The 125,176-nt window shown below is 44.4% G+C and overlaps 26 protein-coding genes and 4 non-coding genes across 38 annotated transcripts; 18 read left to right on the top strand and 12 right to left on the bottom strand.

Moving 5' to 3' along the window:
• Window positions 1–10,655: 10,655 nt before the first annotated feature.
• Window positions 10,656–11,074, bottom strand: LOC113567436 (cecropin-C-like). Its single transcript, XM_026995255.1, has 2 exons — window positions 10,933–11,074; window positions 10,656–10,868 (listed from the first exon to the last, which is right to left on the bottom strand). Exons 1-2 carry the CDS (start codon window positions 11,029–11,031, stop codon window positions 10,776–10,778), a joined length of 192 nt encoding a protein of 63 aa, XP_026851056.1. The 5' UTR covers window positions 11,032–11,074; the 3' UTR covers window positions 10,656–10,775.
• Window positions 11,075–13,952: 2,878 nt separating this feature from the next.
• On the bottom strand, window positions 13,953–14,370 carry LOC113567434 (cecropin-C-like). Its single transcript, XM_026995252.1, has 2 exons — window positions 14,224–14,370; window positions 13,953–14,154 (listed from the first exon to the last, which is right to left on the bottom strand). Exons 1-2 carry the CDS (start codon window positions 14,320–14,322, stop codon window positions 14,062–14,064), a joined length of 192 nt encoding a protein of 63 aa, XP_026851053.1. The 5' UTR covers window positions 14,323–14,370; the 3' UTR covers window positions 13,953–14,061.
• Window positions 13,953–15,923, bottom strand: LOC113567435 (cecropin-C-like). Of its 2 annotated transcripts, XM_026995253.1 has the most exons (3): window positions 15,799–15,922; window positions 15,642–15,729; window positions 13,953–14,066 (listed from the first exon to the last, which is right to left on the bottom strand). In XM_026995253.1, the coding sequence occupies exons 1-3, from the start codon at window positions 15,895–15,897 to the stop codon at window positions 14,062–14,064; spliced, it is 192 nt and encodes a 63-aa protein (XP_026851054.1). In that variant the 5' UTR covers window positions 15,898–15,922; the 3' UTR covers window positions 13,953–14,061. The 2 variants fall into 2 exon arrangements, with proteins under 2 accessions (XP_026851054.1, XP_026851055.1); XM_026995254.1 differs by lacking the exon at window positions 13,953–14,066 and having other exon boundaries at window positions 15,637–15,729; window positions 15,799–15,923.
• Window positions 15,924–16,719: 796 nt separating this feature from the next.
• LOC113567362 (cecropin-A2-like) lies at window positions 16,720–17,146 on the bottom strand. 3 transcript variants are annotated; one of them, XM_026994916.1, is made up of 2 exons: window positions 16,943–17,106; window positions 16,720–16,883 (listed from the first exon to the last, which is right to left on the bottom strand). In XM_026994916.1, exons 1-2 carry the CDS (start codon window positions 17,039–17,041, stop codon window positions 16,791–16,793), a joined length of 192 nt encoding a protein of 63 aa, XP_026850717.1. In that variant the 5' UTR covers window positions 17,042–17,106; the 3' UTR covers window positions 16,720–16,790. The 3 variants fall into 3 exon arrangements, 2 of the variants coding, with proteins under 2 accessions (XP_026850717.1, XP_026850718.1); XR_003409424.1 differs by having other exon boundaries at window positions 16,838–16,901; window positions 16,954–17,146; XM_026994917.1 differs by having other exon boundaries at window positions 16,844–16,907; window positions 16,954–17,121.
• Window positions 17,147–17,750: 604 nt separating this feature from the next.
• Window positions 17,751–18,159, bottom strand: LOC113566729 (cecropin-2). The gene is made up of 2 exons (XM_026993638.1): window positions 18,011–18,159; window positions 17,751–17,952 (listed from the first exon to the last, which is right to left on the bottom strand). Exons 1-2 carry the CDS (start codon window positions 18,107–18,109, stop codon window positions 17,860–17,862), a joined length of 192 nt encoding a protein of 63 aa, XP_026849439.1. The 5' UTR covers window positions 18,110–18,159; the 3' UTR covers window positions 17,751–17,859.
• Window positions 18,160–19,029: 870 nt separating this feature from the next.
• On the bottom strand, window positions 19,030–19,423 carry LOC113566737 (cecropin-2). Its single transcript, XM_026993695.1, has 2 exons — window positions 19,277–19,423; window positions 19,030–19,218 (listed from the first exon to the last, which is right to left on the bottom strand). Exons 1-2 carry the CDS (start codon window positions 19,373–19,375, stop codon window positions 19,126–19,128), a joined length of 192 nt encoding a protein of 63 aa, XP_026849496.1. The 5' UTR covers window positions 19,376–19,423; the 3' UTR covers window positions 19,030–19,125.
• Window positions 19,424–20,295: 872 nt separating this feature from the next.
• LOC113567357 (cecropin-2) lies at window positions 20,296–20,656 on the bottom strand. The gene is made up of 2 exons (XM_026994898.1): window positions 20,543–20,656; window positions 20,296–20,484 (listed from the first exon to the last, which is right to left on the bottom strand). Exons 1-2 carry the CDS (start codon window positions 20,639–20,641, stop codon window positions 20,392–20,394), a joined length of 192 nt encoding a protein of 63 aa, XP_026850699.1. The 5' UTR covers window positions 20,642–20,656; the 3' UTR covers window positions 20,296–20,391.
• Window positions 20,657–22,251: 1,595 nt separating this feature from the next.
• On the top strand, window positions 22,252–23,985 carry LOC6594726 (40S ribosomal protein S7). Its single transcript, XM_002020521.2, has 3 exons — window positions 22,252–22,419; window positions 22,476–22,808; window positions 23,750–23,985. The coding sequence occupies exons 1-3, from the start codon at window positions 22,252–22,254 to the stop codon at window positions 23,831–23,833; spliced, it is 585 nt and encodes a 194-aa protein (XP_002020557.1). The 3' UTR covers window positions 23,834–23,985.
• On the top strand, window positions 22,881–23,020 carry LOC6594727. The gene has a single exon (XR_048046.2). It is a non-coding gene; the product is annotated as a small nucleolar RNA psi18S-1377 (small nucleolar RNA).
• Window positions 23,033–23,176, top strand: LOC6594728. Its single transcript, XR_048047.2, has one exon. It is a non-coding gene; the product is annotated as a small nucleolar RNA psi18S-1377 (small nucleolar RNA).
• On the top strand, window positions 23,214–23,358 carry LOC6594729. Its single transcript, XR_048048.2, has one exon. It is a non-coding gene; the product is annotated as a small nucleolar RNA psi18S-1377 (small nucleolar RNA).
• Window positions 23,379–23,525, top strand: LOC6594730. The gene has a single exon (XR_048049.2). It is a non-coding gene; the product is annotated as a small nucleolar RNA psi18S-1377 (small nucleolar RNA).
• Window positions 23,986–28,653: 4,668 nt separating the features above from the next.
• LOC6594732 (stearoyl-CoA desaturase 5) lies at window positions 28,654–34,050 on the top strand. Of its 2 annotated transcripts, none has more exons than XM_026994780.1 (6): window positions 28,654–28,847; window positions 31,660–32,105; window positions 32,817–32,947; window positions 33,014–33,405; window positions 33,469–33,644; window positions 33,708–34,050. In XM_026994780.1, exons 2-6 carry the CDS (start codon window positions 31,685–31,687, stop codon window positions 33,869–33,871), a joined length of 1,284 nt encoding a protein of 427 aa, XP_026850581.1. In that variant the 5' UTR covers window positions 28,654–28,847; window positions 31,660–31,684; the 3' UTR covers window positions 33,872–34,050. The 2 variants fall into 2 exon arrangements, with proteins under 2 accessions (XP_026850581.1, XP_002020558.1); XM_002020522.2 differs by having other exon boundaries at window positions 28,655–28,797.
• A 159-nt stretch (window positions 34,051–34,209) lies between these two features.
• LOC6594733 (acyl-CoA Delta(11) desaturase) lies at window positions 34,210–35,709 on the top strand. Its single transcript, XM_002020523.2, has 4 exons — window positions 34,210–34,453; window positions 34,543–34,673; window positions 34,817–35,022; window positions 35,096–35,709. Exons 1-4 carry the CDS (start codon window positions 34,279–34,281, stop codon window positions 35,595–35,597), a joined length of 1,014 nt encoding a protein of 337 aa, XP_002020559.1. The 5' UTR covers window positions 34,210–34,278; the 3' UTR covers window positions 35,598–35,709.
• A 3,664-nt stretch (window positions 35,710–39,373) lies between these two features.
• LOC6594734 (acyl-CoA Delta(11) desaturase) lies at window positions 39,374–44,629 on the top strand. The gene is made up of 4 exons (XM_002020524.2): window positions 39,374–40,174; window positions 42,575–42,705; window positions 43,241–43,632; window positions 43,693–44,629. Exons 1-4 carry the CDS (start codon window positions 39,748–39,750, stop codon window positions 44,120–44,122), a joined length of 1,380 nt encoding a protein of 459 aa, XP_002020560.2. The 5' UTR covers window positions 39,374–39,747; the 3' UTR covers window positions 44,123–44,629.
• Window positions 44,630–47,827: 3,198 nt separating this feature from the next.
• On the bottom strand, window positions 47,828–48,614 carry LOC6594735 (trafficking protein particle complex subunit 1). The gene is made up of 4 exons (XM_002020525.2): window positions 48,533–48,614; window positions 48,328–48,477; window positions 48,131–48,273; window positions 47,828–48,068 (listed from the first exon to the last, which is right to left on the bottom strand). The coding sequence occupies exons 2-4, from the start codon at window positions 48,424–48,426 to the stop codon at window positions 47,873–47,875; spliced, it is 438 nt and encodes a 145-aa protein (XP_002020561.1). The 5' UTR covers window positions 48,427–48,477; window positions 48,533–48,614; the 3' UTR covers window positions 47,828–47,872.
• A 559-nt stretch (window positions 48,615–49,173) lies between these two features.
• LOC6594736 (serine/arginine repetitive matrix protein 1) lies at window positions 49,174–51,556 on the bottom strand. Of its 2 annotated transcripts, none has more exons than XM_026994146.1 (5): window positions 51,219–51,556; window positions 50,981–51,161; window positions 49,837–50,925; window positions 49,640–49,775; window positions 49,174–49,594 (listed from the first exon to the last, which is right to left on the bottom strand). In XM_026994146.1, the coding sequence occupies exons 1-4, from the start codon at window positions 51,495–51,497 to the stop codon at window positions 49,711–49,713; spliced, it is 1,614 nt and encodes a 537-aa protein (XP_026849947.1). In that variant the 5' UTR covers window positions 51,498–51,556; the 3' UTR covers window positions 49,174–49,594; window positions 49,640–49,710. The 2 variants fall into 2 exon arrangements, with proteins under 2 accessions (XP_026849947.1, XP_026849943.1); XM_026994142.1 differs by having other exon boundaries at window positions 49,174–49,582.
• A 476-nt stretch (window positions 51,557–52,032) lies between these two features.
• Window positions 52,033–53,905, bottom strand: LOC6594737 (cell cycle checkpoint protein RAD17). Its single transcript, XM_002020527.2, has 4 exons — window positions 53,881–53,905; window positions 53,163–53,824; window positions 52,645–53,105; window positions 52,033–52,582 (listed from the first exon to the last, which is right to left on the bottom strand). Exons 1-4 carry the CDS (start codon window positions 53,893–53,895, stop codon window positions 52,125–52,127), a joined length of 1,596 nt encoding a protein of 531 aa, XP_002020563.1. The 5' UTR covers window positions 53,896–53,905; the 3' UTR covers window positions 52,033–52,124.
• A 379-nt stretch (window positions 53,906–54,284) lies between these two features.
• Window positions 54,285–55,579, top strand: LOC6594738 (pyridoxal phosphate homeostasis protein). 2 transcript variants are annotated; one of them, XM_002020528.2, is made up of 5 exons: window positions 54,285–54,420; window positions 54,492–54,704; window positions 54,761–54,908; window positions 54,988–55,229; window positions 55,286–55,579. In XM_002020528.2, the coding sequence occupies exons 1-5, from the start codon at window positions 54,328–54,330 to the stop codon at window positions 55,352–55,354; spliced, it is 765 nt and encodes a 254-aa protein (XP_002020564.1). In that variant the 5' UTR covers window positions 54,285–54,327; the 3' UTR covers window positions 55,355–55,579. The 2 variants fall into 2 exon arrangements, with proteins under 2 accessions (XP_002020564.1, XP_026845220.1); XM_026989419.1 differs by lacking the exon at window positions 54,492–54,704.
• A 1,723-nt stretch (window positions 55,580–57,302) lies between these two features.
• Window positions 57,303–59,212, top strand: LOC6594739 (myosin regulatory light chain 2). Its single transcript, XM_026995405.1, is given in 5 exon segments — window positions 57,303–57,387; window positions 57,472–57,515; window positions 57,517–57,537; window positions 58,195–58,437; window positions 58,636–59,212. Coding segments are annotated over 5 exon segments (816 nt in total). The 3' UTR covers window positions 59,059–59,212.
• Window positions 59,213–60,849: 1,637 nt separating this feature from the next.
• Window positions 60,850–65,302, top strand: LOC6594740. Its single transcript, XM_002020530.2, has 10 exons — window positions 60,850–61,005; window positions 61,198–62,104; window positions 62,351–62,903; window positions 62,984–63,640; window positions 63,696–63,979; window positions 64,035–64,356; window positions 64,410–64,494; window positions 64,548–64,737; window positions 64,799–65,079; window positions 65,142–65,302. The coding sequence occupies exons 1-10, from the start codon at window positions 60,924–60,926 to the stop codon at window positions 65,255–65,257; spliced, it is 3,477 nt and encodes a 1,158-aa protein (XP_002020566.2). The 5' UTR covers window positions 60,850–60,923; the 3' UTR covers window positions 65,258–65,302.
• A 151-nt stretch (window positions 65,303–65,453) lies between these two features.
• LOC6594741 lies at window positions 65,454–67,106 on the top strand. 2 transcript variants are annotated; one of them, XM_026994986.1, is made up of 3 exons: window positions 65,454–65,834; window positions 65,901–66,707; window positions 66,764–67,106. In XM_026994986.1, the coding sequence occupies exons 1-3, from the start codon at window positions 65,511–65,513 to the stop codon at window positions 66,902–66,904; spliced, it is 1,272 nt and encodes a 423-aa protein (XP_026850787.1). In that variant the 5' UTR covers window positions 65,454–65,510; the 3' UTR covers window positions 66,905–67,106. The 2 variants fall into 2 exon arrangements, with proteins under 2 accessions (XP_026850787.1, XP_002020567.2); XM_002020531.2 differs by having other exon boundaries at window positions 65,456–65,834; window positions 65,901–66,805.
• A 7,535-nt stretch (window positions 67,107–74,641) lies between these two features.
• On the top strand, window positions 74,642–77,447 carry LOC6595045. Its single transcript, XM_026993313.1, has 5 exons — window positions 74,642–75,004; window positions 75,059–75,814; window positions 75,938–76,067; window positions 76,929–77,253; window positions 77,316–77,447. The coding sequence occupies exons 1-5, from the start codon at window positions 74,760–74,762 to the stop codon at window positions 77,444–77,446; spliced, it is 1,587 nt and encodes a 528-aa protein (XP_026849114.1). The 5' UTR covers window positions 74,642–74,759; the 3' UTR covers window position 77,447.
• A 12-nt stretch (window positions 77,448–77,459) lies between these two features.
• LOC6595046 lies at window positions 77,460–78,358 on the bottom strand. Its single transcript, XM_002020533.2, has 2 exons — window positions 77,983–78,358; window positions 77,460–77,919 (listed from the first exon to the last, which is right to left on the bottom strand). The coding sequence occupies exons 1-2, from the start codon at window positions 78,197–78,199 to the stop codon at window positions 77,543–77,545; spliced, it is 594 nt and encodes a 197-aa protein (XP_002020569.1). The 5' UTR covers window positions 78,200–78,358; the 3' UTR covers window positions 77,460–77,542.
• Window positions 78,359–80,922: 2,564 nt separating this feature from the next.
• Window positions 80,923–94,351, top strand: LOC6595047 (G-protein coupled receptor moody). 2 transcript variants are annotated; one of them, XM_026990947.1, is made up of 5 exons: window positions 80,923–81,250; window positions 90,628–91,433; window positions 92,012–92,223; window positions 92,299–92,785; window positions 92,867–94,351. In XM_026990947.1, exons 2-5 carry the CDS (start codon window positions 90,962–90,964, stop codon window positions 94,054–94,056), a joined length of 2,361 nt encoding a protein of 786 aa, XP_026846748.1. In that variant the 5' UTR covers window positions 80,923–81,250; window positions 90,628–90,961; the 3' UTR covers window positions 94,057–94,351. The 2 variants fall into 2 exon arrangements, with proteins under 2 accessions (XP_026846748.1, XP_026846743.1); XM_026990942.1 differs by having other exon boundaries at window positions 92,299–92,791.
• A 537-nt stretch (window positions 94,352–94,888) lies between these two features.
• On the top strand, window positions 94,889–96,302 carry LOC6595048 (triosephosphate isomerase). Its single transcript, XM_026990960.1, has 3 exons — window positions 94,889–95,050; window positions 95,179–95,748; window positions 95,811–96,302. The coding sequence occupies exons 1-3, from the start codon at window positions 94,904–94,906 to the stop codon at window positions 96,015–96,017; spliced, it is 924 nt and encodes a 307-aa protein (XP_026846761.1). The 5' UTR covers window positions 94,889–94,903; the 3' UTR covers window positions 96,018–96,302.
• Window positions 96,303–96,380: 78 nt separating this feature from the next.
• Window positions 96,381–99,663, top strand: LOC6595049. Its single transcript, XM_002020536.2, has 3 exons — window positions 96,381–97,115; window positions 97,183–98,430; window positions 98,498–99,663. The coding sequence occupies exons 1-3, from the start codon at window positions 96,697–96,699 to the stop codon at window positions 99,579–99,581; spliced, it is 2,751 nt and encodes a 916-aa protein (XP_002020572.1). The 5' UTR covers window positions 96,381–96,696; the 3' UTR covers window positions 99,582–99,663.
• Window positions 99,664–99,872: 209 nt separating this feature from the next.
• Window positions 99,873–103,305, top strand: LOC6595050. Its single transcript, XM_026990928.1, has 4 exons — window positions 99,873–100,517; window positions 100,582–100,744; window positions 100,808–101,090; window positions 101,149–103,305. Exons 1-4 carry the CDS (start codon window positions 99,983–99,985, stop codon window positions 103,171–103,173), a joined length of 3,006 nt encoding a protein of 1,001 aa, XP_026846729.1. The 5' UTR covers window positions 99,873–99,982; the 3' UTR covers window positions 103,174–103,305.
• A 572-nt stretch (window positions 103,306–103,877) lies between these two features.
• On the bottom strand, window positions 103,878–104,788 carry LOC6595051 (trypsin-1). Its single transcript, XM_002020538.2, has 2 exons — window positions 104,399–104,788; window positions 103,878–104,344 (listed from the first exon to the last, which is right to left on the bottom strand). The coding sequence occupies exons 1-2, from the start codon at window positions 104,786–104,788 to the stop codon at window positions 103,955–103,957; spliced, it is 780 nt and encodes a 259-aa protein (XP_002020574.1). The 3' UTR covers window positions 103,878–103,954.
• A 1,602-nt stretch (window positions 104,789–106,390) lies between these two features.
• Window positions 106,391–112,876, top strand: LOC6595052. Its single transcript, XM_026990950.1, has 8 exons — window positions 106,391–106,478; window positions 109,336–109,807; window positions 109,903–110,063; window positions 110,187–110,388; window positions 110,874–111,125; window positions 111,188–112,119; window positions 112,201–112,401; window positions 112,498–112,876. The coding sequence occupies exons 2-8, from the start codon at window positions 109,356–109,358 to the stop codon at window positions 112,608–112,610; spliced, it is 2,313 nt and encodes a 770-aa protein (XP_026846751.1). The 5' UTR covers window positions 106,391–106,478; window positions 109,336–109,355; the 3' UTR covers window positions 112,611–112,876.
• Window positions 112,877–125,176: the final 12,300 nt, after the last annotated feature.

Here is a 125,176-nt window from a genome sequence, read left to right as displayed (position 1 = left end):
TAATAAATAATAAATAATATTTCTCATAAATAATTGCTTCCCTGAGTCTCGCATCCACTCCCCTTTCGCTTGTTGACTTGAGGACGATGGAAAATAAAAATATGTTAGCTAATCACCGTAGGAAAGGATTTTTATGGGTTTTCATTTCCGCACATAATCGACTTATCCCACAAACTGGGATCGGATCGGGACCCAAGGACCCAAGAGCAGTCAAGGGGAAAAACCAAAGGCGGATATGTGGAACGTTAGGCTGGAGATAGAGGAAGGAGAAGGATGAGGCGGACGAGGAGGAGGAGGAGGACGTAGGAAGATGTCATATATGTCACTTTGCGAAATTTTGCCGTAGAAAACGTCATTTCCTCCCATGGGTTGCGGAAATGAGCGGCCAGAGCGTAGGGAGGATGGGACAGACCATAAACAATCCCCCAGATTGAGTGGGCCAAAACTTTTGACACAAGCAAATCAAGTGAAAGTCGAGGCAATAAAAACTACGGGGGGTGTAGTTTCTCTCTCTATATTTATGGTTATTGAGGCGGCGCGTCCGATAAGTTCTCCCGCTCGGCAATTACAGCGGCTTAATGACTCGAGGATTCCTCCGAGTCATGGCTCTCTTCGAGTGGCCGAAATGAAAAGGAAGCCGACCGAAAAGGGCAGCAACCAAGGCAACCCGCGACGAATGTCACTCGCAGCGCCTTCAGATATACTGCTCGGAGGTGTCCTCCGCGTAATTAGATGCCTGAGAAGAGACGCGACGCATGCCACATCCAAGATAACAACACCGCGGTGGTCCTGCCTCGGTTCAGGGAATCTAAATCTCAGTTCGAATCCAGCTTTCAGTCTGAGTGGCACTCGTCAGTGGCCTGTGAGGTGGAACAAGCAACCAACAGAAAAAAACGCACAAAAGGAGACTCCACAGGACACTGCAGCAGCCACTTGAGCTTTATCAATTGCCACACACCATGACGACCACTCCCGAGTCGACGAATCCACAGCTAATTGTAAATTCAAAATTCCTTCTTCCGCCGCGCCGTCTTCCTGCTCTGAAATTTGACTAACGCGCGGAGTCCAGAGAAATTTATTGCGTTCCCTTTTTGATAATGACATAATATTTTACGCTTCGACAGAGTGAGAAGAGGAGGAGTGCCAACAGCATCGGCATCGGGGGAAGACCACTTGAGCATCGCGGGGTTTTTATTTAAATTTCATTTCTCTGTGTCGTTGGCTACACATTTCCATTAATTTTAAGTGCTTGCCGCTCTCTCCCGCGGCCAGGGACTCCGCTCCGCTCTGGCCTGGTCCATTGTTCGTTCCGCTGCCATTGTGAGATCTGTGACTGTGAGGCGACTGTATCCGTATCTGTATCTGCATCTGCATAATGTTATTGTTATTGACTTTTGCGCGCCGCTCAATCATAATCATAATCAATTTGGGGGGGTTTCTCTTCTGGCTTGGTTCTTACCTGCGCATGTCCTTACGCACGATTCCATTTGCATAATGGCAGAGTCTTTGCCCCATGCCACCGCCATCACTGGACACGCTTCCAATCTATCCAGCAATACAATTGAACTGCTACACGATAAACAACTTTCTTTGGCTCTGAAGGATGCCATTCCTACGGCAGAATCATCCTTTTCTCTGATTTGTCAGTGCGGACAGAGATAAACCGCTTGAAAAATCAAAGATTTGCACAACAAATGCAATTTGGCAACATGTTTGCCCAGCGACTTAAGAGCCCGCAACCAGGAGCCAGAGGAACCACAACATGAGATCATCAGAAGGCGGACTGGCTGATGGGAATGGGGATGGGGACGGGGATGGTGGTGGTGGTGGTGCTACAGGACTAAAGTGGATTGCTTGGCGGCCACGTGATATGAAAACGGAATCTTCAAAGGTAAGGCCAATAGACAAACAGAATGAAATGCGCAAAATTGTGACCTTAATTTGCAAAAGTAAATAAAAAGTAAAGGAAACGAAGGAGGATGGAGAAACCTGAAAGGATTTGCAAATCTAATTTCCAATTTTAAAGCCAGAAACCGCCAAAGCGAACAAACACGACAAGGGGAATCGCTCCGGCCAGGGGAACCCCTTTTTCATTCTTCGCAGGGAAATTTACATGCCACGGACACGGACACGCACACACACATACACACATGCATATTATTTGCAAATTAGCCCAGATGGGGGAAGGGGTAGAAGGTGGTTCGGGTGCGGGTGCACTTCACATGCGAAATGGAACCAATAAACCGTGAAGCACGCAGTCGACAGTCGCCCGTTGCCGGTCGCCAGTCGCCAAACACCAGCCACGGCTCAATGGGCTTGATTGTTGTCCTGATTCCGCTGCCGCTTCATCTGATGCTTCATCTATTGATCCTGCAGGTCCCTGTGCTCGAACTGTCCTCGTACTGGTCGACGCTGGGATGTCATTTTGAGAGTCGCTGGCCCGAGGGTAGGATAAATGGATGGATGGCCCCTGTCTTTGCTGCCCCATTCCCTGCCAATGTTTGCTTTAAAGTTTGCAAAAATTGTGTTTGTTGCCCTGTACTCGTTTTTTTCATGAGTATATGGGTTCCACGCAACCTATGTTAGGGTGCAAAGCATTTGTAAACAGTTTTCTTTTGAGAGCGTTGTCAGAGTTTAGTTCATTCCCGACAAAATATTCCTGCACCCAAGGCTAACGGGTATTTTATAGTCTGAACACTTTTATGTGGCCTTTCTTTATCTTTTTGCTGCTGTCCTTTGCCGGTTTCTGCGGCAACCGCTCTGCGTTTCATTAAAGGGTTCGCCTCTGGGGCTGTGGCTCCTGGACTGACATTGGCCCTGTTTGTCATGTGTGGCCATGATTTGAGGCATTTCTGCTTCGATTGCCCTGAATGGGATGAAAATGATGAAAGAAACGTCCCGTACGCCATTTGCATGCTGAAGGTAATGACGAGGCCTACTCTCGTCTCCAGGCGCACTCTCCCACTCCCATTCCACAGTGTTCCCGCACATGTGGGATAGGATAGTTTGAGCACAACTGTACCTGGCGGAGCAGGCTTTCGCGATTGATTGCTTGGGGCACTCTTCAACCTGGAGCTCTTCTTGACTTTCAATACTCGCTGCAACGCTGTAACGCGCTGACAAGCGGCCCTAAAAATTATTAATGAAATATGTTTACAGAGAAATGAATAATCTCAATTTGGATACAATAAAAAACCTAGGGAGTGATCCCCTCTTTGGCCGTATCACATTTCGGCATTTGGCCAAGGGGTAGAGGGTGCAGCTGCCCTTCGATCGCGTGTCGGCCAAAACAAATCATTAATCATCGAAATGTTGCAATTTCTGTGGTTAAGATTAATTTTGTAGAAAAGTACAAAACGCCTTAGGGACTTAGAGTTGGGGTGGGGACGGGAAGGGGAGTGGCACAGCTCCCTTCTAAGGCCTCGGGGAGCAAAACAACATTAAAAACTACTAAACAGGCTACCCGGGCGGCATAGACAACCCCCCCAATGGGGAGGATGCAGTCGGATGGGGTCTTGGCCTCTCGAGCCTGTGGCTGACACATGCGGAGCTTGGTTTTTTATTTCCTTCTCTGTTCGAGGCGGGGGTTAAGGACAGAAAAAAACTTTCACACATTGTTGGGAGGATGTGTAGCGAAAGCGCCGCGGGATATTTTTCCAGCCACTCCACCTCCAGCCACCGCACCCACTCGACGGCGTGAAAACGCACACATTACGAGGAGGATGGGAACCAGAACATAGGAGTTGAGGGTGTGCCAAAAAAGGGCTGGGAGCTGGGAACTCTTTGTTGTACTGTGAAAAACGATTTGCGACGATTTGTGTCATGTGTGTAGGTCTGGGCGATGACGACGCCACCACCGGGACAGGGATCAGGTCGAGTTCAGGGAGAGTTTCTTGTCATCGTCGATATCATTGATACTTTGTCAGACGTGTAAATTACATGGCGCATTCCACATGCCAAATTCCGCGCTTTCCCATTTGATTTTCACATGCAAATTTTACTAAAAACGAGACGACGGCACCATCATCATTATTCAAAGGACCTGGGAAGGCAAGGAAATCCCAAAGGGTTCGAGGCAGACGCGTGTGTGCGAAAACTCTACCCGGGAGGGAGTGCGGCAAACTACTTTAAATTTCAACCAATTTCAAATGACTTCTTGTCACACATGTGTGGATTACACCGAGCGGGCGGTATTCGGGATGGGGGGATTGGGACGGGACTGCATCGTTAGTGCAAATCGCATCATCATCAAATCGGGCAATGGCGGTGTCGCGTCTATCGTCGCGTGTTTTGATTGATGTTGGAACCTTGTAAGTCCCAAAACGAATCCCAATCCTGCCCTCCATCCAGCGGTTTGACTGGGAAACCCTTCCCAGTTGATATGGTTGTAAAAGCTGCTTTGCATCCGCGTTCATATTTCGTAATTTTTCATCTGGAATCCTTGCGCATTATTCTCTCTCGTTTGACGCGGTGATTTATGAGGGGTGGGAAGCGCCTTGACAGCTGTGACTTTTTTATAAGGGTTAAGCTGTTTCGATTTCACTCAGTTATTAGGTTAGATAAAGATGATAATGATAAGGTTGTGACAGTGCCAACCTCCGATGCTGCTCAAACTGTGATACTCTTTGGCAGGAGGATGTCAGGTCAAGGGGTGGGTAGGCCAGGACAACTGTTTAACTTGTGTGCAGTGAAACACGCAACAATACCAGGGACAGATATTGTCCACTCATGCGAAACAATTGGACACTGCCCCCTGGACCCGCTTGACCAGTCGTTTGTCAAATCTGACAGCTCTCGTGGAGCTGGTGGCAGCTCCGGTCGGCGCCAGAATGGAGAATGCCGCCAGCAGGGCAACCTGTTTGATGTTGCATGTTCATGTGACAAATGTTGCACGCACCAGCCGAAAGTATTCCTCACACACAAGCACAGAATGACTTTCAATTAGACAAACACCAATGGGGGGGGGCAGACGCAACAGGAATGAAGGACGAAAGCTGGTCAAGTGGTCAACGGGCTGTTAATTGGGTGACGCGCGCAAGCAAGGGTTAAAGGGTGGCTATCGGAAAGCCAGAGCCGGAGCCGGAGCCCCAGGGCCCGTTGCCATGGACGATGATGATGCTGCCAAACTTCAAAACGCATTTTCCGCTCGTTAAGTTTTGTAGAAAGTTTTCAATTTAAGCACAATGAACGGAGACGAGAGTAGTCTTTATCGGTCATTCTGGGAATTGCCTTCCCTGCTTAATCTAAGTATTCATGAGTGCGGGAAGCCCTTAGAGAATGTACAGTTATGTGTGAAGTCAACTATCTGGAAAATCCAGCAGCAAAAATTTCCTGCCACCTCAACTCATTCGATGCGAATAACTGTGAACATGAAGTGCAAATCAAATTTTGCTCAACTTGCCATTTTTCAAGCTGTCACTAGCACTCACTGCCACCATCACCATCAGCATCTCCATCTCCATCCCTTCCCCTGCACACTGCGGCACACTCTGGTGGCACAATGAAGAGACAAACATACATATTGACAGCTCGTTGCCATTTAGCGAAATGTTTAAATAAAAATTTGCATTCATTTGGCCGGGAAGGAGCCCGCGCTCCCGCCAACCCTCAGCAGATGCCGCTGGCGCCAATCAGCGACACGTCAAAAGGAAACTCCGCTCAACATATGTTCCAGTCAACTTCCTTTGCAAATTTATAAAAATTGCAAATGTCGCGACAACAACAATGGGGGAAAGTGTCCTGGCGTGACGGAGATGATTTGGGCGTTGATGTCATCAGCATCTCAGCATCATAGCATCATCATCAGCATCAAAATGTAGAGCTTGCGATTGTAAAAATTAATGATGTTTTCTCGCTAAATAGTTGGGCTGGGAACCGAGACACATGTGGCCCTGAGTGACTCCTTGAACGACATCCTGGCTCTTTGCCTGACTTCTCATATCCCTTTGCAATTTTTAAGCCTTGTGGAAAAGTACTTTCCTTGGGGTTCCTTTCCTTTTTTGGCGTTGGCGCGTAAATTGACACGACTTTGCTTTCTTTTTCCCTGCCTTTTGGGATCGTTATGCTAATGTTTCTTGGCCGGAAAAAAAGAGTTTTGATTAATGATGTCAAACAAGAGCCACCACAGCTGGCCTACCTATCCAGGATTATTATTAAAAAATATTATAAAATCAACCATCTCAGAATAGGGAAACCTATCCACTTACAGAAATGATTGTTTGGGATGATATCAGGGGAAGGTCCTGCTCGTAGGCTTCATGTTACGCTACTTTACTCTTTCAATATTTAATCAATGCTGAGAGGTACACACAAAAGGTCGAAGTCGAAAGAGCAAACAATCAGCCGCCAGGACGTATTCTTCACTCCTTAATCAAAAAATCAAACAATTGACATTCAATATGGTCTAATTTTTTACGCTGCCATTAAACAAATTATCGGGGAAAGCCGGGAAGCTTTCGGGAGAAAGGCCTTTTTGGCAGGCCATGTTCCCCAGAGAACCGCAGCGACAACATATCAATAAACCAAACACAACGGACAGAACAAACAGAACGAGACGAGACGAGACGAGGATAGAGAGTGGAGAGCAAAGAAAGATGAGACCTTGATTGGTAATTGAAAAATTCGAATGAAACCCTATATAGAGCAAATTCCATTGGGTAATTGGGGTCGTCAAAGCGAGCAAAACTGTACTCCTACTTATGAGTGGCGCCACGACTGTACTTGTACCTGGCGATGACAGGACAATAATCGAGCTAAATTTGGTGTAAAATGGGGCAGAAACGAAGGCAAAAGTCCGACTGTTTCCCAGCTTTCCGCATAATTAAGTGCACTCAAAAGGTGTCGGCACAATACAATCCCAAGACCAGGACCTGGACAGGACAAGAGCTCACATTTACATAAGGCACAAGGAGAAGGACAGCGATAGGATTTATGTGTGGCACTTGAGTGCCGCAAATTAATTCAAATGAAATGCGCTGGGAACAAACGAATGAACAGATCTGGGACAAGTCCAGAACTTAATCCTCAGATCTATTGTTACCCTGACACTCCCCCGTGCTTCCTCATCGACTAATTCCATGCAACTCCGACACCTTGGAATCGCTTTGGACTTCGCCTTTGATTAGTGCTAATCACAAAAGTGTCAGCGACCAGAAGAACTTGGTGTTTGCCTCATTTCCGCTTTTAATCAACCCTGGAGCAGGACCAGAAACGGAAACAGGGACAGGACCAGGCCCTGGTCCAGGGTCCCCTTTGTTCGACAGATGAGAGCAAGAGATGACTGAAATCAGAGCAAAACTAATTTCCCGTTAATGAGGGTCGCTGGCCCTGTTGCTGTTACTCCTGGTCTCCCTTCTTGGCCTTCTTTAGACTTTTTTTCTATCGCTTTGATTAAGATTTTTTCCCACTCACACATGCGCCTCATTAATAATTTTTTCGCCATTCGCAGCCGCCTTTGGTGCTGCACGGGATCGAAATTAATTTACGCCTCGCCAGGATCTGACGTGTGCCTGTCAGATGGAAATGTCTCTCTCTTACTCTCTCTCTCGGCCAGTCTGGCCGGGCGGATTATTTTATCTTTGTAATACTGCTGGATGTGTAAGGGGCAGGGGCAGAGGTCTACTGATGATGGGGGAGGAGCTGCTGAGGCGTCAAATTGTTATTAATTGAAAGTCAAAAGTTTTGTGTGTGCGATGCCAGTTTTAATTGGATTGTTCGCTTATCGCAATGAGAATTAATTAATGCAAAATGGGCCGCGGTAACAAAACTTCCTTTAGGATGAAACAGGCTATTGAAATACATAGCTTGATATCCGTCATCGGGGTTCTTTATCCATGAGAGTTTTTAAATAAGGTTTCTTTTTTCTATTAAATAGTATAATTAGTTATTCAATCCATCAGGTGACATATATCTTCAGGTGGACTAAGAGCCTTCAGCTCTGATATTTTCATTACTTATTTGTATGCAGTTCTCTTCTGCTTCGGATTCCCAAGGAGTTTAAACTCCGGCAGACATTCAATTAGAGCTTCAACATCCTCTATAACTCTTATTAAGACTCATATTCATAATTGGAATTGCTGGCATTGTGTCCTATCTATCCTCACACGATCTGATCATATCGAGGGGCCCTGCTCTGGTCTGCCATTGGGAGGCATTCGACTGGAAGCTGACAACAATTCAAAGGATTTTATTGCCCCTGAGCGAGAAGTTATGCGCTGTCAGGAACTCAGCTCAACGGCTGAGTGTAATGCAGGATATACGCAGAATAATAAAAAATGCCTACACGGGATTCACTGTCTATGGCCACGGCGAAGGCGATGTCGCCGGGCCAAGCTATTCCATTTCGTTTGTCCTGAAAAGGCACCCAAAAGCGCTCCCATTGTTGTTTGTCTGTTTATTAAATTGTTGCTCCGCATCCCCGAAAGGGCTGAGGGGGATTCAGGATGAAGAGGGGTAAAAGGTTGAAGGGGAGGGGGGTCACATCCAGGGGCCACCTTTGTTAATCGTCAAGCTGGCAATAAATCTTGTCCATGGCAGCTTAGAAAGGAATCGAAATGGGTATTGCGTCTGAAATGTTTTTCTCGAATTGACATTTTTCATGCTCACATGAATCCTCCGCACAGATACTCACTCACTACTCACACATTCATTCATTTGTGGTAGAAAGGAGAGTGAGTAAGGAGGCTGTATGTACTTGGACTGTTTTTCATTTTTTTTCCAAGGAATATCTTTTATGGTATGCAAAGAGCAAAAGTTTTCTAGCTCTGTTTTTAAAATACATAGAATCAAAACGACCGACTTCGCCGCCGGATTATATTAGAACATAAGTGTCGGTGATAAAATTGAGTATATGAAAGCGGAGTATCCAACTAGGACGACATCGCTAACTGCCGGGGAATACTATAAAATGATACCTTTCTCGAACATCGCACAGATTATGGCATTTTAAACATGATAAATTGTCGCACAAATGAAACCGTAAGCTGGAGAAATAGGAAAACCGCATTTCTTCGGCCAGGAGGGAGTGCTGTAAATCTCACCCGACTGCGACTGACACCCGCCAGGCCACACCCATAGCACCCCCGGCCAATTCTTTAAAGGAAATTCCCCCAACTTGCCATTGAAGGAAGGCGAATTGAATTTAAATTTGCTGATTATGCTCGAGTAGTGCGAATAATGGTTATATTGAGCCATAAAAGAAATTAAGTCAAACATTATTCTTGGCTGAGCACTCTCCACCCCCACTTCTGTGGGCAATATTTTAAAACAACTTTCACCACCTTTTGAGACCGGGTCGAGCGGCTCATGCTCAAATATTATTGATACATCGGCGGCTTCTCAATGGTTTGTAAACGATTTCTGAAGAGTCGCCACCGCTACAGCCCTGGAGGCGGAACTGTGCTCGCGGGGGGCCACACATCCAGATATACTCGTACTCATTCTCGTACTTATTCCCCTAGATGAAGCTGCGACGCATATTACACTTTTTCCGACATACTTTTGAGTGCTGTTCGAGGGGCTTACGGATGATTTTCCAGGATTTGCTTTATGAAATTTCCAAATTTTACAATTTTTACAATCTGCGCAACGGGCGGGCGGAAGAAGGAAATTACTCCAGAATGCGCGAGTTTTTTTATGTAATTTCAAAATGATTATTACTCTGACTGGGGGTGGGGGATTGGAAGATGTTGGTGTGAGAGGGAGGCTGAGGAAATCAATGCATAAATTACAAAATACAGCCGGCAGACAAAAGCTGATCTTTATTGTTATTCAAATCATTTGGCAGCTGCTCCTGCTCATGCCGTGCTCCTTCCGTGCTCCTGCCCTATCCTGCGCTGCTCCTGGTCCTGTTCCTGGCTGTCATTTGAAGTTGAGTTTTGAGGCGGATCTGATGATAATGATTGACTGGCGCACGATGCTGCTCCGCTTCGCTTCTTCAATCTACTCCGTCGCGGGCTAAGCTGTCAATAATTCGGAGCATGTGCTCTGGCTTTTAGCGCTTTAAAGCCTGAGGCGGCAGCATTGGCATCGAAGGACACGGCATCCAAGCTGTCGATTTCCCAAGCGAGTTGGCCTAATCCGCTGGAGATGTCATGTAATTAGGACACGGCTCCTGTTCGACCCCGAAACTGTCTTTAAATTCAATTTCGGATGCGGTTTCAATCGGTTTCGATTTTTATTGAGATTCAGTTTCCCTCCCCCTACCCGGAATATGAAGAGCACCTCAGATTCTCATTAACTTGTTTCCATTGTTCTCTTTTACTCCATTATATATTTTCACAGGGAGCACTGATAATTTAATGTAAACTTTGCGGTCACGTGCCGCGACCTCCGTTCATGTAAGTAAATCAAAGCAAATTACCAGCAAAACACACAACATACAACACACATGGGCCAAGGGCACTCCCAGAACCCATTTCAACTGCAAGTTACTCCCGAACTCCACCCTGAAAAAGGTTCACAAGTGTTTTGACATTTAAGCGCGTTTTGTGATCCAAATGACCACCAACAAGAGGCGGTGGGCAGAGGACATGAGGTCTGTTGCCCAGGGGAGCCCTTACACTTGTGCTGTGCACTGCGAATGCTTTCGGAATCCCAGGATAACTGTGAGAACCAACCCTGGGAAAATGTAATCAACTTTGAGTGGGACTCAAATGTAAATTTCGGGGATGCATGATAGTTTATGTATTTCTAGTTTGATCTATGGTTACGACTCTCGCTAATAAGTATGTTTATAAATAGATTGCTACTCTAGAAGGTTCCACGAAGTTAAATCTTCATCCTCGGGCTGTCGCTGCCACATTGGCGGCCTGTTGAGCAATTCCCACAACTTGAATGGTGGCATCTCTGGTGTGCTGGCCAACGCGTTCCTAAGAAGAATGATATATGATATTTTACCTTTTATATAAATTATTGATCTGGTACTAGACTTACAAGTCTCTTGCCCAGTTTCTTCAGCCAGCCGGCTTCCGATTGGCCCACGCTGATGGCCAAAATAAGGGCAACAAAGATGAAGATCTTATAGAAGTTCATAATGAGATTCTTGGAGTATTCCTGGGATCGTAGAAAGCAAAAGCTGATGTTGCTGGTGCTGTGAGAGCTGAGTGACTGGTGATTTGACTGTCACAGCAGATAGCTTTTATAACGCGAGAGCGATGCTGCCAAGGCTTCGCTGTGTCGGGGAATTCCTCCGCTCGAAAAGAAAGACAACGACGAGAACAGGCGAATACTGTGGATCCCCGATCAGACCAGAGTATATGTATCATAGCATGGTGTATATAGTCGAATGTTTTACCAGCTGCTGATACGAGTTTTATTTGATTGATACTCCGTAGACCGGGAATCCGCACACACAACCCGCGAACATACACACAACTGTACTTGGTCTATGCGTGGGGATGGCCCTGGCTCAGGCGGGCGGACCTTCATCCACATATCAACCACCAAAAATGTAACTTTAATTTCAACCATAAAAAACCAACAACCACAACAAGGAAAATGATGGGGCGGCAGACAATAGACTCGAAGCAAAGACAACAAATGAATTAAATCAGTAAGGGAGGCACACACAACAGACATACACACACACACACAGAAAACCAGAGATGGCTGGGGTAGGATGATGTGCGCCTTGTCAGGATATGCCACTAATTTCCTTAACAAGTAAAAACGCTTTATTCATCTTGGGCCATGACTTTGCCATCCTCTCTCATGCCGCAGAATAGACTTTACTACTGCTGCTTCTGATGCTCCTTTCCGGTCCTGTTGCCTTGCAAAATGTAAATAAAATCGCTCGAATTAACCGCTGAGTGACAGCTACAAGTGGCAGGAGACTTGCCACAAGGAGGAGACACAAAGGGAGTGGGATAGCGAGAGAGTTCTGTGTCATAACTGCCACGTCTTGCCCTTAGCCAAGTTCCTTAAGTCCACAGCGGCGTAAGTAAGTCGATAAATACCGCAACTGGTTCCAGGATATACTCAGGCCGAAGAGGAATCCCAGAAGCTCAGGAAACTTCAATTGTAAAAGAGAACTTAGAGAATATTCTTGAAGTAGGCTGAACAGATGAAGGGGAAAGTTCGAATACATAGCAAAAGAAAGCACTATATAACGGCATGCCAGGGGCAGGGCTTCATCACCATCTAGAATCTAGATGACTAAGACAGACCTGCATTGGTTGGCATCGTCATAAAGATGATTGTCGGTATACCTGGTGAGAATGGCTGGCTGTGTCAATGTTTGAACATCTTGCCCTTGCTTAGCTGATAGGGAAGCAATAAATTGCAGCCAGGGGAACTTTTTTCCTCAGGCAGCTCCCAATTCGCGACTGGGAATCACCAGAGCGCGCCCAGCGCACCAGAACTGAAATTGATAAAGCAGAGACGCGTTGATAAAGAAAGACGCAGCTGGGATCGCGTTGATGAACTGCAGGCTCCCCCCATTCCTCAGAACGTGCGCCTCAAAACACTTGCTCGATCAGACGACCCATCATACTTATTCGCGACGCGTCATCAGCGTTCGATCTACTAGGGTGTATGTGAGGGTTTTTAGATGAAAGCTCGCGACACGGTGTGCTTTTTGGTGGGATAAAATTTACCCGCGAGGAATTCCATTCATAAATTGAATCATTTTTCCACGTTATATGATACTCATTATTTCAAACAGGGTATATTTGTACACCCTAAGAGTTCAACACTCTTACTTAGTAATAAAACCAGAAAAACATACAAATTATAGCCCAACAGTTTATTGCTCAATTGCAATTATAATAAAAAACAGAACATTTTCTGTCTGAACAAGAGCTGAAACATTGTATTTCTCGTATACATTCATTGTATTTCTCGTATACATTTTTGACCCACTTCAATCAACAATGTACGAGAACCATGGGCCCCATCCCGTCTTCGAAGTTGCGACTGCGAAAATGATGACAATGTGTCTTCGCTTTTCTCAACTCCCACCATCGCACCACCGGTGCCGGTTTCCTGTTGCCAGTCTCAGCTGTTCCTTACCCCCACCATCAGCCAGCAACATTGATTTCCCATTGCCGGCCAATGGCGACAACTCCACTGCCACCTCCGCTGCCGCCGTCACTAGAGTCAACAATTGTTGTTGTTGGCCCACTGCGATTCGGCCGCTGTCGAATTTCATCTGCCGCGATCAACAATAGAATATGTTTTTTTAAGATTTATAATTCTAGATTTAAGCAGTCGAATTCTGATAATCAATAAACCTATTCCACCAATAAAACTGAACTAAAATGATTTTTTTTATCCTTTCAATAGGGACAATAGCTTGTATTCATGAATCAGAGGAATCCAGCAACTGTTGACAAACGTTTTACTATAAAGAATGTTGGCCTCATATATTTAAATCGGGGTATCGCGTATGCGTCAGGTCTTTCGTTCCTGCTTGTCTGCGTTCAAACCCATTGAGTAATCGCTTTTTGTTGTACTTTTTGCTCAGCTGTTCGGAGCCAGAGGCCAGGGGCCAAACGTGTTTGATGATTAATCCATTTCGCTTGTTCTCTAATGTTTGGCGGATTGACAGAACACGTTATTTCCCGTACTTTTTCGTTTCCTTCTTTGTCTTATTTGGATTTTGCTGTTACCTTAACATTTTGCATATAACAGTTTTTGGTTTGACCAAATAGTTAAGGAAACTTAGCTTGGTACAAATTTTTGGTTGTTGCTAAGAATGTGAATGGTTCCGCTGGTTGTTCAGATTCTTAGACTAATAGCCTGGGATTTAGGACCTACATTTGTGGTATTTTATTCTGCAAATCTCATTACTATGTACTATGTAGGAATAGGACCTCTAAAATGATAATGGATTTGCTTTGAAAAGGGCATATAATAATTTTAACGGAAGCCTATTCCATTCAGGAATCCGATCAATATTCTGTGCTTGTTCTCTAAAGGTCAATCGGAACTTTTGGCGTAGATTATATATGAAGTTACAGTAAAGTGTTTCTTTATTTACTTAGGAATTAATCATGGAGTTAAGTTTAGGGAAATAAATTAAATATGTTATAGGAAGACTGTTACTCTCTAAGGGCTCTCTCTTCATCCTCGGGCTGTCGCTGCCACATTGGCGGCCTGTTGAGCAATTCCCACAACCTGAATGGTGGCATCTCTGGTGTGCTGGCCAACGCGTTCCTAAGGATAATGATATGTGATATTTAAGGTTCTGTATGAATTATAGATCTGGTAATGTAATAGACTTACAAGTCTCTTGCCCAGTTTTTTCAGCCAGCCGGCTTCCGATTGGCCCACGCTGATGGCCAAAATAAGGGCAACAAAGATGAAGATCTTATAGAAGTTCATAATGAGAGTATTGCTGGGAGTATTGCTCGGATTGTAGAAAGCAAAAGTTGCTTATGCTGTTGATGTTGCTGGGAGAGGTGTGCGACTGATGACTTGACTACTACAAGAGGTTGCTTTTATAACGCGTTCCAACAGTCCAGCAGCTTTAAGCGATGCTGATAACCTGCAGTCGGGGGTTTTGTCTGGGGAAAAAGTTCAGGAGTGGGTTCGACGCAGATAAGAATCCCCTAAGACACCTGGGAGCTGGTAAGCTTTAGATCTTAATCTTTTAGATTTGTAGGCTTGCGGAAATTCCATTCGTATTTTTTTCGAGAATGGTCATGCGGGGAACTACAATACATATGTATGTATGTATTATGTAGCGTTATGCTATATGCATATCTATAGACGAAAGTGATTGTAATCTACAAATAACTATTTCAACCGAATTATATGTAAGCGCTGCACGTTTTTCTCAAAACTTCATAACAAAAGTTTGAAATGAATGAGAATCGAATAAAAAATTTAAGTGAAGTTGTCTTCTGGAGTCATATGAAGGGTAATAATAGATGTAATAGATGTCATAGTCTCTATTGCACATAATACCGTACATATTTTCTATGAAATTTTGTCTTGGGGTCCGCTACCGGCAGCGATCACGCACATTCTCTTGCATTTAAACAAAGTTTTCGGACGATTCAATGATTATTCTCTGCAGCATGACTTTATTAAACATGTTTAATTATTACTTGCTTCAGGACAACACTAGGAGAAATCTCTATACTACTGTGTTAGTACACGACTAGCATCCATAATATAATCCCTTTGTGTATTTGTGTATATGTGTACAGGGGTAATAGTTCTCACGAGTTTCAATAAAGATTTTTGTGGTCAAGCAGAGAGTATTAATACAAAAATGTTACAATTTCGATCTCGTGTTTCTTTGCGAGCTCATACATCGTGTATTAAATGATATTAATTGTCCATCTCTTGAATTCTGTAATTTCTAAATGTATTTTTTACGAAACGAAAGTATTTACATTTTTCAGATCTGCAGAAAGAATGTGGAGGGAGGTTCGATACTTCAAAATCAACTACGCTGAGTGTGAGAGATTTCGTTGTCTGTCTCAATCCGTCTTAGAGTAGCTAAATAGACAATTATGCACCCTAGGATAGCCCATAAAGCAAACTATCGTTTGGCGCGCTTAAAACATATGTACATCTGTACATACACACAAGAAATTGCTGTTAACGTATTTTTATTTTACTTAGGTCAAAACTACAATTAAAATAAATAATTTTACAAGTTAGGTGACGCTTTTTAAATCATAAACTTCATCCTCGGGCTGTCGCTGCCACATTGGCGGCCTGTTGAGCAATTCCCACAACCTGAATGGTGGCATCTCTGGTGTGCTGGCCAACGCGTTCCTAAGGATAATGATATGTGATATTTAAGGTTCTGTATGAATTATAGATCTGGTAATGTAATAGACTTACAAGTCTCTTGCCCAGTTTTTTCAGCCAGCCGGCTTCCGATTGGCCCACGCTGATGGCCAAAATAAGGGCAACAAAGATGAAGATCTTATAGAAGTTCATAATGAGATTCTTGGAGTATTGCTCGGATTGTAGAAAGCAGAAGTTGCTTATGCTGTTGATGTTGCTGGGAGAGGTGTGCGACTGATGACTTGACTACTACAAGAGGTTGCTTTTATAACGAGTTCCAACAGTCCGGCAGCTTTAAGCGATGCTGATAACCTGCAGTCGGGGATTTTGTCTGGCAAAAACGTACAAGAGAGGGATCGAATAAGATCGGAATCCCCCTAGCCAGCTAGACCGTTGTAAGCTAAGAGAGACTTGATAATGGTTGAGAGGGGAAATACATGAAGTAATACATGGTGTTCAGCATCTTTTCATTACGAGCTGACGGTAAAAACGTAAGTATTAAACGTGTTATAGTCAGAAAAGTAACAGGATGAATAATCCTTTTCCCAACTAATACTCGTATCTTGCTTCATTAGTCTAGGCGTATGTCAGTAGTAAATCCGACCTTAGATTGACGCAATGCCATATTTGAGCAAAGTTATGGTATTAGAATCACTGACAGCTGACAGAATCTAACACCTCACTGATAGAATTATAGTAGGGCTTATAAAATATACCAACATTTCTTTGAGTGTATAAAAACTATCGGTGTAATACTTTCATTGCCAAAGTCGAAACAGTTGATTCTCGATTTCATGGGATGCATAGCGAATTTTAGTAGGGTTCGTGCAAGTTACGTAGCAGTCGCATTACTAAATGTGTACAAAAACCGAAATAATAAAACATTAATTAGAGCTTAAAACCTGTACTGTATTGTGCGTTTAAATTTAAGACCAATGATTCCATGATGGAACAAGATTTGCAAAGACGAGAGACTACAGCTCAAATTATTTTATTTTATTGTGTATTACACTTAGGTAATGATTAAAGATTAATATAGCTCCTCTTCATCCTTTTGCTGTGGCTTCCACATTTGCAGCTTGTTGTGCAATTCCAAGACCCTGAATGGTCGCATCCCGAGTGTGCCGGCCAACGCGTTCCTGTGGAGAAACAGATGGCTTAGACTTTGAATAAATTATTTATTGGCCAGACGACTTACAATTTTCTTACCGATCTTCTTTAGCCAACCGGCCTCGGACTTTCCCAAGCTAATGGCCAGGTGGAGGGCAACGAAAACCAAGAGCTTGTAGTAGTTCATGATGAGATTTCTGAAATTATTCCTTATTAACAGCTGCGGCTGCTGCTGTGGGATCTGACCGACTGCTGACATTTCCAGATAACCAACAGACCTTATGTAGCGCAATCCGTCATGCCTTTAGCTCCAACCGATTCTGTCAAGGCGCTGTAGAGGTTTTGTCTTAAAAAAATTTACACGAGAGCAGTCCGATCCTACCGCTTCCGATTCGGATCACAGGAAACTTTTACACTGTCATTTCCTAGAGTACTGTGTAAAAAAATTTTTCGAGATCTTCAAGTCTTTGTTGCGTGAAGATGTCTGGGCAATGGCCCTAAAAGATGTGACCATAGAGAGTAAATGCCGTTTATTATTGTAATTAATTATCAGTGGGAATGGATGGTGGGATTGTTCCCTAGATCAGAGGTGATAGTGGGTTATTATTGTCTCCCTCTGTTAATAAACAGAGACTATACTCTAGAGATCTATTTATTTTCCCTCCTTTTATGAAAAGAATTTTTAGGGTATCCCTTGGATCGAATTCTACTTTGAGCATTGTCCCCCTAAAGACCTCACTCCCTCGCTTATTGAACATACGTACATACATATGTACTTATGTATACGAACTGCCTGCGGCAAAAGGTTGGCTAAAAATGGCTAAGGTTGGCACAAATTTACTAAGGAATGAACGGAAACTCAATCGAACGATAAACGAAATTTTAAAACTCTAAGATTGGTAATCAATACATCGATAGCTTTAATTTTCAACTTTTTTATGGAATACAGCTGGTTAAATAAATAAAATTATTTGTAATTAGGTGCGGAAACTTTATAGGTAATCTTCAGCCCCTGGCTGTGGCTGCTACATTGGCTGCTTGTTGAGCAACGCCCAGACCCTGGATTGTGGCATCCCGAGTGTGCTGGCCAACGCGTTCCTGTGGAGAAATATATATTTAGCCAACGAATGACTTAAATACTGGGCGGATAACTTACGATTTTCTTGCCAATCTTCTTCAGCCAACCAGCCTCCGATTCTCCCACGCTGATGGCCAGGATAAGGGCAACGAAGACAAAGATCTTGTAGAAGTTCATGATAAGATGGAATATATTCCTTGGGTTGTAGAAAGCAAAAGGTGCTGATAGATCTCGTTGCTGTGGTGCCAACTGAGCGACTGATGACTTTTCCAGCCAATCTGCGGAGCTTATATAGCGCAAATTATCATGCCATCAGCTCCACGCAATACTGATAGTGCGCGATCGGGGATTTTGTTTAGCACAAAAGTACACGAGACCGAATCGGATCGGAATCACCGTAGCTATGTAGCTATATGACCCTTTTTTGTTTTTAACTTGAGAATGGGAAATAATTTATATTCCTTCATATATCAATTTTACATATGTTACAATTCACCTAGATAGTAGATACTTAAAAATACAGGTGAACAAGATTTGATAAAGTTGAAAGTCTCTCGATTTTGGATTCAGGTCTCTCGACTCTGGATCCAGGTCTCTCGACTCTTGATCGAGTCTTTATCTTTGGGCTGTAGCTGCTTTTGTGCAATTCTTAGACCCGAGCATACATACATGAATACATGTGCATATATCCATTTCGGATATCCAACTAGATGTACATATATTCGAATTATTCAGCCTCGCCGCATCTCAGTTCGAAGCACCACCACGTGTAGTTTTTTTCTACAGGTGTTCCATATTTGATTTGAATTGTTTAACTATTATAGGCAGTGTAATGATGGAATAGTTAAAAGATATACAAAAATAAAGGGTCATTCTTTTAGTGTGAGGACAGTTTGCCTGCCGCGACGCAGAAACCGCCACTTATCATATAATCGTCAGGATGGCTTCAAAGATCAATATTGGCACTAGATATCATACAATGGTCATAGCTGACTCTCTGCGAACAATAACGCTGGTGGAGCACCACATATAGCATAAGGCAACTAATCCTCAAAATTATGAATAATCGAACTCTGATAAACTAAAAAAGGAAAGCATTAATTTTTAGCTGGTTTATTTACTTAGGTCAAGAAATACAGTTTAATAAAATAATGTTGAATGTTTATAATAAGGTTCGGGTCCCAATAGGTCCTTCATCCTCGAGCAGTGGCAGCTACATTGGCTGCTTGTTGAGCAACGCCCAGACCCTGGATGGTGGCATCCCGAGTGTGCTGGCCAACGCGTTCCTGTGGAGAAATATATATTTAGCCAACGAATGACTTAAATACTGGGCGGATAACTTACGATTTTCTTGCCAATCTTCTTCAGCCAACCAGCCTCCGATTCTCCCACGCTGATGGCCAGGATAAGGGCAACGAAGACAAAGATCTTGTAGAAGTTCATGATAAGATGGAATATATTCCTTGGGTTGTAGAAAGCAAAAGGTGCTGATAGATCTCGTTGCTGTGGTGCCAACTGAGCGACTGATGACTTTTCCAGCCAATCTGCGGAGCTTATATAGCGCAAATTATCATGCCATCAGCTCCACGCAATACTGATAGTGCGCGATCGGGGATTTTGTTTAGCACAAAAGTACACGAGACCGAATCGGATCGGAATCACCGTAGCTATGTAGCTATATGACCCTTTTTTGTTTTTAACTTGAGAATGGGAAATAATTTATATTCCTTCATATATCAATTTTACATATGTTACAATTCACCTAGATAGTAGATACTTAAAAATACAGGTGAACAAGATTTGATAAAGTTGAAAGTCTCTCGATTTTGGATTCAGGTCTCTCGACTCTGGATCCAGGTCTCTCGACTCTTGATCGAGTCTTTATCTTTGGGCTGTAGCTGCTTTTGTGCAATTCTTAGACCCGAGCATACATACATGAATACATGTGCATATATCCATTTCGGATATCCAACTAGATGTACATATATTCGAATTATTCAGCCTCGCCGCATCTCAGTTCGAAGCACCACCACGTGTAGTTTTTTTCTACAGGTGTTCCATATTTGATTTGAATTGTTTAACTATTATAGGCAGTGTAATGATGGAATAGTTAAAAGATATACAAAAATAAAGGGTCATTCTTTTAGTGTGAGGACAGTTTGCCTGCCGCGACGCAGAAACCGCCACTTATCATATAATCGTCAGGATGGCTTCAAAGATCAATATTGGCACTAGATATCATACAATGGTCATAGCTGACTCTCTGCGAACAATAACGCTGGTGGAGCACCACATATAGCATAAGGCAACTAATCCTCAAAATTATGAATAATCGAACTCTGATAAACTAAAAAAGGAAAGCATTAATTTTTAGCTGGTTTATTTACTTAGGTCAAGAAATACAGTTTAATAAAATAATGTTGAATGTTTATAATAAGGTTCGGGTCCCAATAGGTCCTTCATCCTCGAGCAGTGGCAGCTACATTGGCTGCTTGTTGAGCAACGCCCAGACCCTGGATGGTGGCATCCCGAGTGTGCTGGCCAACGCGTTCCTGTGGAGAAATATACATTTAGCCAACGAATGACTTAAATACTGGGCGGATAACTTACGATTTTCTTGCCAATCTTCTTCAGCCAACCAGCCTCCGATTCTCCCACGCTGATGGCCAGTATAAGGGCAACAAAGACAAAGATCTTGTAGAAGTTCATGATATGATAGTGCTTGAATATTTCTGGGACTAAAGTAAGCCTTGCTGGTGGTGTTTTTTAGAAAAGAATGCCATGTCTAGAAAATCTTTACAGCTTATATAGCCTTTCATATAGCCACCTTTCAGTCGCCCAGATCCAAGCGGTGCCGATAAGGTACGCGAGGGGATTTTCTCTGGCGGAAAGTACACGAGAGAAAATCAGATCACCCTAGACGATATTTTTGATTCATTCGGGTATGGCCAATAGGGGAAATACATGCCTTTAAGTATTCTGTTGTGTTATTTTGTTTTACATTAACGAGAGATTGTCGATTGGATAGTTCGCGTCATGAATATATTTATTTTCAACTCTCAAAGTTCAATGAAATCTCATCTTTCACGCAGTAAATACAAAATCAGCTCGATTCGTTTTGAACGAGAACAAAATTTATAACTCAAATTTCTTGACGAGCGCGAAAATAAGACGGTTCACTGGCACCATCTGTGGGCTTTGAGTTGAACCAGATGTCACAAAAACGCAACCCTGCACGTAACACACGATTTAAGCAGTATTTTCGAGATTTTGACGCTCTACGAAGGGTCTCATTGCAAGCGGCCAACACAAAAAAGAAAAATCAGATCAAAAATTCACTTGTTTCCGAGGGTGATAATATAATCACAAACAGTTTTAGGTGTCCCGTCCCCAAAATAATAGGATTATATCGATAGAGATGCAGTCGATACTATCGAATGTTTTGACAGCTCGACGACGTAAGGTCTTACTGGAAGCTACTCACTATTGTGTAATGAACCAATAAAGAAATTGTGTAGAAATGCCATTTAGATCCATGTACCAGGTCACATCGAATTCATAACAGCCTTGTCAAAAAGTTGATAACGGAGGTTTTCCACACTGCCGCTTTTATTGGGCTTATATGAAAGAAAAGGCGATCAATTTTAGAAACGTACACTTTTCCCCTTCAGGTGTCGCTTTTGTGTAGAAAATGTTTGGTTAGCATGTAGTTACCGTTTAGTGTGCTTTAACCTTATTTTATAAACAACCCAATACAGATGAGAACTTAAAGTTAGCCAGTCATGTAGGAAATTTATTTATTAATCGGATCCAATTATGAGTTGAGAGCTGAGGGTCCAAGCTAGCTGGGAATATTCAACCGAATATCGAAATCAAGAAATATGATTGAACTTGACTACAAACATTTCGTCAGTATATTTACGGTATATTTTGAAATTTGTGACGTATATTTTGGTATATTTCAGGCGGTCGGACGATATATTTTAACGATAAGTCCGCGGTCACACTCCACGGAAGCCGCTGTCAAAATTTCTTTCCTGTCAAAATAGTCGACAAAGGTGGTACAGAAATATCTAAAATCGTGAAAATATGCAGGAAGCGCAACGCAGTGGCTCAAAATAATGGGACGAAAAATAAGCCAAAGGCTTGCTGTTGAGAGATAAAAGTGAATGATAGTGAAATTGTCTGAAAATGTAGTCGATGCACAACGATTAGGAAAATCAATAGAGACGACCGAAGCGGCTTTTCGTGCACTGCGTTGCGTGGATGCAAATGTTTGAATTGTTTACTCATTGAGTTGGCGTGGTGTCCATTTGCAGATGGCTATCGGCTCCAAGATTATCAAGCCCGGCGGCGCGGACCCCGATGATTTCGAGAAGTCGATTGCCCAGGCACTGGTTGAGCTAGAAGCCAACAGCGACCTGAAGCCCTACCTGCGTGATCTGCACATCACCCGTGCGCGCGAGATTGAGTTTGGTAGCAAGAAGGTGAGTTCATGTCTATACTGGATGTGAAACTCTGACTAACTTGTTTACGTCTTCAGGCCGTCATCATCTACGTGCCCATTCCACAGCAGAAGGTGTTCCAGAAGATCCAGATCATCCTGGTTCGCGAGTTGGAGAAGAAGTTCTCCGGCAAGCACGTCGTGGTCATTGGAGAGCGCAAGATTCTGCCCAAGCCCACCCGCAAGGCGCGCAACCCCCTGAAACAGAAGCGTCCACGCTCCCGTACCCTGACCGCTGTGTACGATGCCATTCTGGAGGATCTGGTCTTCCCTGCCGAGATCGTTGGCAAGCGCATCCGCGTCAAGCTGGACGGCTCCCAGCTGGTTAAGGTGCACCTGGACAAGAACCAACAGACCACAATCGAACACAAAGTGAGTTTTAAGTCCGGTGGGAGTCTGTATCCCTATCAGTGCTATCTTGTGGTGCGTGTAACAGTTACATCTTCGTCCCCGTGTTATTTGCGACGCCTTTTCCAAGCGTTGCGATCGTCAAAGGGGACGCACATCACCAAGTGCCAATAACTCGTTATTGTATGCCACAGACGCGTTTTGCGGGCTTGCATCTCCATATATTGGCCACAGTCTGGTACCCTTGACCGTTCTTGTGTTATTCGCTAGACTTACCTTCTAGTCCAGCGATTGTCAAACAGAACGTACACTAATCCCAGGCAACTACTCACTCCACAATGATTAGCCGACAATAGACAAGGCTTCATCATTACTAAATGTTTGCCACATTTCTAAACCTCTATCGTGTCAAATAGTTCCTTATATCCGCCGTTCTTGTGTTATTCACTGGACTCACCTTATAGTCCTGTGATTGTCAAACAGAACGTACAGTAAACTCAAAGCAACTACTCACTCCACAATGAAAAGTCGACTATAACCAAGGCTTCATCATTACTAAATGTTTGCTACAGAGTAATCCCACTAGACTATCCACCGTTTTTGTGTTATTCGCTGAATGCCCATCTTGGCCTAGTGATTGTCAAACAGAACGCACATTGAAGACCAGGCATCTGCTCTCACTCCACAATGTTATGTCCATTATATCCAGGACAACTACATTACTATTAGCGTGCCACAACACCACAAACTATGCACACTGATTACCGCCCATTTGCCTCCCGAGCACCGATTTGTTCATGGTGTCTTGGGACTTCCTATATTGGCGGCATAGTAATCCAGCCTTTCGTGCGTATTCCTTCGCTGCAGTCTATCTTGCCGCATCGAGGAGCATGACGACTGGACACTTAATTTAGATAACCCCAGTATGCCTGAAACTAATCTGGAATTATTTGTTCTTCCTCCAGGTTGATACCTTCACATCGGTCTACAAGAAGCTGACTGGCCGCGATGTTACCTTCGAATTCCCCGACAACTACCTGAATGTCTAGAGTGTGTTCGTCGCCGTCGCGCTGGTTCGGTTCATCTAAAAGTCGCAGCAATGCAATTCTGTCGTACAGAATATGAATTTTTTACATGAGCTGGATAACGTAACGTGAAATAAATAAAACATTAAACATTTTTAAAACTTAGCAAATCGCAATTAACAGAACTGTAATTGCTATATCCTGTAATTCATCACTTCCGCCGCTGGCTGTGGTTATAAGATTTAAGATTAAGCATGTATCAGTCGACTTTGTAATCCACGACGTCCCCGGCGATGTGGAACATCTTATGATTAAGTTCAGCCATAGGAGGCGTCACTGGGTCCTGTTACTCCACTGGGGCGGTGGTGTACGCCATGCGATGTTTAATCACATCTTTAATTAGAAAGTTCACGGCGTGCTACCTTTATACCCGCTTTCTTTGGGCTTAGACCTCCTGCGACAGATGTGTGTCTGGAAAGGGATTAATCTTGTGGGTGGCGGGTTTTATTTGCAATTGCAACGAAATTCTCACGTTACACATCCAAATATTCATATGTGTTAGCACTACTTTCATCTGGCCGGGTGTGGCACCCAGGGGGTGGGAACGGAACGGGATTATAGTTCTATTGCATGAACGATTACAGGTTACGGTAGTAAGCTTTCAAAAGCTCTGTGTTGTGGCGTTGTTCTTTCTGTGGTGCAGTAAAAACCCTGTAGATTGTAACCTTAATTTACGGTTTTAGCTTTTCTACTGAATACAAAAAAATATAATATTTTTAATTAATCAATATATGGAAGAGTTTCATCCATAGCTAGATACTTTACAACTCCAAGATCTAAAACCCTAAAATAATGATATAGCCTATGTCGATCATGAATCACCATGATCGAAACGATTTTTAAATTAATAAGCAAGTGAAGTTAGCAATCTGGACTTTAGTTTGATGTTAAAAATTATTTGGGAGTTGTGGATTGTGGTTGCTATTTAATTGATTGCAGTTTTGAAATTCAATTAGAACTGACCACAAAATCACGCAATTCAACAATTTCGAAATTTAATACGAGGAAGGGCGCAAACAAAAGAACTCAGAGGGTAGGTGAAGCGACAGGAGTGACACGGACATCAACATGAACGTGGCATGGCTTTAAGGTCGAGGCAACGAATAAAGTAAAAAAAATTGTTTTTGGCCACAACACGAGCTTCATGTCAATTTCAGGGCGCAGACAAATTATTGTTTTTCTGTTCGCTGTGTCTGTTATTTGGCTGATGAGCGGGAATTCCAAGAGGGAGTTCTTGTGGTCTGGGGTGCGTTTCAATGGCGGCGCCGAGACAGGTGGTTTGATGACAGGTTGTCGCCGGAGTGAGGGCATGCCAGTATCGGCTATTCCATCTAAATGACTCCGCCGGGTGATCTATTATTGATGTTTCCTAATTGTGGGTCATTGGAGGGGGTTCGGTTCAGCCTTGGGTATGCGAATGCGTAATTCCGTCTTGAGCCAACTTTATTTCATGCTCTAATTAAAACGCTCCTCCCACACACACAGCCAAAGAAGTGTTGGATTAAGGACACTTTGTATGTAGATTTTATTGGACATGTGCTTGAGGGAAAAATGTTTATGACAGTCGCAGTAAGGTTTGGTTTCTCCCATACATTTATCCCATCGGGTGTTGGTGGGGCTCGGAGTTGGCTGCCCTTTTGACAAATTAGGTCATTCCCTGCTGCTGTTGCTGTTGCTCCTAGTGGCGTCGCTAGTCTGAGTCACGATTTTTTTAATTTCTTAGCAGACTGTTTCTATAACCAGCAACTAGTATTTTGGCAGCAATCAGTATGATGCAGTACAGCACGAATAGCACATCAGGCTTTAAGAGTGTCCAGATATCATTTTTGCAGCGATATTTCCATTATGTATTTTTGTATACATATACATATGTATGTACATACTATGTACGTACACTGACCAGAATAAAAACAAACTTGTGGTGCAAATTTTGTCGTTAAAAAACACGTGTTTAAAAAACGATAGAATCTTTAATTACTTAGGAATAATAAACTATTTTTCATGCTCTATTTTGATTAAACTCCTTTGTATCTAACATATGTGTACACTATTCTTAATACTATATAACAAAAAATGTAAAAAGTTGTCTGATATTCAATTAAGATATATTTTTTATACCCGATACTCAAAATGAGTATTGGGGTATATTAGATTTGTGGTAAAAGTGGATGTGTGTAACGTCCAGAAGGAATCGTTTCCGACCCCATAAAGTATATATATTCTTGATCAGCATCAATAGCCGAGTCGATTGAGCCCTGTCTGTCTGTCCGTCTGTCCGTCCCCTTCAGCGCCTAATGCTCAAAGACTATAAGAGCTAGAGCAACGATGTTTTGGATCCTGACTTCTGTGATATGTCACTGCTATAAAAATATTTCAAAACTTTGCCCCGCCCACTTCCGCCCCCACAAAGGGCGAAAATCTGTGGCATCCACAATTTCAAAGATACGATAAAACCCGAAACGCAGAATCGTAGAGAATGATCATATCTTTTAGACTGCAGAATCTGAATTGGATCGTATTATTATTATAGCCAGCATCAAGAAAACAATTTCATTATTTCTCACCCTGTCTCTCTCTAACACACACGCAGTGGCTACGCAGCGCCCGACGTGACACTCAGACTGATTTTCTGTCTCCATCGCACGCACTCTTTGTCGTGTCGTTTAATATTAGCGGCGTCTGCCGGAGGAGAGCCATACTGACTTAGTATCGGGTATAACTGTAGAGTTGCGGTGTCCGCAGCAACTCACAACGTTCCCCCTCGTTTTTAATATGTGAATATCGAATACCCTTTACATTTTATTACATCGGCCAGCCGTTTTAGCATTGATTCGACCAATTTCTTCCCATTCTATACCGTCACTTGACGCTATTCTTCAACAATGATATTTTTCAACATATCCTTTAATGTAGTGGGGATTTTCGATGGAATTTGCGGAGGCGTATTCAAGAGATTTTTAACTTTGTATTCCTAGCAACCAAGCTTTGTATTACGGGCTTCGGTCCTAATTTCGTGGTGTATGTATGAACGATATTTCTCTGCGCAGCTGAAATTGGAAAGAAGCTATCAGCTTCAACTACTCCAAAGTGTACACTTTCATTCAGGGGAGGGACGGGGAAAGGCCTTTACTCTCCACATAATCAAAGTTGGGTAAAGTTGCCGTTCCACGATGACTCCCGCATGCCAGACGGTTGCTGATAAGCTTCCCATAAACCGTAAACCACCGAAGAGAACTACTATGTACATAAGTACATACATATGTATGTACACATATTTATATGACCGTCCGCGAGAGTGCCCATACGTACATATGTATGTGTGTGCATTGATGATCGCACAAGTACCGTCCAGAGGTTAATTCTCTCTCCCAAAAAGTTTTCTATATTTATCCAGTAATGCCGTTGCATCATCATCGTTTTGGTCCTCCTGCCTCAGAGGTCATTCCTGGGCATATGCATGCAATATGAAAAGCGATCGCTTGAAAGAATTAAAAAAGCATCATTTGATATGTTGTGATAACGTCAACATTCGGTTTCCGGTCGGCTCGAAACGAGTTTGTTTCTCTCTATTACTCTTTCTGTACGCATGTGGCTTTGCTGTCTCCGTATTCTTAGCGTGGAAATAAAAAATGGGAAACAAATAAACAGAATAGGTAGATAAAAGCGGTAGATTATGATGCGTGGAAGGGGATGAACGGGGGAAAGAAGCAACAAACAAAAGACAGATGACGCGAGATGGAGAGCAGAAATGCGCTCTCTCGAAAAGTATGTTATAAGCAGCGACTGGGGGAACTTGGCCGATATTTAAGAGCTTTGGGATCATACACGATGACGAAATGCCTCTACCACATTTATTCCCCCACACACACACAAGGCTACAGCCGGCTTTGGGGCTGGAGACTGCCAGCGTATGCGTTGCGTCGATTCCGCAGTCGCGGTTAGTGCTGACACCTACTCATATTCTACTACCCTGCAGCGATAAAGATATATTCACTTTGATGTGCGCTAGAGGAATATTATAAGATCTAGAAGCAACGAGCAATGTTTGCCAGTTTAATGGTGTATCAATTAATCACTTGCAACTACACTTGCAATCAGATTGTCGTTCCACCATACGACGCTCTTTGATTCATGACGAACGACAAAAAAGTGTATCCAATATTCGCTCACGGGAGTGCTATTTCGTTGTATGGTTTCTTATGGAAAACATTGACTTTGAACTATGCACGCTACCAAGGTATATGAAGATATAGGTTAGGCAAAAAGTCAACATACGCTCGAATACATATGTATGTACACATGCATGTATATGTTTCGTCATCCAAAGAGTGCCAAAGAGAGCCAAAGAGTGATGTAGAAAGGGTGGTTATATGGCTCTCTTACCTTCTTATTAATATTCCTTATGTTCTGCGAGTGTGTTGTTTGTGTAATGTTTACGGAATGTCTGAGCACAACAGAGAATGATAAACAGCTCGAAGAACGAACGCGTTAGCGTTAGCGGGTTGAAGGGGAGAAAAGGGCAAGTTGAAGTGGTAGATAATAACTGTAGACGCAGCCGCAGCCGCGTTCCAGAGAGCAGAGAGAGGGAGCGACTTCCACCAACAAATAAACTCAAATAAAAATTGAATGGTCTTCACCGCTCCACCGCAGTTGCCGTCGCAGCTGGCGTCGCTACTATAGGGGCCAGAACTATCGGCGACAGCGACGCCGACTACACCAGCCACAGCTCTTGGATGTAAATGTCGACCGTTGGGGCGTTGTTAGTCATTTCGTTTCGTTCGCTCGCTTGGTCAACATATCCCCAGAGCAGAAAAACTGAGAATCAAAAAACGCGACGCCGCCGCTGCGTATCAGTCCTAACGGTAGTTCCGAAGCTTCCTCCGCGTTACGCTATAGCAGTCTCAGACTCAGTTGTTGCAGAAAACCAAGTACGTGGAGCAGTGTCAGATATCGGTGCAAAGCTCCGCAATCTCGTAACGTAAGCTATTTTTAAGAACTTGGGAAAAAGTGTGCGTGACGTCAGCGTGCGTTCAACGCGGGAGCAGCATAATCTTCGCCATAGGAACGCAATTATTCATCCGTGTCCCAACTTTTACTCGCGCTCGTTCTCCTATTGTCGACTGTCCACCCCTTCAATCCAGCGCCGCTCACATGCAAATTGTAGCCCAATTGTTTGCTCATTTCTGTCATTACCAGCGTCAATTACAGGCGGGTGGAAGTACGGAAGAAACCAGGGGACGGGAGGAGAGTCAACAGACCGAATAACATGCACACACCGCGACCACCGGCTCTCAGGTGTTGGCTCTAGGATTGTATGCACACATTATCCCTGATGATTTGATTGCCGCCACGACACGCGCTGACCCACATCAATAACCAACCAACAGACCAAAAAAAAGAGCAGAAACCACAACCCCAACCCATTCGAAACTGGGCAAGGGAAGGGCTTGCTCCTGTATATTGTATGTACATATGTATTATTGTACATATGTACAACTGGAACTCTGAATTCCTAGGAATGTGTTATCGTGCCGATGATTTTTTTCATCGCGCTCTAGGGACCGGCATAAACCTTCCACCAACTGCAGCCGTGAGAGATCTTTCCTAAATTATCTTAAGATAGTGAATATCGAATGGGGGGTTCAATTGCCCCACAACTATGTGTACTCTGCCATTAAAAGCTCCAATTAAAGGTGGCAGGCAGCTGTTGCGCGGGCAACAAGTGGCGATACTTAATTGGAGGGTTGCGGGAAACCGCCGAAGGTTCCTCTCCGTCAGATGAAAGCTCGCCCCGTCGCCAAGTTTCCGATTTGGTCTGGGCATGGAAATTTTCCAATAAAATTTGGCACTGCGGCAGTAAAAGTGCTTGGAAGTGGAGAGCGGGTGAATAGTAGGCGATAGGGCGACGTGCGGGCCATCAGGCAATTAGCCATATTTGAAAAATCGCCCGTCCATGGCAAGAATAACGAAAACTAAACAGAATTTCTCGATGGGCGGTCGGCTTTATCGCAAACATCGCCAGAAAAAACGCTCCAGACTGAACTTAACTGAACGGAGGAGCACCATTGGGCTCGGGGTCTTAAACGGGGCTGACGATGACAGTATTTATTTATTGTTTATTATTATTTATTATAGGGCCAAATAGATTGTTTAATTTTCTTGTTCGCTCTTCGGGGCTGGATTGCGTTGCCAGGGTGCCAACAACGAGTGAATCGAAATTGGGGAAAATATTATTTAATTTATGCATGCTCGCCTCAGACTTTGCCCCAGCTCGTGGCAAAATCGCTGAGTCGCGTGCTCTGGGCCCATGATCAATTCTTGCGACCTCGAATACATTTATGACAGCGTTCGTCAAATTCTGGTACTCATTTTTATATTCATCCTTCCCCGCTCCGCCCTTATCAAATTAGCGTGCGTGGCTACATTTTCTAATTAAAATTCAAAGGCAAAACGGGGCGTGTTTGCTTATCCTCATTCCCTCCCTGGGGAGCAGTACTTTATCAATATGTAAATTGTGAGCTCTCCTGCGCCACTCGCAAGCAATCTTATCTCTGGGCTGCGGGAATTGCTAGTTACGTAAGGGGTCTCTCCTTGAACTCTGCAATTACTCACTCCGATTTGAACACCTGGGTCGGCCAGACTGTCAATGAATCATGGGGAACAATAATCTCATTTAGGAGTATCCGCGTCACTCGATGATTGCTTATCGGAGCCCCCAAACTTTTGAATGAACTTAGTGGGAAATGTGGGCCAGGTGTCCAGGTGTGCATTGCTTATCATCAGAGCCATAAGTCCCTAGCAGAGACACGCACGCGGAATGTATCGACCTCTCATGCTCGTTCAGTCCCCAGACCAAAAAATTGGAAGATAAACATTTGAAATGTTAGTCTGGCTTTCATCGTGCGGCTATATGATACTCGGTAATCGAAAAGCAAAGAGTATGTTATATTTTTGCAAAAATATACACGATCTATTTGATATGAGGTGTTGCAATTACTCTCTAGTGTGAATCTAACGATGTACTTTACTTTGGATATAATCGTATAATAATTACTCCCAGGATCCCAAGAAATAAGGTTGGAGTAGAGTATCTTTATTTCCGTATTAGAACGCGTTGTAGGTTGGTTGGCGTTAGATAAGCAGATACTCATAAACAATTCTAGAACGGAGATTAGCACCAGTTGCCCGAAATCCCAGCAATTCGGATAGTGCCGATGACAGGGAGGAATCTTCCACTGATATGTCACACCAGCCAACAAGGAATTAGTTCGCAGCCTGAACATCCATCAGGGTCGTGTGCAGATCCACCTGCATAATGACTCACAGCTCTGGCAGTTTCACCGTTGATAGCGCCTATGGCCATAATATGGTAGTGTAGTGATGTTTGTTTTCTGGTCAGTTGCCCAGATAGTGGTTGAGCCAACTAACAATTCGATGATTGCAACACGGCACTTGGCCGACGATAAGCCCGCGATAACACTCGACATCAGAAATCGGAGTAGACAAATGCAGAGCCAACGACTTTTAAGTTTGTTGATAAATACAATAGAGGCAAAATGTTAATAATCAGAGCAAACAGAGCAGTGTATTCCGTCGGTGGGTAGCAGAAGCGGGTGGGGCACATGAGACTCGCTGCGAATTTAACACCAATTACAGCCTTCATTTCTCCAAAGGCCTGTTAATAGTGTCCATTATAACCTTCCTAAACTTAAATTAGCAGGTCTCTATGGATTCAGTCTGCTTACTCATCCATCTAACCACCGACACTCTCTCTCAATCTCTCTTTGCAGTCGATCTCCGATCACCAATTACACCATGTGCCTTTCCTCACCGACACTAGCGCCCGGTCAGAGCCAGGCACCCGAGAGCCGATGCAACGGGTCCTGCAGCCTGGATAAGAACGGGAGCCGCAGCAGCAGCACTACCACTAGCAGCAACGGCAGCAACGGAGAGCTGAAGCTGAGAGGCCACTCCATAGGTGCTAGACAGACCAAAGAGCCCGAGAGGGAGCTAGACGATAATTTAGGTTATAAGGAGGAAAACGCTGTATACAAGGAGAACACTGAGAAGGAACAGAAGGCGCAGGAGCAGCTGATCAAGGATCAAGAGGAGGAGGATGAGGTCTACAAGCCAGAGATCAGATGGCCCGATCTGGGGGCCCAGACCTTCCTGCACGTCGGGGCCCTTTACGGCGTCTACCTGCTTTTCTACGCCAAGTTCTACACATTCCTCTGGGGTGAGTCCCACTGTCCTCACTTTAATCCTTACCAGCATGTTGTCCCCTCTGGGCATCGAGATCTGTAATTAACATGTGTAACAAATAAGTTTTGGCGTCGACCAGGTCTCCGTTTGTCCGTAATAATTACTTAAGTCAATAAGCAAAAAATATATTGGCTACTCGGCAAGCACTGTTTCTGGCTTGCCAGTTGTTGTTAGCTGGACCTGAATGACCACATTGGGAGTAGTGTATCATTTATTTAGAGAGAAACTTTGACGAAGGGTCAGCGAGGAAAGGATGATAATCCATAGAATATATTTCCCATCGAGTAGATAGCATATAAGCCTTTGGAATAATAAATACAAGTTGGGAAGGGGATGTTTTATCTATATTTAGCTGTGGCAGAATGAACTTTGACTAGCGGCAATTAAACTTAACGAACGCTTCAATTGCCAGCGTCGAACAATTTCGAATAATGATCGAAGTGGGAGAGAGAGCGATTTCTATAAGGGAAGAGGCGACATTTAGGCCACCCTGAAGAACAGAGAATAGATATGTATATTTAGTATTGTGTCATGCGGTGAGTAAATCAAGCGAGGCCGAGTCAACAGAGCGAACTATTCAGAGGCATGTGTATATGCTGTCTGCTATATACATACATATGGGACTATGTGGGTGTATGTGTTTATAGACAATGGCATTTCTCTATTCTCTTGATCCCTCTTTCAGTGGTTGGTACCATCTGGGTATCAGGCATTGGGATCACGGCGGGTGCGCATCGTCTTTGGTCGCACAAGTCCTACACTGCCTCCTGGGGTTTGCGCGTTCTGCTCGCTTTCGCCTTCTCCATAGCTGGTCAGGTACGTGGATCGGAAAATATCTCAGATGGAGAGAAAAGGTTCTGAGTCCCCTGATTTCTCATATAGCGCGATGCCTACACCTGGGCCCTGGACCATAGGATACACCACAAGTTCTCGGAGACGGACGCAGATCCGCATAATGCGAAGCGCGGCTTCTTCTTCGCCCACGTGGGCTGGCTGTTCCTCACCCCCCACCCGAAGGTGGTGGCCAAGCGGAAGGTGATCGACATGTCGGATCTGGAAGCCGATGCTGTCTGCATGTTCCAGAGAAAGTACTATATTCCACTCTTCGCCCTCTGCTCGATCATTCTGCCCGTGTGCGTGCCCTGGTACTTCTGGGGCGAGAGCCTCTGGATGTCCTTCTGGATCAACTTCAACATGCGATTCACTTGGACCCTCAACGTGGCCTTTTTCGTGAACAGTGTGGCCCACATGTATGGTAACAGGCCATACGATAAGTAAGCTCATCATGTTACCAATCTTCAGATACATTCTCTAACTCTTTGCTTTTCTTTCTTCAGGAATATCATGTCCGTGGAGGCGCCCATCGTTTCACTGCTGGCCATGGGCGAGGGATGGCACAACTATCATCATGTGTTCCCCTGGGACTACAAGACGGGCGAGTTCGGAAACTACAGCCTCAACGTGACAACGGGCTTTATTGACTTTTGCGCCCGCCTCGGCTTGGCCAGTGGACGTAGGTTATGCCTTGTTCTCTAATTGATCATCAACTAATTGCTTGAATCTAATCCCTGAACAGGAAAAGTTGTTTCCCCCGACATGGTCAAGCGACGCGCGGCCAAGTGTGGGGATGGCACACGATTCCTGGACGACGAGTTCGCTCACAAGGATCAGGTCTGGGGCTTTGGGGACAAGGACTTGCCGCGAGAAGACCTCGCAGAGTTGGCCAAGATGCAAAACTGAGGGCTAGAGCTCTGGCACCGTATTATCTTTTCAGCCTGTGGTTTCAATAGTCTTAAGTTCAAGTTGCAGCCGTCTCCCCATCCTCGACATCATCCCAGGACTCATCCCAGCTCGACGTTGCTTTCGTTACTTACCCGCTAGTACTCGGGTCAATAAACTATGTTTTTTATTAAACCCAACCGTGCGCTCTGTCCTCCGCTTGACTGTGTGTCCCTCCTAAGTATTGGCTTTTAGGCAATTTGCGTTCCTCATGCATATGCAAGCACGCGAAGCTCAGCCCAGGGCAGACCTTCGCCTCGCCGGGCTCTCAGGCGCCGGACATCGTTCAGTAACGCCTGGGTTCGCGTGTGGAACAGACGAGGCAACGATCAGGGATTACGAATCAGCAATATAGTCAGCGATCAGCAATGCACAAGCAGAGCCAGAAGGATGTGGGCCAGGATACCAGCTCCTTGGGGAGTGAGTTCAAGAAGCGGGACGCCATCTGGCCCCTGGTGCTGTTCTACATCCACGTGAACATTCTCGGCCTCTACGGAATCTACGTGCTGGTGGTGAGCGCCGCGTGGTCCACTATTTTATTCAGTGAGTTCAGAAAGTTAATCAGCTCCACGTGCTGCCTAACAAATGTGTTGGGTCCAATCGCCCTTCGATCTCTCTGTCCCCCTCCACAGCGGCACTCCTGACACTCCTGGGCACAATGGGGTCGACCGTGGGTGTGCATCGGCTGTGGGCCCATGGAACGTTCACGGCATCGAAGCCGCTGCGGGTCTTCCTCATGCTCTGCCAGACGACGGCCGGTCAGGTGAGCCCACGTGCACGACCGCCCTAGCTTTGGATGACTATGCCTCTGAGAAAAGCAGTCTGAAAAGCTTTCGTCTGTGCTTTTAGCCGCGACAAAAACCCAACCGGTTCATATACTGTTTCCATTTCTCGTTATCTCGCCAGGGCTCCATTTACAGTGTCGTCCAAGCCCATAGACTTCACCACGAAAAGTTCCAGCAGGACGAGGATCCCTACTACAGCAAGCACAGCTTCTTGTACGCCCAAGTACGCGGTGGTCTTCTCAAGTACTCGCCCCAGCAGGAGGAGCTCTTGAAGGACGTGGACATGTCGGATCTTGAGAGTGACTCGATAGTCATGTTCCAGAAGCGGTAGGTCATAGGTCACGCCTTAATCTGCTCTGTCTTCATACTCTGATTCCTCGGATATCTTTGTGATCTTCAGCTTCTACGTTCTGCTGTACATATTCTTCAACATTCTTCTGTCGGTGAACACCCCCTTTCAGTACTTCGGGGACACCCTGTCCGCCTCCATGTTCGTGGGCTTCTGGCTGCGCAGCCTAATCGTGATTAACGTGGGCAACCTAGTGAACTCCGCCCACTTTGTGTGGAGCATCCACAAGGGGTTCAAGCCCACCGACTCCAACAGCATCTTCCTCATTACGAAAAGCTACTGGCCCCAGTTCCACTACCTCCTGCCCCGGGACTACCAGAGCGGCGAGTTTGGCGACTACGCGAGCGGCCTGGGGGCCAGTGTGATCCGCGTCTTTGCGGCCCTCGACTGGGCCAAGGATCTGCGCACCGTCGGATCGGTAGCCGTGCGCCAGGGCCTGTCCCGAGCGGTGGAGACTGGCCGTCCGATTGTCGAGTGCATTGAGGAACAGGTGCGCCTCGAGGAGAACGCTCTGCCCGCCAATCATTTCCTCAATCGCGAGAAGTTCATGTGAAGTCCGTTCGGCTGTTCGTGTGTCTTTCTTGTCTTGCGGCTTGCGTCATTCGTCTTCGAAATGATGCGTGAAATAGTCGAGGCAGCCGTAAAAATAAATTAAGCACCAACAATTGGCCAAGAGAGAATGGTAGAGGGAGGGGAGCAAACACGAAGCCTAATTATTGGCCTGGTACACAAAGCTGCGGACGTCTTAGAGTTTGGGCCTGGGTTAGCGTCTGGGTTTCGGGTTTGGGCTTGGGCAGCAAACAAAGGCGAAGCTCGATTTCCACTTGGACGTGGGCTCCAGATGGGCAAAGGAGTGGGAAGAGGAGTCGGCGTCGACATCGGCATCAGATGCACTTGGGCGGCGTTTCCCAAGAGCAACCAAACAAGCTCACAAATCAAAAAATAACCTTCATTAGGTATTCCAATTTGGTGTAAAGTTCGAGATTGTTTTCGAACTTTAGCCGGGCTCTTTCTCTTTCTGATTGTTGTTTACGGATGCCAAATAAATTGGCATTTGGCAATCGGCTCGTTTGCTTTCCCATGATCGTATCGGATAGGATAGGGATAGCGCTTAAGCTCGGTCTCGGGCTCTTTGCGCAAAATTATATGGGATTCGCCTAATGATTTGATGGCTCATACGCAATGTGTGCCCAGTACCAGATGTAGCTGCTGATTGATTCGTCAATATTGACGACGCACTCAGCACCTGCCGCCCCGAAGCCTGCGCGGTTGTCAATGTCGATAGTCCCTTCTCTACTGGTTGGCAGTCTCAACAGAAGCTGCTGCTCCTGCGTGGAGGCAACTAAATGTTGGCCCATTGAACACTGTTTAGGCAAACGTTTCGCTCGGGCGGAAAAATCTATGCTGGGACCGTGCAAAAAGTTGGTTAGCCCCATCATTCCAATCTCCCCCTTAGTGGCGGTCGATTCCCAGGGCAAGGTGTGAACGTTTCTAATTCGAAACTGACTCATATTCGAGTCTGGCCTGCCACTTGTACCAATTCCTAATGACTCTGAACTGAAGTGATTACTAATGAATTTAACTGCTAAAAGCTGCGTTTACTCGTACTGTCTGCTGTTTGCGTTGCTGTTGTTTCTGTTGCTGTTGCGGCAGCCGCAGATCAGAAATCCGCTCCACAGCACTAGGCTCCACACCGTTTGGGCCTTTTGTTGCAAATTGCAGTCTCGTCGTTGTCTGCGCTTTGTTGTTTTGTTAATTTGTTTTCCATAAACCGTCTGAGCGACAGTTGAAGGTTGCACAAACACGGCTCTGTAGTACTCTACGTACGCAAAATCTGTTGCCTTTTGACTTTTCAGATTTTGTAATGCCTAATGCCCAATAACTAAAACCTAATACCTAACGACACAGTCCATAGGCAGATCCATACAGAGATGTGTGCTCGATTTGGGCAGGTGTTGCGGCGTTGACGCTGTCATGAAGAGTAGCCCTGAGAGCAAAAATTTGGAAGTCACCAATTCACCAATACAGCAATTCATCAATTCAATAATTCAACAATTCGCCAACTCTCGGACTAATCGATGGCGAATGGACGCTTCATACGGATGAATGGATATCTTTTGAGCGTGGCCAAGAAGGGGGTACCAAGCGGGTAATGATAAGACTTGGAGTACAAAGAATACATACATACCTTCAATAATTTATTATAAAGTACTACTTACATACATGCAATCTCAGTCAGCTGCTTTGTTTTGGGGGATTTTTCGGGCAAGAACTCTGGCGTTCACGGCTTTGGTAAGCTCATAAAAAACGCTGACAATGCGAAAAGAAAAGCTGCGCAATAGTATATAAAAGTGGTTTCCAATGATTTCCAGTTTGTTGTTTGTTTATAAACAAAGCATTCCAGTCAGTCCTCACATTCATTTCCATGCCCTTACTATGGCTGCGTCTCCGTCTTTGGGGCCATCTCTGGTGTACAATTTTTGTACAATTTCAAAGCTTTTTCTGCTGATCTCCGTTGGTGCCACGCTGTAGTTGCCGTTGCTTTGCATAATTGGCTAATGGCCAGTGCTTACAACACCGCAGTAGCAGCTTTAGCACATCTTCAGACTCTGCGACACCATCAGCACCACAGCGGTGCGGCTCCACCTAACAAAACAGACATCAAAGGGATTGGTCGCGTGACACTTTGAACGTCTTCGGATGGAACGAGTGCTACCACGTTGGGAGGTGGTAAACGCATTTTGAGGCCCGAATTTTACGAGGGGAAGAGCTTCCTTTTGGTTCGGACTGTTTTATTTCGTTTCGTGCTTGCTGCTTTTGCTTTTGGATTTTAATTAAGTTTTGGTTTGGTTTCTGTTTTGTGTCGCCGAGGTTATGTAAAGAGAAAGCCACTCTCCTCTTCTGCTTAGGTCTTTGCAGTCTTCGGGCTGCGCCGCTGCTGAACTTCATGATCATCGAACGGCTTTTGACTTCGGTCAACACTCACACCCTGACACAGAGATACAGAGAAAAGGGGAAGCATCTGAAGAAGATGACTCGAAGGTCTTTTATGAGTCTGTGGTGTGGGGCTTGCAAAAGGAGAGATTGAGTTGGCAACTATGCAAATAGGGCAGCAGAATCAGAGAAGTCACTGCCAGCCTTTGACTGGGATCCACTCACTGCGCCTGAAATAGAAATCGCTTCGCTTGGGATCTGTGTAAACTATGTAGATTTCTGCATCATTTACATTTTGCTTTGATGGTTCCCAGCACATTAAAAAATCTCCTACTAGACCGAGAATATAACGGAGATAAATTCTTTGGCTTCCAGCAGTTGGCAACAAAAGCTGGATAGATCGATGGATTGGCCAATCCGTCTTATGGGATGCTTGGATCTCTCAATTAGCATCGCCGATTGCTGCTCAAACAATAAATAGTAAATGAAATTAGACGCGCCTGCGCGGCGACTTCGTGCAGTATTCGTGGGTAATCGCGAGGAGCATCGGCAGACTTCTTGTCGTTCGCCCCAGTCCGACGCTGTGAGTTGGAGATCGTGAGAGATACAGCTTGGAAGATAAGAATGCATCGACTCTCTGCTACCCCATGAGAACTGTTGGCTAGGGATATCACTAGCTAAGCAATTAAAGACAAGCCTATAGCAAAACTGTTTTCTCTGGTAAAATTTCACTATGCCCTTTTTTTCGTATCACAATATTCATACCAAATTTGGTTTGAGAATATATCATTGATCTTCATTCCTATCGATATTTTCCACATGTAGAGGACTAAAATAAATATTATGATTTTAGATTTTAGTTTAGTTTATTTTCAAATCGGGCTTTGGTTTTATGGTTTTGAATGGATTTATATTGAGGCAGAAGTTTCCCTTCGCGATGCATGACCTGACCTCCCAGTCACCCCCGCCATTCAAGTAGCGAATGTGATGGGTAGCGGACACGAAACTGCTGGCTAAGACGAAGCTCGCTGCTACAGGTGGTTCGGTCGGCTGTCGGCTCGCGTGAGTGAGCGAGTATGTGTGTGGTGCCATAATCTTGGCCTTCTTGCCCGTCTTTTCTTTTCTTTTCTTTTCTTCTCTTTACCTTTGTGCGTCCGCGCACCACCACACAACAAAAAGCACGACAACGGAAACTCCGTCAGTCAGTCGGTCAATCAGTCAGATCGTCTGTCTCTCTGTTTCTGCTTCTGTCTCTGTCTCTGTCTCTGTTTCTGCCTCAGTCGCTGTCGTACTCGCAGTCGCTGCCTTTGATTCTGCTGCTGCTGGGGCCAGCGGAGCCCACAAAGCCATTGGTAGGAATTTACACTTTCGGCTACGATCATTTGTCTACGGAACGGCGCCGCGTCGAGTTCGTTAGAAACTACAAAGCGGAACAAGCGAATCGTACTAATCGTCCCGTCAAGACTCCGCCAGCTCCGAAGAGAAACCTCTTACCGAACTGAAGGGCCGCGTCAGAGCCAGTGCCAGTGTTGAGTGCGCGTTCGCCATCGCCTTCGCCATCTCCATTCATCCATCTCCCCCCAGATACCCAAGTACTCCGACTCCAGCTGCATTTAGGCTCGTATTGTGTGTTAACCTGTGAAGAAAGTTCGGAGTGCTCGGACTGTTACGAAACGCAGTTTCCGCCGGCGAAACCCAAGCCCAGACCCAGGCCCCAGCCCAAAACACCTCTTTGCCAGCGAAGTGAGTGCCACCTGAGCGAAGGCGAAATGGGTCACCTCTCCACGTCAGAGCGAGTGTGCAGCAAGACACCGATCCCCAGCAGCGGCGAGGGAAGTCCTCCGCTGCTTGCCCGTCGCTCAAAGCTGAGCGGCGATTCCAACCAAGGCCGCCGGGGTGAGGATTCCTCCCCGGAGCTGCCTCCGCGCGGTAAACTACCGCTTCCCAAGAGCCTCTCGTCGATGAAGTCGGCAGCTTCGGTGGTTCCCGAGGACCTCGTCGATCATGTGCCCAAGGACCAGATCGACCTGGAGGTATACACACGAAACTTCCAGGGCGACAAGGTTCTTGGCTATCAATTCCAGGCCCCTCTCAAGTGGGACAAAGTCATCCAGATCTCGTTGCTCCACATCGTGGCCGTCGTCTGCTTGCTAACCTATCCCCTGCGCGACCTGAACCCGTATACGACGCTCTGGTGTAAGTATGTCAGCCCTCATCCGGCATTGCGTAATCCCCCCCCGTAATGCCCACGAATTAGATTTGGAAAGGTGTGGAAAGAAAGAGGCACTTCGCCTCCCCTTACTACACCTCGCCTCAGACGCTCTCCAACCGATCTCCGACCGATCTCCATCGATCGCTGATGCAGTGGCTGTAGCTCTGGCTGTGGCTGTGGCAGATGGCGTTGATGATGATGTTGTCTTTTCCCGAACAAACAATTATTTGCAATTTAACGCGCCCACCGCTTTAAGCCTTTTGGCGTTTTCTTTTGGGCCATTACAAAACGGCGGCTGCATTTCTTTGTAACCATTTGGACCCCTTGTTATTGCCTTTAAGTGATTGCCGCTTAACACGCTGCCTGGCTTCCCACTCTCGTCGACATTAGCGTCTTCTCTGATGGGTCTTGGGTTGCCCAATACTGAAATTTCTTTCATTGGGTTTTCGGTTTGGGTTTTGGCTTTGAGTGGCTTTTTTTTTGGCATGCAATTTCAGCCTCAGCACAAAATTCGACTGACACAGGTGGATTGCGGAAAACGAAACGAAAACGAAGAAGCCACTAAATATGCGGCCAGCAGAAGAGAAACAAGAATCGCTTGACACAAATTTATTTAGGGCTTGTTGGCTTCACCCCGCTTACTCCCAGGCGAACAGCCCAAGGTTGCTTCTTCTGCCCCCACCTCACCGACTCATCGACTGCTTCGAGCACAGCACACATTGCGCAAAGTCACAGATGAGTTGCCGGTACGGTAAACACTCGATGTGGGCTCACTGAGCGGTGCGTAGGCCAACAGTCGCCCTGCCCAGGGCTCCTCTGAGGCCGGATTTATGGGCAATCCACATGCGAGGTATGGGGCATATAACGTTGACATTGAGACAGACTTGAGACTACAGCAGAGGCAGGGCAGGGGATCCTCCGCAGCCGATTTCGTTTTCATTCGCATTACCCTAGCATACACGGTTTCTCCGCGGCTACTTGGGTACTTCCCACTTAATGGGAGTACCGCGAAAAATGCCTTAATATAGTGTAATTTTTAATATTTATTGCTCATTGTGCGGGCCAACCAAGGGCCAAAGGGCTCGGATGCAAGCACCAGGAATCCAGTATCCTTTTCTGTTCATGGTCCCTATTTGGGGCGTCGAGCTCGTAAATATTTTGGCAAATTGCCCGGCGAACGTGCACCGCCTGTTGATGCTCAACGCTCGATACTCGTCGCTCGAAATTATCATCTTTTTGCCTGTTTTTTGATGGCGAAAATTACCGTGCTGAACACAGAAGATATTGATTAAATTCGAAAGAGTGGAAAGGGGGCCTTACATAAGCGATCTCACAATCGGCGCTAATGAAGCTGGGCCAAAAAACTAATATTTATGTAAGGCCGAATCCAGGGCTATGAGACAAGAGCCATGTCAACGCACTGCCCGACTCAGGGACGCTTTTTTGGAGAAACCTTTCTTGGAATATCTAATGCAGCCTAGCGATTCAGCGATCTCCAAGTCAACACAATCGACACGCGTAGATCTACTTTCGGCAACGCAGCTGGAGTGGACTGCGCTGCGCACCTCCCTGAACTTGACCCATGCATTGGCCACAGGCATGCACCACATTTGCAATTCAGATTCAGTCAGATCTTCCTCTTCGTCAGACGGCTGTATACAGACTGGGCTCAGTACTCCAACTCTTCATCGATCGAAAACATACCTAGTGTTTCCGCAATCGTTTTTTGGTGGCCCGTAAATTTGTTTTTTGGGAGAACTGGTTTCTGTCGAAACTACTCAAACCACAAGACTACGAAGGTTAATCTTTCATTGATCGATGAAATTCCCGCCAGAGAAATCGTTAATAGTTAATTAGTTGGATTCAGAAATGTGAGGTGTGCGAGCTGCGCCATCTCCATCCGCCCAGTCGTAGCATCGTTAGGGGACGCGGAAAACCCCTTCGATAGGGCTGCCAAATGATGCACGGATCGATCGGCAATTAACTCTAATTGCACACACTCGAATTATTCAATTGATTCGATGGTGACAGTGGCATTTTGCATATTCTAATTGAGGAACTAATGGAAAAGTACATCTGGCATTGCAGCTGGCTGAAAGATTCCTATGCGGGTGCCAATTCGCCTCCGATGATTGCCGGAATCGTGAAGTTGAATGCCATGACTTGTGTATCAACTACTTCCCCTCTGGCCCGACCTTGCGGCGCGCTCAGAGATCGTTGTTTGTACGTGGAATTAGCGTGGAAGCTCGAATAGCTAAATTTGCGGAAATGTAATTTCTGGTTTTTCTTTTCGAATCTAATTAGCACACTATTTTGGTCAAGTTTTATAGCTGACACTTACACACGTCTCCCGTCTCGATCACTCATCGTCCATATCTTTGCAGCATTCTTCGTTGGCGGCGTGGCCGGATTCGGAGTGACCGCCGGAGCCCATCGCTTCTGGACCCATCGCAGCTACACGGCGAACACTGTGCTGCGCTCCATTCTGATGATTTGCTACTGCGTGGCTGGACAGGTGAGTGAAGACGCCATTCAAACGTAACCTGAGACACTTGCCAATTCATTTGGGGCGGTCCTCAGCCGACACCTTCGACTGTTTTTGGGGGTTTTTGTATGTTTGCCGCTGTAATGCCATTTACATTAATTGCATCATTAAGTATAACAACTTAATACCTTTCGCGACTGACAAACTGTAAAATTGACAATTCCGAAAACTACTGGGGAAAGAAAGAGACGGCGCTGATGCTGACTAAAGTGCTTTGTGTTTGAGTACAGATACATTTGTCTTATTTAATGACTGCAGCGATTAAGCTCAGCTCGAAAACTCAACTTCACCAGATGCTTAGACGGAAACACAGAAAGAGATAGACGCAGAGACAGAGACAGACTTATTTGGAGATTAAGACGAACAATATATTTTTATGTCACGTTAAATGCAAAATTTATTAATCCCTCTGACCCTCAAAAGAGCACATATTCATGGAACTCCAGGAATCGAGGAGCTTACACAATGTGATGGTACATCTAATGCGAATTTGGTCTTTTTGCAGAACACTCTGTACGACTGGGTGAGGGACCACCGCGTGCACCACAAATACTCGGAGACGGACGCGGATCCGCACAACGCAAACCGCGGATTCTTCTTCTCGCACGTGGGCTGGCTGATGATGCTGAAGCACCCGGACGTGCTCCGTCGGGGCCGCCAGATCGACATGAGTGACGTGCTCGCCGATCCCGTGGTGCGCTTCCACCAGAAGTACTTCATCCCCCTTAAGATCTTTCTCTGCTTCATCCTACCCAGCGCCGTGCCCGTCTACTGCTGGGGTGAGTCCTGGCATCTGGCCTTGATCCAGCAGTGCCTCTTCCGCTACGTGAGCAGCCTGAACTTCACCTGGTCCGTGAACAGTGCCGCCCATCTCTGGGGATCCCGTCCATATGATAAGTGAGTGCGATTTAGGTGAGCCTCTGCTCATCCGTTTTTATGCTCTGATTCTCTCCCTAGGCGGATCATGCCCAGCGAGAACATCTACGTGTCGCTGGTGGCCATGGGCGAGGGTTGGCACAACTATCACCACGTCTTCCCCTGGGACTATAAAGCAGCGGAGCTGGGCAATTACGGAGTAAACTTCACCACAATGGTTCTCGATGCCTTCCACAAGTTGGGCTGGGCCTGGAACATGAAGCAGCCATCTAAGGAGCTCGTCCGCCGCACCCTCGAGAAGTACGGCGACGGCAGCCATGCCTCCCAGATGGGAGCCGGGCCAGAAGGCGCAGTGGCCGGGTCCTCCCAAATGGTGGGACACTTTCACTACGCAGAGGTTCCCGATCCCGAGCTAGAGTACGATGCCGAGTCGAGCAGCACGGAGAGCGCCAAGCTCGATGAGAACGAGAACGAGCGGCAGAAGAAGGGAAAGAAGGTAGCCGCCACCTAGGGGACTCCCCATGCCGGTCCACTGAAGTGGGGCTCTCTCAAAATCTGAGACGGAGTCAGAGTCAGAGACGGAGTCAGAGTGGAATGTGGAGAGTGTTGATCGAACACTTAAATCTTATTCATCCGTATCTGTTACTATGTATCTGTATCTGTACTTACGCATATGGCACACAAAGCAAGGGCGGGACATAGTCGATAATCGTTTTATAACTTAATAATATTATATCATTATCTATATCTTCACTCAAATCCAACACTTGCACCTTCAACGGTTATACTCACACACAGATACACACACCACACACACACATCCTCTCGCATTCACATCCGATATCTCCATTTGTGTAGGTTTAGGTATTTAGCAGCTTAGCACGGTACGACATAAGTTAAGTCACACATATATTTACATACAACACCAGTATGGTATGTGCAAACATCAAGCATTATGCTCTCTTCGTTCAAACAGAAAAGCGAAACCATCAATATTTACAAATAAAAAACAATTTAAAAATTTAAAACGAATCGTATTTACATTTTGAGAAACTTGGCCACTACTCCCGGACATCATCAGAGATCTCTCTACTGAAGGGGTCGTCAAGGCCCTATCTAATGTGCATAGGAAAGTACGCTGCTGCTGCGCTGCCCCTCACGTACAAGTTTATAACTGTGGTTTGCGTGCTGCAAACGCAAACAAAAAAACATATCAATAGTATATGCGTGCCGATCCTTGCTCTACAGCCCTATTAAAGCAGTTTTATGAACTCTGGTTTTGGTATCCCTCCACCGAATGGACAACCCGATTTATCTTGGAAACTCTTTCATACTATTTTCTGAAACAAGTAATTCCAGAAAAGCTGTCCTGCAACAAAGCAAATCAATTTCAAGGCAACTATTGGTTGGGACACTCACTCCGACACACTCCGACACACTCCGACTGGAACGCGCATCATCTGATTTGCTTTCATTTCTGCGCGACTTAATTTCGGGGATCCCCATCCCCCAATCACTCCCCCACAGCCACCCACTGACCTGGCTTTGTTTACTGGTCACAGAATTTTTGAGTTTCTGACAAAATGAAATGCAAAATCAAATTCAAATGAAAATAGAAATGTTGGTGCTATCATCATCACTATCACCTTAATCATCGTTGCAGTCCGTGGGCAGGAATGGGGGAAGTTAGTTAGTTGGTGATTGAGCGACAACTGGTTTAGCTTGACTTTGGACTACGTGACCACAGTTGCATTCAATCAGCCGATCGCGACCATGATCACGATCGCGGTTCAACAGCAGTAGCTGATGCAAGGAGTCGCGACTAGATAATTGTTCCTTTATCGATTTCCACCTGCACCAGCGCCCCTTCTCTTCCCCCTACATCTCAGGCCTACGTGCACTTGGCACGTACACCAGGGTCCAGAACGAGAACCTTGAAAAGGTTCAAGCCCAACTCAAGAGAATTCCTGGAGCGCATCCTCAGCGACTGCGTTTGAGGGCCATGATCGTAAATCTTCAACAAACAGATACCTCATTACCTTTAGGGCTTATTCGTAGGCTTGCCCCCACTCTTAGTGGAAGGAAAGGTCGAGTGCCTTGCCAATAATATTTAAAATTGGAGCAATATACAAAAAATGCAATAACTCTGTTCATAGTCACTGTCACTGTCACCTCACCTCATTAGGGCAATGTGGGCAACCATCGTTGCTTAATTGGTGACGAGCCAGTACCCACCCAACGAGCTCAGCCCTCATTGTAGGCCTAGTTAATTTGAAGGTTGTCCCTGATGAGGAGTATTCGAATTTCATCCACAAATCGGTAGCCACTCAATGGAAACGAAACTTGAATGAATGAGATGAGCGAATCTTACAAAGTTGTAAGTAGAATCTTGGTAGATTCCCGTGGAATGTTCGAGATTTCTTTTCCAATTTTTTCGCCGCATCAAAACATCCAAATTCATTCGAAGCTATTTTTGGCCTAGGCCTAAAAATTTGCATACTGTTCAGGTCGGGACGGGGTTCGTTTATGGTTTATTGGTGCCTATCAGGTCCGCCCTCAGGGCAACGCAGGGCCTTGATAAATGAAATCTGCGTGGGTGGGCCTGCGGGGGCTTCTCTAGCCTTAGCGTGCCAGTTTCTTTTTCCGCGGACCAGTGCAAAGGTGAAAAATGTGAGCAGCAGTTGCTCGTTAAACATTTAATTACAACATCCACGAGAAAAGTTTGCGGCGTCGCAAAGTAATCAAGATAGCGGTCATTTAATGACGTGAACTGGCGGCAATTTCCAATTTGAAAAGCTGGATGCCCAGCAAAGCGTTACTAACCTTGCCGGTCGGACCTCGATGCTTGATGCTTCAGCCGGTGCTCGAGTCGGTGACAAAACCCGAAAACTGAAACTCGGAAATTGAGTTGCCCGTAATTTGCGTAACTTTTGCGAATGGAAACCGAAAGCTGCGGACGGTGGAGCTGGGAGAGGCGAAGAAACCAAAAGCTAGCTTTCCCCTCTCACCCATCGGAGATATAACTTACATATTGGGAACCGATGCCGTAGTGCTACCGATCGTGTAGTCAATAAACACAGAAAGAAAAGCAAGAAAGGGCAGGCGGGGTCGGGGGCGAGGGACCTAATATACCGACGAGTGTGTCCAAATCTGCGGCACAGTCTATCTATACACACACACGAATCCATGCACTCGTTTGGTTGTGGATTCGATTCCGATTTTGGAAAGGGCGTTTTGTAACCCATGCGTGTGTTCGGGCTTCAGCTCGGGTTTTTCTTACCTCGGATGCTGCTGGGAGAAGGCATTGGGGAGATGTCATTAGGCATTTTGATGGCTGAGCTGACCGTTTGATTTATTTTTCGGACCGGGCGTTTGGCTTTGAAATTGATTTCTTCGTCGCTACAAAAAGAAACCGCTTTGTGGTTCCGTTTTTATTGTCTTGGTCACTTTTGCAATGCGACACCGGGATCGAGGCTCTGGCAGCGGCTCGAGCTGTCGAAACAAGTTTTAAAATTCGTTAAAGACAATGTGAAGAAAAAAACTAAAACTATACAAAGCATATTTAGTTCAAACGTCTTGTGACTTGCAGAAATTTTGAATAAGCAAGCCATCTATACACATATAAGAAAAGCATGTACATATGTACATATATGTATGTACCTTTAAATATGTACTATATTTGCACGTTCATGCATATATGGCATGTACGAAGGCAAGCAGCCGGGATCTGAGAGCCAACGGTTTTTTTGAGCCAACGGCGAAGCCAGACTCCTTCACGTGCTGCCACAATGTAGCTCTGCTACTACGCTCTTCGCTAGCGATTTTTGGATGCATTCTGCAAATCATTTTCAATTGCGAAAAACCCTTGACGCGACTAAGATATCTGTGGCAAAAGCAACTAGCCGACAGCAGCACCCTCGCAGCCCACAGGTTTTTACAGTCAAGCTTGTTAAGACCGCATGGAGTTGCAGTAATCATTTTGACATTTGTCCCCCTTTGTCAGCGCCGCACGGCACACGGCAGGCCTTGCGCAACTGGAGGCTAGTTTTAAAGCTGATCCAGTCGGGCGCAGACATTTTTTATGTGCAAGCTATTTCCGGCCCGCCGCCCGAGGCGTGAATTTGGTTGAGTGCTAGAGTGGTGCGCCAAACCTGCAATTCAGAGCAACTCGGCTCGGATCTGCGCGGTCTGAGGCTAATGACATAGACCTTAGAGCTGGAATTTGGTAAGCATTTACTATTGACTTAGGGGTAACCTAGCTCTAGATGTTTCTGATGCCGAATATGGGCGATTGCTTAATGAACTCGTCCAGCTTGCTATGGAAAAGCTCGGAGGTAACCACCGCGCCGGGCGTCCACAGCGGGTCCCGCACTACGTACTCCACCCAGACCTTGGCGTACAGCTGCTGCAGCAGCTCCTTGACGTTTATAGCGGTCGTGTCTGTGTTGAGAACAAATCTGTGCAAATGAATACGTTATATATAAGTAAGTTAAAGTAATGGCCATATATTTGAGCTCACTTCAGACCCGAGGGCGTTTCTAGGTAGTGGAGGGCGTAGCGGTTTGTCTTGTAATAGAGGAAGCCCTCGCGGGGATCATAGGGAGAGATCTTGCTCACAAACGACTTGATGGAGAAGAGCATCCCGTAGGTCAGCTTGGCTTCCTGCAAAATGGTATAATTAAAAGTTTTACGCATAGGATTTCTTGACGTTGTTACCTCCTCGCGCGTTATGCCGGATTTCTTTGTGCGATTCCACTCGGCGTAGTGCATCAGCGTGCCACACTTGTCGAATATGTACAGATTGAAGATGGTCATCTTGCGACCGTGAATTGCATTGGTAGTGACACGGACTGGCCGGATATTCACCTTCGTTTTAAAAATGAATTACCCTTTACTTTTAAGTTTTAAGTAAACAAGCTACCTTTGAGTAGCGTGGGATTTATTGGCCGCACGCTTATGTAAAGGTGAAAATTGTCAAGTCAAAGAATAGAAGATGTTTGAGTACTTGTTATAGTTTTATTTATTTATTTTTTCGATGAAGTCAATTTTTTACCAGTGTGACCGCGGACTTTTCGATACGATATACGGTCTGACCCCCGAACTTAGCCCCCCTAACTACCTACTATTTAAATAGGTGAACAACTTTTGTTAAACCGCCGGAAATTCATTTCTTCTTGTAGATCCATTCTAACCTTTTCTTTTACTTACGAAAAATGCCACAATATCTTTCACTTGAACTGCGGTAAAATTTTTCAGGATTCATAATTTTCGTGGAAAAATTTTAATATCAACAATGGGTTAATTGTTCTCTCTCCATGATCAGAAGTCAAATTCGTGGATTTTGATATTGAAGGACTCTCATCACTAAACACATAATTTAATCCGATTGATGAATTATAGATTCATAATGAGGATATATTCAGGATATTCGCCTTCGTTTGAAAAATAAAATACACTTTTTTTCCAAGGCAAACGAAAACAAGCGTTAATCTATTTTTACCTAAAAATACCAAATCAAAACAGCTGACTTAACAGCGTGGTATTTTTGTGCCTTGGTAAACTACCCATCTCTACGTTTTATTTCAAAAATGTCTTTGCTCTATTTATATTTGTTTCATTTATAATTTAGACGTTGTTTTTGCAATATATGGGGCGAAATTTCGGTTTACTAAAGCTATGGATTTTCCTCCAATTCTTATTTTTTGTTTTGGTCTCGAATAGTTCCACATACAACGGATATTCTTCCAATTGAAGATAAAGTTTGGCCACTGATTTTGTCCGTTTCCCCCTCGCTCTCGGAAATTTTTGCATCGACAGGAATCTAATTTTCACCGTTTTTGGGCATTTCCAAATCTTTGGTACTGCTTTCAAGTACGGGTTCTATGACATACATATATGCTCATTCAATATATTCCTCTTCTTGCGTTCCTTTAGAACATTCTCAGGATGCTCTTCACAGCAATTTTAGGAGCTTTGGGGAATACTGGATGATACTACCATGATAATTCAAAAGAGGACAAAGTCCTACCTCATTGCGGGTACAGTCCTGTCCCTGTCCTGTCCTGTCCTGTCCTGGCCTGTTTGTTGACAATGACGAAGCTATAGATGGGGCGGGTTCGGGCGGCCACTTCTATTTCGATTCCCGGAATCGGGGTCCAAGTTATCTGAAATAAATTTTGATTACTACCAGCAGCCATCATTGAGTAGCTTCCTTGCTCTGCTTACTATTCCTCGAATTTTTTGGTAGATCACGTCTTTCCGAATTATTGCGATTACTTGGGGATATGTGCTGATCATGCCTCTCGGAATGGTTACGATTGCTTGGGAGTAGGCTGTGAAGTTTGTTATAATAGGCCCCTTCGGAGGAAATTGGTGCCGGAATCTTCTGAGTCGGAAGCTCGCGGTAGTTGGTCCTCAGGCGCTCGATGGCTTCATCGGGATATTGTCGTCGCGTGACGCCGGACCTGTTATTTCCAGGACGGCGTTGTTTCCCCGCTCTTCCTTCATCCTGGGAGCTGGAGTGTGGCGGTCTGCGGTGGCGCTGCTCTTCGAGGGATCCCGGGCGTCGACGTAACTGCGCGGGATCATCTGAAACCCGTCGGGACCTGAACTCTCCGACACCTGCTGTGTGCTGCGATCCCCTGGCTTGTTCATGATCCCGGTAGGGATACTGAGATCGTCTGTTGAGCCGTTCGTCAGCTTGATTGGACGAATGTCGATTTCTTGTTGAGGATTCAAGGGTTGACCTGGGGGTCGTTCCGTTATGGCTAAATACAGGCGTTGATATTGCCTGATCGGACACCCTTTCGGTTTTGTCTAATGATAAACTTCGGTTATTCTCTGGGGTCGGAGTGGATATTCTTCGTATTTTGTCTGAGGGGGGAGTGGACGATTTTCGGGAATTCTCTGAGAGTGGAGCGGACGATTTTCGGGAATTCTCTGAGAGTGGAGTGGACGATTTTCGGAAATTCTCTGTCGCCCGAGGGGACGATTTCTCACTGGGTGGCGCATTTTGGAAATTATCTACGGGTGAAATGGGCGTTCTTCGGGTGTTATCTATAGGCGGCGTTAGTGATTTTCGGTTATTCTGCTCTGGTATTTTTCGGGACTCTCTCTTTGACGCCACTCCACTACTGCTGTTGCCCACCAATTTGCTCTGCGGAACCATTGGGACCAGCATTTTCTTTTTCGGAAATTCAGGATCTGTTGTGCTCGAGGTCGTTGAAATTGTCTGAGCTTCATTATTTCGCATGGTTTGTTGAGGTGGAGTTCTGGAGCCTCGTGGTTCTTGGTTTGGCCCATAATCGGAATTTGCTTAGGGGCGTAAAAGATTATTGGGTACGGTCGGGTGTACGGGGGTTAGACTTACCCGGACTGGGTTCGGTGCTCGTTGTGCCGTAGAATGGCGGCAATCTGGCATTTGTTAGCTCATCGCGGTACTCAGCTTTTTCCGTCGTATTGGGAAAGGAAGCTAGGTAGCTGGGAGCGTATTGATCTCTCCGCGAGGACCCGGACTCTCGTTGGCTCAGCCCCGGAAAGAACGTATCCCACTGGAAGAGAACACGATGCTTAGATGAATAGATCGCCTCTCCTCCATGGGGACTTACCCAGTAGAAAATACAATAAGCCAAAAAGACGGCAAGGAGAAGGATAGCCGTGAACTTGGTAAACTGAAACAGGACGAAAGCCAAAATTCCGAACAGCACTTCGCAGTGGTGCACGCCGAGAAAGTCAAGGATCTGCCGTATATCCCTTGGGCGGAAGCTGGCAAAGTAGTTCAAGCATGTGTTCACGGCACAGCAGCTTTGGTCCACCAATTCTGTCATTCTGTGTGTGAGTGGAGTGGTCCATAGCGAGGGGAGGGGGATATTGGGGACTAGTGCCATTTTTTGCTGGCACAGGACTATGAATGCTCCATGAACTGAGTGAAACGGCAAAGGTGGGCAGAATTTTCCGTTTTGTCAATTTTGAATTTGAATGTTGGGGCGATTGATCTATGCGTTGTTTTGAATCCGATCATAGTGCTGTTAACCCTAGCCCTTTCGCTCACCATACCTGGAGGCCACCGTTATTTCGAAGTTTTGCTCGATATATAGATTGGTCGGGTAGGCTATCGGAACGTGTCAACTGCTTTCGTAAGGCCGAGCTTGCGAAACCTTATAACCCCAGCAACCTATTCTCAGGAAAGCTACTCTGGTCAGCCATACTTAAACGGCTTTCCAAGGTTGTTAAATGAAAGCTCGCTGCTTCATGATCTTCGACTTGTTAAGCCTGTGCTTTCACTGGGTCATTGATTCTGCTTGACCCCAAACCCATGGACTCGAACGATAAGCCAAAGAATGGTGATGCAACGATACAGAACCGATCTGTGGATGAATGAAAATGTTAAATTGTGAATTCCACCCATTGAAGACGGTATTATTATATTGGAAATGGAATGCGTTTCATTTTTAGCAAATAATAACTTAACGATACGTAAATATTACAAATTTAAAACTATTGTGTTCTGAAATCTAATCCTCTATGGATTGTTCATTTTCTATTGGCATCTCTTTAGGGCTTCTTGCGGCTATGCATTTCACAAAGGACTTATATTCTGTGGCGTATAGAGCTTTTGAGGTGTCTGCACATCCAATGCCCAATAGTTTCTGCTCCGCTAATGTGGCCGGAGGCAGCACATTGATTCGCTTCGGACCACGTACGGGCATCCAACCGCTGACGGGGTCTTTGTTGGCTAGCATAGTGCCGCGAATGGCAAGATTGAGACCCATTACGGGTAGGGCATCGTCACGATACTCATTGAGCATGAAATCTGATAGACAGAGGTCATTTATGGCGGGCAAAACATCTTCAATGTCTCGGAAATGCGGCAGATAATTGGCGTGGATGAAGTTGACAAAGTTTCTAGGCTCGGTGCAGAAGGCTTCGGTCAAGACCTCAGGGCTGTGCTGCAACCGCTTCTCCTCGTTGCCTGCAAACACCAGATCAAACAATTATTGAAGGTTCAAGCTCAGCGATAATTGTTATACGTACACTTTGGATTCAACACACGACCAACTGCGTGCATCAGGGTAATGGATTCGTCGCGTCCAATCGACTTCAGGGTGCTCTGCATTTTGCGTTGGCGTCCTTTGCTGGTAACGCTAACATTCAGTTGTTTGGTGGGCATGTTGGGAACTCCTTTCAGGGCGCTGAGATGTAGGTTGATCAGGGCATTGCGTATGTCGCCCTGGGCGCCGACAACTATTGAGTCGACTACTGTTGAAGAAGGCACTTTATACAACGCCTTGTTCCCCTTCTGCTGCATGATGGCACAGAATGTCTTCATCGACTTTTGCATAATTGTGGCTGCGATCGAGTTAAAGCTGATATGGTTGATGCGGTGTTTGGCTTTCAGTTGGTCCGGGAATAGCTTGTAGCTTATGTTCAGACCCCGAGACTTGGAATCGGCTACGATGAAGACCAACGGGGATTTGCCATAGATGGAATATTTTCTGTAAAAAAAGGTAGTATTAATCACAGGTGAGGGATGTTTTTTTAGGGGTACTTGCTCTAGCAAATCGTCAAAGTTGGCCTCAGCGTCACTGAGCAGTACATTTGGAAAGTCCTCTACCAGCACAAGTCGCTTATTCTGCGCATTCAGCAGGGATTTGTAACGCGAGGCACGCAGCAGAAAACTCTTAAAGGCCTCCAGATGCGAACCCAGGTATGAGCCGCCACTGGGTTGATCGCCCAGCGTATTAATAACCTCACAGTCCACAGGATTGATCCACTCTTGCAGCTGATATCCAAATTCCTTGGCGAGCACCTGTAATGTGGCTGTCTTTCCAGCGCCTGTTGGTCCAGTCAAGAGGCATATCTGTGCGGGAACTTTCCAACGCATGGCCTCGCAGTGACGCAGCCAATCGCGCAGCTCGCCAATCTTCTTCGGATGCACGGCCAGCTCCTCGCTGCTGGTGGGGGCAAAACTCTCCATCCATTTTTCGGTAACCGTTGGCGGCGACTCACTGTTGTCCCCACATCCGTCTTCATCTTCTGCCGTTATATCCACTAAGGCGGCGGCAAGCGTAGGCGTTGAATTCCCATTTCGATTCCTTTGAGTTTTGGTTGACGCGTGGGGTGTGCTTCTCGTGCGCTTAGCTGGTGTGCCCTCCGAAACGGCGGTGGTCTGCGTCAAATTTAATTCACTGAAAGCGCTTTTTATCCACGGTTTCTATGCATTTATTACTGTATTAATTGTATTATTTTAGCTACATTCAAATTGTTTACCTTTCGTGCGCTCATTTTTTGTTCTGTCTGGAAAAATAGCCTAACGCCTGACAGAAATTGCCAGAAAAAATATACTAACGTGTAAGCGGGTTTGGCGAAAAACTTTAATATTTTAAATTGTAGTAGAAATTAAAAGTAATTGTAATTTTACTTTTCGTTAAATATATATTTAAATATAACGTGTGACAAACTTTTGTTTTGATATCGGTATATAGGGGAAACATTGAGAAATTTTTTACTGTCGAAACAAGCAGACCCTTAACAGACGCGTCTAACAGCCAGAACTCTGTTATCACAGCTGAAAACAGCTGTTTCGGTTTTGTTGTGTGTATTGCTTTCTGCGATTTTATTTTAAAACTATTAATTTTCTTTATCAGTTACTACTTTGATTTAACTTTAACTGAGGCGATAACCACATTACAATATATTAATTTTATAAAACGTCAAATGTTACGACGCACCATGGCGGAGTTTGACATTAAAGCCGGCCTGCAGCAAGTGTTGAAGCGCATCGACGAAGTTCTGTTGCAGCGTCCAAAAGTGAGACTAGCCGCATGACACGGATCTCGGATCCCAATCAATCATTTATAAATCGCAACCATTTATTGAAGGAAATCCAGGCTGCAAAGCCTCTCTTGGTAGCTGTAAGCAAGACAAAGCCAGCAGATGCTGTTATAGAGGCGTACAAGACCGGCCAGCGGGATTTCGGGGAGAACTACGTGCAAGAACTGGTGGAGAAGAGTCAGCACCCGGAAATACTGGCCCAGTGCCCCGATATCAAGTGGCACTTCATCGGCCACCTGCAGAACAACAAAATTAACAAAGTGCGGTGGTTCAAACTGTATTTGATTATCTAAACCTTTACCTTCCTTTATTGCAGATACTCTCTCTCCCCAATCTTCACATGATCCAAACCGTAGACAGCGAGAAGCTAGCTACCAAGCTGGATGCCGCCTGGTCAAAATTGAAACCAGACACAGAGCCGCCACTCCGGGTTCTCATTCAAATCAATACCAGCGGCGAAGAGGGTACATAGGCTAAGACCAGTCAGACGAGCCCACCTACTACTTACTACTTACTACTTACTACTACTTACTTACTTTGCAGCCAAGAGTGGCATCGAGACGAAGGAAGCGCCCAAGCTCTACCAGTTCATCAGCAAGAACTTGAAGCATCTGCAACTGGTGGGCATCATGACCATTGGAGCCTTTGGCTTCGACTACAGCACAGGGCCCAATCCAGACTTTGTCTCGCTCATGGAGGTGCATCGCTCTATCTGCGAGGCCAACTCCCTGACCCCCAACTCCGTGCTCGTATCCATGGGTATGTCGAACGACTATGACAGAGCGGTATGTTAAACTACTCACTTACTAGGAACCTCCTGTTCATAATGCTCTGCCCGCAGATCGAAATGGGCAGCACCGTGGTGCGTGTCGGCTCATCTATTTTCGGACATCGCGCTGTCAAGGCATAAGGCGATCGTCGGCGAGGAATGCGCTTTCGGGTCCCTGGCCGAATACAGTTGTTTCTCAATGACGTTTCACCTCCCAACTATATGCACAAAAAATCCGAGCGATGCGTGGTCTCCATGATCGTCTGCGTATACGATGGAAATAATAATACATACATATGTGTACATATATACATATATATTGAATTAATTTGGCTTTTAAAATTAGAAAATCTTGAGGTAAACAAATATTATGTGTAGGATATGTTATTACTTCCTTCTCCACTGTTTGGTTTTTAGCTATGCTTTGTATGCCCGCGTTTTTCCTCCATAATAAATATATCCAAATTGCAAATATATCCATCCATTAATATTGCCAAATGTGAGATACACGTACTTTTCGTCCTCTTTGGAAAAGCAAATAGATATGCCGTAATTTTCATTAATTTCAACATTCCTTTTAATATTTCTTGCTTTATTTTGCACTTTGTTCTATTTTTAGTTTTGCATACAATCAATGCTACATCGGGTATAAAACTGTGGGTAGTTTTCTTTATATTTTCTTGTTTTCTTGGCCTTATGCCAAATTGTCGTCTGGTTATGTGCGAGCTTTGCAAATGTTCCGAAATTTTGTTGCTAAAAATCACTTTCAATGGAGCACGAAGGAGATTGCATTAAAAATCGATTTCTATTGTGTCTGATCCATGAAGTATGAATTATGTTTTACGTGATTTAGTCTGATTTATAGACTAAGCTTACATACATATACATATGTATATGTAGATTGATAATTTCATTAGAAAATATTTTGGACGCAGATAAAAATCAAAGCCAAATAAATGACGCCATTTAATTTTTCTTTTCCAATTAATCATAACAAATAGTATGTACTATTAGATTTCGGTAATGTATGCCCTGGAAACAAATCAAATGATACTGATGATGTATTGACTCTTTGAATCCTTCTATATAATGATAATGGATTAGTTCAGTATACCAAATTTCAATCAAATTTTTTGTCAAGCTGTCTTATAATTCGGAACACAAAACAATCTTAACTGAAAAGCATGATCTATTGCATGATCTAATGTTTATATATGTATGTGTTTATATGTGTGTCTAGGGAATCATTCCATTCAGTTATAAAGACCAGCTGACTACATAAAAAAAAGGGAAAAATTGATAACTTATTTTTCGAATGTTATGCAATGATCATGAATGACGCGGATATAGATAAGTTCAGATGTTTATTCCACATTTGTTGCCGAAATAACTCTGGCCAAATATCGGGTTCGTTGGATATTTATGCGATACGAAATCCGTACGATCTGTGTACATATAGATAGATTTGGAATTCTCTCAGCTCTTCGTATTGCACAATGCTCGGGGCACTGAAGAAACGAAAAAGAAACGGGAAAATGCCGAGTGTAGAAATAGGCAAGGTAAAACATTAAATCGAGTATATACTATATACACATAGAACATGTACATATATATGTATGTATTTACGGGCTGTAGATGCTTGATTTGTGTGTATGTTTGCTTGAATGTGTGCTGCCATGGGAATGTAGGTGATTTCAGCGCAAGAGGACACCTTTCGGCGGTGGCCTCAAGAGCAAAGATGAGTAAAACAAAACAAGATGAAACAAAACAAAATGTGAACATCAGGGGGAAATGTATCTACAACGAAGAGTAGGCAAATGCAGAAACCGAACCACGAAAGCACGAAAATCATTTCGAACCGCACCGAAATAAATTCTGAACATACACATGTACACATAGGTAAAAGCCTACAGAAAAGCATTTTCTCTGCCGTTATAATTAGATTTTTGATTAGAGCAGCGCCTGATGAGTAAACAACTCGCATATAGCTATAGCTCTTTGGCTATGTAGATATAGATATGGCCCCAGCCACCCCGCCGATCGCCTGGGCGGACCTAGCCTTGCAGATACTAAAAAAGGCAGCACGAATATGGCAGATACAGATACAGCGAAGGCGGCCCGAGTGGGACCGAAAGATGCCGAACGCGAACCAACGAACCACCGGGCGTATCTTTGTGAGTGTCTGTGTGGTTCCCTGGTGGGTAAAAGAAGCACGCGAAAAAGAACTTAAAACATCATTGTCTTGGCGATAAAATCAGCCAGAGATTCAGTGTGCTCTGACCGCTCAACTCGTTTAGACAGCCACATCAAAGTTCAGCACCATGGTAAGGATCGGGATATACACCAAACTAACTGAACTGGACTGAACGGAACTCATCTGAACTTAAGAACTTACGTGCATGGATATAGGCAGCAAGGACTTGTGCAGTGATTTAGTTGCATCCGAAAGAGGATATATCATACATATAAAGTCAATTTATTCGAATATGAAGTGATCTCCAACGTAATTCCGTACGGCTACTATCGTGGTTACCCTAAATAACTCGCCATTAACTGTCTGTGCATGTGGATTTGATCTATGAACCCAAAGCAAAAGTGTGTAAGGTCCTTGGCTTCGGATATGCCATTCCTACGCATACGAAGGCGATCGTGAACAGTTCTATAAATGGATCCAAGTGCTATGCGTCAGTAATGTAATTTGATATCCGTATCGTGGAGGGAGTGAGATGGCAAGTGCTATACGGCAGCACTTACGTAACAATGGTCCGGATATTTTTAGACAGGGGGCCATACAGTGGAAAATTTTCTCCCGAGCATATTTTCGAAACGAAAGCAAATGGATTGGAACTTCCTGCCTGAACCTTTTTGATTTTTCACAGTTGCCTGTTGACTCCTGACTTGCCCGTTGACTCCTGACTCCTGAGAATCGAATTTTGATTCCACGATACGACGATACTGATGATATCTCTTTCTTTATGTAGGCCGATGAGAAGAAGAAGGTTAAGAAGAAGAAGACCAAGGAAGAGGGAGGAACTTCTGAAACCGCTTCTGAAGCCGCATCTGAGGCAGCAACCCCCGCACCAGTTGCCACTCCTGCCCCGGCTGCTTCTGCCACTGGATCGAAGAGAGCGTCAGGCGGCTCTCGTGGCTCCAGGAAGTCGAAGCGCGCTGGCTCCTCGGTCTTCTCTGTCTTCTCCCAGAAGCAGATTGCCGAGTTCAAGGAGGTGAGTTGGCCATGGCCTAACTATTCCCCATATCTACACCCACATCCACCAACCCCAACCACATCCCATCCCATCCCTATCCCTATGCCATATACATATCTATCGCACAAGTCAATGACCAAATCACCAACCCACTCTCTCTCTCTGTCTCTTTCTCGCTCTCTCTCTTTCCGAATCCGTGCGTGCTGCGCTGATTAGGCCTTCCAACTAATGGATGCCGACAAGGACGGTATTATTGGCAAGAACGATCTGCGCGCTGCCTTCGACTCCGTTGGCAAGATCGCCAACGACAAGGAGTTGGACGCTATGCTGAGCGAAGCCTCGGGTCCGATTAACTTCACCCAATTGCTGACCCTGTTCGCCAACCGTATGGCCTCTGCCGGTGCCAACGATGAAGACGATGTTGTTATTGCTGCCTTCAAAACATTCGATAACGATGGTCTCATCGACGGTGATAAATTCCGCGAAATGCTCATGAACTTCGGTGACAAGTTCACCATGAAGGAGGTCGATGATGCCTACGATCAGATGGTCATTGATGACAAGAACCAGATCGATACCGGCGCCCTGATCGAAATGCTCACCGGCAAGGGTGAAGAAGAGGAGGAGGAGGCCGCCTAAGCAGTAGCTGAAGCATCAGGCATCCCCACACACATCCTAACTTCTAACTCAGCATCCATATTACAACCAACAAAACTTTTAAATCAATCAGTCAAAAACAATAAACGTAATTAAAAGAAATGCTCGTTTTACATATGTAAATTCTCAATATCTATATAATCTCTTTTTGTTACCATTCAACAACACTCAAAACTTCTTCAACAACACCTTGGTAGCGATCAAAAATAAGAACAAGAACAGAAAAAATCTTAGTCATTTACCATGTATCATTATTTAGGGATACTCTCATACGATCAATGTCAAAGCACCAACTTGACGGCTAGTTTTCTAGTTGATTTACTGTTAAATTTTACACGTAAAATTTATAAAACAAATGCAAACTATTTTATTTAAAACACGTATAAAATCAACAAAAAAACTTAAAAACAAAAAAAAACCAAGCAATGTTTATTTTAATCGCTGTTCGTTGAAGAACCAACATCAGAAAGATGAAGATGAAAGTGACGATGAACTAGTTATGGTCAGTGGGTAGCAAGGATGGATTCGTTAGGCCTAGACGACCCACAGAGTTTTTTGTTCGAATTTTGTTGTTTCTCGTTATTGATTCTCGCAGGAAAAGGAGAGAGAGAGGCAAACCAACTATTGTTAGGGACATTTATCTGAGAGCCAATTATTTATCTTCTATAAACACAAAATATTGTTATACATATCTATCTAACGTTCGTTACTCAGTTTCATTTTTCAATATCAATTATTATGAGTTATGAATTGTGAATACATATTCAAATTATCAATATTGCAAGTTATCGAGAGTTAGGCTTAATAACAAAGGAAACATAAAGTTCATTCACTCAAATTGTTTTATGCGAATTTACATAACTTAACCGACCACAACTTTCTGCTTATGAACTATCAGCGTTATTACCAAAACAAAAACCAAATATGATATATGATATAAAAAATATGAAATATGAAGAAAACGATCAAAAAAGTGTTTCTAGCTAATGCGTTTCAAAAGTACGAGTATCTGGCGGAAGCTAGATCTTTGTCTATGAAGATTAATCTTCACTTTTCCCCCATTAACGGCCTAATGGCATGGATGGTGTGCAGGGGCAATGGGGAAAGCAAGACGCGGATCTGGAAGTTTGTCGTATTCAATCACAGTACATACAACCATTAGTACCTAGGCTGATCGAAGGAAGAGAAGAAGCATCACTTTATACTATGTACTTAATACACTCAACACACACCAAACCAATTCAATATGCAACAAGTTGTTAAATGCGAATGCGAATCGAATCTTTACTTCAGTATAAATTAAGTTATATGGCAAGAGAAAATTCTGAAAACTTTTTTAACCCGGTCAGAAATATTACCAAAAAAAATAATCTGTTTTTATACAACATACTTATCGATGATGATGATACTGATGGCAAAGTCTTTGAATAAAGAAAAGGCGAGTCGTCTTGGAAAACAAACCAACAACTGCATTTGAGTTTTACGGATGGGAACGCACAGGAGGGGGTTTTAGGGGGAAAAATGGTTAACTCGTCGAGAACTGAGTAAGCTAAGCGAGGGCCATGCATGCCGGAAACAAGTTACCAGCGTACAGGGCAAAACAAAACCGCAGCTAAACCAGGCGCGCAAAGCGAATGAGCAAACAAAGCCAAGCAAGAAACTCACCTCACTCACTTGGCCACTTGGAATTGGCTGGCTGTGGATTGGGCCTTTGCTCGACCAGTTTTCAGTTGAGTTTCGACGTGGGCTGCTTTCCCTCGAGCGCACGCACGCGCACTACAATGTGAAAGTCTGCAACGACTGCAAATCTATCAAAATAATACTTTTTTGGGGCCCTGGAAGGAGAAATGGCCGTAGACCCCCAATTGAAAGCGACCAGGGCATTGCTATGCGCCATAGTCCTTTGCTGGATTGCATCATCTAGGGTCGGTAAGTACTCCAGATGGAGACAGCGATTGGCATGTTCCCAGGCTATTCCCCTCCCATTACATACACATATCGTAGTGGAGTCGCATTTTTCGTTCCCGCTGTCGTGAGAAGAAATCGAAAGTAGCTTGAGCCACATCTTTGTCTTTTCACCACATTCTCGGACTTACTCTCCACCCTCTGCTTCGTAAACAGCCGATGCGCAACATCTGATTGCGTACATCTCGCAGCGGGGTCTGCACGGGGAAATCACGTTCCGGCAGATGAACGCCACGACGGTGGAGATTAAGGCGAGCCTGGAGGCCACACTCCAATACCCAGATCAGGTTTGGAGCTGGTCCGTGCGTCGGTTTCCGGTGGACTACTCGATCATTGATCCCGAGGAGCGCTGCAAGCTCGATCGCTTGGGATCGCAGGTGCTGAGCTTCGACGAGGATCTGGAGTACCTGGTGTTGCCCGGAAACGAGACTTCGACATGGCAGCGGAAGATGCAGCTAATCGGCGATTGCGGGATCTGGGGCAAGTCACTGGTTCTCACGGAGGTGGGCGAGGATGCGCGTATCTGTGCCACCATCACCACTATCCAGAACTCCGTAGAACACATGGCCGAGGCACGATTCAACACTCCCGTGGCGGGGTCAGTCCACTTTCGATGGCTGGCCCCGGCTGAGGGCGCTGGTGGTGACACATTGATTTACTCTGACTTGTACCACATCAAGGAGCAGCCAGTGGGCTTAGAGGACAGTGATAAGCGGTCCTTCACCCAGCACCACTGGAAGATCTTTGTGACGGACATCTTCAAGCACGACCACCACCGCACCGAGGACAACTGCAACTTTCTGGAGCTCGTGTTTGACCCACAGGGAAGTGGGCCCGGTCAGGGCATAGGTGACCTGGACATGCGCCTAGGACGGATTGGAGTGGCCAACAATGCTTTGAAGACACCCAAGCGCAGCGTCTTTCGCGATGCCCAACTTGCTCTGCTGCCCTCTGACCTTACGATCCCCCACCGCACGCTCTACCTTGTTCTCTTTGATAATCAACACCCGGACACCTATCTGGCATGCACAAAAATTCGGCATGTGCAGCCACTTATTTACAAGTAAGTCAGGTGAAAGGAAACTATTTAAATAAGCACCATAATAAGTCCTTGGTTCGATTTGAATTTGATTTCGTTTTGCATCATGGAACATCTGATCCACGAAACCCAAAACAAATAAAATATATATATATATATATATTATTTATTTTTATATATATATTTTTATTTTATATATATATATATATATATATTTAATCAGAAAAGTTTCAGGAAACAACCGAATAATGATTATCCGTTTTTCTGCAGGACCTTCATAAACTCGGGAGGTGTCAAGGGGGAGGTGACATTCGCTCAACGATGGAAATTCGATCCCACATTCCTGAACTTCACCTTGGGTGCACCTTTGTCGCAGCATGTCAGCCGCAAGTTTGCCGAAGATGTGGCCGCCTTCCGCCTTCACAGCATGCCTCCCGTCCCACAGCGCATTGGCAGGGAGGACTTTTGCCTGACCACTGGGGACATGCACAACCCCCGCGGCCTCCAGAAAAATGTGCCACCTCCTGGCTACGGCACACAGGAGCAGTATGCAGTTGGAGACCTCTCAGGAAAGCTACAGGGCCGCAACAAGGCATATTGGCATCAGTACGTGCTGCCCGGAACCAGCTCCGAGCTGAGCGGCCTCTACTGGGACGTCTTCCTACCGCTCCAGGGCCACCATAGCATAGCCCAAAGGAGTCTGGTGATTTACACATTCAACCGCACGGATGTGCAGAACATCACTAAGAACATCTGGGGCTGCGCCACTCTCAGCCAGTACTTGCAGAACGGAGTATACCAGCAGCCGATGTTCACAGCTCAGGTGCGTGGAGGAACTGGAATTGGATTTTCTACATACATACTATATGCATGCCATCTAACATCTTACTTGTACTATGACAGGTCCTGTTCCGCTATCCGGTGGTGGGACGAGTTATCTTCCGACAGCCCACCGAACAACCTTGGCAGGACACTACCGTGTTATTTGAGTATCTCATCCAGGCGGACGGGTCCACACAGAACACCACATTCGACCATCGCTGGGCCATCCACAGTAGTGCCCCAGGTAAAGACTTTTATGACTGGCAGCAGCGTTGCCTCTCGGCCGGTGGCATCCACAATCCTTTCAAAGTGTACTGGGGAAACCGCAGCGCTGACGACTTCTGTAAGCCCCAGCTGCCTGCCATGTGTCGAATGGGAGCCCTGGACGTGAGGCTGGGAAGGTTGACCATTGCTGGAAGGAGGCGAGCAGCACAGAAGCTTAGCCGGCGCATGTTTGTCGATGGGAATCTGCCGCTATCGGGAAGACACAGCATTCTGGGCAAGTCGCTGGTCATCTACGAGGACAACGGGCCAAAGGCCAGGGGGGAGAGGCTTGCGTGTTCCGCCGTGATCGCACACTACCGGAGAAAGGTGGTGGCTAAGGAGTGGTACGCCAACGGCGATGAGCTGACAGTGAGTGGAAGGGTAGAGATCACGCAGCAGTCGGAGTACGATGTCAGCAATGTGGAGGTGCAACTCAAGGGCCTGCAGGACAATGGCGGCTATCACATCCACAAAGTAATATTCGTGTTCAGAGAAGAGGATTCGTCCACTAATCGTTGATAATCGACAGACTCCCGTTGAGGCTAATCTGGCTTTTCCATGCGAGGCTTCAACCCTCTATGGCCACTGGAATCCTATCGAGGTGAATCCCAAGTCCTCGCCTCCTCCTAGACGGGGCACCAGCGATCAATACGAGTTGGGTGATTTGAGCGGAAAGTTTGGCGGCCTCAACGGACTCACCCAGTACGAGGATTCGTACAACGATACGAACCTGCCGCTCTTTGGATACAACAGTATAATCGGACGATCTGTAGTCATTCACAAGCAGCAGAGGAATGCCCGCTGGGCCTGCAGGTTATAACAGTGGAATAGAGTCTTCTATTTATTGAGCTAAAACCGATTCTTACAGCACTTTAGAGCGAGGCTACAGTCCAAGCGAGGCGCGAGAACTACGAGCCATCGCATCGTTTCACCATCCCACCGGCTACGCCTACGGCTACGTCAAGATGACGCAGCTAATCCACAACGACGGCAGCCAGTCGGAGACGGTGATTGAGGTTAAGTTGCGGCACCCCGGCAAGAACGATCGGAACTCCACTCGCAACCACAACTGGCAGATATTCGTCAACCCCGTGGGAGTGGACGCCGCCGTCAAGCCAACCAGCACACGCTGTGTGGCCGGAGGGTATGTGTGGAATCCGTATTACACGCAGCTGGCAGATCCACTGAATGTGAGTTTTCTAGCGTTCCATAGATCCCTATTTTTGATGGTCTTTGCTTGCAGCTCGATCTCTACGAACAGGAATGTGCGCCGGACAATCCCCTTCGATGCTATGTGGGCGATGTAGGGGCCCGCATGGGTACAATAGGTGAGTAATCAGGGTAATCGCCTTTCTTCGATGCTCACTCGAATGCGTTTCAGATTTGGGTGGGGAGCGCGTGGTGTTTACTGACTCAAACTTCCCGCTGGAGGCGCCAGTGGGTGCGATTGGACGCTCAATTGTCATCTTTGGACCTGATCATTCACATGAACGATTCGCCTGTGCCAATATCGAGCCCGACCACAACGTCATCAAGTATATCAATTTGCAGAAGCCACCGCGCTTTGTGGTGTAAGTAAGATTCTACCTCAAGCGGCCTTACTTTAATATGAATGGATATCTTTATCGATAGGGCACAATTCCTAGAGGAGCTGCGCTCTGTGATGGGTATCCCTGAGTGGATGTTGGACGTGGATGCTCGAAAGACGAAGGAGCTGCATGGCGGCGCCTGCATCCAGATGATCATCCACTTTAAGGGCCCGCTCGCACACCGGCTGGAGATGGACATGTCGCGTCTTATAGCCGCTGGCCGACTGGATGCCCCCAGTTTATTCATTCCCGGCTACGTGAACCAAAAGCGCAAGCCGACTATCTCCTATCGTACCTGCGGTGTGAGGGACACAAATGAAAAGCGTGAGTAAATCAAACGTGAAACCTAAAATATCTGGAATTTAATTTTCCATACATCCCCATAGGCACCAAGACCTTCAAGGGCCGATTCTCGTCTTCTAGTTTTTCAACAATTGAACCAAAGCCTTTTGTATTAGCCATCGTAGTCATCAGCCTAATTATTAGATTCCCTAATTATTAGATTAGATTGTACTTAACTTAAATTGGAAGTAAAGATGGAATCCTTCAAGCAACAGGTTGTCAAATAACATTTTCACTTTTCAGCTCTCGACCACGATTTGGAAACCACCCGCCTTTTCATTTTCATATTCTCTGCGCATGCGTGGAACGAAATCGATTTTTCGCGTACATACTTTCCTCTTTCAGCGAAGGACAGGCAGTCAGTCAGAGGTGTCAGTGATTTCGGTGAATAATCATATCCAGAGCTATACAAAATGCGGCTAATTCTCGTTGGGATATTGCTGGGCCTGGTTTACAGTTGCGGTGCGACCATCAGCGGACCCTTCCTCTTCTGGGGTCACCACAAGGTGTCCAGCTTGCAAGCTCAGGCGCTAGTTGAGGCCAGTAGCAGGGAGCAGCCACTGACGCAACTGTTTCGGGAGGCCAAGGCTGTTGTAGTTTTCGTGAGGAACACGACCAGTCGTCTGGAGGGCATAAAGTACCCCAAGTTCCAGAATCTGGTGAAGAGTGGCACCTGGACCTATTTACCAGAGCGCAGGCTGATAGCCGAGCCCTTCGGGTACAATGCCAACATTGAGGTGTGTATACTAAGAAAAAGAGCTCATAAATACTACTGGTTGTCAACCCCTAAATTTGTCGTGCAGGTCATAAGCTTATCTGGGCACGGGGAAGAGGACGACGCTGAGATTGTGACGGCCTACAATGACGCTCTACGGATCTACGGGAATGGTGAGGTTCTGGGAATCTTAGCCAGTCGCGAGGAGGAGGCACATTTCCTCGCCAAACGTGAAACCACCGAGGAAGAACCCAAAAAAACGGCTGAGGGACCTCCTGCTGACGTTGCCGAGGAGACAGAGGCAAGCTTCATTTACGTGGCAGAAGGAAACAAGGCGGTTCTTTCCCTGAACGGTCCCCCCGAGCTGCGGCTTACCAACGAGACATTGCGCCTGGAGGAGCACATAAAGCAGATCACCTTCGACGATCAGCACGCTAAGGGCTACGGTCGGCTCAGCATTACCTTTATGCACAGCGGCGAGAAGTGCACGCTCCGCTTCAAGTTCTCATTGGCGCGTGGCACATGGATCCTGCGAAACGTTGAGGTGGAGTACAGGGAACTGAAGAGCGTACTCCTGGCACGAGGCGACGATTACACTCTGCCCTCGGCCCCGCTGGGCTTCTCCTATCGATGCTCCGCCAACGACTTGAGCTTTAATAACCCCAACAAAAACGAGACTCTGCAGAGCCTTATTGTGTCCGACTTCCAGGTGCAGCCATGGCTGAACGGGCGTAAGGAGTTCGGCGAGGTCTACGATTGCGTTGGATTCATCTCGGCCCCTATCCTGTCGGGTCTCTTCGTAGTCACCCTCCTGCTCGGCATCCTAGGCCTGGGGATCTCCGCCATGCTCAGCATGCATACCCCAAACCGATTCGAGAGCTCTCGCAGCAAGCAGTTGACTTTCACGGTGCAGGAGTAGGCACGCTTCAATCCAAAGATTTGTTATTAACTCTACGCTACGAAATGTTTGTCTTGATCACTTACATGGCTGTCAACCCAGTGGCGCTCTTTACCTTGGCCATTGAGCTGTTTCTTATCCATCTGCTCTTCGTGCTGGTCCTACTCTACGTCTATGTTCTTTGGTATTATTAAAACCCATACTGGAGTTAATTGAATGCATTATAGTCATACAAAAATATATGCTAATTAACCGAATTGCACTTAAGCTTGTTTTCAACTACTCTTATTCAGAAATTAATAATACAATATCTGTTAAGGATACCAGCTATCCGAAAGCTGGCTAGCTGTATATCCCTACATATATACATAAATATATCCGAATTTCAACGCTATAGTGGTTGATAGTTTGATAAATTCAAATTAAAATGGGTCAAAGATAAAAGGAGCCATGTCAGTCAGGTTTATCTATCACTTGCCTCACTCTTCCATAAGTCAAAGTTAAAGTTGAAGATACAAGTTAAAAGTGAAAAGAGAAAAGCGAATTGCATTATTTGCGGACTTCCGAAAAAGGATCAAAGGAGCGCTGGCCCTGCTTGTCTGGCTGGAAATTCTGGCTATTTTTTGCGGCTAAACTTCCTCCCCTCCACACACACCGGTTTATTTCGGGTAAGTCCAGCTTACTTTCATTGAATTTCATTGTACGCAATTAAGCCATATTCTGCCCAGTAGATGCGTGATAAAGCTAGAGACGCCAAGCCAGACCTGGCCCGTCTTTTTTGTATGCTCCATTAAGTCACGCAAATTGCTCGTTTGAGCCCGGGCTAGGTCCGTCCTATCGACTTTGCCTTTCTGCGTGTAGCTTTGCCCAGACACGTTTTCGGCTCCACTTCGGATTCTACTACTGACACCCGGCACCAGGCAAGCGGCAGTCTACGCTCGCTGCTGGCTGTGGGCCACCCACTTTTCTCTACAAATTTCCCAAAATGTGTGAACCACGCTCCACCAACCTCATCTGGGACCAAGCTAGAGAAGAGCATCCGACGACGGAGATACGATCGAGCGATGTCTTATGCAGTCTCAAGAAGTGGGTCGACTTCGATTGCGTTCACTTTTCCAAGTTACTTTTACTGTCAACCGACGGTGCAACCCAGGTGCCGCCTACCTCGTACCTATACAGCATGCTGCATGCGGCAGTTCACTGACTCAGAGAGAGAGAGAGAGAGAGAGAGAGTGAAAGCGAAGCGAGAGCAAAAGTTGCACTTGATTCTGTAATAAGAATTGCGATCGAGCAGCAATCGAAGCGGAGGCTGACTGGGCGATGGCCACTTGGAAGCATTTTGGGTAGCGGGTATAAGTTTGTGAAAGTTGTTGTCAAACGGCTGGCCACGACGGCCTGTCAAGGAGTAGCAGCATATCAGCCAGATGATGTGCCACAGACGTTGGGGAACCGGTACTGGATCGGCACTGGAACTGGGGAGATTTGAGATTTCTCCCTCGCTGGCCAACTATTGATTTGATGGCTAATGTTGGTAATAATTCGCGGCAAACTGTAGCTCTTTGCATGCTCACTTCTGTAGAGTGACTTATATCAGAACGCTTAACATCAAGTATCAGCCGTGGACGGTATCGGAAGGTAATGCAGCTTGAAATTGAATTATTTTTACGACTGATTTTACAGCGGAAGCTGGCCGTGAGAGAGTGAATCGGATGATCCACAATGGAAAATACAATTAACATCAGGCTTTAATCAATTCAAAGGGCTGCCAACAAAGGGGGCCAGCAACGGAAAATGTTTTGTATCTGTACGAGTATCGTGTGCCTGCACCGATTCCTCTGATTTTTATCTAACAGATTCGTGCACTTAACTACTGGTAAAGAAATTCAAGAGGATTACGAGTGCAGCCCATGATAATCAGTAGATTGAGTGATAGTGGGAGTAAAGCCCAACGTGAGTAGGGGCATCGGAAGAGGGCCATGCAAGGAGCTCGATTGAGCTCGCGGGTTTCCCTATTGGACATTGACCAACTTGTGGTGCTTGTCATGGCCAGCCGATCAGTCCAAGCCAAACCATCGCCTCTCACTGAAATCCCTCGTCATCCGCAACTCACTTGGGAGCAAAGTCTCATTGGCTTGTACTTCTACTGGCACTGATAATTACTCTACTCAATATTTGTGTTAAAATTTTATGATTATTGCCACATTTTTCCATTGAAAGAGAAATCGCCAATCGGCAGGATTGACAGATGTCGCTGTGGGGGAAACTTCCAGTAAAAGCATTTTCAGCTGCAGTTGCCTCAGAGCTGCGAGCCACTGAGATGTCGTGGTCTTAGTCACTAACTAAGTCAAGTCGGCAAAAAGTGCGCAGGCGCTCGTAGCTCGCAAACACTCGAAATGAAAACAGTAAAATCAAATTGGAGACATTCGCACAGGCACATAAAGTGTGGTCGGAGCAGCCAACAAGACACAAGCGGGGAACCGACCATTGGATGCGTTTAGTAAATCAAAGAGTTAATTACTGGATTTGGTAAGCGGTTTCCCAATGCACAGCGCACAGCAGACCCACAAAAAGTGTCTTGTCTGCTTTTCCTAGACATACTATTTTTCTATCCATTTTACAATTTCTCGCAAATATTTGCACACCTGTCGTGGGGCTCTTTCCCAGTAGTGGCTGCGTTGGCGAAAAGTGAAATGCGTTTAGAAAGGAAAGGGGATCAGGGGATCTACCAGATCTATACCGGTATATAGATACTTATCTGTCGGACCATTACTGGCAACCTTGACTTATTAACACCTTATTTAAGGTACTTTGCTCGCTCGGATTACTGAAGAAAAGTACACGTCTCCATAGAGATGTATTTTTATAGCCATGTCGCAAACTTAACGCCCTGTTAAGCCGCATAAATGCAAATGCCGCAGAAGTAGTAGTAGTTGTGGCATCCACTACAGACCTGGCGCAAATAAATGGGCCTGATCCCCGCCCCCCTCTCCTCTGAGCTTACACTTTTCCCCCAGTAGACCGTTAATTGCTTCGCTTTGGTTAAGGCTTGTGGAGTGTCTTCCAATTGCGCTAGACGATCAACGCGATGTGAGCAACACGTGAAGGTGGCGCAATTTTCGGATTTTCCAGACGTATGGCTCGTTGGAGTATGCAGACCATTTGGCTCGAGGCTGAATCTTTCGGCCAGTGACTGGCAATGAGACTCAATCAGTGGCCTCCAATCTCGGATCTCGGTCCATTCTTTACCGGCATATGGGAGTCAACACTCGCCAGCCTTTGTCTGGCACTCCGTGCAGAGCGGGCTAACATTTTTCACCGTTTTCAGGCAGTGAAATTAAGCCGCCTCTAACAGGGGTAATTAAGACTAATTGGCTGAAAGTGCAGCCCACCAAAGCCAAGCAAAGGCCTTTCTCACAGTTGCATCATTCACATATGCGCGTGTATATACATAATCCACTGGATGGACTGGAAATTCTCGAATATATTGAAGTTGAACCATCTGGAAATCAACTTGGACCCAGAACGGATAGAAAGCTCTTTCCACCACTTGCTGCTGATTGAACAATCTCTGCCAAAACCGCACACACTAACCCAAATTCCTCGACTCAAAGACGAAGCTGAATCCAAAGATGAGCTGGAGGAGATTGGCGAGTGCATGACCCCCCGCAGAGTCCCCCATTATTGCAATTAAAGTAACAATCGGTAAATGGCAGCGCAGCTGCTGCAGCGGCTTGCACTTTCCGCCCGAAGCGCGGAATGGGAAAACTCGTCGAAAAACCAACAAATAACGGCCAATAGTATTAGTTGTCTCGATTTGGGCGCGCACCATTCGAATTGGCCAAAAGGGGGAAAGAAGACAACAGCAGCTGCTTCTGCTGCCAATCTCAACGCTGGCGGCTGCACAACTGCTTCTCTCTGGAATGGAGCCGAGCTTGTCTTGCGCGCCTGCGCTGCTGCTCTCTTTTATCTGCTTGACGTGTTGCTGCTTCTTTGGTCATGACATTCGCGTTCAGTATTTCGCCTCGATCGGTTGTGCTTCGCTCCACGCGCATAGTGAGAGATTTTTTCGGCTGTATTTGTTGGCGCTGTGCTCTTTCCTTTAGGCGCGTGCTGTAGAGCCAGCGAAACGGTTTACCGCGCTTTGTGAATGTAAGAGTGGGACAACTTCGGCGGGTCCCCGAATAATTTACCGTGGCATTTGCCACACTAATGTTGGAAAACCTAATGAAGTGAAAAATTTGTGTTTTCAATGCTGTAGCTGTTGTCGTTGCCGAGTGGAAACAGACAGCAGGAGCACAAAGGCTCCGTCAAAGCTTTGATTTGTGGTTGCACTCTACGAGTACAAGCTGACTTTGACCCTTTCGGCTCCAAAGTGAAAATTGCATAGCAACCGCAGCAACCGAGGAAAGCAGCAGCTGTGACGCTGACTGGTGTCAAGAGAGAAGACCCAGCTAACCTCCTGGGGATCGCGGCTCGGATTAGTGGCACACTTACCCACAATCACCGCAGTACAAATACATGTAAGTGGCACGAAAACATTACGTTTGGTTTGGAGAAGAAAAAATCTATCTGGAACACTTCATTTTACTTTTAATGCATATTTTCACCTGATAACAAGAATGCTAATCGGTTAGATTTGAAAATTCCACGAAGAAAGATAATTAAGGGCTCCAAAATGATTCACGTATACCAATATGTACATTAGCTCAGGATTCTTCGAAGCATTTCGCTTCCTATTTTTTTATGGACAAGAACTTTCCATAAGTAAGACTCTTTCATTCCATAATAAAAATATTATAAAATATCTACATACATACCATGTACCATGTGGCTGTACGAGTACCCAGGCAAATCGAGTCGGAACTCAAGCATAATTACATAGACACTTTCCTTAGTCTCGCATTATATCTGCTTAGTCGGGGTTTGGGCTTGCATTAATTTATGCAGATTAAGTTGCTTGCTGGCCACACGAATCTTTCCCAGGCGACAGGCGACTCCAATTAGCGGCGCAACTTGCGCTGACCATAAAAAAGATGTATTCCCTACTTGGCCAGCTCTGTTTCTATTCTAATTGAATGAATGATATTAACCCAAATTCGGCTTTGTCTTCTTCCCATCAGAATGAAGGTGCTGGCCGCAAGAAACAAAAAACAAAAAACAAAAAAGTTAATATGAATAAGATTGTTTTGTGCGCTGTTAAACTTTGATTGGGCTGAGGCAAGTCCAAGTCGAAGTCCAAGCCCAAGCCCAAGCCCAAACTCCAACTTTGACTTGGAATCTTGGGTAAGTAGGTTAGCCGCTGCTTGGGGCTGGGCCTAGTGCGAAGCAATACCTCCCGGGGCCTGTGTATGAGGCTCTAGACCATTTATGCTTTATGGTAGAATCAATCAATAAAGCGTGGATATGCTAATTTCTCCATTGAAACATTGGAAATAAAAGAGGGCCATTCTTCATCTTGTATATATTGTATTGGAACTGTTAGACGGTTTCCAAAATCCGAAGCTCTACAACAACGAAGTTGTACGCACAATTTGTGCGTTTGTCTTACGACAATGAATCTATGCCGCATAGTCTCAGCTTGGTTTTGGGGTCATTTCGGTTCTAGAGTTGATTAGAGTGCTCTTTTTGATTAACGACTCTGCAGAGAATCACTTGCCTTACTTTTGCCCCCCTTTTTTTTGGCAGTTCTCGCCGCCAGAGAGCTAATCGCAACAGGTGTCTGGACTACGAGAAGACAAGACACTGTGGCCCATCATGCCACGGATGGCAGACAGCTAACTAATCGTAATTAAATCTGAATGGCAGCCGCACGGCAGCTCCATATCCAGCTAGGCCTCGTTATGGATACCATTATGACAACCACAGAAATCAGGGGAACTCACAAAAAGCTAAAACGAATAAGAGAATCTCTCGACAGCATGCAAGGCACCCAGTTGGGGCACTTAGAAGTTTGTTAACCTGCGAAACTACAACTATCAAAGACCAGCCAAAACACCCACATTCACAGCCACTTTATACAAAATTCTTGTAATAACAATAATAAAGAATGAGAGAAAGAAGTTATGTTTGTCTCTGGCCGGCAAAAAATCATTTCACATATCCACATTTATATGTTTTCGCTGCTGTTTGTTGGCAGGGTTCATTAAACCATTGTGGACTGAGACACAGAGTGTAACTAAAAGCCACAGCTAAAGATACGTAGATGTAGGTACAGATACACTTTAGTGCTGTTGTGGTTCATACACACCAACACACAGCACAAACACATATGGAGCTTCCGTTCTCAGCTCTTTCATTTGTCACCAGCTGTCTCCGGTTTGTGCAAGCTTACATAACCGACTCTACACTATTCTTCCCCCACTGTTCCTCTCCCCCACACTCTCTCAGTTAAGCCAGCGAAGCGCATCCCGGGTGTCATGGCCACGTTTCTATTGTCGCCCGTGTAGTCATAATCGTCTTGTAATCTCGTAGCCCTTCTTCATGTTTTTCTTTCTAGCAGTAACCGCAACCCAGAGGTCTGTTTGTTTGCTGCTGTTACCTGCACTTTGTGCCGGTCATATCTCGGTTCTATCCGTCCCCGGGCATGATCTCAGCGATATCTTGCAGCTTGCGTATATCTCCCAGACTCCGCACTTTGAATGCTGTGGGAAAAATTGCCAACTGATCTGATCTGATCCTTCCCGCTATTTTAGCCACACGTATCCATTAACAGCTATCGGCTACCCACTGGGCGATCTTTTTCCCACGCAATAGGCCAGCAGCTGGGACCACGCCCATTGAAAGACCCAAGTCGAACCTTGGAACATTCTTTCCGAGGCTGGCACACCTCTGCTCCTATAACGGAAAGTATTGCCAAAGCGCACTTGGAACAATGCCGAAACAAGGGTTCCCCCGCTCTCCACCGGTCTGTCCCAGACTGGCCTTCAATAAAGGCGTCTACCTGTCCGTTAAGCCGGTAATGCACGTTGTCTGAACTCTTTGGGTGGGTCACTGTCACCTCCACTGCCCAGCCACTTTTAACTTACTCACTCACTTGCTTTTGTGGTTGGCTGCTTTCCAGGGAGTTGGTGGTAAGGTATAAAATTTTAAGTTTTTGAGAAGCCAAACATTTTCTCTGCTGTTCGGCTCCACCGCTCTAGCGGTCCGGTGTGTCCGATTCCCCATGTAAACGACTGTACCCAAATGCAGTGGAGTGAGGTGGATAGAGTGAAAAGAAGAGGAGGCAATAGCAGTAAAAGTAAACATGCAGTTGCCCAAAGTATGTTCCAACATACACACTTGAATTTTTTTTAGCTTCACCTGATATAATTTCAACATGATTTAGTTTGGATTCATTGTCTGGTATCGTCTGCCAAAGGGCACTATGAAAGGTATTTTCCTAAGAGGTTGCTCGAATACGCGGCGTTGCCTTGAGGAAAGTGGCCTTCCCTGGGACCTGTCAGTGTTTTCCTAGTTGTCATATTTGAAATGGAAACTCCCACATAGCTGTCAGCTCTTTGGGATTGTGCTGCTTCCTCGACAATTGCCAATACTCGGGAGTTGTTTTTCTTGAACGTGGTTATGCGTGGCATCTTAACTTATGATAAATTATGTGCCCTGCCTCATCCCCAGTCCAGTTCAGCGGAGAAAGTGCCAGTTGTTTTTGCGTGTATTCTTGCCGCAGAGGTTTTCCTATTCGTTAATAAATAATTGCGGCATTGTGCCTTGCTTTTCAGCAAGACATACACACGAAGACATACACCGAACACCAACGAACGGAGCCCGGAGTTGTCCAACTGCCTTTGCCCATGGATCCGACTCCCAACATGCTGTAAGCAGTCCCACCGCTCTCGCATCGCATCTGTATCTGCATCTGCATCTCAGGCTTTGCCTTCGCATCGGCATCTGCATCTGTACAAACCACATTCCATTAACCCATAAGCCTCGATCACAGAGAGAGTTACTGACAGTACGCACAGAAAACAGCTCCTGCTGAAGAACCACCAGGAAGCTGTCCTGCAGTCTCATCTGCCTCTCAAGTCTCCGGCCTTGTCTCTCTCTGCCGGTCCAATGGCAGACAGCAGGGAACGCATTCGTGGCCCCTCGCGGGATGGACGCGAGTTCCTCACTAGCCCGAGGCAGGTTCTACGCCGCCTGATGCTTCTTTCCGAGGGAAGACAGTACCGCGAAGCCGCAGGAGTCGTCGGAAGGTTGGGTCCCTCTGTCCTACGCTCGGTAATTGCCGAGCTGCCGCTCGACCTGCTGCTGGAGCATCTGCCACATAGTGCCTACTTGCTGGAGTCCTTCTTCACAAGGTAAATAAGCTGCTTACCAAAGATGTGAGATTTTAATCGCCTCTCCCATCACAGGTTGACCACCCTAAACACAACTCCCAAGCCGGATGTTCCTAGCGAGACCGTGGCCTGGCAGCTTGTCCGGCTCTTTGCAAATCCCCACGAGTCCGGACTGCGACAGAGATGCACCAAGCTGCTCCAGGCTCTGGCGCAATACGAGCCCAATCTCCGACAAAGCTTGCGCGAGCGGCGCCGCAGCTTCGACAATGCTGTGCAGGGATTGGGGGTGCACGGGCTGACCACGGATGCCTCGGGGCAGCTTATCTCGCTGCACGTGGCTTTGAAGACAGAGCTGCAGCGACACGTCGAGACCTATAAGATGGCTATACACAAGCTGGAGGAACTGAGCATGGTGACGATCAACCAGGATCCGGCCCATTCCTCCCACCAGCGCCTCCTGGCCATCAACTACGGAGACATCCAGCAGCGGCTGATAGACAACAAAACGCTGCTGACCATGTTGGACAAACCCACGCTAAAGCAACTCCAAACGCTCGTCGAGAATCTCAGCACCCGCGTAGAGAACGACAAGGAAGTCCTCTCCTGCGTGGGACAGGTGAAGCGCCTAGACGCACATGCCAACGTGGAGAAGCGCCCAGCCGCCGGTCTCCTGATGAATTTCTCGCGCGGATGCGAGGTCGTCCTACACATGATGGGGCCGGAGAGCGTTCCACCAAATCCCCTGGCCATAGAAGAGGTCCCCGTGACTGCCGGTGGGAGCAGCTGTAGCGATGGCTACCACTCGGACGACTCCGCCAGCGATGACGGCAGGTACTCTTACTGTGTTCTAACACTTGACCTGCTTCGATGGCGTCTACACCCACATCGAAGTCAAATACAAACTCTCTCTTATTGACGTGTGGGGCTCTGCCCACGATTTTATTTGCTCCACAGTGAAATGGTGTCGCTCTATCGAAATCAGTACATAGAGAACCGAGCAGATGCCCTAGAGGCGTTGGACAGTCTGCCCCAGCTGAAGCACGCGCACAGTCTAAAGGGAAAGATACTCTTCTCCATGATCGTGGTAAGTAGCGGCAAGGTCTCCTCTTCCTCACTGGAAAAGTTTAAAATTCCGGTTTTTGGTTGACGGTGCACATGTCTGTACCGTTATGATATAGTATGGATGGTAGAGGTGGCCAAAATAACATTTTGAGATTAAACCGATCGGGGCAAGTCATTGGTAATTAAACTGCCAATTCAATGTCGGTAAAACTTTCAATTGCCAATGACTCAAAGAGAAATTCCGCATGTCGCCTGTTGCCTAAGCGTTAATCTATTATCTTCTTTATTATCGTAGATCTTATCTCTCTTGTTAGGAGTTGCCATAGGTCGTAGTAATGATTGATGGAAGATGGCTGTGGGTGTTGGAAAAAAAACCATTTTATTCTCGGAGTTCCATCACCAAATTAGCAATTCAAACTTTCGATACAGTATTCATATGAGTTATATTGGAGGTCAGATACATTTAAATTAATTACAACTCATTCCATTGGCAAGAAGTACAGTAACTCTAAAACTGCTACCACAGCGACTGCATGAAGTTTCTACTTGCCAATCACTTTTTAGAGATAGAGGCTCACGGCCATTAGGTGCAGGTCCTATCAGGCAGCAAATTGGTATTGCAAAATATCAATTTATCCAAATCGATCTTGCGATGGTGATGTTCATTGCACTTTACAGAAGAAAACGAGCTCAGGGAAAGTGACGCTGCAGGCGTCGGCCACGCAAAGATCGAGAAACTATTTCAGCGATGCAGATCTGAACTCCTGGTAAGACCTGTTTTCGTTGAATGACTTTCGATTGGAGATGAATGACACCGCACCTTACTGGATCAGGATCAGTGGGTAGAGCACCTCTAATGATTGAAACTCTTCTCTTTGAACAGCTTTCTTTCCGCCTTTGCCACGCGATGCGGGAGCGGAAAGTGATGGAGGTGCGCCGGGTCCTTAACTGCGCACTAGACAGCAGCAGCGAATCGACCTTGGCCCTGGATCGGGCTGTGCGCCACCATCTGCACGAGACCACGGACAGTTTTCCCCTAGGCGAGATTGAGCGGTCCGTCTTCAACCAGGTTTTATCCACACTTCACGAGTACCCATGCCTGGAATCGTGTCCCCCACTCACCCACTATGTGAGCGCCTGTGTACGGCTGGCTTGGCGCATGATCAACCAGAAGGCTCCCTATTATCTGGACATGGACTTCAGTCTGGGTAAGAACATTTTGTTTAATATTAATCATAATACGCTTAAAATTTTGTTTTAATCCACTTAGGCTTCCTCCGGCCCGAGAAGCACGAACGTCATCCGAAATCTGACCGACGCTCGGACCTTATTAAGGCCTTCCTTTGGCCGGCGCTGATGCAGAATAACCAGTGCGCCTTCAAGGCAGTAGTGGCCACCTGAGGTCCGGGACGGAACAAACCATACCCAACTTATCTTAAGATACTTTTACACAATTTGTACATATTTCAACTCTTACTTAATAAAGATTAACTCTATCTAAGCATAGCTGATAGGCGTCAGACGAACGCACTGACTCTGGCTTTTATTGGTGCAGAGCAGTGGGTGCTCGGAATAGAAGTCGACGATGTCGCGGGGAGAGGCAAAGATCCGCTCGTGGAGCTTCTTCTGTCCTATGGCGAAGCGTTGCCTCCTGTCTATCTGTCGCACGAACAGATGGTAAAACTGTTCGCCGACGCAGATACTCACGATGTATTTAATACAGACGTCGGTGGTCTTGAAAGGTCGCACAAGGCAAGCACCGTCCTCCCTTCCGGCCAGCATTCTCTCAGCAATGGGACGGTCCACTGTGAAGTAGTAGGCCTCAGTCTCGATGTTGTGCTCCTCGATTTCCGAATAGTTTGCCTCTGTATCATCTGCGGCTCAAGTAGAGAGTGATCAGTGATCATCCAGAGTACGTGAAATCAGAGAGAACTCACCCGAAATGACATAATCGCGCTTGGGCTGCTGCTGTGGTTCGTCATCAGTATCGGAAACTTGTTTGCCTACATCGACATCGACGTCATCGTCATCACTCGCCTGACGCTGGTACCCGGCGCAGCAGCGGCAGCAGTTCTGCTCTTCGATACTGCCGAGGAAGCGGGCAAAAAGGTTGTGCAGAACCGTCCAGTAGACTCGTGCACACCAACAGCACATGGCGCCAAACAATCAAAGCCTCTGTCTCTGCCGATTGACGAAATCTGTCCCCAAGACCTTGAAGGCGTTCCCTATTTACACCGACTCGAATCGCGGCCCTCGGCGCACATCATTCGCGTTCGCGGCCCACTGAAGACTGAGACTAGACCCCCGAGCAGACAAACAACCAGAAGCAGAACCAGAAACTGTCCCGAAGCACAGACCCGGACCAGGCGCTGCGTATTAATTAAAATGTTCTTAGTGCTCAGCTCTTGGGTACGAAATGCCCATATTTAAATAGCACATGTACATATGTGTATGTATAGATGGCAGGGAATGGATATGTTATAGATATGCAATACAAACGAACATGACAAGCCTGTGGAATGGGGTGGGTTTGGGAACAGTTGCGGCCGCAGAGAGTAATTAAATACGCGAAATCGTTGAAGAGTGCAGCCAAGTGCAGATTGTGTCACGCCACGCCCATCGCTCAGTTCCCACAAGCTGCGACAATAACTAAACGGTATCCACCCCATTCACTCTTCTCTGCTCATTACATTCGCATTCCCATCTTCCCATTTCCCCCCGTAGGAAGGGGGGGAAGCTGCGATATCCGATTCCTATTGTTGGAGCCGAGTGGTCTACATGTGCCCCGGAAACATCCACATAGTAAACGAAAAGCTAGTTCATTGCCAGTTTAGTGAGGGATAATATAATGTTTAAATATCCTATCTACAGACTATTGTTATTATACCCGATACTCATAATGAGTATAGGGGTATATTAGATTTGTGTTGTAAGTGGATGTGTGTAACGTCCAGAAGTCAGTGTTTCTGCCTAGTACTCTTAATGCTGCGATATTTGCCATGACTTTTATCTTTCTAACCATTAGAACAATAATTAATGTAGAGGTCTGCATTAATAACCAAAAAACGGTAACCATGGCCCATGGGTCGGAAACTTTTCATGTTTCTATCTATCTATTTTCCTCACAAGTCTAATAAATTCTATTCCATCGCATTCATTTTGTTTGACGCACTTATTCATTCTTACTTATACAACTGAATGCTGATAACTGTCAAGCCAACACATCCTCGTATCCTCCCATGGGCTTGTGTTTTGAATGGAGCCATACAGATCAGATCCATAGTTTAAAGATCTTCAAGTTAAACTGCAAATCACGTATACGACATTTGAGCGGGAATTAGAGGGTTTTTTCGATTTTCCATTCTACATACTACATGTACATTCTACTGTCGTTTGAATGTCAATGTGTCTTATTCTTTTTACATATTCAAAATAAAATGGAAGGTTGGCAACGAAGCTTTTTGTGGTTTCATTAAAACTTTTTCCCAATGGTTGGCAATGTTGGCAATAGAGCGATGGAGTCTCGACTAAATTTTCAAAAATTAAAACTAATTAATTTATTATGAGAATTCCGCCCAACTTAGTGCGGTCATGTCTATGGACCCGATTACGACGAAATTTCCGTCCAGAACCAAAAATGGACGTGCAAATGACCATTCAATGTGCGGCACGTGTTTATGGTTTTAGTGATGACAGTTGCAGCAGTGTCTAGCTATCCCGAAAATCCGTTAAGACTGCTATACGCCGCACCGACTGCAACCAGCAAGCGGCAAAGCAATCACTGGGAGCCACTGTTTGAGGTTGTTTGCTCATTTAAAGCAGCGAGTGTTTACTTACCTATAATCAAACAGTGGATGTGGTGGCGGAGGTGGTGCCAGAGAGTGGCCGGCTCTGCAGGCGTATCACGTGCGCCAAATGTCAATAAAATGATATTTCCAGTATATGAAGGCATTAATAACATACAATACGATCGCTCACAGCAGAAACAGTAGCAACAACGACTGCCAATTAATATGCGGCCAACAATTTTTTGATGAACTGCTCACAAGCAGTGGGGTATGGGAAGGGGAGGGAGCGCTGACAGAGATGGCAGCTCATAAAGCAACAAAATCGCACAAATTGATTTTGGCCAAATGATAATTGTGAGGGCTGCGTGCCCTTGGACACGTTTACGCCAACATCCGCATTGATGTTGAGTCGAGTCCCTTCCATTTTTTTCTCCTTGTTTCCAATGTCACTCAAGTTGGTGCCTCCACCCAATCCGATCCGATCTGATTCGATCAGCTTTTCGGCTCCTGTCGCCGGGGCAACCAGTGGGTCATCAATTTCAATGAGTCGATTGATTGAAAGTGCCGTCAATTCTTGCGGCCACTCAAATTCATTAAGCAGGCAAAGAACCACAGAACTGAGAGTAAATATTTATATGCTTATGTTCACGTCTCAATTATGTGTCCCTGAGGGTGTAAGAAAGATTTACATCGGCCCAAAATAGAAAACGGAAATCTCACCACGAATACGACTGCCATAAACCGTAAACCTCAACATATTTTATTTATTTCTCCCTTTTTTATGATTGTTTCCGCGTCGCCAATGACGCGAGCCTCAGTGGGTGGGCAGCCATAGTCCGAACTCACCTCACTCCCGCAAAATACACCACACACCCTTACTCACCGCCCGACATGCGTGTGGTGGAGGGTTGGCTACCCAGAGCCTCTGCATCCGAATCCATGCGAAACGTTCGCGCATTTTGCCGTCGAGCGTTGGCCAACGCGGAAGAATTTCGCATTTGAATTTTTCATTTGGAATTTAGGTTCGGATTTGAACACGAGTGCCATGAAATAATTAATAAGCAAATTCAGTGCGAATATCAATGAAATGCCAAACTAAAGCGCTTGGAAAAGTTTTCCATCCGAATTTTTATTGGCACCGTAGCCGACAAGTGTCAATTGAATTAGCGCCTTCGCGGACAAAAAAAAGAGAGATTATCAAGGCGCAACAGGTTATTGGTGGCTGTTGGTAGCGGTTGGTGCTATCTGTGTTAGTGCTGTGCAATCAAGTCCCGATCCGGGTGCAGTCTTCCTATCGAGAGGCAGTAGTAACTAACAAACCCATCAAAGGGACTCCTCCAAAAGTGCCAAAGAGCAAGGAGCATAAAAGTGATACACACAGAAAAAGTCGATCAGCGATCGATTCCCGTGTTTCCAGGTAACTAGTTTTTCTCTCGGCAATTTGCGGCAGGCGTCTTTATAGCACTCTTTATTGCCGAGCATTTGTCTAAATAATATAAATGTGCTCGCAGTGGAAAAGTATACAACATATGCTAAGCCCCTAAGGGCCAAATAAAAATCAATAAGATTCGTACATATTAGGCCCAACTCACAGGCCAAATAGGGTTTACGCTCTACCCCGAACCGCACTAAAAATTAACCCAAGAACCAATATCACGCGGACAGAGTATATCCCTCACCTGTTGCTTGCACCGCATTTCCGAGCAAGGGGTAGATATCGCCAATGGCTAATTGATAACTGTCATATCCGGGCATCGTTCATCCATCGCTTCTCCGCATGTCCGCCAAATCCCATTGGCCGTGTCAGTGGCAGACCATTAAATCATCTCGAACAAACGAATTAGCGAAATGACTGCATCAATAAACAGAGTTCACCTGTTGCGCCATCCCATCCCATACTAACCCAGCCTAGCCCCAAGTCAAAGCCAACTGCAGTTCGCATTCGATTAAGACGAATCTCGCATCTTCTTTCCTGCCCGCTGCCCGAATTATGGCAAATTTTCGGAATTGCTCTCGAACCGAAACTAGTCGAAACGAACCGAGCAAACCTAGTGAACATCAAAGCCCTCTATCTCGACAAACAGCCTGTGAGAAGCGGTCTATCTATGAGTATCTATCTATCTACATACACATAAGGTATCTGAAACTACTACTTCGGGTATCTAGCAGATGCACGCGGCGCTGGTATCCGCTATTCCCATGCCAGTCCGTACAGTGAGGGAAAAGGGGGCGTGTCGGGGGCCAGACACCGGGTTGGAAGACCGCCTTCTGTTGATTGCGCCTTTGTGTACAAATTAATTAAATTAAAAGTTTCCGGTTAGGCCTCCAAAAGCCACTGCATTCGGTCAGTATTGCATTCAGTCAGTGAAAGACACAATGCACTTGCGGACGGGCCCGAGAATAATCAAAGATGACCGCGCCCTTACGTTGAACTTTCACTCAGGGGACAGTACGAGTCTGGGGCTATATTTCAGCCACTTTTCAAATTCCAAAGGCTTAACGTTGGGTTCTCACGTATGGCCTTCCTCTACAGAGAGCGAGTGTTCGCCCAGCCATAGAAGGATTTATTTGGTCTCCACCTTCCCTTCTGGTACGACCTGGCACTACCAGATACATTTAGTCATGTGTGTCTATCCATCCCAATTGCTTCAATAAATATTCCGTAAGCAAAAGCCCGGTCAACATCATCACCATCGACAACGACGTCAGCACATGTCAAAATTCAGGTCCGAAACCGAGTCGATGCCGAGAGCCGCTTTTCATTTGGCTAGAGTTGGCCAAAGTCAACACAAGACACATCTGATTCCGATTCGATTATCCAAATTTCAACTAAGTCACGAAGCAGTAAACAGCCTGGGATTTTAGCAAGTCCGCAGTGGCGGGGGCACAGGCAAACATAAGTGGGCCGCGGCCTAAAATTAGCATTCAATTAGAAGATAATTGCAATGATAATTTCGCCCGCAAGCTCCACCTAACAATGTGCCAAAAAGTTGGCTCGAAAGTGTCGCCGATTTACTCGACCACGCCCTTACGGTCTCACGGACCCTCATCCAACCCCCACTTTCAGAGCCCTGACCGAGTCTCCATTAGAGCGACTCGTGTCCTTGTATGAGTGTTCAGTTAATGTGCAGTCGACCTTCACGCCAACTAAAGACCAATTGTCAATATTTTGATAGCGATAGAGGGGGGTTTAAGGTGTGGGGCATGATGAATATGCTGGCGACATATTGCAAATCCCAGCGGATGAACTCGACCGACTTGCGGGGCAGAATTTGGTAGTGAGGGATAGTGTAGCTCACCTAATGTTGACATCACTTAGCCATTTAATAGCTCTCTTTATGGGTATTTTTACAACCTGATGATAAAGACCCAAGTGCACTGAATAAAGGGAGCCACGCCGAAAGGACGTGTGCTTGAGTGAGTTGCTTTAATTCGCAAAAATTAAGCGCGGCTCTTTAGCCGCCAGTCTGGATTGTTGCTTTTGATGTGACTGTGGATGAAGGGTTGCTTTAATTCGCAAAAGCGGCGTCAATTGCCATCGTCATTATATCCGAAGTGTTCCCCAGCCACCTTGCTATGCAACTACATTTGTGCCGTCCAATACACAATACATATTCAAATTGCAATATATGCAATTACAATGAATTTATCAGAGGAAGAGCAAGAAACCAATTAACAACTTTTGGAGTATACCGCTTATGTCCTTTCATTCGTCAGAGCAAATAAACTTTCATATTGCAGTTGTCATTGCAGCTTCCAACCGAGGATTAGTTCCCTCAAATGATGCCACCACATGGGGCAGCACTCAACAGGGAGGGTCAGTGGCGCGGTGTTGACACCTTGAGTGGATTACTTGGGCTGCTCTTCTTCTTTATCGCATGCACCGCACACAAGTCAGCACAAGACCAGCCACCCTAAGCATCGTCTGGCCATGCCGAATATAAGAAATTATTATATCTGAAAATTTTACATAATACAAAAATAGAACAAAGCGTCGAGACATGATTCAGAGTCGGCCCCTCGCTGTTTGCTCGTGACGAAGTCGGTGGAGGACGGAAGGGGAAATAAGATGGGGGCAAATCAATGTACTGTGCAAATCTTCGCAGCCATCAAGAGTCACCAGTGCTCGGAACAGCAGAAATTGGAAATCAGGGAATGCGATGCACATGTTCGTCGTGGTTGCTACTCGGGGTCCGACTCTATGTGCAGGTTCGGATTCGGGTTCAGTCAGCTGGTCACTTATAACATTTGTCTGCCTGAATAATTAACAAGTGGGGGCGCTTGGCCTGAATTAATTATGCTCAAATTGCTGGGAAACATTTGGACGCCTCTACCGGCAGATATGGAAGTAAGCAAAACAGTCATTGGTATCGGGGCAACCGCTCAAAGTGATAATTCACCCTTTTGGCACCTCAAAGAATGGAATATTGTTTGTTGATGTATGTTATTAGTCCCTCGTATTCATAGAACATCTCTCGACCCATCTAATTGGTGACTCAACACTCAATTGGGTACCGGGTGGAACCAGCCCTCGACAATCCAGCTGAGGCACCAAAATTTGCTCTCTATATCCATCGATTGATATACAATCGACATGGCTGGGCGCCATGGCTTACCTGAGCTGGTGCACGTCGACACGCGACAATCCTGTTCCCATCCAATTCACTTTAACGTCATGGCCCAAAAATGTGCGAATACGAATTGGATTTTAATAATTTGTATAACTGCGCATCCCAGAATATCGACGGGTGCTACTGCTGGCTGTGCTACTGCCATTTTTGGTCCGGTATTATAAATATCAGTTGAACAATTCTATGGCTGACAAAGATCGTTTAAATGCAAATCCGCCAATCATTAAAACGATTTGAATGGCATTCGCACAGTGAAGGAAAAGGAACGAAATAGTGGGTGGGGGCTCAGCACGCTGCCTGCATTAATGTATGTGCAACTTTGTTGCGCTACCAACCCCGGCTGTGACTATGCGAGTCACATCCGCCGGAAATGGGAAACTTCAGTCCAAAGCGGCTAAGACCAGGCAAAGACAACTTCCAGTGCTGCCGCTGTATCTGCCAAGTTATTAAGTTTCAACAAAGTGCGCCACTTGTTGCCCTGCTTTTTGTTTTAACTACGGCACCAGCACATAAGCAAAAGGATAATGGATGGCCCTCAATGGTCACGTCCACAAGGGCTATAATGAACATCTCCACACATCATTAACCGACTATTGCCGGCCTATGGCTCCATCCCCAACTCCCGGCTCCAGTTACAGGCAATTGATGGTGGGTAGAGAAACTGAAGGTCTGCTTTTGGGCATCATAATTAAATTTAACTGCCAGCAACGATGGAAACAACTTCTGAGTACTGAAACTTCGGCTTAACTTGCAAAGACCTTTCCAGTCGACCAACAAGTGGATGAAGGAGTGAAGTTGTGTTTAAACATCGTTCAAAGAGATTCTTTCAGAGCTGACCCTCGCTAGGTTAATGCGCCATAAACAGTGAAAACCTTCTTCACACTCTCTCACCCAGACATTCCTTATACTCTCCTGTTTGTCCTCTCACGACATTCCCAATGCAGAGCTGACAGGACATAAGCTCTACAGTCGCACAGGGACTCATGTATTGGGCTCCTCGTAGCTGATGCGCAAAACTTTCGAAATAGGGTGGGGACAGGGACCTGGAGGGAAAAGGACGACAGGCCGGGGCCAGGAGCAGCAAGGCGGCAACTGTAACGAGCTGCGTGTCATTGCGCCAAAATCAACAGAAATGCAAACGATGTGTGCTGCCCTCCGTCGACGGAGATGTGGATGCTGCTCCCATTCCAGGTGATGGCGGATGGGTGAGTGTTGACAATGAAATACCAATCTGCCAAACTGCCAAACCACATAGGGAATGTCCAGGATGAGGCTGTTGTAGAACAAGCAAACATCAATAGAATCTTTATAGGATCTATAAATATTTGCGCTCTTCTTCTCCTGAGCCGTTTTTCGCCCGATTTCTGTGTCAACCCCTTTAAAGAAAACTCAGGCAGATGCTTATGCAAAGCCTTGACTTCATCGCCTGCCATTTGTCCTTGGCAGCGGACGTCTTATGCCGCCTTAAAACATTGGGCTGGGAGGAGTCTGATGGATTTGGCCTCTGACTCTTTTTGACTCTTCATGCGTAAGGCGAATTCAATCACAGGACCTCCTAATGGCAGTAAAGAAAACAAGAATCAGCATCAAGGGAGAGGAGGCTGGGAAGTCTCGCTCCTTTATGGTTTCCACTGAATAGAAAATGAAATTAAGATGGCAGCTGGCATGGAGCAAGCGCTGCATCTGGGGAATTGGACCATGCAGGAATTGAGTCCCGAAATATTGTTCATACGCACCCTTGTAAGGTCAGCAGCAAGAAATGAAAGCAATAACGCCCTATATTGTCCAATTGTGGTACTGTCTGTCTTCCTGCTTGATTGATTTGACTGTCCGCTCGCTGTTCAACCACCCTCCGATAGGGTATTGGGTCCCACATATGAATGTGAATCAATGGGGAAGCAGCGTCGAACCCGAAAGAGCATTGCTAGCAACGTTTTGTGCGTACGGAAATAGCAGGTCCGAAGATAACAAACTCATAACATTTAATTACGTACAATTTACTCATATGTTAACACCACTGGCCGGCCAAAATAGTGGAGAGAAGATAGCAGGTTGAAAGGCTGATCTCGTATTTGGCAGGACAAAAGGTGAGAAGGCGAAGGGAATAGGCCCACCCTATCGCTATCACTATCACCCGTACTGTGACTGTTACTGTCACCCCGTCACCCTGTCACTGGGCAATGCGGTAGCCGCCGGACTTTACTCGTGTCTCTGTCATATAACTCTTAGGCCGATTGCTGACTGCCGATTGCCGAATTGAGAGCCATCCTTCCCACTTCCATGGCATAACTTAGCATTGTACATTGTATTGCTGGTGAGGTATTATTCACCCGGGACTTTTGCTGGGCGTATTTATCTACTGGCAGCAGGGACATAGCCAGACCCGCGGTTGACTTATCTATCAACATGCCAGCGCGTTGACATGGGAAGCTCGTCACATGTGCCCCGGAGACTATAGGGGTTTCCATAGAGCTGAGTCCGGAACTGGGCGAGTATTCATTCCTGCCAAGGGGATTCCGAGTACCCTGTAGGACTGGGCTAGTATGAATGTCCACTTCCCCTATTGAGTTGCAGTCCCTCGCACGTGACGGTAACATGCAATGCAAACGCAACTAGCAATTGCAGACCTGAATTGGGGATGTAATGCATCGGAATCCGATATTAGCAATGACAATTTGGAGATAACCACTCTGTGACGTGGGAAGATTTTAGCTATTTATGGTGCTGGTGGATTTAATACTACCCAACGTAGTTTCATTCATTGCCTACCAATATCTGCCCACAATCAAAATAGGCTCTTGAAATAGATATAGGGTAAAGTGGGTTACAAGGGTACAATAGAGTAAATTGAATGAACTATTTCAATTATAGAAGAAAAACCTTTATAATTAATTTGCCAGTTTAGCAAAGCAGGAAGAATTGGCGCATCATGTCCTCAGGCTGCTTGCGCGCTGTGTGCGGTTTCGCTGCAGTTCTCTCGTGGCTTTAATTAAACGTGTGAAGTGACGACGATGACCACGCACAAAAAACGCAACGAAGACAAATGGTCCAAAGGAAAATGGAAAATAAACTTAAAGCGCACTTTCTTTTGACGCATAAGGAGAGATACATTTAAATCCGAAATTCTTAGACCAGGAGCAGCAGCTACAGATGAAAAAATGCAGATGTTTATTGAAACTCCTATCAACTATACAACTTTATTGAGGGCCAGTGGCAGGCGCATGTATGGAATGTTGGCCGTGCTCTTGGTCTTTCATTTGTTATCACAGCCGTAATTTTTCACCACCGTCTCCCTCCCAGATAATGTCGTGTAGTAGAAAAGCGTTTTATCTGCTGACAAGCAACGTGGAGAGGGAAGAGGTCCCGGACTTGGTCTGTCGATGCAACGAGCTGGAAACACTTTTTGGGTTATTCTCTTGCAGCAAGACCAAGAAAAGAGAACCAATTTGATGGCGACAGGGTAATAAACAGAAACTGATTTTGAAAGTTTTTGCACTTGCAACTAAAAGATTCGAGGGGGGATTAGGCACAGCGAGGCCTTGGATTTCGTGGCTCCACCTCCAACCCTGGCATGCGCCTGACAAATGCGCAAAGTTTAAACAGTTGCAGGAGGCCCTAGATATGGAGCGTATGAGAAATGGCTGAAAGGAGCCATGCTGCCTTGAGCATGAGTACTGCGTCTTCTTGGCCACTGTAAGCCAATTTGGATTCCGCTAACCAGTCACGTACTAAGCACTAACAAGGCATTCCATAACCCATGGCCCAGGCAGTGATTCAAATTATGGCCATGTCAAAGCTCTGGCTTGTGATTCTGCTCGTCATTCACAGCGCCTCATAAGGCACACCTAATGAATTCAAACAATTTATATAGGTTGGAGGTGTCGAGTGCAGTGAACTGGTCCGCTCTTAGGCGGCGACACCTTGCGCGCTCCGTCACACAGCCCACGGCCACGGCGATCGCTAATTGTGCTTGCCAAATTAATTAAATCAGCACCCTGTCGCAATTGCAGTACCATTTGTTGATTGAGTTTTTAACAGAAATGGAAATAGAAATGGAATGGAATGCAAATGCCGCCTGTGGCCTTTTGTCTGTTGCTGGATAGCTCCTGGTGCTCCTGGGGTCGTGCTGTCCTCCTGCTCCTGCTCGATTGAATTAATTAGGCAAAAGGCAATTAAGCGAATCGACTTGCTCCAAATGTCGACCCAGCTTAACACGCAAGCGAGCTCGGTCCACGGGGAGTTTCGTTGAGACAGAGCAGGAGGATAACAGCTATGTGAAAAAGCAACATAAATTCCATTGCCAATAAGTTGGGCAATAAGTGAGTGTCTTCCATAAGGGCTGGCTGAAGAACACCGATAATTTGACAAGCCTTTCTACGAGGAAAGTCTCAGGTCAGAGCGGGTTAGTGTCTGGCCCTAAGTGCTCAGGCTTGATGAAGTGCCTACCCCACACTCTATGCTCTTCATTTTCCACTTGCTGCTTTTCACTTAGCGGCAACTGCCACGACTAAGTTGATGAATCGTAAGACCGCAAGGAGCAAAGCGAGCAGGTCGAAGGTGGGCCAATTAAATGGAAAACGTTTCCATGTACCGCAAATTGTTGTCATAGCTTGATGGATGCACTTTCACAGCCAAAACCCTCGACCAAATGATTGAGCAGTCAGCTCTTTTAAACTCAACTGCTCTTCCCCCAATGTAATTTTATCTTGCTTTTGTTCCTAGTAACTATAAAATAGGACCAATTCACACGCTTTTTGATCGATTTCCATGACTTCCCGCTGTAGAACAAATCCCAGTCCATGCTATTATCACCCCCCGCTGCTCCTTGGCTCTCTCCCGCTCGGGCTGCGCCTAACAGGCGCGATATCCTTGCGGATATACACGCTTGGATGCTCGGTTATTTATGGGGTGTCAATGACTGTGTGTGCCTTCTGGCCCAAGTTGCGTCCTCGCCACTCCCATCTCCGCTCCAGTTCGATTGTCTAGCAATTGATTTTGTTGCTGTCCGGGACTGGGCCCCAATGTTTACTTTTACGGCTTTGTATTTGCTGCATACAAAGGAGATATCGAAAAAATACTCCGCATTCGCGTAGGTAGGGTAGTCTCTAATATGAAGATGAGTACATACATATGTATTTATGTGCAATATATACACTATTTTCTATCCCTAGAAGAACTGCGTAAATTTGAAACCTTGAGTGTTTTCAACATAAACCTGATTATTGATTGCCTTGAAAAACACAAAAGGCTGGAGTGAGTCAGAATTATGTTTTCAAGAGTATCTCACAGTCGGTGCATTGAAAATGGGATTTGATGCCATGTTTTCTAGTCACTCGCCGCTCGTCGTTATCGATATCGAGTTCCATTTAACGTATTTTTGGCAAATATTTATCAATTTATTACATTAAAAAATTACCATTAATTAATTTTTCCCTTTCATGAGTATGAGTAACAAACGTCCCGAACAATGTTTAAGTTTTTTCTCTCTTTGTACCCGGTACTCGGAGAATATAAAACCATGATAGAGTAGGCAAGCTTCTAAGGGATCCAGAGTCTAGTGGATTGACGTGAGGGTGATCGCGGGTTGGATCAGAGTTAAGAAGGTAGCGAAATAGAAGTACACGTCCGTTTAAGTTTTTTTCATAATATATAATATAAATTTCATAAACACATAATTAAAATAAACGGCAGAAAAATTAATTAAATAATGCGTTGAAATATGCATATGTGTATATGCATGTTTGTACATACATATATGTATGCATAAAATAGCTAGAGCTTTTGAGAGACTAACTTATTACTTTCTAATCACGCACTCACACACAGACACATACACACAGTAGAAATTCTCCTCTAGACGCTTTTGTGATAGACGCTGTGATAAGAGTGCAGCGGCGTGGCTTAAAGCTCGGCTTGGAAAGTGAACTAAGTAGCTGTTAAGTATATATTCGAGTATATAGGATAGATTTCCTATTACTTATCCCCACACTAGCTAAAGAGGTGCGTAAACTTTGCAATGTAATCCATGAGTATGTAATCAACTAGTTCTGATTTGAATTCTGATTGAGAAAATTCTGGCACATTCGCCGTAATAGGATAAGTTTATAATGATTGAAATAACAAAAAATTACAAGAACTGCGTTTCATATCTTTATTTTTCCAGCTAATACACTTCCACACTCCCCTGTGACAGCTACAACAAGGAACAAAGCAGATACAGAAAAGAAAACAAAATTAATAGAAAACATCGAGTAGCACTGAGGACGAGGCAGCCGCAAACGGGACACCGCAGCTGAGTAGAAGCAGAGCGTGGACATGGCGTATACGCAATGCGCAGCATGTGTTATTGCTCTCGCTGCTCCAGCCATGACCATCTCGAGTCAATTACGAATTTTAAAATTTAATTGAAATTTACACGGTCCGTTACCTCCCACACGGTCAATTAGCCAACACTCCCTCCTATCGGCCTTCAAGGCTCGGACACAGAGCTTGAGAAAATGTCGGAGTTCCGATACCTATCGATCACGGATCTGTCCTTTAATCTGCCAATAGCTCCGCTCCATGCCGCCGCTAAGACAGAGGAGCCGGGTCTATCAGACAACCCCACCACCGAGCTAAACATTCCCTACACCGTCTTCGAGATTCTTGTGGCCATCGTGAGCATCATCGGCAATGTGCTGGTCATAATTGTGTTTCGCCGTGAACGGAAGCTGCGCCGCAGGACCAACTACTACATCGTCTCCCTGGCCATGGCCGACTTCCTGGTGGGCAGTCTGGGCGTACCGTTTGCCATCCTAGCCTCCATAGGACTGCCACACAACCTGCACGCCTGCCTCTTCACCGTCTCCCTGCTCGTGGTGCTCTGCACCATTTCCATATTCTGCCTGGTGGCCGTCTCCGTGGATCGCTACTGGGCCATCCTCTATCCGATGGCATATTCGCGCAACGTGCGCACCCGGACGGCGATTTGTAAGTTCAAGGAAGAGGGCGATATTCTATCTGTTCTGTCCCCATTGTTGAAAGTAAAAGACTGCATCCCTGATGGGCCTTTGTTGCCTCGCTACTAATGATTTTGTCTGACTTTTCCTCTTACATTGTTCAGCCTGCCTGCTGTCGATGTTTGAGTTGCGGCTTGGCTAAGATAAAGGCATGCTCATCCGGCCAACGATTAGAGTGCAGCAGATAGTACACAACTCTTTAACTGGTATTCCAAAGCCACGAAAGCCAATGTAGTGCTCTCCGGATATAGATGTTGATGCCGTTGCAATATCCCAATGGTAAATGCTTTCGCATTTACTTGCATTGGGGACCACACTCCGCCCGATGATGTTATGCTCTAATGTGTCCGCAACACTCAGCGACCGTCCAAGTTTTACTAGGGGAAACGGCATGTGCGTCATTTTCCCAGTTCAGACGAGTTTAGTTGGCTCTCTTTGTCAATTCCTATTGGCCAGTATCCCACGGCCACTGTGACGTTGGAGGAGCTCCCTTGGCGGGCTTCGGTTTGTAACCCTTTGCTTATCATTCGCCCCTGCTGTCTGTTGCAGTCATCATCTCAATGTGCTGGGTGGCCGGCACGATTGTGGGCTTCCTGCCGCTCTTCGGCTGGCATGCGGATGTGGCCCATAACCAGGAGTGCCTATTTGTGGAGGTGATGGACTACGACTACCTGGTCTTCCTGTATTTTGCCACAATCATCACACCGGCGCTGCTCATGCTGGCCTTCTACACGCACATCTATCGCGTCATCATCAAACAAGTGAGTTCAACACCTGCCCACGCAGGTTGGCTGGATCCGAATTGGTCATGCTATATCATACTGCTCTCCACGTAGGTGCGCCAGATCGTGACTATGAATCCCGCCTCGGACCTAAGCCGGCGCTCCTCTACAGCTCCCATGCAGGTAATGCCTGGAAGGGGCGGTCATGCCGGCACAATGCTAAGGGTACTGGGAGCAGCCCGCAAGCGGGACGTAAAAGCCACGCAGAATCTTTCCATTATTGTGCTATTCTTTATGATCTGCTGGATACCACTGTACACGATCAACTGCATCAAGGCCTTCTGCCCTGACTGTTATGTCCACCCCAAGCTGACGCTCTTTTGCATCATTCTCTCACACTTGAATTCGGCCGTAAACCCTGTGCTCTACGCCTATCACCTCAAGGACTTTCGAGCAGCACTCAAGAACCTGCTGCTCAAGATGATGGGCGTGGACATCGACCAGCAGGCGGAAGCCACCCACAGATTCTCCTTGGCCAGCCAGCACCGCCTCCAGTCGATGGACTCAAACATGCGCTCTACGCAGCCGCGCCTCTATGTGGGTGAGTGTGAGTGCGCGTCGTCTCCCGGCCAAATCGGCCACTTAGTCCAAAGATCCAGCTAATGACTCATTTTCCCTGCAGACTCACCAATCTGGCTGCGGCAGCAGCAGGAGGCCCTCAAGAACTCCCAGCTGCTTCCCAAGTGCGGCGTAGTCTCACCATGCTTCAACAACATCAACCAGACGGTTGCCGCCGTCGCCTCCGTTACTACGGATATGGAGCGCGAGATGTGGAACATAATGGAGGCCTCCAGCGGAGCAGAGCTGGGCGAGATAAGCTACGAGTTCCCGATCCCTGCGGGACTGAGTCCCAAGCGGGAGAGCGATCACGACAGCAGTATCTCTATCCCCCCGCGTACTTCACCTGATAAGCCTGCCAGTCTTCAGCCCGCTACACATGGGATGCATCAGCGCTGTGACAGCGTCTACTCATATGACAACCACAACTACTCCTCCAGCCAGGATGAAGATGACAAAGGCCTGGTCGATGAGGACGGTGACGACATAGATTTCGAGGATGTCTTTGATCCAGGTACTCCCAACCAGACTGGCGTGGATCCCGCTGAGCTTCGCCGATCACTGGCCATCGTCATGCGCGAGAAACTCCGATCCGACGATACGGACTACCAGAATCAGCCCAGCAATATACACGAGCTGCCCTACGACCCGGACCTAGCCCTTCAGCAGGAGGGGGCCAAGGGCAGACCATGCTCCACCCAGACCTCGCCCACCAATGGCCCGCTTCCACCTCTGCTTCGGGCAAAACTCTTTGCCGGAAATTCCAACAGCCTCCCCGGGACGTCGCACAAGGAAGCCAACACCCCCACCCCCGGCGTCTACGTAATAGATAGCGAAGCTAGCCCGGGCTCAACAGGCCACAAGCCAAAGTACCGGAAGGGAACCGCCCTGACCAGGAACTCGCTCAAGAAAAGCCGCTCCTGTACCTGCAGCAACAACCCCAAAGGGCGTTCACAGGGCGATGGAAATGGAGAGGTAGCCCTTTCGCTCAACAACAACAATAATCTCAGCGATCCGCAAGAGTCGCCTTTAAACCACCACCAGGAGAGCTTCTTCAGCCCTCTGAGATCCGTAAGCAGCCTTATGCACCATTCCAACCTGTTTCACCTCTTCCAACCGCATGCCACAAGAACCACCTCAACTTCGACGAACTCACCGGGACCGTCAACGCCCACACCTGCACATCTCCTGGCCCGCGACGAGGCAGCCTCAGCCTCCTCACCATCCCTGGCCACTGCTAGTGCGGAGAGCTGACCAGTGGACGAGGGCAATGGCTCCAACCGGAGCAGTCCCTAGACAAATACTCGCAAGTCTAAGCTTCTATTTTAAGTACTTGATGGTTCTCATTAGTTCCCTTCCGCATTAAGAAGACCTTAGCGGAATTAGACTTTCGAGTTCAGTCGGATCCATCGATAGCGGCGGTTGAGTTGTTAGGCAGTTATGCGCATTTATTTTGACTACGAATTAATGTATGGACTAGCTAATTCTGTAAATAATCTTTAATGTTGTTGTAGTATAAAGTATTTATGTGCAAAGTCGATGATATAAATTTGTTCAATTTTACTGTTAGCCCCTGTTTGTATATGTGTACCGTGTATAGTATACGGTGTATCAACATATGTATGTATATATGTTTGTGTACACCTGAACGTCTGTGAAAACTATGTTATGAAAGCTATTCGAAATGAATTTCACCGTTGAAGTTAAATCAATCCTATACACAAAATAAAAAATGCTTAAAACAGAATTTCAATAGATTTTGTTAGTATCGAACAAAATCGATATTAAAATTCATAGACCTCCTAGAAAGAGTATATTTATTTCATGTACAAAAGCTTAAGCAACAGCTGTTCTGCTGTTTCGAAAGCTTTGGGCCTCGTTTCGGGTCTTGGCTGAAGCTAAAAATAAGCAAGTCTATCGATAACTCCAGGTTTGAATTTTTCAAGCAAGCTGTTCCCAAGTGTACATTTATTGAACTAATCAACTGCGTCTAAGTTAACTTTATTTGCGATACAAAATGATTCAAATTGTACGCGCGACCCGTGGAAGAGGAAGAAGCGTCTGGCACACGCATCAGAGTGGCCCGCTGTCCCGCGCAATCATGGACAACAACCCGAGCGCTGACATATCGGTGGACTTGCGCCTGAGCGTTTCATCGAAAGCTCACAAGCCAACAGCTGTTTTCCCAAAGCTTTCAAAGCGCCCGTCGGAAGGTCAGAAGAAGGTTAGCAAACTTCTTAGCGAAATTGTAAGTAAAAGAAAAAGTTGACGGCGAATTTCTAATCATTTCATTTCTTTCAACACTGCCCGTATCGAAATTACCGTTTTCAACATCTAACTAACTTACTCTTGCATTCTTGCGGACCCGGCCTGAAGCTCTACGCAAACTTCAGCACAGACAGCAAAATGAGCGCCCGAAAATTCTGCGTGGGAGGCAACTGGAAGATGAACGGCGACCAGAAGTCCATTGCGGAGATCTGCAAGACTCTTAGCGGTGCCGCTTTGGACCCTAACACTGAGGTGGTCATCGGCTGCCCGGCTATCTACCTGATGTACGCCCGCAACCTGCTACCCTGTACCGTGGGCGTGGCGGGCCAAAACGCATACAAGGTGGCCAAAGGAGCCTTCACGGGGGAGATCTCTCCATCCATGCTCAAGGATATCGGGGCGGACTGGGTCATCCTGGGCCACTCTGAGCGTCGCGCCATCTTCAACGAGTCCGACGAGCTGATCGCCGAAAAAGCAGAGCATGCTCTGGCCGAAGGTCTAAAGGTAATCGCCTGCATCGGTGAGACACTGGATGAGCGCGAGGCTGGTAAGACCAACGAAGTCGTCGCCCGTCAGATGTGCGCCTATGCCAAGAAGGTGCGCGACTGGACCAACGTGGTTGTCGCCTACGAGCCTGTGTGGGCCATCGGCACTGGCAAGACTGCCACCCCCGAACAGGTGAGTAATGACGGAACCCTGCATCCATTCTGCTTTCTTACCCACCAAACTTTTAACTTCAGGCTCAGGAGGTGCACGCCTTCCTGCGCCAGTGGCTGACCGACAACATATCCAAGGAGGTTTCCGCCGCGTTGCGCATCCAGTACGGTGGCTCTGTGACCGCAGCCAACGCCAAGGAGCTGGCGAAGAAGCCAGACATCGACGGCTTCCTAGTCGGCGGTGCTTCCCTGAAGCCCGAATTTGTTGACATCATCAACGCCAGACAATAAGACGCATCCTACCAATCCAATGCAGCAAAGAAACTGCCCAAAGGGAGCGGAGCGGGGGACCCAAACCCTCCCACTTGCATTATGCATTACGCACCTTATCTTGTTTGTTGTCATTACCGGAAGTCCGGCAGATAGTGTCGGAAAGTAGACATGGAATATAGTCGAAAATTCTCAGTTCCCTTGCGAGTAAACCTATACACTGTTGTTCATCGTATATCAAATGTTAAATTATTTGAGCTATAATTATATTTACGCTACTCACACACAAGCTCATTTTCCAAACAACTTGACTATGCATGTTATTAATGGAATATAAAATAGCTGGGGTCTTGCTGGTCCAACGAAAGGTGCACCATGAACGCGATAACTGATTATGTAGTTTCTGATAAGGGTTAAAATTCTTAAACTAAGCAACGCTCATTTTCGAAACTCTGTTCCAGATGACCTAGTTTTAGAGAGATATTGAAACCTAGTGACCTGTGTTATATGTTATATCCTCGTATGTTCGGACATTGACAGTACCTGGGAATTTATTGCCTCTCAATCTTTTCTACACACGTTTTTTATGTACTGACCGAGGAGCTTTATAGTTTTAAATTTTAGCAAAGTTTTACCAAATCCGCAGACAGTAAACACAATTATAAACTCAATTTTTATATAAGTTTTACGCCTGCTCACCATGGAGCCCACACAGCAAACCTATAACTTCGACGTACTACTGGTCCAGTCTAAATTGTGTGAACCCGGTACGAGTAGTGACTACACTTACTCCATTCGGCTGTTCCAGAAATTTGAAGAGCTTCCCGAGGATCGTATGTTCGTGGAGGATTTCCCAATGGATCCTCTGGGTCAGTTTGTGGCCAGTCCCTGCGAGCTCATCGGCATTTTGACCTCGAAGGGGGTTTGCGTGACGGTTAGCAAAAGCGGGAATCTCCTCGGGGCCGGTAGCGCCCTGTTGACCCCGCTCTTGCTCCGCCAGCTTACCGATCCCACCTTTCTGGTCACCGAAACCATCCATCTAGATCTGTCAAAGGATAGGAAGGTGATTGAATCAGTCGAGATTATCATCAAGTTTAGCTCACTTCAACCGGAACTTGAGTGAGTATTCACCGAGTATTCGTGCATCCTATCAAGAATACTTAGTATGTTTTTTTGCCTATCTCAGCCCCGGACTTGTGCCCCTCGGTTGCTACGATGTTTGTCGGCCCGTTGATAAGTCCATCAACTATCGGGACGTAATCTTCACCCTAGGTCGCTCTGGTAAGTGTCCGGGCACATCGTGCATAACGGACCAGCGGCTGATGTCACATACCGGTGCCCCATTCCAGTGCGTTCACAACGACAGCTCGCGCGATGCCGGAGAGTGTGGTTGCACAGTAGCGGGTATTGAAATTCCCCCTGACCCAGCGGTGCACAGGGAAAAGGAACAAGGAATGCTGAAAGACCTGTTTAGGGAGCTAGGACTCGACAAGGCGCAGATTCCCGCTCCGCCTTGCAATTACGAGGAGTCCAGACGGTGGCACTGCCAGCGTTCATCACCGGTGAGCACGGACACAAACTCAAGTGACTGTCTTTATGACACTTGGTTGGAGGAAAAAAAGCAGAATTCGGGCAGTGGACGGCTCTGCTTATCCGCATCGCAGCAGGAACTGATCCGCAGGAAGTTACTGGGTTCCTGTGACACGAATGAGCCAGAACTAAAGCAGGAGAAGTACAAGCGCCCGAATATTTGCCGCCTTTGCCAATCGGACATTAGCTGGCTCCCAAAAGTCGCCGGCTGTCCCTACTGTGGTTACAGGACTTTTGATACCATGGACTCCTGCGAAGAGCCCTACGACGTCTCGGCCACTGCACAGCAGCTGCTCCGTGACTGCCTCCGCAAAGAACCCTGTATAGTTTTCTCCGAGGAAGATAGAAAAGCTAATGCCAACTTACCTGACCCTAATCCCAACCTCCCTGAAGCGTGCGGATGCATGTCCGGACGGATCTGCACACGCTGTCGCATTCGCAAATTGTGCGATCAGTTCTTTACAGAGCAGGAAAATAGGTCCCAAAACGCCCGCGTAATTCAAAAAGACGGAAGTCAGCTAAAAAAGGGACAGTCACTAAAAAACATACCCTCGAGCACGTCGCAGCACCGCTCAAAGCTGATCACGATTTTCAGTGAGATGCGCAACATGTACGGTAAGAAGAAAGAGCAGACGGTGTCCGAGAAGAACTTACACGATGACCCCAATGCCGCGGCTTTTCGCGAAGAATGTGAGGCGGCATGCAACAGCACAAAGTTAGCTGGGGATCGACGCCGAGCTCGACCTTCGCTGGGAGAATCACTCAAAGGGATCGAAAAGGATTCGAAGAGGAAGAGCAAGAGAAAGAATCGCCAGGCTCGACTCCTCCGTTCGAGATCTAAGCGGTGAGCTGTGTTCGCATAGGACATTCCCAGATAATACATACTTATACAAACATTATCGGCTCCCCAGATACACGTACTTCGATATTCAGAAAAAAAAGGTGTGTCCCCACATTGGCCACAGACGATGCATCAGTGACAGCAAGTACACCGGCTACCGCAAGGTTCCCTGCCACATGGGCTGGATGTGGACAAAGAGCGATATGGCGCGCTTCAAGACCTGGCGGCCGGGTGCAATTTCCAGGCCAATACGACAACTGATGGCTTACTTCCTCAAGGACTTCCCCGTGGATACCATATGCCTCTCGCGCTACCACTACCGGAACAAAAGACCCGATCCAGAGGATCCATTGCAGGAGGCACTGGTGCAACATCCTACGCTGCACATTCTTAAGAAACGGGACGAATATATCATCACACTGCGTCCCCTGAAAGACCCACACTCGCTAGCGCTGTGCGCGAATCCCTATGCGGATATGAAGCCAGTGGTCTTTCGCATCACAAAGGATCCCAGTGCAGCCAGGCTGCGTGAGATGAAAATGCTCCTTAAAGAGAAGGGATTCCCTCCTTGCAAGTGCAACAGGCCAGTAACTAGCTGCTATTGTCGCAGTCACATTGACAAAAAGCGCCTCGAGTACGAGGTGGAAAGCATGCTTAAGCAGCGGGGATGGCCGGAGAAGATAAAAACATTCTTCTACTCCCCAATTACAGGTGATGAGAGCGACAGCGAGGAAGAGTACGAATTCGGAGTCACTCCGCCTGCTGGGGTCATCAAGCCAGAACGACTGAAGAAGTCCCACGTGAAGCACACTGAAACGCAGTACAACGAAAACGACTGGGCCATGCCCAGTATGTTCCCCCATCCTCCGAATCCCTACGTCCAATACGGCGCCTGCGTGCTCGGTGAGCGAAAGAAACGCTTCGACTGGATATACGGCAAGGGCAACGTACACCAGGAGCCCAAAAAGCCTATTATGCGCAATAAGTCCAAGACAAAGAAAAAGAAGACACGGCCGGGACGCCAGGCAGGGGGATTTGATGACCCGAATATATTCCTGGCCCAATCTTCTACATCAAAAAAAAACTGGCACAAGTCCAACTCTCTCGACATGTCTTCCTTTACAAATGTATCCATGCAAATGCATTGGCATTGACCCGATCCTAGAATATTTCGACACTCCAGATACTCATAGGAGCTCTGAACAATAAAGCTCGGAAAACTAGGCATTTAACTTATACCCTTATTTGGTAACCCATTAGACTCGACTTGAACTAACTGGACCACATACAAAAACAACATGTAAAAAAGTTCTGAGTAAAAAAATCGGAGTAAAAAGAGTGCCCTGAGATTTTCTTTCAGCAAACACTGTTTTTTTTAGTAGGACTCGTAGGACAGGAGCTCATTCTCTATTGATAGTTCAGGGCGTTAACTTGAAAGTTTTCAGGCCCGTAAAAATTGTTACAATTTATGTGAATTTTTCGTAGCGTTGCTCGCGTGCTTTAAATTATTTGTGCAAGGAAATTTTTAGACTCGTGTCCCAAATTTGATTGAACAATGGCCACCGTTGAGAAGAAGGAGAATGAGCAGGAACCCAAGACGCAGGACAAGCCAGTGAAGCAGGATAGAAAGAGTTATGACCACCACCGCTGTTTGGTGACCACCAAGATGGATAGGGACAGGGCCGACTATATGAGATGCACCACCAGGCAGAACAACCGGGAGAAGGAAATGTTCCCGAAGGACACCGATGTCTGCTGCTCGACCTGCCCCCCCAAGGGACAGACTGAACCGATCTGTCCTGGGCCTGGTCAGAAAGGCAAGTCCAACAAGGACGCCATGCGGTGTTTCACGGTCAACATGGTCGTCCAGAAGCTGTACATGCCGGGCCGGGACTTCGAGTGCCAGGACAAACTGAGTATCAAGGTGGACATCTGCAAAGGGGTTGCTCCATGCCTTAAAGCAGATCGCATCAACGCGCTATGTCTGCCCCCCGAGCCGCTAAAGACCTTCCCAATGGTGGGTGAGTGTCTGGCAAAGAGTCTGGCGGAGGGCATCTCCCTCGCAGTCGTCTATATGAAAAAGGAGATAGGTACGTACTATCAGCAACCACCTTCTAATGGAAATGTTCTAAAATCAACCTCAATCTCGTAAAGGTCGAGGCTGCTATGTGCTTCCCGAGTCAGTCATCTTGCGCATGTGCAACACTGTGCAGCAAGTGGTGCACACTGCCAACGTGGAGCTCACCTGCCGTGGGTGCACCGTTGGTATGGCCACCGTGAGAATCTCTATGCAGATGCGGTGCCAAGACATGAAAGAGTAAGTAGCACTACTGACGGAACCTGAAGCCACCTAAATGCGATAGCCCCTGAACTTCAATAGAGAAATAGACAGGACCGCCTCCGGTCTATATTCGGAGAGCGATGATCTCAAGGAATGCATCGAAAAGTTTGTGGACCAGCAGGACGTCTTTTTCATGGTGGGGGACAGCTCTCAAACATTTCCATCCTCCTCCACCGACCCATGTCTAGGCTTCAGGCCCGATGACGTGGAGCAGTCCGACCACCGTTGCTCGGACCCCCGCAGCAGCCTTTCCAAGTTCCGCACCCTCAACATGCGCAACGTCAACGACGCCGGCATCCTAAACAAATGCTGTGGCCCCGAGGTGAGTATTCACCCTCTCAAATACCCTCACTTCACAACCGAAAGGCAAACTATTTCAGGGCCAGCCCATGAAGCTGGTGGACATGGCAGGACCCTACGCAGTCTATGGCTGCCCAGACGCGGACGACTCTTGCCTCACCATTGAACCTCCAAGAGGGCCCTCGGATCAGTTCTCGCCCGAACGACAGGCAGCGTACGGGGATGGCACCACCAACCGCCTGTGCCATCAAGTGTCGGTGCCGGACCTGAAGCAGACGCTTATCAGCTCGTGTCGCGTGTGCCAAGTCTGCGGGGAGGACGTATCTTGGCTGCCAAAGATTGGGGCCTGTCCATACTGCGGCTACAAGCCAGTGCCCATATTCAAGGAGAAGCCATATGACGAGGAGGCAACAGCTGAGAAAATCCTGCTGACCCATTTAGAGCAGCCTGAAGATGCAGCCTGCTTTGCTCTTGGCTCTATGAGTGGCTGCTCTGGCAGAAGTGTCGCAGAAGATGGGCCCACGTCGGAGGCGTTCGATGCCATAGTGCGGGACTACGAGCTGCTGAAAAAGAGTATTAAGAAGTCAGCTGGCGTTGATCTTTGTCCCCATACCCGCAAACAGCCGCGTTTGTCTATAGCCAAGGAAGCCGAAGACAAGCGACCGGAACTGCATCTAGCCAGTGTATTTGCAGAGCTCAAGGAGCTGTTCAAAGATAAGTCCAACGAGAGGAGTCCGAAGATCGAGGAGATTTGCGAAGAGGCTTGCAACCTCTCCAGAGTATCCAAGAAACGCCATTCCGGAAAACCTTCACACGTCAAGGATAAGGGCAAGATGTTGGAGGATTCTTGCGTAGAGCCCAAGCAACGCAAGAAACGACCCTCACGCCGAAAAATGCCCTTCAAGTCCAAGTTCTACGCAATGCTACCCAGAGAAAGAGAGGGACATGCGGCGCGCAACCATGCTCACTGCTTTGACGGGGATTCGAAGGTGCCCAGCCACATGGGATGGCTCTGGACCGCCCACCCCCTGGCCAAGAAGCCGGGGTGGCGACCGGGTGCTATCCGACGATCCATACGAGAGCTGATGCGCTACTTTCTCAAGGACTACCCCGTGGACACCATACCCGTGTCGAAGTACATGACCTACTACAATCACAAGCCGCCACCGCCGGCCGATTACGAGGAGAAGCCCGAGGACCTGGTGCAGGTGCCGACGCTGCACATCGAGAAGAAGAACGACGAGTTCATCATCACGCTGCGCCCACTCAAGGACACGGAAACACTGAAACGGTCCGCCAACCCCTACGTCAACATGAAACCCGTACAGTTCCGCATCGTAAAGAATCCATTACTGAAGGAGGTGCGGGACTTAAAGCGCTGCCTCAAGAGCATGGGATTCAGCAAGTGCTCCTGCCACAAGCCCGTTACCGAGTGCTACTGCCGCAGCTTCATCGACAAAAAGCGCCTGGTCTACCAACTCAAAAAAGAGTGCGAGCGACGCCAGATCGACAGCTGTGAAGAAGACCTCGTCCTCTCTGAAACCACCGACAGTGAGGCTGAGTATGAGTTTGGAGTCACCCCGCCGGCCGGCCTCATGCATCCTGAACGACTGAAGAAGTCGCACGTGAAGCACACTGACACACAGTACGATGAGAACGACTGGGCCATGCCCAGTATGTTCCCTCATCCTCCGAATCCCTACGTCCAATACGGCGCCTGCGTGCTCGGTGAGCGAAAGAAACGTTTCGACTGGATATACGGCAAGGGCAACGTACACCAGGAGCCCAAAAAGCCTATTATGCGCAACAAGCCAAAGACCAAGAAGAAGAAGGCACAGCCGGGTCGTCAAAAGGGTGGGTTCATCAGCGAAACACTGGACAGCTTCGCCGGCCTATCGCAGACTTACGATCAACAGGAGTATTCCAATGATTTTACCTCCCCGCTCAGCGGACACCGTATGCGTCTCTTGAACCAGGCTGCCTATCCGCCAACGGCTCCCCAAAGACTGTGGAGCGAGGGAACAGGGATGGGTAAGCGCAGTGAGAAGTTCGTTAGATTCGACACCTATCCAGTAAACTATTTCTCCGTCGGGAATCTTTCCTAGCCAGTCAAAAATGGTCACACCGTACTACATATATTCGAGCAAGTCGACAGATATTTCTAAAAACACTTATAAATTTCAGGCCCACGACATTAAATTATTATTTTCAATAAAATAACTAAATAACATCGTTCATTTGTGTCTTGTTAGTACTCTGCACAGTGTTCTTTTTATGTTGTATATATTCTATATGTTGATTCCAATTTTTGCAGGTTATACTTACCGACTTGTTCTTATCCAAACAAGAGAGTTCGGATTTTAAAGGAAGTTTCATATCAGATATACTACAAAGCATCATCACAATTAGAAATTTTACAGTGCTTTTCTGAAAAAATATCCTATACCAGCATCATCGGCGTTCAGCGTTTCAGTTTAGCACGCGGGGCCAGGAGGTCTGCCAACCCCGGTTGATTCGGGGCCTATTCGCTTTTGCATACAAATTTACGAGTTTCTTATTTCAATATAACATATGATCCGAAATTCCGTATTCGATTACCTTAAATAGGGAAGTTTTTTTCGAGCTGCTTAAATCCAAAATCAGTCTAATCTCAATGCTATTGTTAAATGCGAAAGTGGTCATTCGCCTTGCAATGATAGCACTTAATCGACTAACAAATAATATGCCGTGCCGAGCGATAATAGCACCAATTGAATAATTTTGTTTGCTTTGCCACCGGTCTACTGCCATATAACTAGTAATTATTTCGTTATTCTCTTATTCTTTGCTCTTCTTTTGATTACACTAAATTTTTTTACATTTGCGTTATGATAATTGTTGATATTGTTAATCCTTTTCAGTGCTCAGTTTTTTCATAAGATTGTTTAACCAAATTGACAAAGTCTCAATTCGTGCATAGACTCCAGGCTTTTTCTTTAATGCACATCCAATTCCCCATGACACAATGCCAATCAATTCCTCTCTCACTACTAAGGGGCCGCCAGAGTCCATATGACAGGCATCCACACCCCCATTATTTATATATCCAGCACAAATCATACGTTCCGTAACTCTATTTCCGAGTAAATTTCTACAAACTGTCTGATTGACAATTGGCACTCGGGCGAAATGTAAAACTTGTGTACTGGCACCGTCTGCAGTTGTAAAGCCCCATCCGGCAATGGTTGCAAATGAGCCATCGGCTATCTTTCTATGATTCATCCCAATAGCTTTTACCTGAAAAAGAAAACGTAAATATGTTGGAGCAGGTAGAACGCTCATACCACAAACTTTTCTGGAGTATTTCAACTCATTGACTAATCGTATTAATCCAATGTCATAATCCATTGACTTGGCAGACCATTTTTCATGGTAATGAATTGAAGCAACCGAGAATAGTTGTCCATCTGTAGGAGAACGCGTTGATCCACCAACTTTGACTTTTAGCAGGCGTCGCGGTATGCCGGCAAGGCAATGGGCCGCTGTTACAATAGTACGATTATTTACTATTGAGCCGCCACAATGGTGGTTGCCGTATAGCTGCAAGGATACTATATATGGTACGTTAAAAATATCAGTCGGATATCCGCCTACTATGCGGGGACTCTGACGATTTTCTTCAGAAGCTAAAAAAAAACGGAAGAGAATAAACAAAATGTACACCGACTTTAATTTGTACATCGTTTAACTCAGTCTTAGACAATAACCGTATTGCCCTAAAAATGAATCATATTTATACACGCTGAAATAGGCATTGGAATATAGCAGTGAAAATAATGAGCCAACAGTAATACAAGTTTGGAACATTATTTTGTAATTAAGAAAGACACTTTTCTTATCACTGAGTTTTCTTGAAAAGTATATTTCAATACTGGCACGTTGCCGATTGAGCACTTTTCTCATTAGTAATGAAGTTGCAGGCTAATTAAACATTTTCAAAAGTAAATTTAACGTAAAAGGGCAATAATATGTTGTTTCCATGAAACACACATTCTTATTTTACGTTCTGAAGTAATGATAGCACGATCACCATCTTCCGTTCTTTGTAGTCTTAATCATGGAGCACACTTTTAAGTTGTGTATGTCCATTTTGATACATTACTCTTACTTCAATAACAATCTATTGAAATCTAATGAGTAATAGCTGTTCAAAAATTATACGAGGATTAACAAAGGTTGACTGTTTTTACATTTTGACTCTATTTAACGCTCAATCAACTTTTTAACTGTATTAAGCTAATGGCCATATTTGTTTATATGTACATATATACATACATATTTATTGTTTACTCCATTTGTTATCCAAGCACGACCCGTTTCTTGAGAAAATCGGACCACAAACTGATTTGCATTTGCTTGACCCATAAATTTGGAAATCAAACACCGTTTGATGGGCTATTCTTATTTTACATACTTTGAAAGCAACGCCAGCTTGCGGAGCAGCAATCTGATGTCTTTGCCAAAAATGTGGGCTAATCAACTTTCTGAGAGCTTGTGAAATATCATTGATCTAGCCGTAAATGCTACCCGAAATATAACAAAAAAAGTCAAAATGTAGCCCACACAAATTGTATAGGCAGCTTTGGTTTAATCCGATTAAGCCTTAACGACAAGAAAATGAGAAAATAGGGAAAAAACCATTTCACATGTACAATATTAGTGAAAGTGAAAAGTATATAAAAGTAAGTAACATTTGTAAGCTTAGAAAACCCTATTACCACGTCAATTTTGTACTCGTGGGCCTGTATTTTATACGTTAACAGGTTCATACCAAAATTAATAGAGCTTGTATGGCGGAAACGTTGTTTTTGTAGGTACACATGTACATATGTACGAATGAGCATGTTATTAACAGGCGAAGAGAACAGAGAAAGAGAGAAAACAGGTGCACAGTGTTCTCGATCGTTGAAGTATGAATGTGTAGAGTTTTTGTGGAGACTTTTTACAGGTGAGATTTACCATGCTTACAATTTCTTTTCATTTGAGATTCTTTCAAGCATCCATTGCCTTAAGACTTTCTTTTGTCAGAATTCCTCTGTTTCTCTTTCCAATTTCATTCTCTTGAAAATGTTGGGTCTCCAGCTTCAAGCAGGTAGTGCGCTGCCGCATTTCTTGAAGACCAACACACCTGGCTGCGCCTTCAGAACTTCTTTATCTAATTTTTATAACAAGTCACTTGGTGGCATTGAAGATTTCAGTTCTGCGTCAACCATTGAATGGTCAAGTTCGGTTTCTTCTTTGTATCCTCTGTAAAGTGCAACTTCTTTCGAAAGTGTTTCCCTATTCTGTTGTGATTAGTGTGATAAGCTAGAGCCTGTATTACGGGATTGACTGTAAACGTGTGTAAATCGATTTTTGAACTGGTGCTTAGGTAATTTGTTATTTTGTCCATGGTATAAAACTGTTCAGATTACTGTTACTAAGCTATAAAATTTGTTGTTACTAGTTGGCCTTTTAGAGAGCAACAATGAAAAATTTCACTACTTTTCTTTTGAATCTATACATTATAAAAACTGTTGTTTATTTATTGAGAATTCCAGCTGCATATTATAGTTTTTAATGACTCCCAATGTGTCAAACACAGTAATCGTTCAAGTTAATTTCTTAAGTCTTTGGCTTGAAACAAACCGCTATGCAAGATACGCGAAGACAGCTATGTAAACCTTTGCTCTAACTGAAGAATAACTAAGAAAAATCACAAAAAAGTATTAACCGGTTTATTCGAACAGCAGCGATCAAGCTGATGGACGACTATGCAAGCATTGAAAAAAGGGATAGAATCATTCTGAATAAGTGAACTGAGATGGAGGAAAAGAAGATGTTGCAGCAACCGGTGTAGAAACGCACTAAGGCAAGGAACTCTTTAATAGTGATATAGCCTCATAGTGCCGTCAAAACATTAGCAAACATAAGGTTGAAAATACTCTTTCAGCTTGACTGGCTGCTTGTTGGACGTGAATAGGGCACGGTTGGCTTATTCGACAGACAGTGGAAAATAGTTAGCAACAAAAAGTAAACTTAAGCACTTACAGAGAGAGATTCATATATTACGCCGTGTGGCATGAAATTCTAAAGGTTTCTGTACTAGAAAAGAAGCACCCTATGTAGATGTAAACATAGTTTAGCCCTTTTTTTTAATATACGTATGTCGCCAGAAAAAATAATTATGTGACTACTAGTTCTATCTTTTAGCTACATAAATGAAAAACCAAATTTTTAATAATTTTATAAAATGGAATACGCACAAATAATTGAGTACAATAAATTCACCAGATTGAACAGTATTTTCCCCTTCTAGTGAATAATCAAATGAAATCATTAACACATTTAGAATGGTGAAAGTTTTCGGCGGTTCCTTTCAGAGTTCGGATTTCTATTGACTTTTAGCTGGTGCTGATTTTAAATTACATCATGCATCCGAAAATAAGCGAAGTGTGAATCGAAGTGAAGTCCGTCAAAGTATGGAAAGTTCTTATTTTAAAGAACATTTAAGTATAACTGAGACATACTATTTATTCAAATTATTATTTTCTATATTAATATCAGCAGCCGTGCTTGGTTTCATAGGGGGAATATCGTGTTAAACCATTTTCCATTAATAAATGGTAGATTTTGAACAAAAAATGTAGGCTATAAGTGACTAATTGTACTAATCGGATGAGATCAACGGCATAGTTAGGCAGTGCCACTTCCTTCTGGCGTCCATACCGGTTAGGTTCGAACTGATCTCCGCGGGCACTGCAACCTATACATATGTATGTATGTACATATGTCTATGCACAGCAAGACAACTTTTTGACGATAATCATTGACCTAATTCTTCTGCCGCTTTCTACAAGCTTTGTGTATATAAAAATGGTCATGGACTTGTTATAACGCAGCTTCCCGAGTGGTCATTCCTTACATGCTACATTGGCATTCCTGTACGTGTGCACCAGACCGACAAGTTAAGATTTGTTGGGCAAAAATAAAATCTAAAAATAATGCTCAAAAATCTTTCAAGCATATTATTTTTGTAAATGTAATGGGTTCTTTAGACCGCTGCGTAAACCGTAATAAGTAAATCGTTTTCTATGTAAATATAATGTACATGTATGTACATATGTATATTTGGTGAAACTACTATGGTAACTGGTCAGTTTGGGGATGGGTCCAAAGTACCGTAGCCAAGACAGGTTAGGGTGCCTGGTGGATGGTTGGCATTGGCGGTAATGCATACAATCGACTTGCAATCTTGTTGCACGCTCATTTTGCTTCGAAATGTATATTCATAAACATCCACACAGAATAACTGTTAGAATAGCGAGCCTGACGGAAAATTATAAATATGTACATATGTATGTTTTTTATACAGTTAGTATTTTAAGAGTTAGTACAATAGGTCATGCTTCAAATGCTTTTCTAATTAAAAACTCTACAAGAAATTATAATCGGACATGAAAGTATTAAATTTGTATTGTGCAATAACCTATGTACATATGTATGTCTATACATTAACACACACGCACATATGTCTAATACAAAATTTAGTGTATGAACGTAATCAAAAATGTTGTTTTGGTGCAATGTATAGATTATATACTTCAACCGAACTCTGTTCTAAACCGATATGTACTTCAGGTAGAATTAGAGTTCATGAACCCTAATAGTCTTAACAGCACAACCGTCAATCATAAACGATGGCCATTAACTTAGCAGTTGCGCAAGAATATAACTCAGCGAACCAGAAAAATATAAGCTCACACTCCCTACAATTTTAAGAATAGTTGTGAATAGTGCAATAAGGTCGTCGACGTGCCAGGTTAATATACTCGTAAGCTGCGCCGCCATAACAAATTTTGTATCCGAGATGTTGCTTTTCTGAGGGATTTCATTATTTTCGTTACGTCTTATGCCAACAAAATTAATTTAAGAAGATTGAGATAGTGCGAGCTTAGTAGACAACAATATTAACGCCCTAATAAATATATATGTAAAATGTTATATTTAACTGTCTGCTAGGAAAATACATAATATTCGCAGTAAAATAAGCATTTTGAAATACAGGTCTTTCTTTATATATACATTTTTCTTTCTGTTTTTAAACATACAATCAATCTTCTTCAAATGTTGTTTATTTTGAATATCTCTCATTGTTGCTCTCCTACTGCATATAGCGGTGTAAAACGATTTGACATACATTTTTTTTTTATGTTTTTTAAACATTCATTATTTTTGGTTACTTGCAGATAGAAGCCATATCGTTATAATGGCTAAGACGCCGCAACGCATAAATTTAATGCGTCAAATATTTCTAGCGCTCATGCTATATAGCGTTGCTACAGCGAAAGAACATTTACGAATGCGCCGATTAGCCGTAGAGTCCGTTACAGCAGCAGTACCCTCTGTTAACAAAGAAAATGTTCTTGAACAGATTGCCAATCCCACAGAAATACCAGCATCAAAGGCAAAGACTACTGAAGTAAATACTAGTAGTCATCAATTTGCTTCACAAACTGAGCCAGTTTTAATCTTAACTGGTACAGATCCAGCACATACGGCTGAAACACGCAACTCAGCTCTTGACTTGTCGGCCGCTTCAGATTTAGACTCAAAGGAAGTCGTATCCAGCTCATCTGGTTCTGAAGAGGGTGGAATTTATTATGATAATGCACCGATAGATTGTAATCCTGATCTTGTAGGCTTTGAAATTGTTACAGGGTGAGTAAAAAACTGAATTACACTTTTACAATAAGGTATTGAATGAATTATATTACTATAATTCCATAATAATTCTATTACTATAATTTCAATAGATATGTATTCTCAGCTCCTGAAAAACTTATGGATTCTTTGCCAGGCACGCTAATGCTTACTGATTGCCTGGACACGTGTAGGAAAAATAAAACTTGTCAGTCAGTTAATTACGAAACAGGACTTTGCGTGCTCTTTTCCGCCCACGCTGATCAGTTGCCAGGTAGGCAAATTCAAGCATCATATATAAACATATCATTCAGTTGCTAATATAAATTAGTACTAGCAATTCAATAATTCCTAATTGGCCTATTTTTACCTCTTTACATATTTTTACTTCTTTTAGGTGCTCTTACAAAATCACAATTTCCCGTGTTTACAATTTATGCGCAAAAATCATGCCTTTCCGTGAAACCTTGTGCTCGAGCTTGGTATGTCGATCGTGTTCAAAACTATAAGCTAAAGACGGAAGTTAAGCGTTCCGTGTCGCTGACGTCAAGGCGCGAGTGCTTTGAACTTTGTCTGAGCGAAACAGAATTCACATGCAGGTAAGAACTCTTACGATTCGAGTTTTCAGTCCACAAAAAAAAAGACTGGCGTGTGGCGTGGCTGAAACTTTAACATAACCTTATATCTGATGAATACAGTATGTATATGTACATATACATATGTATGTATGCAAGTAGCAAAAACACCCAGAGAGGAACAAAGAACTATATAAGTGCATACATATGTATATACATATGTAGATGCCATAGGAACAATCGGTCAAAGGAAAACTCGTTATGGGAAAAACTGTTTTTTTTAGAAAAAGTAACAAAACCTAATCCATTAAAAATCTGAATATCATACAGCTACTATAAGAACCATCGGCTGTAAGACATTTCTGAGAAAAATACTTTTTAATACACTATCCAACCACATAACTCAGACAAATGGAACAATTTAAGAATAGATTAATATATATAGCTTAGAAAAACCTCTTATCATTTGGTATAAATACATTTTTAAAAGATTGTTTCTAACTTTATAGATCAGCTAACTATGATCGAGTCTCTGGAACATGTGAACTGAGTGAGTTTGATCGATTAACTTTGGCTGGTTCGAACGCTTTTCAGACACAAGAAGGAAGTGACTATCTGGAAAATCACTGCATCGACGAACCAAATAAGTTGTGCGAATTTAAGCGTCTACCCGGACGTATTCTAAAAACAGTCGATTCTGTATATCAGGAAGTAAGCAGTATTGATGAGTGTCGAGAGCTTTGCCTCAATTCCCCTTATAGGTGAGGAAAATATATTGACTTTTATTTAGAATTTTTGTTAATATAGATGTTTCTACGACTAGATGTCACTCGTATGACTACAACGATACTGGGGACATGGTATGCCGCTTATCTCACCATAGTCGTGCCACTCTCGCTGATGTCCAAGAACCTTTCCTGGAGGTTCCTGAAGCCTCAACCTACGAGTTGACATCTTGCTATAACGTGACTATAGAGTGCGGTGGCGGAGATATGCTGGCTCGTATACGCACCTCGAAACTGTTTAATGGAAAAGTGTACGCCAAAGGTTCCCCTAAATCCTGCGCAATTGATGTTCAGAGCGCATTAGATTTCGAATTTCGTATGAATTACCATGACTTAGAATGTAACGTCCGCCAGAGCAGTTCGGGACGCTACATCAATGATATAATTATACAGCACCATGACATGATAGTAACGTCGTCAGACTTGGGTTTAGCATTGGCCTGTCAGTATGATCTTACAAATAAGTCTGTTAGCAATGGCGTTGACCTAGATGTGCGCGGCGATATTATGCCAGCACTTTCTGAGGAAGTCATTGTCGACTCACCAAATGTGATAATGCGTATAACCTCCCGAGATGGCTCAGATATGATGCGCTCTGCTGAAGTAGGAGATCCACTGGCGTTAAAGTTTGAAATTGTTGACGAGCAAAGTCCATATGAGATCTTTATTCGTGAGTTGGTAGCTATGGACGGCGTAGATAACTCGGAAATTACCTTGATCGACTCTAATGGATGCCCAACCGATCACTTCATCATGGGTCCCATTTATAAGGAGTCCCTTACCGGCAAGGTTTTACTCTCCAATTTCGACGCGTTTAAGTTTCCTTCAAGTGAGGTCGTTCAGTTCCGGGCACTAGTGACACCTTGCATGCCGAGCTGTGAGCCAGTCCAATGCGACCAGGAAGACACCAGCGGTGAATTTAGATCATTGGTGTCCTATGGTCGAAAGCGAAGGTCTCTTAATATAACAGGTAATTTATTGTTCAAGCTGAGTAAAGTTTGGATGAATATTCTATATATTTACTATATATGAAACCGTTTATCCTCCATAGATAATATGTCACGTACGCGTCGGGATATCGATATGTCAATGAAATCTATCCCCAGTGACATGTTGCTTGTTCAGTCAATTCAAATCACAGACAAATTCGGCTTTAAACCCAATAAGCAAGAAAGTGGCGATTATTATGATGGCAATGAAACCACATTTACAGCTAGTGAAGAAGGCCATGGATTCTGCGTGAACGCAATTGGTAAGATAATTTCTGAAATGATAACGTTTACCTATCATAATTAACTTAATTATTATTCCGCGTTTTTTCCAATCATTACTCACCTTTTTCGTCTAGGTCTCATTACAGCCGCCACAATATTTTTGCTTACTCAGCTGGCTATTATAGCCATTTGGACCTATTGCTATCAACGCCGTCAGAAGCTACAACCGTATCAACACTCTTATTAAGCCCAACCATTATTCTAATATATTTATACATAATTCTAATCAGCTTAATTATAAGTCAGCTTCAAAAGGTGCAATCTATATTTACGCAATGTTATGCTGAATATCCGCTCAGAATACCCGTCGTCCTGATATAACAACCGCTATTTGTCTTATCTAGTCAGTGCACGATTTCAGAGAAATTACAATTATTTTGTTTTGTTCGGTGGAATTCAAAATGTTGGCAATACAGCCATGGCGTAAAACATTATACTGTGTTATGTTTTATATGTTCTATCTAACAACTTCCTTACTTATAAATGAAGTTTGACTTCTGCATTGAACTTCTTTTGTGACTTTGGAAAAAATATTGTTCATATTTGTAAAACCATATGATTATACTTATTGATCGGAATCATAGTTCTATTGGAGCGCCTTATTATCTGTGTCGTATGTGAAATAGTTTAACTAAGAAATCTAATTTATTTTATATAAATAGCAAATAGCACTTTTATGTCTGATCTAAACTAATTCAACAATAATCGAATTGAAGTCTTTTATTATTATTAAAACTTAAGAACTTAAATAAAATATGATTATTAGTGTACTTTATTAAATGGGTGTTCGTTTAACCAACGTCTTTAATTTACTTTTATTGTTTTGCTTGTAGCTATCGCCTGCGATGTATATATACATACGTATAACATATACATACTCGTATGTTGGACTTTAATTTTTCTAAAAGCACCCAACAGTAAAGGGCAACTCAACATTTTCCCCGAATGTGCCTCTTATGTCGCCCAAAAAGGACGTCACTCTCAACAGAATCATCGTGCTGGTCAAAATGATGCTAAAAATGATTCGCTTTTCAATGTGGGTAGAGAGGTCCATATGTCGTGTTTATATTTTTTCCTCAACAACGTGCCATCTTCATTATGGTGTGCACCTGCAGCCTGTATGAGGGCTCAGCATTTATGTGAGTATCGTTAGCTGTAGCTGCTGGTGTGAGTCATGCAAATAAATGCACCCTCAGCACAACAGGAAACAGGCTTCGTGCAGATTTGTATCTTCATCTACGAGAGGAACATTAACATACATATGTATGTGAAAGTTTCTCCTGTCTGCTCGCCGGCTCGTCTTCTTCATAGCTTCATTCAAACATAAATACATATATAAATACATACATATACATAGTTGTATGTATGTAGCTGACTGAATTCATCTCAATTAATTTACTTAGGAATGCAACTTAAGCAAAAATGTATGTATATACAAAAAGGAGTCCTCAATAGTGTCTAAAGATTTAAAAGCAATGAAAAACTTCATGTGTTCTTGTAGTTGTTTTCCAGTACAATCTGAAGAGCCTTTAATTAAAGCATGCAAGTTAACGTACCCAATTCCATTGAGCTCTTATACGAGTTGTAAACAATCTTTGGCTTTCCAAAACGAAAACAATTTCAATCTTGGGCCTCCGCCTAATTGATTTCTAAGATGTACAATCTCAAGCGCCCCCGCCGCAATCCCAATCTTTGACACTCGCCTAAATGGAAAACCAATGTTTGCCCACACCCGGCTTCTCATAAACAATCTCACTCCCGGCTTTCTGCAGATCCTGCACTTTAGGCCTTTTACAGTTCTCTCTTTGGATGACGAAATCCAATACTCGGGATGGCGAAATCAATTGAAATGTTTATAGAAAAATGATTCCCGAAAGGGATCAACGATGCAAAGATCAGAAAGTTCAAATCAGTCTTGATCCAGCAGCGACACCGCAAAGTCTAGCTCAATATTAAGATCGCGCAATCCCTTGCCCGGAATTCCTTTGTGACCCTCTACTTAAATCTATATCAGTGAAGTTCGAAGTAAAATAAAAACTTTTTAAAAACACAATCCGCTACCGCTATTGTTTAATTGGCGCCCAACGTGGGGCGACGTTGTCTAAAAAACACCGAATGATAAAAGTGTTGCGTCGTGCCGAAACCCGAAGGACAATTAATTAATGGAATAAATCCTTCAAAATTAAAAACGCGGAGTGACTGTGTGATATAGATAAAAAAAAAGTGAGATAAAAAGGAAACAAACCGGAGCTTAGGGTGTGCAAAAACAAATACAAATACAAATACAAATACAAATACAAATACAAATACAAATACAACGCAAAATACAAATAAAACAAAAAGCTAATCAAGGCAATTCGTAAATACAAAAAAAACCAAAGAAACCCAAAGTTTTTAAAAAACAAAACCAACAAAACCGACAAAACCAAAATACAAAGAAGGTGAAACGATCAGCGAAGCCAAAGAAGGAAGACCCCCAGAAGACCCAGCTGAGCAAAGAAATTTAAGAAGGAAGACCCGTTCGAAGATCTGCCAAACTAAGAAGGACGACCCCTACCGGATATTTCGTGAGCAAGAGTTGTATTAATAAATATATAAGTTCAATTAGGATATATAAGATTATAAAAACTAACATATAAGAAAAATTAAAAGTGGATCAGCTAACTTTAGATTTTGAAAAACTAAAAATGATTAACTCTCAAGCAAGGACCGATCTCACAGCAGATCTGGTCAAACAATTGATAGCACTTCAAATTTCACAAGTACAAGAGCAAATTGTAAATTTAAAACAACAAATAGAAACTAAATCCGATCAGGTATCGGATTATCAGGCAGAAACAATAGACGAGACAATAAGAGACGACACCACATTGAAGGTAATAGAGTCCCTACCAATTTTTAATGGTGGATTAAACCAATATGTAGGATGGAGGGAAGCTGCAGAAACTGCAGTGAAGTTATATAAGAAAGGAAGTAAGCAATATTATATTGCATTAACAATTTTGAGAAACAAAATAACAGGACCAGCACATGACGCACTGACCAACCACGGGACAGTTCTAAATTTTGATGCCATACTTTCACGGCTTGACTTTGTTTACAGTGACAAGAGACCTATTTACATAATAGAACAGGAATTAAGCGTTCTCCGACAAGGGAACCTTTCAATTATAGATTTCTATAACGAGGTTAACAAGAAAATGACCTTGTTAATAAATAAGACAATAATGACTCACGGAAAGGACAGTGAGATCACCAAGGAATCAAATAAAAAAATTAGAGACAATGCCTTACGCATTTTTGTCACTGGCCTAAACGGCGGCATTGCTGAAATCCTATTTTCATTGAATCCCCCAGATTTACCGAATGCCTTAGCAAAGGTACAGGAATTGCAATCTAATAACATTCGGGCCCAATTTGCCTACCAATTCAGCGGTCCCAGAAATTCAGGGAATAATAATTTTAATACCTTAAGATTCAACCAACGACAACCTAGGACTAACAGTTCACCATTCGACCAAAAAAGGGATTTGCAGAGGAATAACATGTCTTGGGGACAACCCTATTTCTTGGGTAATAGACAACAAAATCAGGCCCCAGAACCAATGGAGGTAGACGAATCTATACAAATCCGGAACCGACAGAACAGCAATCAATTCAGGGGAAATAATAACAATAGAAACTATCGGGAGAATACTAACGGTTATTATAGGAGAAATAATAACAATTATAACAATTATAGCCAAGCCCAGCATTTTAGGGCAAACGTAGTACCGAATAATCAGTCTAACGACAATCAAGCGCAGAAACGAAAGCTAAACGAAATGTCGGAACAACCGGCTAATAAAGCAATGAGGATAAATAACATTGAGGAGGATCATTTTTTAGATCAGCCCCCGAAGTAGGTCTGCCCTACCTAAAAAGAGTAGACAAAAAAATAAACAGAGAATTAAAAGTTTTGATAGATACGGGAGCAACTTCCTGTTATATAAAAAAAGGAATTTACGACAATAAAAAAGAATTACCAATCTATAAGAAAGTTGCTACAGTGAATGGGTTTTCAATAATTAAATATTTCCATAATATAACTATTTTCAACACAAAGCAAGTGTTTTATGAAATAGATGGAATGGAGGCAGATTTACTAATAGGATTTAACCTATTAAAGAAAATCGGAGCGGTTATTGATACAGGAAAGGGGACTTTAGGTTATAAAGACAATGAGGAGAAACTAATATATGACGAGGTCCTTTCTTTAAACAAATTAACCTTTATAGAAGGAAAAACCATCCTTCCGTTGAAGGAATATATAATAAAAAAATATTTTGAAGAAGAAAAAGAAATGAAAAGCGATTCAGTAAAGGTAGAAGGAAGTTTATATAGCTTGGGATCAAAAAATCCTGAGCACGCCGACGAAGAATTATCCGTCAATAGTTTGGGATTCAAATATCCTGAACCCGCCGTCGTTGAATTATCCGACACTAAAAGTTCGAATAGTTTGGGATTAAAGAATCCTGAACACGCCGTCGTTGAATTATCCGACAATGAACAATTTAAAAGTTTGGGATGCAAAAATCCTGAACGCGCCGTCGTAGAAATATCCGACATTCAAAATTATGCAAATTCTGAATTGAAAAAAATGAAATTGTATAACACAATAACCTACAAAGAGGACAATTTAGAAAATCTCAGAGAGAAAATGGTATCTATCATCGAAGAAGACCATGCCAATATAAATTTACAGTTACCGTTCAGAACGGATATAAAAGGAGAGATTAACACTGAACACGATAGACCGGTATATGGCAAGCAGTATCCATACGCTTATTCGGTTAACGATTTCGTTAATAACGAAATAAGTAAAATGTTAGATGAAGGTATAATCAGACCTAGTAAAAGCCCATATAATTCACCGGTAATAGTAGTACCAAAGAAGGGAGTAAATGAGGACGGAACTCCTAAGCATAGATTAGTAATAGACTTTAAGAAACTTAATGAAAACACCATACCGGATAGATACCCTATGCAAGATCCTTCAGTAATCCTTGCCAATTTAGGTAAAGCGAAATATTTCTCGGCCATTGATTTAGAGTCAGGTTTCTATCAGATTTTAATGAGGGAATCAGATATTGAAAAAACATCTTTTTCCATAAATAACGGCAAATATGAATTTCTAAGAATGCCTATGGGATTGACGAACGCTCCCAGAATTTTCCAAAGGGCAATGGACGATATACTTAGAGAACAAGTTGGGAAAACTTGTCACGTTTATATGGACGATATAATAATATTTTCAAAAACTATAGAACAACATTATAAAGATCTAATTCATATAATTCAGATATTGCAAAACGCTAACATGAAAATTTCACTTGAAAAGTCTAAATTCTTTCAATTGGAAACCAAATTTCTGGGATACATTGTTTCCCAAAATATCATTAAAACAGATCCAGACAAAATCTCCACAATACAAAACTATCCAATTCCTAAAAATATCAGAGAGCTACGTAGCTTCTTAGGACTAACAGGGTATTACAGAAAATTTGTCCGAAATTATGCCACAATTGCCAAACCTTTAACAAAATATCTGAGCGGAGTAAATGGGAAAGTTTCACGAAGGGCATCCAAGAAAGCATTAATACAGCTGGATGAACCAGCAATTGGAGCATTTAATAATTTAAAGGACAGTTTAATAGCACATATTGAATTAGTACAACCAGATTACAATAAAAAATTCACATTAACCACAGATGCATCGGACATAGCAATAGGTGCGGTTTTGTCGCAAGATGGGAATCCCATAACATTTATTTCTAAAACTTTAAGTAAAACCGAGCAATTATATGCTACTAATAAAAAAGAATTATTAGCTATTGTATGGGCATTAAAAAATTTGCGAAATTATTTATACGGAGTGAGTGGAATTGAAATACATACAGATCACCAACCTTTGTCCTTTGCAATGTCGCAAAAAAATCCAAATGTTGAAATGAAACGTTGGTATTACTTCATAGAAAGTTTCACACCAAAAATCATTTATAAGCCAGGCTCAACTAACGTAGTAGCGGACGCGTTATCTCGGATTAAAATAAATCATATGACAGATAGTGATGTCGACCAGACAGAATCAGAATCAGACATAAATACTCAGCATTCAGCAGAGAGTAGTTTCGAAAACGTCATTCAAGAGACTAGCAAGCCTCTAAACCAATTTAAACAGCAGCTACTATTAGCGCAAGGGAGATTCACAGTTCATGAGTTAGTAAGAGTTTATGAAAATACCCGACATATTATTGAATTTGATACGGTTGACAATCTGCTAATCATTTTAAAAGAATTTATTCAGCCTCACTTAACCACAGGAATACACTGCACTTTAGAAGATTTATACCTTATCCAAAATAAGCTAAAGGAAAACTTCATAAATAAATTTCTCTTCACGAGAAAGTTCCTTCAAGATGTAGTAAATTCAGAAGATAAAGCTATAATTATAGAAGAAACACATTGCAGAGCCCATAGAGGACTAGACGAAAATTACAAACAAATAACTAAGCTGTATTATTGGCCAAACCTGCACAAAAAATTAAAAGAATATATAAAAAATTGTGAGATCTGTAACAAAAACAAATATCAGAGACACCCTGTAAAAATTCCAATTGGGGAAGCTCCCATTCCAGCAAAAGAAGGAGATCAATTACACTTAGACATATACTATGCCCAAAACCTAACATTCATAACTTGTATAGATTCTTATTCCAAATACTTGGTGGTCAAGGAAATTCAAAGTAAACTAAACATTGAAAATAAGGTAATGGAAATTTTACAACACTTTCCGCTAGCAACATCATTAATGACTGACAACGAACCAAGCTTTACTTCAGCACAATTTAGATCATTCATACAAAGAAGTAACTTAACTATTTATTATGCTGATCCCAGACACAGCACCTCAAATGGTCAGGTAGAAAGGGTACATTCCACACTGACAGAAATAGCGCGGTGCATCAAGGATGAACTAAATCTAACAGATTATTCAGAAATAATAATAAGGGCGGCACTGAAATATAACCTGACGATACATTCAACGACCAATCAAATGCCATATGACATATTGTATAACAAAATAGAACACAAACATAATCCAATATTACTTAAGGAAGCTCAGACCAAAATGCTTAAGATAATTAACAAAGATAGAAGAGAAAAATATTATAAAATAGAAGAAGTAGTCTATGAAAAGAAATTCGGGGAAAGAAATAAACTTCAATCCCGATACAAAAAGCAGGTAGTTAAGGAAAATCGACCGAATAAAATTATAATCAACAATAGAAACAGAATTATACATAAAGATAACATCAAATATTAAATATTTTTTCCAGAAAATGTATGCGAATATACTAATACTGACTTTTGTTATATTGACGACTGCGGAAGTAATTGACTATACGCATAGTGACTATCTATTGCTCAAAGACGACAGAGACGTTTACACTTATGAAACATACGCTGAACTTTTCCATATTACTAATTTGAGTTTTTATAGAGAGATAATTGATAAAGAATCCAAATATGTCAACAAATCAATTAATTCAGACGATGAGTGGGAAATATCAATGGACTTAAGTCTATTAAAATTAATGATTTCAGAATTAGTTCCAAAACGGAAAGAAAGGGGAATAAATGAATTAGGTACCATTTGGAAATGGATAGCAGGCAGCCCTGATCATGACGACTTTTTGAAAATACAAAATAAAGTAAATGAATTAACTGAAATAATAATAAACAATTTGTAATAAATTCCAAATTTTTCAAAGAAATTGAATTGCTATCAAATTCATTAAAGAATGTCATCTTCAATGAAGAAACGATACTGAGAAAGCATCGTTTAAAATTAATAACTTTTGACCTACTAAATTTAGTTGATACCATAACCCTCTTAAAAGTAAAAATTTTCAATACAAAAATTTTAAATAAAAACGAAATAGAGGACATTTATAAGCATGAAAAACATAATGTTGAACTGTCTGATCTGTTGGACATTGCAACGGTTAAAATAATTCGAAATGCAGATTTAATAATCATTTACATAAAATATCCTCAAATTAAAGATATTTGCAAGTTTTACCATGCAAGAGCCATCTCACAAAATGATGGAATGTTAGTTATAAGTGAAAAAGTTTGTGAATGTAAGGAGAAATACTATTTAATGAATAATTTTAAAAGTGAAACTTTTAACAATTACGCACAAATAAATTTAAAGAGTACCTGTTTCACCAATTTACTTAATGGCTTTAAAGCCAACTGCACTAAAAAAAGGGAAAAAAACAAAGAAATAGACATCATTCAGGATGGTGCCATATTAGTTTCAGGCAAAAATATCGTAGACAATACTACTTTGTTAGGATCGTATCTCCTTATATTCAACAACACAATTGTAATAAATAATATAACCCACATAAATGATAAGGGTAAAATTCTAAAATATATATCGCATCATAGATATAGCGATTTTGAATTAGTCGATTATATACAATCGAATGATAAGCAATTTTCTTTTGATAATGTTAATATTTTAAATCCCCTTATAACATTAGGTAATACGGCCTTACCATTAACAACATTATTTTTAATCATTTTGATATTGTTAATGTTATTTTACTTCGGCTATAAATTAACCAAATTTGTACTTATTAAATCAATAAGAATACCGTCAGAAGAAATAGTGGAAAGCAACATTCAAATACTGTCAGAAGAAATTAGAGCTCTATCAGAACTTCAAAATGTATCGGGACGAAACATTTAAGAATGGGGGGAGTTAACGTACCCAATTCCATTGAGCTCTTATACGAGTTGTAAACAATCTTTGGCTTTCCAAAACGAAAACAATTTCAATCTTGGGCCTCCGCCTAATTGATTTCTAAGATGTACAATCTCAAGCGCCCCCGCCGCAATCCCAATCTTTGACACTCGCCTAAATGGAAAACCAATGTTTGCCCACACCCGGCTTCTCATAAACAATCTCACTCCCGGCTTTCTGCAGATCCTGCACTTTAGGCCTTTTACAGTTCTCTCTTTGGATGACGAAATCCAATACTCGGGATGGCGAAATCAATTGAAATGTTTATAGAAAAATGATTCCCGAAAGGGATCAACGATGCAAAGATCAGAAAGTTCAAATCAGTCTTGATCCAGCAGCGACACCGCAAAGTCTAGCTCAATATTAAGATCGCGCAATCCCTTGCCCGGAATTCCTTTGTGACCCTCTACTTAAATCTATATCAGTGAAGTTCGAAGTAAAATAAAAACTTTTTAAAAACACAATCCGCTACCGCTATTGTTTAATTTGCATGCAAGGCGATAAAAATAAATTTACACTAGATTTGAAATGACGTTGCTGCTGTTATTTTTTTCCCCAATTAGAGATTCATAGTGTCGATTGCGCGACGTCAGCAAACCAAATAATTGGCTATGTTCTCCACAGCCACAGCATTCGTGTCAAGAATTGATTATATACGAGTATGTAGCTGATATTATACATCGCGTTCGATTGATTCGGTGGTCACGCTTAATTGTCTGAAATCGCAGCTCAGTTTGTCAATATACTATGAACATCTGTATAGTAGAAGTATCATTAATGGTATTTCTTAGTAAATTGCCATACATTGCCATAACTACCAAAGTTTATGTCTGGGGAGGAAGCACAGGCTGATGTACGACGATTTTTTAATTCAGGTTTACGTAGCAACAGCACACAATAGGAAAAAACGTAATGGGAGAGATTATAAAAACAGTTTTCGGCCATAACGAGGCTTCTTAGGTTGAGCGTAGCAAAGTGCTGAACAAATTTATAGCCGACGGTGAAGCATAAAGGAATTTTGATCGCCTATTTTCACTTTTAATGAAGAAAAGGAAAACGTATTAGCTGCCAAGTTTCATTTCTGACTCAGCAACATCAAATATTGTCAGAAAGGTTGGCACATATGAGAATGCTGGTAAAATAAGAAATTAAAGCTAGCTTCAGAGGCCGAAGCTCTTCATACTATTGTAGATAGCAATTATCTTTACCAACAGCCTACCAAATGTACTATTCATAGCAGACTTCGAGTGGCTGTTATTTATGTACAACAGCTGTGACTATCAACATTTCATTATTAAACAACTTATTGGCATCTATGGCAATGTAAACGGCTAAGAATCCGAATATATGATGCACCTCTGCTCTTTCCTACCGAGCCCAGCAAATTGTTGTTGGAGCTTTAGCTGACCGCTTTTACCGCAATAAACCGATTCCAAAACTATTTTTGTTATGGTTAAGCTCAAACCAAAGATATGTATATACACACATATGTATGTATGAGGCAAGAAAATGTTTAAATATTTAATTTTGACAAAACTTGGAATCATTAAAAGATACATGTAAGTATGTACGAACAGAATTAAAAAATTTGTGTCCTTTTTCAGTAGTTTCGAAAAAGCCGTTAACATTCCAAATTTATACTGCACAAATTGATCTAAAGGAAATTTGTAAGCCACTCGTGTCAAAGGAATGCCGAGCAGAATCATAGCTGATTTTAAAGTGTCCGCTAACTACGACCGGTGTTTTGCTTTTTTTGACTACTCACCCTTTAATAAATCAAGGGACGCGATTTTCCCCGCTAATATGACGTCGTCTGCCTGTTTTTCAGTACGCATATCACGGGTTGTCTTATCGTAATATCCACTAAGAATCGTTGAACCAAAACTGTCTGTTGTGACAATATCATTGCATTTTGATCCAGAAAATTTTGTTTTTATATAAGTAATGCTGCGCAAGTCCCAAATATTTAAGGAACAATCATGACTTCCGTTTACTACTTTAATGGGCTCTTGGACATGTTTGGCGGCCACTACTTTGCCACTATGACCCGTCAACGTGTGCTTCAATAGGTGAAATGACAAGACAGACAGTTAGACCATTAAAAAGCAAACAAAATTATATACAGAGCGCAACAGAAAGACGGCGTCATGAGCGTGGACGATATACATACATACATACATATGTATGAAAACTTTACTCTGTTGAGTCCAGCCGAACGTCAACACTTTTGTTGGCATTGCATACATTACATTAGTAGCAGACTAATGACTTGGAATAAGTATCTTTCACCAGAACAACGAGTAATTAAAGTGGCCATAGGCATTTAATTACGGCGTTAGTAACGTAGATCTACTCTTATAGTGTGCAGTAAACAGAACTGCGGCAGAACATTTATTGGCATACATACGTCATCTGGTGGGACAGATTTTAGTGTTAGATAATGTAATCGTTGTTTCTTAAAAGTACCCAACGTGAGGCTTATAGTAGCCGCATTTCAACAGTTTCTTCTTAACTTTAAGCTGCATGCATCAACGCCACTGACACCTTTGCGAGGTAAAATCTTTTATTTAGCTATGTATGTAGTTCGGTATCATCAAAACGTACGTATGTATATACCTATGTACATATGTATATATAGGCTTATCTACATATGCTCCGTCCTATATCTATGAATTTAAAAAGACATGCTTGATATTATGGACTAGAGGGAGAACATGTAAAGACTACCTTCAATTTTGTTCGGCCAATGTTTTGACGTCCTTGATCATTACAGCTGAGCGCACTAAGAAAAGTAACATAAAATATATGCACTTAATTATATGGTTTTATTATATTCACGATATAAGAAGAGCTCGAATTTGACTCCGAACAGAACATAAATTTGACTAGCTAATATGAGTGAGCCACATATTGTTCATAGGTACAAATATGTTCATTACCTTCAGGTTAAGAGTTGAGAAAATATTTGTTTAAAGTTAACGAAAAATATTTTTTAACTGCATTTCTGCAAGTCTTTGACCAAGTTTTAGTTGAGCTCGTTTGGATGCTTTTGCCCTTATATGTAAGTATAAAGAAAGAGCATTTAAGCTGATTTTCTACCGGCAACCGGTCAAGGCGAACGGTCAATGGACGCGCAGTGGGCTTGACTGTAAGTAGCTCTCTCAACGTGGAGAGTTTTAGAGTATAAATTCTTTGTTTGAATAAAGAGCGCGTCATGCCTCTTTCTGCTCAGTGCCAGTGTCTTGCCCGGTTTCGAAGAGTAAAATCTCTTTCGGAATATTCTCTTATTTTACCATGAGAGAATCGCCAACAAACAATTTACTCGACTACTCTTCTACATTTAAAAAAAAAAAACGATTGTGTTTGGTTATCATAACATAAGCTTTGTTACTAACGTTTTTGAGCATAATGAAAATAATTACCGAATGGGATGCAAAATCAAGATTTCAGGTCTCAAATAAAGTAAATATAACTGTTTGCACTTTCCTACAAATGAGAAGAACCAGAAAGAGCAATTCGTGTATTCCATGTTCAGACATACCAGCAACTGGCGGTGCTGTTTCCTTAGAACTTTCTAAAAAAAAAGGACTAACAAGATCATTCAACTTCTGTATATTTTATATAAATATTGATCTATGATATGTAAATTTGAAAATTTTTGAAAACTCTACGACAACTAAGAATGTTTTAAAGTAGTAAACTTTTAAATAAAGGGGATTTGAATAGGAGTAGCAAATTGCGCTCAACTTTCGATTTCGTTTATCTTTCTGTAAAGGCAATTTATTGCATCAATTTTAATTACAAGCTAATAAAGTTAAAGATTTAATAATGTATTGTTGAAGTAAGTTTGTAATTCATATGTAAATATAAAAATCGATTTGTTGTGATTTCAAATT

This window comes from Drosophila persimilis, unplaced genomic scaffold (genome assembly GCF_003286085.1).
Source record: "Drosophila persimilis strain 14011-0111.01,24,50 unplaced genomic scaffold, DperRS2 tig00000000-arrow-pilon, whole genome shotgun sequence".
In the NCBI taxonomy this organism is placed as follows: Eukaryota; Metazoa; Arthropoda; class Insecta; order Diptera; family Drosophilidae; genus Drosophila; species Drosophila persimilis.
The sequence above is the reverse complement of the archived record's forward strand: the minus strand, read 5'-3'. Positions and strand labels throughout refer to the sequence as shown.

Bases quoted from the DNA above. Each gene is read 5' to 3' on its own strand.
- LOC6595052 (XM_026990950.1), top strand. From the start codon at position 109,356: ATGGCTAAGACGCCGCAACGCATAAATTTAATGCGTCAAATATTTCTA. The intron at 109,808-109,902 runs GTGAGTAAAAAA...TAATTTCAATAG, and splicing joins GGCTTTGAAATTGTTACAGG to ATATGTATTCTCAGCTCCTG. The intron at 110,389-110,873 runs GTAAGAACTCTT...CTAACTTTATAG, and splicing joins GAAACAGAATTCACATGCAG to ATCAGCTAACTATGATCGAG.
- LOC6594737 (XM_002020527.2), bottom strand. The intron at 53,106-53,162 runs GCAAGTACCCCT...CTTTTTTTACAG, and splicing joins AACTTTGACGATTTGCTAGA to AAAATATTCCATCTATGGCA. The intron at 52,583-52,644 runs GTACGTATAACA...TGGTGTTTGCAG, and splicing joins TCGTGTGTTGAATCCAAAGT to GCAACGAGGAGAAGCGGTTG.
- LOC6594734 (XM_002020524.2), top strand. From the start codon at position 39,748: ATGGGTCACCTCTCCACGTCAGAGCGAGTGTGCAGCAAGACACCGATC. The intron at 40,175-42,574 runs GTAAGTATGTCA...ATATCTTTGCAG, and splicing joins CCCGTATACGACGCTCTGGT to CATTCTTCGTTGGCGGCGTG. The intron at 42,706-43,240 runs GTGAGTGAAGAC...GTCTTTTTGCAG, and splicing joins GCTACTGCGTGGCTGGACAG to AACACTCTGTACGACTGGGT.
- LOC6595046 (XM_002020533.2), bottom strand. From the start codon at position 78,199: ATGTGCTGTTGGTGTGCACGAGTCTACTGGACGGTTCTGCACAACCTT. The intron at 77,920-77,982 runs GTGAGTTCTCTC...CTTGAGCCGCAG, and splicing joins GCGCGATTATGTCATTTCGG to ATGATACAGAGGCAAACTAT.
- LOC6594736 (XM_026994146.1), bottom strand. From the start codon at position 51,497: ATGGCACTAGTCCCCAATATCCCCCTCCCCTCGCTATGGACCACTCCA. The intron at 51,162-51,218 runs GTAAGTCCCCAT...GTTCTCTTCCAG, and splicing joins CTTATTGTATTTTCTACTGG to TGGGATACGTTCTTTCCGGG. The intron at 50,926-50,980 runs GTAAGTCTAACC...TACGCCCCTAAG, and splicing joins GAGCACCGAACCCAGTCCGG to CAAATTCCGATTATGGGCCA.
- LOC6594726 (XM_002020521.2), top strand. From the start codon at position 22,252: ATGGCTATCGGCTCCAAGATTATCAAGCCCGGCGGCGCGGACCCCGAT. The intron at 22,420-22,475 runs GTGAGTTCATGT...TTACGTCTTCAG, and splicing joins TTGAGTTTGGTAGCAAGAAG to GCCGTCATCATCTACGTGCC. The intron at 22,809-23,749 runs GTGAGTTTTAAG...TTCTTCCTCCAG, and splicing joins AGACCACAATCGAACACAAA to GTTGATACCTTCACATCGGT.
- LOC113567362 (XM_026994916.1), bottom strand. From the start codon at position 17,041: ATGAACTACTACAAGCTCTTGGTTTTCGTTGCCCTCCACCTGGCCATT. The intron at 16,884-16,942 runs GTAAGTCGTCTG...GTTTCTCCACAG, and splicing joins AGAAGATCGGTAAGAAAATT to GAACGCGTTGGCCGGCACAC.
- LOC6594733 (XM_002020523.2), top strand. From the start codon at position 34,279: ATGCACAAGCAGAGCCAGAAGGATGTGGGCCAGGATACCAGCTCCTTG. The intron at 34,454-34,542 runs GTGAGTTCAGAA...CCCCCTCCACAG, and splicing joins GTGGTCCACTATTTTATTCA to CGGCACTCCTGACACTCCTG. The intron at 34,674-34,816 runs GTGAGCCCACGT...TTATCTCGCCAG, and splicing joins GCCAGACGACGGCCGGTCAG to GGCTCCATTTACAGTGTCGT.
- LOC6595050 (XM_026990928.1), top strand. From the start codon at position 99,983: ATGGCCACCGTTGAGAAGAAGGAGAATGAGCAGGAACCCAAGACGCAG. The intron at 100,518-100,581 runs GTACGTACTATC...AATCTCGTAAAG, and splicing joins CTATATGAAAAAGGAGATAG to GTCGAGGCTGCTATGTGCTT. The intron at 100,745-100,807 runs GTAAGTAGCACT...GAACTTCAATAG, and splicing joins CGGTGCCAAGACATGAAAGA to AGAAATAGACAGGACCGCCT.
- LOC113567357 (XM_026994898.1), bottom strand. From the start codon at position 20,641: ATGAACTTCTACAAGATCTTTGTCTTTGTTGCCCTTATACTGGCCATC. The intron at 20,485-20,542 runs GTAAGTTATCCG...ATTTCTCCACAG, and splicing joins AGAAGATTGGCAAGAAAATC to GAACGCGTTGGCCAGCACAC.
- LOC6595048 (XM_026990960.1), top strand. From the start codon at position 94,904: ATGGACAACAACCCGAGCGCTGACATATCGGTGGACTTGCGCCTGAGC. The intron at 95,051-95,178 runs GTAAGTAAAAGA...CCCGGCCTGAAG, and splicing joins GCAAACTTCTTAGCGAAATT to CTCTACGCAAACTTCAGCAC. The intron at 95,749-95,810 runs GTGAGTAATGAC...TTTTAACTTCAG, and splicing joins AGACTGCCACCCCCGAACAG to GCTCAGGAGGTGCACGCCTT.
- LOC6594732 (XM_026994780.1), top strand. From the start codon at position 31,685: ATGTGCCTTTCCTCACCGACACTAGCGCCCGGTCAGAGCCAGGCACCC. The intron at 32,106-32,816 runs GTGAGTCCCACT...TCCCTCTTTCAG, and splicing joins GTTCTACACATTCCTCTGGG to TGGTTGGTACCATCTGGGTA. The intron at 32,948-33,013 runs GTACGTGGATCG...TTTCTCATATAG, and splicing joins CCTTCTCCATAGCTGGTCAG to CGCGATGCCTACACCTGGGC.
- LOC6595047 (XM_026990942.1), top strand. From the start codon at position 90,962: ATGTCGGAGTTCCGATACCTATCGATCACGGATCTGTCCTTTAATCTG. The intron at 91,434-92,011 runs GTAAGTTCAAGG...TGTCTGTTGCAG, and splicing joins GCGCACCCGGACGGCGATTT to TCATCATCTCAATGTGCTGG. The intron at 92,792-92,866 runs GTGAGTGCGCGT...TTTTCCCTGCAG, and splicing joins GCGCCTCTATGTGGGTGAGT to ACTCACCAATCTGGCTGCGG.
- LOC6595045 (XM_026993313.1), top strand. From the start codon at position 74,760: ATGGCAGACAGCAGGGAACGCATTCGTGGCCCCTCGCGGGATGGACGC. The intron at 75,815-75,937 runs GTACTCTTACTG...TTTGCTCCACAG, and splicing joins TCCGCCAGCGATGACGGCAG to TGAAATGGTGTCGCTCTATC. The intron at 76,068-76,928 runs GTAAGTAGCGGC...CTCTTTGAACAG, and splicing joins TACTCTTCTCCATGATCGTG to CTTTCTTTCCGCCTTTGCCA.
- LOC6594741 (XM_026994986.1), top strand. From the start codon at position 65,511: ATGCGGCTAATTCTCGTTGGGATATTGCTGGGCCTGGTTTACAGTTGC. The intron at 65,835-65,900 runs GTGTGTATACTA...TTTGTCGTGCAG, and splicing joins GGTACAATGCCAACATTGAG to GTCATAAGCTTATCTGGGCA. The intron at 66,708-66,763 runs TTGACTTTCACG...TTGTTATTAACT, and splicing joins AGAGCTCTCGCAGCAAGCAG to CTACGCTACGAAATGTTTGT.
- LOC6594738 (XM_002020528.2), top strand. From the start codon at position 54,328: ATGTTACGACGCACCATGGCGGAGTTTGACATTAAAGCCGGCCTGCAG. The intron at 54,421-54,491 runs GTGAGACTAGCC...CATTTATTGAAG, and splicing joins TTCTGTTGCAGCGTCCAAAA to GAAATCCAGGCTGCAAAGCC. The intron at 54,909-54,987 runs GTACATAGGCTA...CTTACTTTGCAG, and splicing joins CAATACCAGCGGCGAAGAGG to CCAAGAGTGGCATCGAGACG.
- LOC113566729 (XM_026993638.1), bottom strand. From the start codon at position 18,109: ATGAACTTCTACAAGATCTTTGTCTTCGTTGCCCTTATCCTGGCCATC. The intron at 17,953-18,010 runs GTAAGTTATCCG...ATTTCTCCACAG, and splicing joins AGAAGATTGGCAAGAAAATC to GAACGCGTTGGCCAGCACAC.
- LOC6595051 (XM_002020538.2), bottom strand. From the start codon at position 104,788: ATGTACAAATTAAAGTCGGTGTACATTTTGTTTATTCTCTTCCGTTTT. The intron at 104,345-104,398 runs GTTTGTGGTATG...TTTCTTTTTCAG, and splicing joins AGTTGAAATACTCCAGAAAA to GTAAAAGCTATTGGGATGAA.
- LOC113566737 (XM_026993695.1), bottom strand. From the start codon at position 19,375: ATGAACTTCTACAAGATCTTTGTCTTCGTTGCCCTTATCCTGGCCATC. The intron at 19,219-19,276 runs GTAAGTTATCCG...ATTTCTCCACAG, and splicing joins AGAAGATTGGCAAGAAAATC to GAACGCGTTGGCCAGCACAC.
- LOC6594740 (XM_002020530.2), top strand. From the start codon at position 60,924: ATGGCCGTAGACCCCCAATTGAAAGCGACCAGGGCATTGCTATGCGCC. The intron at 62,105-62,350 runs GTAAGTCAGGTG...GTTTTTCTGCAG, and splicing joins GTGCAGCCACTTATTTACAA to GACCTTCATAAACTCGGGAG. The intron at 64,357-64,409 runs GTGAGTTTTCTA...CTTTGCTTGCAG, and splicing joins AGCTGGCAGATCCACTGAAT to CTCGATCTCTACGAACAGGA.
- LOC6595049 (XM_002020536.2), top strand. From the start codon at position 96,697: ATGGAGCCCACACAGCAAACCTATAACTTCGACGTACTACTGGTCCAG. The intron at 97,116-97,182 runs GTGAGTATTCAC...TGCCTATCTCAG, and splicing joins TCACTTCAACCGGAACTTGA to CCCCGGACTTGTGCCCCTCG. The intron at 98,431-98,497 runs GTGAGCTGTGTT...TCGGCTCCCCAG, and splicing joins CTCCGTTCGAGATCTAAGCG to ATACACGTACTTCGATATTC.
- LOC113567435 (XM_026995254.1), bottom strand. From the start codon at position 15,897: ATGAACTTCTATAAGATCTTCATCTTTGTTGCCCTTATTTTGGCCATC. The intron at 15,730-15,798 runs GTAAGTCTATTA...CATTATCCTTAG, and splicing joins AAAAACTGGGCAAGAGACTT to GAACGCGTTGGCCAGCACAC.
- LOC6594735 (XM_002020525.2), bottom strand. From the start codon at position 48,426: ATGACCATCTTCAATCTGTACATATTCGACAAGTGTGGCACGCTGATG. The intron at 48,274-48,327 runs GTAACAACGTCA...ACCATTTTGCAG, and splicing joins CCGGCATAACGCGCGAGGAG to GAAGCCAAGCTGACCTACGG. The intron at 48,069-48,130 runs GTGAGCTCAAAT...TCATTTGCACAG, and splicing joins GAAACGCCCTCGGGTCTGAA to ATTTGTTCTCAACACAGACA.
- LOC113567436 (XM_026995255.1), bottom strand. From the start codon at position 11,031: ATGAACTTCTATAAGATCTTCATCTTTGTTGCCCTTATTTTGGCCATC. The intron at 10,869-10,932 runs GTAAGTCTAGTA...CATTCTTCTTAG, and splicing joins AGAAACTGGGCAAGAGACTT to GAACGCGTTGGCCAGCACAC.
- LOC113567434 (XM_026995252.1), bottom strand. From the start codon at position 14,322: ATGAACTTCTATAAGATCTTCATCTTTGTTGCCCTTATTTTGGCCATC. The intron at 14,155-14,223 runs GTAAGTCTATTA...CATTATCCTTAG, and splicing joins AAAAACTGGGCAAGAGACTT to GAACGCGTTGGCCAGCACAC.